The sequence below is a fragment of the Capricornis sumatraensis genome, chromosome 11, assembly GCF_032405125.1.
Source record: "Capricornis sumatraensis isolate serow.1 chromosome 11, serow.2, whole genome shotgun sequence".
NCBI lineage: Eukaryota > Metazoa > Chordata > Mammalia > Artiodactyla > Bovidae > Capricornis > Capricornis sumatraensis.
Genome location: NC_091079.1, coordinates 49,130,730 through 49,256,344, shown reverse-complemented (window position 1 = coordinate 49,256,344; position 125,615 = coordinate 49,130,730). Strand labels below are relative to the sequence as shown.

Sequence of the window (125,615 nt, the reverse complement as noted above, 5' to 3'; positions counted from 1 at the left end):
AGATGCTGAGGCCTGGGGCATAGATGGCTGAGTCCTAACAGCCCAGAGAAGTCGGCTCTGAGCCCAGCCTCTGGTCTCCACAGCCCTTTGTTCCCACGGTGGAAACCTCAAGCCCTCGTGCAGGTACCAGAAACCACTTGTGTTGGCCTTTTTAAAGTCAGGTAATAGGAAATGGCCACTTGATTCTGCTTGACTGGTTTCAGTGTAAGAAAGGCACCACTGGGCCTCTCCTCGGGCTCCCCAAGTCTGTTTCATTAGAAGGGATAAGTGTCAACTCTGAATGCAAACATACTGTCACCATTTGCATAGAAGAGTGAGGACCAGTAGAAATACGGCATGAGCCGAGTAGGTGATTGTCAGTTCTGTAATCACATGTTTTTAAACAAAGATGAAATTTATTCCAGCACGTGCAGGATATTCTATCATTTAGATATGTAGCCACAAAACAAGAGAAAAAAAAACAGCCATTATTAAAAAGCGACTGTTGACATGTTTTACATTCTTTTCTCTGTTACCAAGTCTTTGAAATCTGGCGTGTCCTTGATGCTTACAGCACATCTGTTTGGGCCAGCCATGTCTCAGGTTCCCTGTCTCCACGTGTGGCTCGTGGCCACCAGACCGGACCACTGGGTGCTGAAGTCTGATGGAGGCGAATCTGACACACCCCGTGTGATGAGGAAACTTGCGACTCACAGACTTAATATGTCAGCACGTGGAGAGCAGAAATGTCTCATGGCAAACTCGCTGTAACCAAACTCACAGAAACTTTTTCCCATTAGTAGTTTAATTTACAATGAGAAAGGTAAGTATCATTCTCTCATTTTAGGCAGATCTCCTTGGGAAGTTAAATTACAATCAGCTGGTTACTTGAGCATGGATTCCAAGCCAGGGAAGCAAGGTCCCTCACACATCCTGCAAGGAGGTGCCTACTGATGCTTGTGCTTGGGTGGACCGTGGTTCCCCTGGACGAGGCTAGAGACTGAATGCCAGGAGCTGCGTCTCCACACCCACTTGACTAGCATGTCTAGTAGGTACGTCAGACCCTCAGCCGCAGGCTGCCTGGGCTCTGCCTGCCAGGCTCTGCTTGCTGCTGCTTCTCTGACTTGTGTTTGATATTCAGAGGAATATCTTCCTTCCATTCTCGAGGGGGAGACACCTGAGTGTGCTCCAGTTTCCTGCCTATGGGTAAGTAAACCCAAGGCAAAGATACGTGGTGTTACATATATGTGGGATGAGCGTTGACAGCCCTGCTTCATAGTACCTGTGTATTCTTTGAACAGTGATTTTTCTAGAAAAATCTGAGGAAACAGTACAGTAATTCAGAAAACTTGAGGAAACAGGAATTTAGATCACATTTTAAAATCAGTATTATGGAAGAGAATGCAAAGTTCATATGAATTTTTAAGATAAAATGGGAGACTTCAAAGAATTGTCAAGCATTGTAGCAGCTTGCCAGGGCCCTGGGGCAACCTTTAGTGCTGGGGGCAGCACCTCTGCTATAGGCTCAAGGTCCTCAGAACATTTTGGTAAGCCTTAGCTTAACAAAACCAAACAAGCTGCTTCCTGGTCAGTTCTTGTACTCTGTCAATGCGGTGCTTTATAATGATCTTCTTAATATAAAAGTAAAAAATTTGTTTTTAAATTTATTTAATTGGAGGCTAATTACAGTACTATAGTGGGTTTTGCCATACGTTGCCTGGGGAATATATTTGCACTTTAGCTACAGGTTAGAGGTGCTAGTAACTCCGAAGATTACTGAAACGGCCTCTCTTTCCAAAAAGCGTTCTTGACTCTTAAGGGTTTCAATTTTTTTTTTAATTTTCACATCAGAGGTTCAGTGTTTTCATGTGTACTGTTTTTTAATGTGTAAATATTTTGTTTAAATCTTTTCCCAGTTAATATCTCCTTCTTGGGCCAGTGACCAATGGCTAATACGCATTCAGTAATGTTTTTAAATAAATGTGATATTAATCACCATGCTATCAGCATACATTTGAAACACATTGTTGTCCAGATGCGTGCAGGACTTAGCCTGAGCCGTTCCTTGTTGGCTAAGGATTTGCAGGCAACCTGTGTCTTCTGGAAGGCCCCCGGTGGTCCCTGGTCTCCAGCGGGGGGTGACCACCACTGGGAGTGGACGCAAGTGCACACAGCTGTCTCCTCCACCTTCTTGTCTCTCGTGCTCAGCCTTAGTGCAGGGGCTCAGTTGTGTCTGACTCTGCAACCCCGTGGCCTGCAGCAGTCCAGGCTTCCCTGTCCTTCACCAACTCCCAGACCTTCCTCAAACTCCTGTCCATAGGTGATGCCATCCAACCATCTCATCCTCTGTCATCCCCTTCTCCTCCTGCCCTCAGTCTTTCCCAGCATCAGCCTTTTCTGATGAGTCAGTCATGTGCTCAGCCTAGGACAGACTGGCATAAACTGTGCCATCAATGAATGCTGAACAAATTATTATTAACAGCTTGGTGTTGTGTTTCCTTTCTAGCTGTCAGTCTATCACCATGCGCAGTTGTGTTGACGCTAGTCTAGGCTGCAGCCTGGGTGCCCAGCACCCGAGCTCCCGCTGTGCTGGGTGCTGCACTGGATGTGGTAGCGCATTCAGAGTGACAGAGCATGGCCCCTGTACTCAGAATGTTTGGGTGGCAGTGTGTGGAAAGCATCTGTTGTATGACATGGTGGGTTTCTGTCTTGTACAAAATGAATGGTTTCATTGGGTAATAATGAAAATGATACCATTTCTAGTAATTACTGAATGTTATTAACATCTCTGACTGGTAAAATTAGTTTTCAAATTTGATTCTAAAATATGGCTTAGATGTTCAGTATGATACTTTTAGTAGAATTCTAGCTTTTATCATATCTTTTTTTTTTTTTTTTTTTACTTTCATAGCTGCGTTAAATTGTCCTGAACCTATTTTAAAGCCTGGTAGGTTGTACGGGAAAGAGAAACACCCATTTTTAATATTAGATTCTTTTTTAGCTCTAATTTAAAACTGAAACACAGCAAACTTACTAGTCTATTGCAAGTTTTACCAGTCCCATCAATGGTCTTGTGAAGAAAGTGCATCTTGTATTAAATTTATGTTTAAGCTGTGCATTATTTGAGATTTTTGAGTGTAAATTTGAAGTGTTTCTTTATTGTTGAGCCATAAAGCAGTGGTCCCCAACCTTTTTGGCACCAGGGACCGGTTTCACGGAAGACAGTTTTTCCACGGACTGGGGTTGGTGGTGGTTGGGTTTCAGGATGAGTCAAGTGCATGACATTTACCGTGCACTTTATTATTACTACATCAGCTCCACCTCGGATCATCAGGTATTAGACCCCGGAGGTTGGGGAGACCTCTACTGTAAAGAATCAGGAGGGTGCACGATATCCCAAGGTGCTTTTTATCTTTTGAAGAAAGGATCATAAAGGAATGTGATAAAATAACTAGCTTAACATTTGCAGAATTTTAAAATTTCCATCTAAGAATCCTCACAGGACAGGGGTCAACCTTTTCCACTGTAGGGAATGGTCTCAGGTCACTGCGGGTTAACTGGAGCTTTATATTGAGGATTCGTGTTCATGAGATAGACTGATCACTTAAGTGTAGCTTTTTGCTGCACCTGCTTCTTGCCACTCCTGCTTCTCTTCCAGCCTCTTCTCTACCTTGGAGTGTCTGCTTGGAAGGGCAGTAAACATTTTTAAAGCATTGTCTTTATGGCTAAACAGACTAGGTTTAGTCTTCTGTCACCTCATCTTCTGAGTGGCTTTCTAACTTGTAAACTGTGTGTCTCTTAAAAAAAAAAAGGTACTGACACACAGTTCAGGCCGAGTCCTTGTCCTTGTTCATTTCCTCATCGTATTTTGTATAAACTGCTCATGGGTACCGCTGTTCCTTGTGACCTGCTTACTTGAGCTCTGAGTGCCGAATGCACCCCTCTCTCCAGGTTTCTTGTTCAAATTCCCGAGGGACAGCCTGGACCAACTCAGGAAGGCTGATCCTGGGCCCCCGACCAGCTTCTGCCTTAGCAGGTGCTCCCCTTGCAGAGGGCCGTCTGCTCTAGGTTGAGGTTAGAGATGTGACGGTCTTGTGTGCTCTCCACCCTCACTGAACACCAGGTTACACAGCAACTTGCCGCTGCACCTGCTTCTCACTGTCTCTCGTCTTCTGATAGCAGGTGTGGCTGGCCAATGAAGAGGGATGGCTCCTAAGCCATGTGAGTGGAGAGCTGTTCATACCTCTGGTAAAATCGCTGTTGTGAAGAGTGTCTTTCTCCCCCAGATTAAGGCTTTTGCCAGCTTGGAAGAGAGCAGTTGGGTGGGACAGGACTGCCCTGTAGCAGCCACAGCTGTTTGGGATGGAATGGAAGGCACTATATGGATCATCTTAATTACCTTCTTGATCACATCTAAATTCCACCCACGTTACTCTCTCAGCTTTGCGGAAGGAGCTCTCTGACCTTTCCAAGAGGCTGGAGAACCTCCCAGGGAAAAGAAGTTTGAGAAGCTCCAGCCAGAGGAACAGTAAGGTGTGCAGTCCTTACAAAGCAGACTAAGGACGGCAGTCTCAGAGGGAACTATCCAAGATTTCTGGATCCTTCCTTAGGTATGCTGTTTTTATTTCTTATCCTCAAGTGATTGCTCTGGTATCGATGAAGAACTAGCCTGCTTACAAGATTGATAAGGAAAAACTAAAACGAATGTTAAGAAACAGGCTCAGTGGAGCAGCACAGAACACTGACTCCAGGATGAGGAGAGGAGACAGGACTCAGGAGAGGCTGAAGGTCATGGGGAAGGAAGACTGACGGTAACAGGCAGTAACAATGATACTGGCTAAAACCACGTGCCTCCTCCTGCCTGGCGATCCCAGAGCTGTTGCTACTGGGTTCACACCTGAAAGTTTACACTTTCATCTGCCAGATCTAGTCCACAGAGAGAACTTCTGTTTTCAGAGAAGTTACTAGAGGATGGTTTTTCCAGCTTTGTGTTTCCAGTAGTTGTTACCTCGTGTTTTCTTCCTTTCCCACCAAGAGGCAGACTCACAGGAATTCATACAGCAAGAGGATAGGATGCTTCTGCAGAAGGGCCTGCGACTGGGCAGACAACCAGGACGGAAGACCTGAGACCTACCCCTCCACCCTGGCCTGCACACAGGGACCTTGTCTCCTAGGAGAAAACTGTCTGCTGGAAACCTTGTGTAAAATAATGTAAGAACTTACTTAGTACTCTGCTATTCATAGAATGTGTTCAGAATGCCTCTTTTAATCCTCATAATTTCCTGAACTGAGCATTATTCCCATTTTAAAAACAGATGTGCCTGGGCCAGGATCACATATACATATCGTGTTTTAACCCCCAAGTCCAGGGCTTTTTGACTCACATTATGTATACAGATGACCCCTGAACACGGGTTTGAACTGCGTGGGTCCACATATACGTGGGATTCTTTCAGTATAAATACAGTACCTGTATTTACATTTTACAGATTTTAAGTATGGAGAGAAACTTGAGTTTGACCAGAGGTCACAAAATGTGGAATCAGAAACTAAAGGTTTGAGGTTTGATTCTTTCCCAGCTGTTCCAGGTTCCTACCCACGCTTGGGTGAGTTGTCAGTTCTTTTGCTCTTGAGGCAGCGATAGCAGTATGGTCTAGGGGAGGTGGAAAGAGAGTCCCAGAGGTGGGTTCTAGGCTCGAGAACCCCGAAGAAACTCACACGCCTTTCTCTTTTAATGCTGAAGATGAATGAAAAAGGTGACACATTTTAAGCAGTATATTTCCACTTGGAAAATGCAGAAAGCAAATTATTCTAAAGTTGCATGTACAACACAGAATGTTGCCTACTGTGGAAGAAAAAAAAAGCATTTATACAGGCATGATGGTCCAAGGAAAAGAAAAGTTGCTTTATTTCAAAACAGTAACTTCCTTATTTTGGAGCACTGGCTAAAAATTCAATTACTGATACAAATATAAATATTTCTTAGGAGGTCAAAATAAGTATATCAGGCGAATTTCCTGAATTTAAAGGCAGAATTTTTAAACCATAGAAAACAAATTAGAAACAATGTATGTCAACATCATGTGTAAAATTAAGCCACAGTTCAAATTTAAGCTAAACAGCCAAACCATGAAAATTACCTCAACTAGTATTAGCTGCTATCGTTGAGAACATTGCACATAGTTTCAATAACTTAAAAGTGAATGTATCTTCTTCATATCTCCTAATCGCCGTGGGAAGTGGAACTTTTTTTCCCATTAGATTTAAATAAGTCCAACTATTTACTCATGGTAGGAGATTCTGGATAACTAGAGCTGAGTTTAACAGAAATATAGAAAATCATGACGATACATGAAGCATTTAGAAATGAAGACTTCCTTAGAAGTCCTAGATGAGAAAGGCGGTTCTCCACTTCCTGACAGTACCTACAGGTTATGCTGTCACACGGTGGATGGAACTCAGCAGAACAGCAGTCTGACAGATGATAAGCAACGTACAGGAAATTGGCACCTATTCAGCTACTATTTTGACCAGTATTAAAAATTTTTTTAACTCCATTATGCTGACATTTCCAGAAGTGTTAACTTAGCAACAGGTCATCTTTATGATATGCCATTTTATTAAACTGAAAGAAAAAGATGGTACATTCTAGTTTTCACTTTAAAAGAGATTTAATTCAATAGTTTGATTGCTCACTATTGAAAACTACATTTTCTTCCTCAGAACTGGGCAGCACTGAGGTGGAAACAGTTTTCATGATCCTTGACTTCCCTTAAAGGAAAGTATTACGGAATTTCAGCAGCAAACATTATCTGGTTCCTACTCAAACCCCATCTCCAAGAAAACGTGAGAGAGAATCTAAAAGTTCTGTTCAAGGCAAGAAGAAATTCCAAACTCAAACATTTTACTCCAACAATTTGGATATACCAGCTGCTCCATCACTGGGTAGGAATGATTACCAGCAGCCTTGTCACTGCCATCACTAAATCTTATGTCCTGTTGTATATCCAAATACATGCACATAAAATATGTGTACAGATAAATTAGTGTTAATTAAAAACTCACGTCTATAAAATCTCCTTCCTTTGTTCTGAAATCTATGTACTTGTTTTCTAGACTGGAAACCTAAATATCTTGGCTACACATTAAAAACGTGCTGGAATGTACATATGCTATGGAAAACTTCAGAACTGACCTTCTCTTAAAAGCAAACAAATCTAGAGTGCTTTTGTTATAGCATCATACTCTAATGAGACCTAAAAGGAGACCACTAAGTACTAAATTCAGGTATTTACCAAACAAACAGTGTTGATATCTACTAGCCGAACAGCCCTAATAAACCAACAGCTGAACTTGAGATAGTCTTTATCAGCTCTTTGTCTATTAGGAAGTTGAAGCATTTTCAATTAAAGCCTTCATTTTTCCAGTAGACTTCAACATGTGCGGACCAAACTAGAAAAGAAACAAAAAAGATACAGGTTCATGTAACAGCAATGATAGCCCCCTCCCAACCATGGACCACAAGGTATGTTCATGAAAAATCAAGCAGCTCAATAGTATTAAAACTGTTATGTTTATAACAACCTGTCAGTTCATATCAACAGTGAGAAAGATAGCAAAATCACTCCCTATCAAACTGTAATCATTGCAAGACCCTAGCTTGGTCCAATTTTACTTCTTTTAATAAAAGAAGGAAGATAGAGTTTCATGTTTAGAGTTTCAAAGATGCTAGAACTTCTAGGATATCTACCTCTCTGGCATAGATAAACACATCTCCCCAGTGACAGTAACCTGAGGAAAGGGAAGGTCTAAATTAATACTTAAGAGCTTCCATGAAGTCTGCTCAGTCTCCACCGCTGCAGGGCCCACAGCCTGTAAGGCCCTGGACAGATCTCTTTCCCCTTCATAAGAATTTCACAGGTGCCCTAAGACAACGACCTTTCCTTTCTACATCACAGCATTTACACTGTCCTTAGATGTAAGTTTTATTGTAATGAATTTCACTTCATTGTGCTTAAATATAAACAAACAGTATGGAAAATTTAACATGGGAGATACCCAGGGTTAGCTTTTACTTACAGAAGGGCATCAAGAGGGAAGCAGTCTAGCTGGTGGTAAGGACTAAATCCTACAGCACATCCTTCTGCGTCTTGCGCAGCAGTGGACTGGCCCACAGGCTGCACTAATGAGAGAGGTCTGCCCAGTACTCACCAACACTCTCTCGGAGGTGGCCTCTGATTCAGACTTTGGGATTCCTTTCTCAGCTTCACCTTGACTATCGCTTCGATACCGATAAGCAAACTTCTTTTTCAGCGCCTCTGCTATGAGGGCAGCAGGGTCAGCAGCATCTGCCGGCTTGGGCTTTGTGTCTTGTTCTGACCTTAGAGAAGTGACGAGAAATCAAGGGGGCATTGCAGCGCTGACAGCACGGCTCTAGCAGCAGAGACACCCGATAGAGACACTGATGCAGTGAGGTGGGGAGCCCTAGATTTACGGCTTGACAAAACAGCACAAAGGTACCCAGGGAATAGTTCCTCTAAGGAGCAGAGACTGCAGGCTCCTGCAAGGCAGTCAGGGTTCCCTCCTCCACAAGCCTGGTCCCTACCCTAGCAGGCACACAACTCAGCCTGAGGGAAGAATGACTGCACAGTAACAAGGCTTCAGAGGCGATGGGGGAGAAATGAGTGTGGCCTGCCAGCGTTTGTCCTGCGCTCAGTTAACTGCGTGCAAAAGCTCCTGGGGGCTTATCTTTTTTAAATTAAAAACTTAAGAGCTATTCCAGTAGTCACGCTATAAAACAAAGTTCTCAAGAAGCTTGGTGTATGTGTGTGCTCACTCGTGTCCGACTCTGTGACCCTATGGTCTGTAGCCTGCCAGGTTCCTCCGTCCATGGGATTCTCCAGGCAAGAATACTGGAGTGGGTTGCCACTTCCTCCTCCAAAGAAGCTTAGCAGTTGCTTATAAAAGGCATAGGAAACCAAGGGAAGTGGGCGAGAAGGCAGACGTCTCCTCACCTTTTTACTGATCGCAGTTTCACGCTGTTCATGTCTTTCAGGATCTCCAGCATGTTGGGCAGGTCTGTTTTCTTTGGACTGTTCCTGACCGGGGTCTTCCCCGCAGAGGCGTTTCTCTCTCTCCGCTCTTTTATGAGATCAATAGCAGAAGTGCTCTGCTGGAGCCCCGGTGGGGGGAGGGGCGGGGGCGGCGGAGGGGGCGCTGGCTGGACCGGGGGTGCTGCTGCGGCAGCGGGCCTGGTGGATTCTAAGTCACCTGCAGGAATGAGGGCAAATCAGTTTAACCCTCGTGGTAAGAGGCAGATAAAATATTTTAAAAGTACAGTTATGTTAAGGACTTTATACCTGAAAGCAGTAACCTTAAAAAGAATCTCAGTCACAAGTAAAAAGGAAGTTTCGGTTACTTGCTTGGAATCTAAATGCCTGAATTTCAGTCATGGTATCATTTAATCCCAGTCTCCAGATGGAAATGTTCCATTTAACTTAACAGGGTGCTTTTGTGATATCAAATGTTCAGGTCTGACTGCTTCACAGTGTGCAGCTACTTCTAGATGAAACAGCATCTGGATTGCCCACAGAACTGCCTCCAGGAGGTAGTCTGACAGTTTAGTACTAAAGTAAATAACTATCGGATACCTCTGTGGTTCATTTTAAGTATATTTACATAGAAGGTAAGCATGAACTAGAGAATGTAAATTAACCAGAATGAGTTTAAAAGTTTCAGATTTATCGAAAAAAATTGAGAGAAAAAAAATTATAGTTAATCCCCAAAAGAATAAGTAACTAAGAGTTAAAGCGGTTCTAAAATAAGGACCTAAAAATCCATCTTTCTGCATAACTGGAGATTAAAGAGTTGTTTGGGCTTGAACTATATTGATTAGTTTATTCAAAGGGAGTTGGGTTGTAAATAGAACATCTAACAGAAATCCTCAGATGACCTCACAATTTACAGCAGTTTTCCTAGTCTGCCAGAAGAGGGAGGTAAAGCCAAAGAGAAATGTATCAGTAACTTACAGGTTAAACAGAAAAGGGCAGGACTTTGGGTTTTCAAAAGTCACCTGTAGATTTCACTGAAATAACACCAGGTGCCTGGAGTACATTCGCCCTGCCCATGGTGGCCTGACCCAGGTTTGAGGAGGTTTCCGTGTAGGTTACATTAAACTATAGGACCACAAGCTAAGTGACTCAGAGGTGGAATAACTATCCCTTACCCTTCAGAGCTGGCTTATACTGAATCTTGTCAAGACTCAGGAACACTAGGAAAACAACCACTGCTTGCCAGCAGATTAATAAGCTAGGATTTCAAGGCTATGGTTTCTTCTCCAAAGTGACAATGCCACAAAAATAAAAGCAACACTATTAGACCAGAGTCAGAGGCCCTGAATTCAGTTTCCACTCTAGGCAAGAGGGAGACAAATGAATATTAAACAGCTACTTTGCACTAAAGAGACTATATATAGTTTCCACATTTACTCCCATAGTAACTCCACAACATAAGTAACCACTATCCCAGTTATAGAGCTTTATGCTTGCCTCAGGACACGTGTAACTAAACACACTCAACCCTGTCAGGGCTGTTTTGCAGTTACCACCTCCAGTCTGATGTGAATGGTGCCATTAGCACAGACAGTGAAGTTCCCACAGCAGACACATGAGCAGTGTTCACCTCTATCAGTGGATGTATATTTTGTTTCCAAAATACACTCATCATCCTCTGACAGCATTAAGATTGTTCAAAACAAATGAAAACCACTTAAACTTGCCTGGGTCCTATACTGGACCATGCAGGGGATAGGCCCCTAGTTTTCTAGCAAGCCCAATAGCTGTTATTAATTAACTTCTTTAAAATTTTTAAATTGTAATATAATTTATAATGTGTTAGTTTCCGTGTATAGCATACTGACTCAGTTATATATATGTATGCATACTGGGGGCTTCGCAGGTGGCTCAGTAGGTAAAGAATCTGCCTGCAAGGCAGGAGACACAGGTTCGATTCCTGGGTTGAGAAGATGCCCTGGAAGGGGACATGGTAACCCACTCCAGTATTCCTGCCTGGAGAATGCCATGGACAGAGAGGAACCTAGAGGGCTATAGTCCATTGGGTTGCAAAGAGTCAGACATGACTGAAGAAGCAGAGCCCACAAATATATATATTTCATATATATATAATTTTTTCCCCAAGCGAGTGGTATTCTCCCCGCTCCCCACCCGCATTTGCTGACTGACAACTGGAGGACTCACAGACCTGCACTGAGGTTCTGCTGTTCCTGGAGGGTCACGATCTTGGCAATCTGAGCTCTGAGCGCAGCAAGCTCACTTTCAAGGGCACAGATCTTCTGCAGCGCTTCCTCATTGGCCAGCGTCGAGGTCTGCAGCGGAGGCTCTTCTGGAGACAGGGTGGGTAAGGATGGCTGCTTGCTGTGGGGCTTCTCAAAGAAAGGAAGATCATCCTGAAGGGTTGGCCTTGACCGGACCTCTATCCTGCAAGGAGGACAGAAGTTGGCTGTCACAGGCTTTGAGAGGGGCTATGAAAAATTGTCACTTCAAAGTTAATCAGAACATAGCAGAAGAGAACATCTGAGAGCCACTTTTCAGGCTGACCTTACATAAAACCCCCGCTGTAAGTTTCAAGACAACAAAGCACTTGTCAACCTGCTGTAGATCCACACCAGGCCAGCTTTCTTATTGCCATCATTCTTAATTTCTATCTCTATATTTTATATTCAAGCCCATACTATCAGGAGGCATCACAGGTTTCAGCAGTGTCTTTGCCAATTCATGTTTTGTTTTGGTGGCCTGAACTAAGATGATGCAACTTTTAATGCTCTTAAAAATGGTAAACTAATTATTGGTTATAAATGACAACCAAAGCAGTAGTCCATTAACCCTTCCTCAAGGTCTTTGTTTCCACATTTCCATGTCAGTGTTTTCCATGAGATAAAATATACCAAACTGTAAGACATACTGTAACAATGTGAGCCAAACTACAGCATTAGACACTAAAAAGGGGGGGGAATAATTATAATTCATCTCATGCAGTAATTATTAGATGGTCTCATTTTCACTTAAAGGTATTCTAATATGCACTGCACTGTAGCTCCATATGGAAGTCTTCTGGGGTTGAGAACAACATTCAGATTTCAGCTGTCAATTTGTATGTTTATCCATTTCCTCCTATTTTCTACAATTAGGTTTTTCTGGCCTCTAAGCCCTTTTCTCTTTTTTCTTCCTCTGGCTTTACTGAGGAATCACTGGCAAATCCTGTATGTATATAAATGCTGTACAGCATGATAATCTGACCATGTGTATACACTCGGGAATAATCGCCACACCCAAGTTAAGTACATCCCAGTTCCCTCACAGTCTCATGTGGCCATGTGACTGTGAGTTTTGGCTAACCGGACTGTAAGCCACCTGGGAAGGCTGCTTGGAGGGCAATGACTTGGTTCCACAAGAAAAGAAGGCCTTTCATCTCTAACCCCACCCGTTATTCCTCCTTTTCTGAGAGCCGTGAGTCACCAACCCCAGAAGCTAATGCTGACGGGAAAGCCACAGCTGAGAATGCCCAAGAGCCTGGCGGGTGGTTCCTGGGCACACAGTGGAGCCACTGCCAGCTTCAGACTGTCCACTCAGGGGGGTTTCTGACTTGAGAAAATAAACTTCCATCACCATTATTTTGGACTTCTCTGTTTCGTGTAGTCAAACTTAATCCTCTTGTAACATTCACCAACATTATATCCTATTTTAAAATAGTTCCTTTAACTGAATATTGCAATTTTTTGCTTGAGAAATGAAACAATTCATTCTTCCTTGTGTTTGAATGAGTAAATTCTTGGACCTTTAGCATTTGGTATTTTGCACTAAACTCAGGTCGTTTTCTTCATATCTAATCTTGATTATATCCCGTTAAACTAGCACATATACAGGATGGTTGCAAATTGTTTTTTATAGTATTTTTTACAATATTATTAAAAATATTTGGAGAATAAATGTCCTAGTTACTACCTGGCCCTATTTTAGCTTACCTAGTAATCAACTTTAATAATACTAACCTTGTTCACTTTCATTTGGCATATTTTGGGGGTAGGGAAATATATTTGGCTTGCAAAAAGCTTTAATTACCATTTTCTTTCTAAGCCCTACACTGGGAAGAAACAGGTGATAAAATATTTTAAAAAGTAATGATGAAGAAAAACACCAATACAGTATACTAACACATATATATGGAATTTAGAAAGATGGCAATGACAACCCTGTATGCAAGACAGCAAAAAGACACAGATGTGTATAACGGACTTTTGGACTCAGAGGGAGAGGGAGAGGGTGGGATGATTTGGGAGAATGGCATTGTAACAGGTATACTATCATGTAAGAATCGAATTGCCAGTCTATGTCCAACGCAGGATACAGCATGCTTGGGGCTGGTGCACGGTGATGACCCAGAGAGATGTTATGGGGAGGGAGATGGGAAGGGGGTTCATGTTTGGGAACGCATGTACACCCGTGGTGGATTCATGTCAATGTATGGCAAAACCAATACAGTATTGTAAAGTAAAATAAAGTAAAAATAAAAAAAATTTTTAAAAGTGATGATTAAAAAAACAAAATATTTTAAAGAAACAATACCAATGCTCTGGTTAAACACATTAATAGGTTCTTTAAAAAGATTATAGAGATTAAATGCAAGCATTCTAATCAACCTGCAATAAAGAAAATAATTTTGACATTAAATTTAAAAAAATCATTGTCGCTTTTTGTTGACAGGAAAATTCTGATTTCTACCTACCTTTCATAAAGAAGGTCTGATTTTGTTAACCATCTCTATACAGTAAATTACAAGAAGATACAAATTATTCTGTCTACTGAATGAAGTTTTTTAGGGGGAGGATACTTAAGAGTAATTTCACTTAATGAGTACAATGTCAAATACTCTAATACGCTTCCTCAACTATATTCTTGACAACTCGTTAATGTTTTTAATAAAACATTTTAAAACAGTGTTTTAAAATACTATTTAAAAAATACTTCTTAAAATAACTAAGGAAACCATTGATAGGATGTTGGCAGAGATAATTTTAGTCTTGAGAACAGATGTGAGTAAAATATAGAAATATCAAACATACAATTAAAGTATCATACTTGTTCAAAACAACAGTGGAGAAATAGGGAAGACTAGTAGGAATAGAGACTGCGTTTAAAGCAGGAAATGAGAAGCAGAGTGTTCTCAGAACAGAATAGACACCCCTGCCACAAGCATCGCGGCAGCGCCCCCGAAGGGCTACAAGTGGACGAAAGTAGAACAGGAGGGGGAGAGTGCACCCTGCGGGGGAAGACTCAAGTCTACCCAGACCATCTCCCATGAAAGTGTATTCGGCTTTGTTTATTAAAACTTACCTAAATGAATGAACATTTTATTGGGAGTGGGAGTGAGGATGATGGTTTGTTTTCACATTATGTGTGAGTGCAGAGATTTCATAAAGTCTGTATCATAATAGCAAATAGAGATGAATTTCAAATGCGAGAATCTTGAGTACTATACTAAGCAAAAAAACATTGTAATAGCTTTTTTCAGGAACTAGTAGTCACTTTAGTAGTGAATATACCCTCCTAGATCACAGGACCCAAAAGTATTACATGCTTTTCAGTTTGTTTGAAAATGTTACCTTTCAAGTAAGCCAATCGTCACATCCCATGAACATTTCAATACCCAGAACTGGAACCAGGTAACATGACAATTTGGATTAAGAGAGCAACTACAAGGCAAAACAGTTTCCTTTAAGATATCTTCCGGGCAAAATACAGTCAGAGAGAATTAAATACTGAACAGCAAATGACAGTGTTTAAGAAAAACAATTAAGCATCTACCTCTCCCAGTAAAATTTCTACAGATGAATTTAATCCTTCTGTTTCTCCATCTACTAGAACTAAGGGTAAGCACTTATTAATCTTGAAAACCAGTGTGCCAGGCTGAAAGAAAAAAAGTTTAGGACCTTTAGGAAGAATATTTAAGTAACAGTGTCAGATCACCTATATTTTATGTGTCTATACTATTTTTATAACTTTGGTATACTCTCTACATTTATATTGTGAAATACTGTCGATAGCTATAGGTTCAGACAAAATAATTCTAGGAAATGTGGAAGTTTAAGTGTGGATTTTTAGAAGCTAAGAAAAGTAAATAATCCTGAAATGATCATATCCTCTTGAAGACATAGGAAGATTTGACATACAGAGAAGCCTGAAAACCAAAGACATAAAAAAGAAAAAGTTACTCTGTAATATTCTTGTTTATGAAAAACCTTAGGTTTTATGAAAATTCTGACAAGTCCAGGACTTTAAAATAAACACACACACCCTTTTCCTACAGACATGTTTTATAAGACAGTTGACAAATAACTCATTTTCAGAACCAATCTGTTTTGCCATCCTTCAGAAGAGAAGGCTATTAAGAAATACCAAGGAAAAAGTAATTCAAACTAAGAAACTAAGGGCTTTTTAAGCTCTACTAATCAAAGAAAATTCTCGATTAAATACAATGTACCTCTAGGATCCTTTCCCCTTATCTAGCAGTGAAAGCTCAGAATCTGAGATTTTTTTCAAATTAACCCAGTGGTATTCCCCAGGTGACTTTTACTGAGCCTCCCTCACTATTTTGAGAGAACAGTATAGAAAAGTAAAAAAACATACTCTTCTGTCAACAGGATACAGGGGGTAGGGAGGGGAAGCTGACACTTAAGTTCACTGAAAACACACAGATGGGTAGAAAGAAAATATTTTCCAAGTGAGCATATAGTTGGAAGACAACTGGACCTTTCTTAAAAAAAAAGGAAAAAGGGCAACTGGACCAAGGAAATTATTTCAAAGGAAGTAATCCATGAAAGGATTTACAGTGAAGGACAGGCATGACTACTGTGGGGCTACAGACAGATGACTCAGTTTAGTTCAATCGCTCAGTCATGTCTGACTTTGCAACACCATGAACCATAGCACGCCAGGCCTCCCTGTCCATCACCAACTCCCGGAGTTCACTCAAACCCATGTCCATCCAACCATCTCATCCTCTATCGTCCCCTTCTCCTCCTGCCCTCAATCTTGCCCAGCATCAGGGTCTTTTCCAATCAGTCAGCTCTTCACATGAGGTGGCCAAAGTATTAGAGTTTCAGCTTCAACATCAGTCCTTCCAATGAACACCTAGGACTGATCTCCTTTAGGATGGACTGCTTGGATCTCCTTGCAGTCCTAGGGACTCTCAAGAGTCTTCTCCAACACCACAGTTCAAAAGCATCAATTCTTCAGCACTAGCTTGCTTTATAGTCCAGCTCTCACATCCATACATGACCACTGGAAAACCCATAGCCTCGACTAGACAGACCTTTGTTGGCAAAGTAATGTCTCTGCTTTTAATATGCTGTCTAGGTTGGTCATAACTTTCCTTCCAAGGAGTAAACATCTTTTAATTTCATGGCTGCAATCACCATCTGCAGTGATTTTGGAGCCCCGAAAAATAAAGTCAGCCACTGTTTCCACTGTTTCCCCATCTATTTGCCATGAAGTGATGGGACCAGATGCCATGATCTTCATTTTCTGAATGTTGAGCTTTAAGCCAACTTTCTCACTCTCCTCTTTCACTTTCATCAAGAGGCTCTTTAGTTCTTCACTTTGTGCCATTAAGGGTGGTATCATCTGAGTATCTGAGGTTATTGATATTTCTCCCAGCAATCTTGATTCCAGCTTGTGCTTCTTCCAGCCCAGCGTTTCTCATGATGTACTCTGCATAGAAGTTAAATAAGCAGGGTGACAAGATACAGCCCTGACGTACTCCTTTTCCTATTTGGAACCAGTCAGTTGTTCCATATCCAGTTCTAACTTGCTTCCTGACCTGCATATAGGTTTCTCAAGAGGCAGGTGAGGTGGTCTGGTATTACCATCTTATTCAGAATTTTCCACAGTTTGTGGTGATCCACACAGTCAAAAGCTTTGACATAGTCAATAAAGCAGAAATAGATGTTTTTCTGGAACTCTCTTGCTTTTTCGATGATCCAGTGGATGTTGGCAATTTGATCTCTGGTTCCTCTCCCTTTTCTAAAACCAGCTTGAACATCTGGAAGTTCACGGTTCCCGTACTGCTGAAGCCTGGCTTGGAGAATTTTGAGCATTACTAGCATGTGAGATGCGTGCAATTGTGCAGTAGTTCAAACATTCTTTGGCACTGCCTTTTTTGGGATTGGAATGAAAACTGACCTTTTCTGGTCCTGTGGCCACTGCTGAGTATTCCAAATTTGTTGACATACTGAGTGCAGCACTTTCACAGCATCATCTTTTAGAATCTAAAATAGCTCAACTGGAATTCTATCACCTCCGCTAGCTTTGTTCATAGTAATGCTTCCTAAGGCCAACTTGACTTCACATTCCAGGATATCTGGTTCTAGGTGAGTGATTATCTGGGTCGTGAAGATCTTTTTTGTACAGTTCTTCTGTGTATTCTTGCCACCTCTTCTTAATATCTTCTGCTTCTGTTAGGTCCATATCATTTCTGTCCTTTATGGTGCCCATCTTTGCATGAAAAGTTCCCTTGGTATCTCTAAGTTTCTTGAAGGGACTGCTAGTCTTTCCCATTCTGTTGTTTTCCTCTATTTCTTTGCACTGATTGCTGAGGAAGGCTTTCTTATCTCTCCTTGCTATTCTTTGGAACTCTGCATTCAGATGCTTATATCTTTCCTTTTCTCTTTTACTTTTTGCTTCTGTTCTTACTGGACAGATGACTAGTGGGATTTATCACCTATTCTTGATTCTGTTCAACAAAATCTTGTTTTGTATTTTAAAAGCTAGATCTTCCTATAATTGATATTTAGCACAAATTACCCTTGACCACAGTACTTTACTGATATATATTAATAAATAGATAATGACTAGTACCAACTAATTTCATATTGTTTATAAACAGTAGGAAAAGGTAAAAAGATGAAACTAGAAGATGAACCCTCCAGGTAGGCAGATGTCCAATATTCTACTGGGAAAGAGCAGAGAAATAGCTCCAGAAAGAAGGAAGTGGCAAGCCCAAAGCAGAAACAACACTCAGGTGTGGATGTGTCTGGTGGTATAAAAGTCAAGTGCTATGCTGTAAAGAATAATACTGCATAGAAACCTGGAATGCTAGGTCCATGAATCAAGGTAAATTGGACATGGTCAAGCAGGAGATAGTAAGAGTGAACATCGACCTTTTAGGAATCAGTGAACGAAAATGGACAGGAATGAGTGAATTTAATTCAGATGACCTCGGTATCTACTGTTGTGGGGCAAGAATCCCTTAGAAGAAACACAGTAGCCCTCATAGTCAACAAGAGAGTCTGAAATGCAGTACTTAGGCACAATCTTAAAAACAATAGAATGATCTCGGTTCGTTTCCAAGAGAAACCATCCAACATCACAGTAATCCAAGTCTATGCCCCAACCACTAATGAAGAAGTTGAAGTATGTAGATCTATGAAGATCTACAAGACCGTCTAGAAAAATGGAAGTGTTGGTCACTCAGTCATGTTCAACTCTTTGTGACCCAATGACTGTAGCCCGCCAGGCTCCCGTCCGTGGGATTCTTGAGGCAAGTATAGTGGAGTGGGTTGCCATTCCCTTCTTCAGTGGATCTTCTCGACCCAAGGATACCTGGGTCTCCCACAGTGCACACAGATTCTTTACCATCTGAGCCACCAGGGAAGCCCTGGTACAAGATCTTCTAGAACTAACTCAAAAAAGATGTCCTTTTCATCATAGGGGATTGGAATGCAAAAGTAGTAAGTCAAGGAATACCTAGAGTAACAGGCAAGTTTGGTCTTAAAGTACAAAATTAAGCAGGGCAAAGGCTAACAGTTTTGCCAAGAGATATGCACTGGTCATAGCAAACACCCTTTTCCAACAACACGAGATGATTCTACATACGGACATCAGTGGATAGTCAACACCAAAATCTGATCATATTTTTTGCAGTAGAAGATGGAGAAGCCCTATCCAGTTAGCAAAAACAAGACGTGGAGCTGACTGTGGCTCAGATCATCAGCTCCTTATTGAAAAATTCAGGCTTATATCGAAGTAAGTAAAACTACGAGGCTATTCAGGTGTGACCTAAATCAAAACCCTTATGATTATACAATGGAGGTGATGAACAGATTCAAGGGATTAGATCTCATAGAGTGCCTGAAGAACTATGGATGGATGTTTGTAACACTGTATAGGAGGTGGTGACTAAAACCATCCCCAAGAAAAAGAAATGCACAAAGGCAAAGTGGTTGTCTTAAAAAGTGGAAGCCTTAAAAATAGCTGAGAAAAGCAGCAAAAGCCAAAGGAAAAAGGGAAAGATATACCCAACTGAATGCAGAATTCCAGAGAATTACAAGGGGAGATAAGAAAGCCTTCTTAAGTGAACAATGCAAAGAAATAGAGGAAAACAATAGAATGGGAAAGACTAGCGATCTCTTCAAGAAAATTAAAGATACCAAGGGAACTTTTCATGCAAAGATGGGCACAATAAAGGACAGAAATGATATGGACCTAACAGAAGCAGAAGATATTAAGAAGAGGTGGCAAGAATACACAAAAGAACTATACAACGAATATCTTAATGACCCAGATAACCACGACAGTGTGGTCACTCACCCAGAGCCAAACATCCTGGAATGTGAAGTCAAGTGGGCCTTAGGAAGCCTTACTACAAACAAAGCTAGTAGAGGTGATGGAATTTCAGCTGAGCTATTTAAAATTCCATAAGATAATGCTATTGAAGTGCTGCACTCAATATGACAGTAAATTTGGGAAATTCAGAAGTGGCCACAGGACTGGAAAAGGTCAGTTTTCATTCCAATCCCAAAGAAAGGCAATGCCAATGAATGTTCAAACTATTGCACAACTGTACTCATTTCACATGCTAGCAAAGTAATGCTCAAAATCTTCCTGGTCAGGCTCCAACAGTATGTGAACCTAGAACTTCCAGATGTGTAAGCTGGATTTAGAAAAGGCAGAGGAACCAGAGATCAAATTGCCAACATCCATTGTATCACAGAAAAATCAACAAAATTCCAAAAAAAGACCTACTACTGTTTCATTGACTACGCTCAAGTCTTTTGACTGTGTAGACCACAACAAACAGGAAAATTCTTAGAGATGGGAATACGAGACCACCTTTCCTGCCTCCTGAGAAACCTGTATGCATGTCGAAGAGCAATAGTTAGAACCCAACATGAAACAACAGACTGGTTCAAAATTGGGAGAGGAATATGTTAAGGCTGTATATTGTCACCCTGCTTATTTAACTTATATACAGAGTACATCATGTGAAATGTGGTGCTGGATGAAGCACAAGCTGGAATTGAGACTGCCGGGAGAAATACAACAACCTCAGATATGCAGATGACACCACTCTAATGGGAGAAAGTGAAGAGAAACTAAGAGCTTCAGTGAAGAGGAACTAAGAGCTTCTTGATGAAGTTGAAAGAGGAGAGTGAAAAAGCTGGCTTAAAATTCAACATTCAAAAAATGAAGATCATGGCATCCAATCTCATCACTTCATGGCAAACAGATGGGGAAAAGATGGTAACAGTGACGGACTATTTTCTTGGGCTCCAAAATCACTGCAGATGGTGACTGCAGCCACAAAATTAAAAGATGCTTGCTCCTTCAAAGAAAAGCTATGACAAACCTAGACAGCATATTAAAAAAGCAGAGCTATCACTTTGCCAACAAAGGTCCATCTAGTCAAAGCAGTGGTTTTTCCAGTAGTCATGTATGGATGTGAGAGTTGGACCATAAAGGCGGAGCACTGAAGAACTGATAGCTTTCAAATCATGGTGCTGCACTATAGAGAGTTTGTTGAACAGCAAGGAGATCAAACCAGTCAATCCTAAAGAAAATAAACCCTGAATATTCACTGGAAAGACTAATGCTGAAGCTCCAATACTCTGGTCACCTGATGCGAAGAGCCAACTCATTAGAAAAGACCCTAATGCTGGGAAGGATTGAAGGCAGGAGGAGAAGAGGACGACAGAGGATGAGATGGTTGAATGGCATCACCAACTCAATGAACCTGAGTTTGAGCAAACGCTGGGAAATACTGAAGGACAGGGAAGACTGCCTCAGTTCATGGGGTCACAAAGAGTTGGACACGCTTAGCAACTGAACAACCAAAAATTAAGATTAAGATGGGAATGAATAACATCTGCTGTCCATTGTGCTATGAATGGGAAACTATTTTGCTCTGAACCATTATGTCTCCTGGCCTACATTCTCACTATGGAGCTTCAGCAAGTCAGCCTGCTTGCCTGCCTTTGGAGTCTTGTTACCCACTATCATCCTCTGAGGTCAGGATTCTTCCCCAGTACTGCTTTAAAAAGAACAGCACATTCTATTTTATACTTGATATCATTAGTCAAAGTCTTCACTCTCACTTTATTCACTATTTTTATGTCAGGTTTTTGTAAATTAAGTTCCTCTTAGTCATTGGATTACAAACATTCTGGTAATGTATTAAGAGCTACCTCAATACTTTCAAATCCTGTAAATTTATAATTTTTTATTTAATACATACTTAGTTTGATACAAATATGGGCAATCAGATACAACTGGAAATTAACATATTAATAAAGAATGAACAAACTGAAATTAACCTTGAAACATTTAGATATTCCTTACATAACGTTCTACTCCAGGGAGAAAACATGCAAATGATGGGACCAACAAGGGCTTAATTTCCAAAATGTAAACAGCTCATACAACCCAACAACAAAAACACAAGGCAATTAAAAAACAGGCAGAAGGGACTTCCCTGGTGGTCCCTGGCTAAGACCCCATGCTCCCAACTCAGGGGACCTGGGTTCAATCCCTGGTCAAGGAACTAAGTCCCACATGCTGCAACTAATCCCTGGCTATTATATAAAATTTAAAAAGGGGGGGGGGGCAGAAGATCTATGTAGACATTTCTTCAGAGAGGACAGACAGACGGCCGACAGGCACATGGAAAGTGTTCAACATTGCTTATTGCTTATCATTAGAGAAATGCAAACCAAAACTACAATGAGATACTATCTCACTTGGGTCAAAATGGCCATCATTTAAAAAAGGACAAATAACAAATGCTGGAAAGGGTGTGGAGAAAAGGGAACCCTCCTGCACTGTTGGTGGAAATGTAAATTGGTGCAGCTACTGTGGAAAACGATATGGAAGGTACCTTAAAAAACTAAAAATAGTTACTATATAATCCAGCAATCCTACTCATGGGCATATGTCCAGACAAAACTATAATCCAAAAAGATACATGCGCCTCAATGTTCATAGCAGCACTATTTACAATAGCTATATGAAAACAATGTAAATGCCAACGGACAAATGGATGAAGAAGATGTGGTACACAGACACAATGGAGTCCTACTCAGCCATTAAAAGAAATGATACAATGCCATTTGCAGCAACATGAGTGGACCTGGGGATTACCATACTAAGGGAAGTAAGTCAGAAAGAGAAAGACAAATATATGACACCACTTAAACACTGAATCTGAAAGAGGACACAAATGAACTTACCTGTGAAACAGAAACAGCAGACCTGCAGCTGTCAGGTGGGAGAGGGATTAAGGAAGGAATGGAGTGAGAATTTGGAGTTAGCAGATGGCAACCATTGCACATATACAGGATGACTCCCCTGGTGGCTCAGACGGTAAAAGCGTCTGCCTACAATGTGGGAGGCCCTGGGTGGGGAAGTTCCCCTGGAGAAGGCAATGGCACCCCACTCCAGTACTCTTGCCTGAAAAAATCCCATGGATGGAGGAACGTGGTAGGCTACAGTCCATGGGGTCACAAAGAGTCAGATACAACTGAGTGACTTCACTTCACACCTAGGATGAATAAACAACAAGGTCCTACTGTATACCACAGGGAACTGTAGTCAATATCCTGGTACTAACCATAATGAAAAAGAATATAAAAAACAATGTATGTATATGTGTAGCTGAATCACTTCACTGTACAGCAGAAGCTGGACAGGAAAGAGATCAAACCAGTCAATCCTAAAGGAAATCAACCCTGAATATTCATTGGAAGGACTGACTGCTGAAGTTCAAACTCCAATATTTTGGCCACCTGATGGAAAGAGCCGATTCACTGGAAAAGACCCTGATGATGGGAAAGACTGAAGGCAAAAGGAGAAGAGGGTGGCAGAGGATGAGATGGTTAGATAGCATCACCAACTCAATGGACTTAGTTGGAACACAACAGGGAAGCCTGGCATGCTGCAGTCAATGGAATTACAGAGTTGAACGTGACTCAGTGAATGAACAACAATTAAAAAATAAAATTTACAACTGCTCTACTCCAAAAGCAATCAGAAACTTGATAACAATGCCTATGATGTCTGCGAGAAGCCACAGAGATTATAGTCTTTAATTTTTCCTCACACAGAGAACAAATATTATGCTGTGTGTCTATGTCCAAAGACCACAGTCTCCAGAAACTATTACTATGAAAGAGAACAACTTAATTATCTGAGAATGACTCTCAGTTATATTGACTCTAAGAATCTCAATGCTTCTTATAAAAATGAAGATTTCTTTTTAATTCTGAGGCTATTCTTTTAATTCAATGGGAAATGAAAATGTGTAAAGAGAGAAAAAAGACTTGCACAGTATGTGTCACTGTGCTATAAGTTTTCTCATGTTGTCTTTCAAAATTCTCTCAATGTAGGTATTAGCACTTTCAATTTCGAGGTGAAAAACTCAAGTTCAAAGTATTTAGAAAAAAAATTCAATTATACAATAACTCATGCTTATGCTATTTTCCCAGAGACAGAATACCATAACACTGTAACCAACTGTTAAAGAAATGCCATCAACATAAATTTCAAGGGAGAAATAATTATATATTGAACAGCTTTGACTTTCATATAAATGTGAGAACAGAGAAACACTCAAATGGCTATATATGAATCTTAGAGGTACTCTATTAAATGTTTTTAAGTTAAGTTATAAGTTTAAGCTATAAAGCTCCCATAGAAATGCAGTTAATATCAAAGTGACAGATGAAAAAAGACTCAAATGGCCTGGTAAAAGGATGAGCATTAAGTAATTGTCAAGGCAAAGTAAAATTCCATCAGCTCTCATCCTTCTATTTTGTCCTACTGATTAAAATACATTCCATGGTAAATTTGCTATTTTATCAATCTGTAAAAAACACTTGATCTGGTATATGAAACTGACCAAATAGAGCTTCCTCAAAGCTCCCTTCTGTGGGAGGATGGTGAGACTTTGTCAGCCTATTTATTAGGATATCAGCTTCCTGACAGCTCAGTTGGTAAAGAATCTACCTGCAATGCAGGAAACCCTGGTTCGATTCCTGGGTCAGGAAGAGCCCCTGGAGATGGGATAAGCTACCCACTCCAGTATTCTGGCCTGGAGAATTCCATGGACTGTATAGTCCATGGGGTTGCAAAGATCTGGACACAACTGAGTGAGTTTCTTTTCAGCCACAGGAAAATAACAGTATCTTCCCCCAGACATACAGATTTATACACATGAAGTGCCAATACTTTGGCCACCTGATACAAAGAGCTGACTCTAGAAAAGACTCTGATGCTGGGAAAGATTGAAGGCAGGAGAAGGGGATGACAGAGGATGAGATGGTTGGATGGCATCACCAACTCAACGGACATGAGTTTGAACAAGCTCTGGGAGATGGTGAAGGACAGGGAAACCTGGCGTGCTGCAGTCCACGGAGTTGCAAAGAGTTGGACATGACTGAGAGACTGAACAACAGTAACGACAATAGTTAATCACAACTGATGCAAAAAGTGATACGGCACCACACTGCAAAAGAAAGCCCACCCACTTTTCCTCGTCATGTGGGCCATGTCACTAACCTGGGAAGTCTGGGACCACTTCCCACCTGTGTGTCTACTTCCTCCTCCAGGCAGATCCAACTGGATCTTCTGTTTCCTTCTCACTTTGTTCACAATCAGATGATCTTTGCCTAGAATACTTCCGGGCACCATTTCAAAGATCCTTTAGCCAGTTACTTTCAACATCATAGACAAAATTCATTATCCAGATCCACTATACCAACTCAGTTACTCTATAACCACAATCCCCATAATAGCTACCCTATAAGGTCACATCAAGTACAAACATGACATTTGTGTTAAAAGCCCTTTAGAGACTTATCTGGAGGAAGATGGAGCAAATGAACTTTTCACTATTCTTCATCCTCACTACAACTAAAATCTCTGGATATCATATATACAACAAATGTATGATGACCCTCAGGTGGAGAGAAGGCAGACTGGGTGGGACTTGAAATTAAGAAAAAAAAAATCATAGGAGTGAGTTCCCTGAGTTTTCCTTTTGCCTTATATATGGTAGACTAGGTGCTTGAGTAACCCAGAAATGCCAAGAGATGCAGGGAAGAAAAAAAAGCCCCAACAAAAGCCTGCTCTTTAGCCAAAGCACCAAGAAAGGGGCAGCCTCCCATGATAGATAACTTATAAATAAAACAGTGGCTCTGCTCCAGCCAAACATCACAGGAAACACTGTAGCCCTACCTCCACCATGCCACAAAGACTTAACTTCCCCCTCTTTTCCAGAGAAGGCAATGGCACCCTACTCCAGTACTCTTGCCTGGAAAATCCCATGGGCAGAGAGGCCTGGTGGGCTGCAGTCCATGGGGTCGGGAAGAGTCGGACATGACTGAGTGACTTCACTTTCACTTTCACTTTCATGCATTGGAGAAGGAAATGGCAACCCACTCCAGTGTTCTTGCCTGGAGAATCCCAGGGTCGGGGGAGTGGCTGCAATGAGGTGCCTGAATCCCTACAAGGTAGTGCTGGAGAAAGCCAGGACTTACCCCACCTCCCTGTGGGGTGCATGTGTACTAAGTCGCTTCAGCCTCTTTGCAACCCCATGGACTGTAGCCTGCCAGGCTCCTCTGTCCGTGGGATTCTCCAGGGAAGAACACTGGAGTGGATTGCCATGCCCTTCTCCAGGGGATCTTCCCGACCAGGGATTGAACCCTTGTCTCTTATGTCTCCTGCACTGGCAGGCAGGTTCTTTACCACTAGTGCCACCTGGGAAGCCTTTTTGTACAGTGAAAGGCATTTCCTCTATCAGACAATCCTTCTGTGTGCACATCATCCAGAGGGCCATTTCTGTTTACCTCCAAGGGTGAACAAGCAATGTGTGGGTGTGTGCTAAGTTGCTTCAGTCATGTCCAACTCTGTGCAGCCCTATGTAACCTTCCAGGCTTCTCTGTCTATGGGATTCTCCAGGCAAGGACACTGGAGTGGGTTGCCATGCCCTTCTCCAGAGGATCTTCCTGACCTAGGGATTGAACCTGTGTCTCTTAATTCTCCTGCACTGGCAGGCAGGTTCTTCACTGCGAGCGCCACCTGGGAAGCCCTGTAGGGTAGTGGAGAAAATTTGGGGAGCCCAGAATTACACCTCATCCAGCAGTAATGAGGCATCCTCCCATCTGCTAGGACTGTGTTCCGGGTGGCTTCCTGAAGAGCTGGGGCACCCACCGCTGCCTGGTGAAAATAAGGACCACTGCCCTCAGGGCGAATGGAGGCTGAGTGGGAAACCTGGACTTCTGCTCCCACTTGGGAGTAACAAAGTGGCACCCTCGCTTCCCTTGCTATTAGTGAAAGCTATTAGTAAAAGGAAAAGTTTAAATGATCCAAGGTCTCAGATACTCAAAATATCTGGATTTCAATAAAATCACTTTTCTTGACAATAACCAGAAAGAATACAAACTGAATGAAAAAAGACAAATGACAGATGCCAACTCTGAGATGACAAGAGATGTGAGAAATTCTGACCGATTTTAAAGCAGCTACAATAAAAATGCTTCAGTGAGCATTCACCAGCACTCTTGAAACAAATGAAAAAAAAGTCCAGCAAAAAAAAAAAGGGGGGGGAGGGAGCCAAATAAATATTTTAGAGGTAAAAACCACAATGGTTAGGATCAAAAGCAGAATGAAGAAGACAGAGGGAATTAACAGTGAATTTAGAGACACAACAATAGAAATTATCTAATCAGGAAAACAAAAAGTGAACCAACTAGGGAAAAAAACATGGAGCAGAGTCTCAGTGACCTGCAACAACAGAAGATCTAACATTTGTGTCATCGAGGTCCTAAGAGGAGAGGAGTAAAAAGGCAAGGCTGAAAAAGTACTCAAAAAACTAATGGCAGGACTTCCGTGGTGGTACAGTAGGAAGAATGTGCCTGCCAGTGCAGGGGACACAGCGTTGATCCTGGGTCTGGGAAGACTCCACATGCTGCAGGGCAACCAAGCCTGTGCACCACAACCACTGAGCCCACTCCAGAGCCTGTGAGCAGCAACTGCCGAGCCTGTACGCTGCAACTACTGGCTCCTGAATGTTTGACAGCCCATACACCACAGCTACAGAGCCTGCGCTCTAGAGCCGCAATAAGAGAAACCACCGCGATGAGAGAAGCCCATGCACCACAATGAAGAGCAGCCCCCACCTGCCACAACTAGAGAAAGACCACACAAAGCAGTGAACACTCAGCACAGCAACAAGTAAATATTGAAAGTGAAAGTTGCTCAGCTGTGTCTGACTCTCTGTGACCCCATGGACTGTAGAGTCCGTGGAATTCTCCAAGCCAGAATACTATAATGGGTAACTGTTCCCTTCTTCAAGGGATCTTCCCAACCCAGGGATCGAACCCAGGTCTCCCACACTGCAGGGGGATTCTTTACTAACTGAACCACCAGGGAAGCCCAAGAACACTGGAGTGGGTAGCCTATCCCTTTTCCAGTGGATCTTCCTGACCCAGGAATCGAACCAAGGTCTCCTGTGTTGCAGGTGGATTCTTTACCAGCTGAGCTACCAGGGAAGCCCCATTAAAAGTAATAATGGCAAAAGAATTGTAAATGACTTAATATTCCTCTTCTGGGGAAGGGGAAGAGAGGTGACATGCTCTTATAGTAAGGCACATCTCACTATTTTATACGTGAATTTGAATTGTGCAACTTTAGTAAAAAGAATAAGGATATCTTTACATAGTATTTCCCCACCACTAAACAGAAAAATTAGAACTATTTCTCAGTCTTGATAACTTACATGCCTTATTTAAATTAGGATACAGTTTGGTTTGCCAGCTCCCTAAATGCTGTTAGGAGCTCTTAAAAAAAATCAGTTTATCAGTTAAATAAAACTGTCCAATTTATTTTAGAGGAGGTTATTTCATGAACATGCCCTCAGACATTGTTTAAGGCCTTTGTCAGAAAGTATTCTCAGAAGTGTGAGACAAAATATTTTTTAATTTAAATTTGTGTTAATTTTTTAAACCAACATAAATAAAAGAAAATCTTAAAGCAACTAGAGAAAGTTTTTCCCTAAATAGGAAAGAGGTCCTATTTGAAGGACAGAGGTTTTCTCAACTGAAACCATTGAGACTTGAAGAAACTGGCACATTTTTCAAGTACTAAAAGAAAATTCTATGAAATTCTAACCTTATATCCAGCAAAAGCATATACTTCAAGACTGGGAAAATCAATAATTCTCAAATTAATAAAAACTAAAAGAATTTATTGCAAGTAGAACCTACCCAAAAAGAATGGCTCAAAGAAATTCTCTAAACAGAGACAAAGCAATAAAAAAAGAACTCTGCATCAGACAGAAAGAAAAACACAATGATAATTTAAATTCTCCTCTTGAGAAAATAAACTATTAATTTCAAATATCATATTGTCCTATGTCATTCAAAGTTTCTGCAGGGAAGTTTAAGAAATGACAAGACCTCACATAATATTTTTACATGTGCTCAGTCGCTCTGTCATGCTACCCCATGAGCTGCAGCCCTCCAGGCTTCTTTGTCCATGGAGTTTTCCAGGCAAGAATTCTGGAGCGGGTTGCCATTTCCCACTCTATGGTATCTTCCTGACCCAGGGATTGAGCCTGTGTTTCTTGAGTTTCCTGCATTGCAGGTGGATTCTTTACCACTGTGCCAAAATAATAATTACATAAATGTAAATAGTTTATATACAAAAATTAAAAGACAGGCAGAATAAATTTAAAAAGTATGACCCAACAATAGTCTATAAGAAACTCACTTCAAAGGTAATTATATAGGTAGCATGAAAGTCAAAAGAAAGACGTATTATGCAAACATCAACCAAAAAACACCAGTTGTGACTATATTTCATTAAATGGACTTAAGAGCAAAGAAAAATACCAGAGGCAGAGAGTAACATTATATAAGAGTAAGAAGATAAGAAGACACAGCAATCCTAAACATGTATGCACCAAACAATAAAATTCCAAAATACGAAAACCAAAAGCTGATAGAACAGAAAGGAGAAATCCACAAATACCATTGAGGACTTCAACACCTCCTCCACAGTAACTGTTAGAATAAACAGAAAATCAAGAAGGATACAGCAGAATTTAGCAGGATCTATTTGACATTTATAGGACATTCCATTAACAACAGTACACATTCGTTTCTAGTACTCATGCAACATAAACCAAAATGACCTATATCTTGAACCATTAAAAGAAATTCTCAAAAAATTTTAAAGGGATGAAAATACAACTGACCCTTGAACAACACATGATTTAGGGGCTCCAATCCTCACCAAAGTCCAAAATCTCATATAAATTAGAGTCTCCCCTCCATATCTGTAGTTCCTCTGCATCCATGGTGCCTCAGATTCTGTAGACAACCACCCTTGGATTGTACAGGACTATACTACTTACAACGGAAAAAATCTGTATACAAATAGCCCCCCACAGTCCAAACCGGTGTTATTCAAGGGACAACTGGATACAGTTGTGTCCTCTGATCACAGCAGAATCAAACCAGAACTTAGTAACTGAAAAATAGCAAAATTTCCAACATTTGGAAATTGAACAACAAACTTCTAACTTCAACAGTTAAAAGAGGTTGTCTCAAGGGAAATCAAAAAATACAATGAACTGGATTACAATATAATTACAACGTACCAAAACTTGTGGAATGCAGATAAAAGCAGTGTTGAGAAGTTTACCGCACTAAATGCTTACATTAGAAAAAAGAAAGTTTCAGTAATATCAACTCTCACCTAAAAAACCTAGGGAAAAAAAAACCAAAATAAACTCAAAGCAAGCAGAAGGAAGAAAATAATGGATAGGAGCAGAAATCAATAAAACTGAAAAAAAAAGAAAACTCAATAAAAGTCTTATTCTTTGAAAAGATTAATACATGGACAAATATTTTTAAGAGAGAAGACATAAATTACTAATATCAGGAATGAAACAGGGGACAAATTTCTAGAGACTTCAGAGGTAAAAATACTATCTACTACATCTCTTCCAATATGAAATTCATAAAATAGTCACATAACTTTATTAAGGAACTTGAACTCATAATTTTAAAACTCACCAAAACTCAACTACACCTATGGCCAATTAATCTATGTCAAAAGAGGCAAGACTATAAAATGGAGGAAAGACAAGTCTCTTCAGTTAATGCTGCTGGGAAACTGGACAGCCACATGTAGAAGAATGAAATTAAACATTCTTTAACATCATACACACAGAAATAAACTAAAAATAGATTAAAGACCTAACTTTAAGACCAGATAGGCAGAAGACCCTTTGACATAAATCACAGCAGTATCTTTTTCAATTTGTCTCCCAGAGTAATGAAAATAAAAACAAAAATAAACAAATGGGACCTAAACAAATTAAACTCAAAAGCATTTGCACAACAAAGTACACCATAAACAAAATGAAAAACACAAACCACAGAATGGTATAAAATATTTGCAAATGATGCAACCAACATGGGATTAGTCACCAAAATTTACCTACAACTCATACAGCTCAACATTAAAAAATAAAAAAATGCACAGACCTAAAAAGATATTTCTCCAAAGAAGACATACAGATAGCCAAGGAGCACATGGAAAATGATCAACACCACTAATTATTCAGTTTAGTCAGTTGAGTTCAGTCGCTCAGTCGTGTCCGACTCTTTGCGACCCCATGAATCACAGCACTCCAGGCCTCCCTGTCCATCACCAACTCCCGGAGTTCACTCAAACTCAAGTCCATCGAGTCGGTGATGCCACCAAGCCATCTCATCCTCTGTCGTCCCCTTCTCTTCCTACCCCCAATCCCTCCCAGCATCAGGGTCTTTTCCAATGAGTCAACTCTTCGCATGAGGTGGCCAAAGTACTGGAGTTTCAGCTTTAGCATCATTCCTTCCAAAGAAATCCCAGGAATGATCTTTAGAATGGACTGGCTGGATCTCCTTGCAATCCAAGGGACTCTCAAGAGTCTTCTCCAACAACTAATTAGAGAAATGCAAATCAAACTACAATAAAATACGACCTCACACCAGTCAAAATGGTTCTCATCAAAAAATATGCAAAACATAAATGCTGGAGAAGGTGTGGAGAAAAGGGATCCCTCCTACACTGTTGGTGGGAATGTAAACTGGCACAGTCACTACAGAGAACAGTACGGAGGTTCCTGAAAACCTAAAACTAGAACTACCATACGATCCAGCAGTCCCCCTTTTGGGCATATACCTGGAGAAAAACATGGTTTGAAAGGATACATCCACCCAGTGTTCACTGCACCACTGTTTACAATAAGCCAAGACATGGAAAATCTAAATGTCCAACCACAGATGAATGGATAAAGAAGATATGGTAAATATATAAAATGGAATATTTCTCAGAAAGAATGAAATAATGCCATCTGCAGCAACACAGATGGACCCGGAGATGATCTGACTAAGTCAGAGAAAGACATATATCACAGATATCGCTTATATGCAGAATCTAAAATGATATAAATGAATTTACCTACAAAAACAGAAACAGACTCTCAGATTTAGAGAATGAACTTATGGTTACCAGCGAGGAAGAGTGGAAGGGAAGGATAGACTGGGAATTTGGGATTGACAGGTACACACTGCTATGTTTAAAATAAAATGCCTTTCCATGAAAAAAAAATCAATGTCACCAAAAAGAAATCTCCAGATCCAGATGGCTCACAGGATAACTCTTCTAAATGTTTAAAGAATTAATGCCAGTTCCACACAATCTCTTCAGAAAATAGATAAGCTTCATTTTTTGAAGCTTGTTATTATCCTGATACCAAAACCAAAGGATCAGAGACTTAACTGTAAAACATAAAACTATAAGCTTGAAAAAACAAAAAACAGGAGAAAATCTGAAGGATCTTAACACTAGGTACAGATTTCTTATACTGACACCAAAAGTATGATCCATAAAAGGAAAAAGGAACAAATTAAAATTTTAAAGTTTTGCTCTGTGAAAGACCGTTAACAGAGGAAAAGACGAGCTTTAACCTGTCCTGCTTTATTTGTGCTACTTGCCCTACACTTGGGAGGAAATGTATATAAACCACATATCTGAAAAATGACTCATATCTAGCATATGCAAAGCACTCTCAAAAGAAAACCCAATTAGAAAGTGGGACAGAGACATGAAGAGACATTCTATTCAAAAGCATATGAGAGCAAACACATGAAAAATGTTCATCATTAGCCATTACGGAAACACAAATTAAAATCCTGAGATCCACAATATACACCTATTAGAATGGCAACAAATAAAAAAGGAAAAAAGAGTGAAAACATCAAATGGTGAGAAAGTACAGCAACTGGCTGGTGAGAATGTAATGATTCAGCCAGTTTCTTAAAAAAATAAACACGCAACCACCTTGTGACTCACATGAAGCAACATCTCCACTCACGGGCATTTATCCCAGAAAAAGGAAAAATCATGCTGGTTCAAAATCCTGTACACATTTATATTAACTTTGCTTAGAGAAGCCAAGAACTGGAATCAATCCAGATGTCCATCAGCCAGTGCATGGTTAAACAAACTGTGGTCCCTCCATACCAAGGAATGCTATTAAACACTAAAAAAAAAAAAAAAAAAAAGCCGCTGTTACACATAGCAGTCTGGATGCATCACTAGAGATTACACTTAGTGAGAAAAGCCAGTCCTAAAAGACTGCATATTGTATGACTTGATTTATATAACCATTTTGAAATGAGAAACCTGTGGAAACGGAAAACAGGTACATGATTGCCATTAATTAAGAAGCCGATTATACAGAGTGAAGTAAGCCAGAAAGAAAAACACCAATACAGTATACTAACACATATATATGGAATTTAGAAAGATGGCAATGACGACCCTGTATGCAAGACAGGAAAAAAGACACAGCTGTGTATAACGGACTTTTGGACTCAGAGGGAGAGGGAGAGGGTGGGATGATTTTGGAGAATGGCATTCTATCATGTATACTATCACGTAAGAATTGAATTGCCAGTCTATGTCTGACGCAGGATACAGCATGCTTGGGGTTGGTGCATGGGGATGACTCACTGAGATGTTATGGGGAGGGAGGTGGGAGGGGGGTTCATGTTTGGGAACACATGTAAAAATTAAAGATTTTAAAATTAAAAAAAAAGAAAAAATAAATAAATAAATAAATTATAGCATTGTATGAAATACAAGTAAAACAGGTATTTCCTGGTTAAGTAAATAAAAAAGGGAATCAAACCCATATACTGATAAATTCCAGCATCTGAAATATATATTTTTGTAATAAAGTGTCAAATATCCTTATTTTTAAAAAAAAAAAAAAAAAGAAGGGGTTGGAGATGTGAGGGAAGTGACTGGCTCTAACACGGGACCAACACGAGGGATTCTTGTAATGCAGAAATATTCTGCATCTTGACTATAGCAGTGTCAGTATCCTGGCTATGATAATGCACCATGTTTAGTAGGACGTTACCACTGGAGATTAAAAGGTATAGAAAATGCTTCTGTACCCTTATTAAGTCTGTGCTTCTGTACTTCTTATAACTGCATGTGAAGAACCTATGCTGCTGCTGCCACTAAGTCACTTCAGTTGTGTCCGAGTCTGTGCGACCCCATAGACGGCAGCCCAACAGGCTGTTCTGTCCCTGGGATTCTCCAGGAAAGAATACTGGAGTGGGTTGTCATTTCCTTCTCCAATGCATGCGTGCATGCTAAGTCGCTTCAGTCGTGTCCGACTCTGTGAGACCCTATGGACAGCAGCCCACCAGGCCCCTCTGTCCATGGGATTCTCTAGGCAAGAATACTGGAGTGGGTTGCCATTTCCTTCTCCAGAAGAATCTATGATTATCTCAAAATTAAAAGTTTAGTCAAAAAATAAACATCTTAAAAAAGAAAAGCTCTTTACCTGCTAATCCTGCAGTAACCTGGTCTGTTCATCTAATGCTATGGCCCCTCTCCTATCATTCAAATCAAATTCCTTCTTTGCTGCTGGATTATTTGGTCCTTATTTTATTCAGCAAATACCATTCAAATAAAATTACTCTTGCTAAAGTCATCTTTCAACTACAAAACAAAATGGAAACCTGCTAGTGTTTTGGTTTACTCGCCTCTAAGTATTTGACACTGATGGCAGCTTACTCCACTTCCCTGAAGCTCTCCTGCCTCTCCTTCCACGACAACACTCTCTGTTGGTTTTCCTCCTGCCTCTTGAGCTGCCTCTGGGGGTAGGGAAGTCCCCCCTTTATTTTTCCCTTTTTTACTCCCAAATGCTAGCATTTATCCAGCTAGCATTTCTTGTCTTCTATATGCTCCTTGAGTATTCTGGCTATCATCCATTCCATCCACATGTCCTTATCAATATCTAACTACATCAACAAGCCCCAGGGCAAGTGTCCCACAGGACACTCAAGCACAGTGTAGTCCACGCTGGACTACCTCCTACTCCTGTCCACCAAGAAGAAATCTGTTTTTTTATATTCTTATTAACTGTTACCCCATTCTCATAATATCCTACTCAAAAACCTAGGACTTTTCCTAGACTTTTCCCTTCTCAACCCCAATACCTAAAAAGTTTCTAAGTCTTTTAAATTCTTCTGAGTATCCCTTGATTTTTGTCCTTTTTCTCATGTGTTCTGTCAGTTTCTTAGTTTAGTCAAACTTATCATCTCTTATTTAGCCTATTTCCTTACCTGGCTCCCCTCCACTGTTTATACTGTTTACAGGAAATTTTAACTAAAATACAAATTTGGTAATATTACAATGGTGCTTCAACTTCTTCCAAGGCTCCACACTGCTTATCAAGAAAAAGTATAAATTTCTTACCCTAATATGTATGACCTTTAAACCTCAACCTACTTTCCATATCCATCTCCTGCAGCTTACCCTTCTCTGCTACTCTCTAGCCTCACAGAGCCATTTGGAGTCTCCTGAACATGCCACGTGGGCTCCTGATGAGTGCCTTTAATCATGTTCACCTTCCCTGGAATACAGCCTTCCCAGCTGAATGGCTCCTACTGCACCTCAGCACTCAGCTCTGGCAGCACTCAGCGGGAGAAGCCCCACTGAGCCTCCCATCCCCAGTGGACTACTGTATTTATTTAGTAGTCTTTCCAGTATTGCTATTATTGATTTCCTTTTGTAATCTCCTCTAGCAAATATTTCCAAGTATTCCTGGAAAGCCACGACTGTGTCTTACTTTATCTCTGTATCCTTGATATCTAATAAGAATGAAAAGTTGAATAAGTGTTTGTCAGATTGAACAGAAGTCAATAATTGATTCAGGCTCTATTAAATCAATGAAAGCACTTCTCTCTTACACTATCTCCTTTGAATCACAGCTCATCTTGACGATACACACAAATCTTCTAATATGATCCACAGTGATGCCTTTGCTCTAATAAGACCATTATATTTACTCTACTTATCTAAACACGTTTATGATAAGGTTTTTCTGGTTTCATTTTAGAATGTAAACTTCTGAAGGGCAAGGAATTCTGTAATTCTTAAGGACCTAAACAGTCATATGTCTCTAAGAACTTTACAAATACTAGCTGAGTCCTTAAAAGGACAAAAGAGAGAACTGAATTACTAGAGATCATATTAGGCTAATAAAAAGAAATACTGCAGGGACTTCCCTGGTGGTCCAGTGGCTGGGACTCTGTGCTCCCACTGTAGGGGACCTGGGTTTGATCGCTGGGCAAGGAATGCAGATAATACCATTCTTAATGGCAGAAAGTAAAGAGGAACTAAAGAACCTCTTGAGGATGAAAGAGGAAAGTGAAAAAGCTGGCTTGAAATTCAACATTAAAAAAACTAAGATCATGGGATCCAGTTCCATCACTTCATTGCAAATAAAAGGGGAAAAAGTGGAAGAAGTCATAGATTTTATCTTCTTGGGCTCCAAAATCACTATGGATGGTGACTGCAGCCATGAAATTAGAAGACTTTTGCTCCTTGGAAGGAAAGTTATGACAAACCTAGACAGCATACTAAACAGCAGAGACATCACTTTGCGGACAATGGTCTGTCTTAGTCAAAGCTATGGTTTTTCCAGTAGTCATGTATGAATGCGAGAATTGGACCAAAAAGATGGCTGAGCACTGAAGAATTGATACTTTCAAACTGTGGTGCTAAAGAAGACTCATGAGAGTCCCTTGGAGAGCAAGGAGATTAAACCAGTCAATCCTAAAGGAAATCAACCCTGAATATGCACTGGAAAGACTGGTGCTGAGGTTGAAGCTCCAATACTTTGTGCTGATGCAAAGAGCAGACTCACTGGAAAAGACCCTGATGTTGAGAAAGATTAAAGGCAAAAGGAGAAGGGGGCAGCAGAGAATGAGATGGTTAGATAGCATCACCGAGTCAGTGGACATGAGTCTGAGCAAACTCTGGGAGACAGTGAAGGACAGAGGAGCTTGGCGTGCTCTATCACAAAGAGTTGGACACAAGTTAGGGACTGAAAAACAACAACAGGGAACTATGAAGACTCGACAGGCCACAAATAAGTGTTCAAATACCACAAATAAAAGATCCGTGTGCTGCAACTAAAACAAGTTTTAAGTTTAAAAATAAGGAAATACTGCAAACGTATCATCTTAAAATAACAAATACTGCATCTCAGGCCTGATATCCACCCAAACTCACCTTTGTCTTGTTGAACACTCCCCTTCTTCTTCAGCTACCCATCCTACATCAGCAAAAGATACCACCGAATCCTCTCCCGGGGGACTGCAGCTCCATTCTGTCGTAGGGCTGGTCAGCTGTAAGTTACAAATAGGGAAAATTCTTCATCTAGCACCAAAATGGTAGCACGAAACATTTAATTACCTAAAGGAAAAGCTTCAGCTCTAGCATTACAAACACACAGGCAGTTTCTCACATTTCCACTGAAGGTCTCCACAAAAGGGACCTTTATTTATGTCATACTGTTGTTTAATAATGTATGTAATCTCTGAATTATAATTTAACTTATTCAATTTTTATTTTACAGGTAAAATGAGACTAAAAAAAAACCAAAAAAACCTCTGTTCATCCTCAAACATTAAGAAAATTTTTAGAATCAATTCTTTTCTGAAGAGATATAGTAAAAAGTATAGGAACAAGAATAAACAAGCAACTTTGTGCTAAATCTGGCAATATTTTTAAATGGATATTGCTGTTATAACAATGAAAATACATTTTTAATGTCATTAAATCTCTTGATTTTTAAATAAAAGTATTAACTATACTAAAGATTTGAAAATACAAATAGCAGTAGACTTTCCTGGTAGCTCAGAGGTTAAAGCATCTGCCTAGAATGTGGGAGACCAGGGTTCAATCCCTGGGTTGGGAAGATCCCCTGGAGAAGGAAATGGCAACCCACTCCAGTACTCTTGCCTGGAGAATCCCATGGAGGGAGGAGCCTGGTAGGCTACACCCCATGGGGTCGAAGAGTCGGACACGACTGATTGACTTCACTTCACTTCCCTACTGAACCTTAAACACAGAGATGAAGGAACAGAATATTCTGAAATAAATATAACAAAGAAAAAGCATGCAAGTTCTGAAATTTACCTTCAAAACATGGAAAAAGAACTTAAAGTTTTGTAACATGAATAGCCTCAAAGCGAGAAGGCCAATGAATAATAATTTTAGAATAGTTATCAGGTTAACATAGTATTTCCTATAGGGTTTAAATAAAGAAAATGCAGACTTTTTAATTTACCTTGAAAAAACTGGAAAAATAATTAAATTTAATTTTTATTACAGAATAATGCCTCAAAGCCAAAAGGCCAATGAATATTAACTTAAAAATAGTTATCAGATTAATATGATACTTCCAATAGGGTTTAAATAAAAAAGAATATGGGGACTCAATTGAAGAAAAAAGTTTAAAAGGCCAAAGAGAGAGATTTACATATTTATGTGTTTATCAGAAAGTTTCTACTGTAACCCATTCTTAGTTTGAACCTTCTTACTATCATTGCAGATGAAGCTTTTGGAAGCTACACTGAATTAATACTTCTTCCTCAACTGTAAAACATACCATACAAACACATAATACTAATATGGTTAAAAATTTTAAATACCTTTAGGTGCTAGTTCATGAAGATCAGTTTGGTTACATAATTCTTTGTCTAGAAAATAAATTTTGTTCTAATATAGTAACTAGTTGGTAGGAAGAAAGGTATATTTATGATAAATCGAGTTTTGACCTGAAGACTTCTTTCCTCCCAATAAAGGTTACAAAAATTGCTGTTTTAGTCTCAGATAATTTTGTTCATAAAAGGAAGCAAAATGATATTTTTCTAAGAACACTCAAAAATTTAAGTTTTGTGACAGCTTGTCAGAGTATTTTATAATGTAAAGATCATACAATACTTCTCAATTTTACATCTGCAATACTTCATGTATTAAACATGAAATGATGCTTTTTGCACAAACTTTTTAAAAAAAGATTATTCCATGGACTTAGTTTGTAACCTTACTAAACATTGATTAAATGTAATCACTGAAATAATATCATGTATACAACATGTACTCAATGAAATGAAAATGTTAATGACACTGTCAAGCACCAACTCCAGAATTAATAATATCTGTATCATCTCCAGTTGACATCCTGCCCCACAAAATAAAGCAGTTTAAATATTTAAGTTACATATCTAGGTTATAACAGTGATTTATGCCACCAAAAAAGCCTAACAAAATCCCTGGGGAAACCAAACTCAATACTAAAAAATAAAACTGAAAAAACAGTAATACTAATCTTTTTTTAAAAGGCCTCTTCCGCTGTTGCTGAAATGTGCATTCAGTAGCATAAGCATGAAATGACGAGGACAATTCACTCAGTGAAGTGCTGGTGTAGGTGAGGTTAGCATAGGCATGGGGTCTGAGGGCACGGAATTCTAGCAAGTATGATGTGGACGCCACTACTGACATGCATGGATGACTGATGGGAAGTTCGAAAAAGTAAAGGTCAACTTACTGAAGGTTCCAGCAAGGTCCTGTCCTATCACAGCTATTGTTAGTAGGGGGAAAAAACAAAACAACAACAGTGAAGGGATAGAAAATTTTTCTTTTTCAAAATCAAGGGGATTATAAAATTTAAAATTAGTGTTTATCAGTATCCAAAGTCTTTTCAGGAAGTATGAAAAGCATTTCATTCAGAGCAAGATTTAGTAGCACTGTATTTTTTACTGATCTTAAGAAATTCAAATCAACATTTGATACAATTTAAATTATCCAGGGTTCAATTATATTTCAAGAATTTTACCAAAGTAACTTTGGGTTATTTAAAACATTCTGATAATGTAAAACTATACTAAAGAAACTGATTAAATAAAATACATAAAAGAAAAATATAAAGTATTGAAATACTTAAAATATTAGAAGAACTCAGCATGTCCTCATGGGACTTCTCATAAAATTAACACACTGGTCCCAGGAACCAGGATTCTTGCTTCATGCCAAAAATGGTGTAACAGTAAATATACTCAGTCTATTTTACCACCAGTTGTCTATAGCTAAATACAAAACGTATTCTTCAAAGCAATACTGTAAAATATTGATAACAACATCTAGCTTTTTTATTTATAAATTTAATTATTTCTCTTTTTCTACCAATTCCTGTCATAGTTAAAATATTAAAAGCAGAATTTCTACATTTTAATATAGTGACACCAATAGGTCACAAGACATGCCTGTGTAAAGAACACCAAATACTCTAGCTGAAATGCAGGCACTAACACTGATGAGTGATGTGGTCACTTAAAAAAAAAAACTGAGCATTTATTAACACTTTCTATTCATGATACACCTAGAATGGGGGAGGGAAGAAGGTGAGGGAAAATAGGGAGAAGGAAAAAAAACCTGAGAGTCGAGAGGGAGAGAAATGTGTTTATCTCTCAAAATAACCCAGGAAGGTAAGTAACAGTATCCCAAATGGAGAAACAAGTCTCTAAGAAGTCAATTATTAAGAAAGAATAAAATATCATAAATGTCATTTACAGAGCTGGGCTTCAAATTACTATGCCAGGCTACCAAATTTATACAACATAACACTTGTAATCTTGATTCGGTTATCCTTAACGGCCATCTTATAGCAAAAATATTAATATCTAGAAATAGACATCGCACACAGTGTGACATTTCACGCTAGCATACCGCAGATTATCAGAAAGTAATGGGTAATGCCGACGGGCAGGTCCCTGCTAGTCACGGCCTGATAAAACGTGGTCCACTGGAGGAGGGAATGGCAAACCACTTCAGTATTCTTGCCTTGAGAACCCCATAAACAGTATGAAAAGGCAAAAAGATAGGACACTGAAAGATGAGCCCCCCAGGTCGGCAGGTGTCCAATATGCTACTGGGGAAGAACAGAGAAATAGCTCCAGAAAGAATGAAGAGGCTGAGCCAAAGCAGAATGATGCCTAGTTGTGGATGTGTCTCGTGGTAAAAGTAAAGTCCAATGCTGTAAAGAACAATATTGCATAGGAACCTGGACTGTTAGGTTCATGAATAGTACTTGGGTGCAATCTGAAAATGACAGAATGATCTTGGTTCATTTCCCAAGGCAAACTATTCAACATCACAATAATCCAAGTCTATGCCCCAACCAATAAAGATGAAGAAGTTGAAGTTGAATGATTCTATGAAGATCTACAAAGCTTCCTAGAACAAACATCAAAAAAAGATGTCCTTTTCATCACAGGAGACTGGAATGCAAAAGTAGGAAATCAAGAGATACCTGGAGTAACAGGAAAGCTTGGCCTTGAATACAAAATGAAGCAGGGCATAGGCTAACAAAGTTTTGCCAAGAGAATACAATGGTCATAACGAACACCCTCTTCCAACAACACAGGAAATGACGCTATACATGGACATCACCAGATAGTCAATACTGAAATCAGATTGATTATATTCCTTGTAGCTGAACGTGGAGAAGCACTATACAGTCAGCAAACACAAGACCTGGAGCTGACTGTGGGTCAGATCATCAGCTCTTTATTGCAAAATTCAAGCTCAAATTGAACAAAGTAGGGAAAACCACTGGCCATTCAGGCATGACCTAAACCAAATCCCTTATGATTACCCAGTGGCAGTGATGAATAAATTCAAGGGACTAGATCTGGTAAATCTAAATTTAGAAGACTCAGCAGTGACCACAGGACTGGAAAAGGTCAGTTTTTATTCCAATCTCAAAGAAAGGCAACATCAAAGAATGTTCAAACTACTGCACAATTGTGCTCATTTCACATGCTAGCAAAGTAATGCTCAAAATCCTCCAGGTCAGGCTTCAACAGTGTGTGAACCTAGAACTACCAGATGTATAAGCTGGATTTAGAAAAAGCACAGTAACCAGAGATCAAATTGCCAACATCCACTGGATCATTGAAAAAGCAAGAGAATTCAAAAAAAACATCTACTTCTGCTTCATTGACTACACTAAAGCCTTTGACTATGTGGATCACAACAAACTGTGGAAAATTCTTAAACAGATGAGAATACCACACCACCTTTCCTGCCTCCTGAGAAACCTGTATACAGGTCAAGAAGCAACAGTTAGAACCAGACATGGAACAACAGACTGGTTCCAAACTGGGAAAGGAAGATGGCAAGACTGCATATTGTCACACTGCTTATTTAACTTAAATGCAGAGTATATCATGCGAAATGCAGGGCTGGATGAAGACCAAGCTGGAATCGTGACTGCCGGGAGAAGTATCAACAACCTCAGATATGCAGATGGTACCACATTAACGGGGCTTCCCTTGTGGCTCAGCTAGTAAAGAATCCACCCGCAATGCGGGAGACCTGGGTTCAATCCCTGGGTTTGGAAGATCCCCTGGAGAAGGGAAAGGCTACCCACTCCAGTATTCTGGCCTAGAGAATTCCATGGACAGTCCATAGGGTCGCAAAGAGTCAGACACGACTGAGCGACTTTCACTTTCACCACTGTAACGGCAGAGAGCAAAGAGGAACTAAAGAGCCTTTGATGAAGGTGAAAGAGTGAAAAAGCTGGCTTAAAAGTCAACATTCAAAACAAAAAATTCATGGCATCTGATCCCATCACTTCATGGCAAATAGATGGGGGGAAAAAAGTGGAAATAGTGACAGATTTCATTTTCTTGGGCTCCAAAATTACTGCAGACACAAAATTAAAAAATGCTTGCTCCTTGGAAGAAAAGCTATGACAAACCTAGACAGTGTATTAAAAAGCAGAGACATCGCTTTGCTGACAAAGGTCTACATAGTCAAAGCTATGGTTTTTCCAGTAGTCATATACAGAAGTGAGAGTTGCGCTATAAAGTAGACTGAGCACCAAAGAATTGATGCTTGCAAACTGTGGTGCTGGAGAAGACTCTTGAGAGCAAGATCGAATCAGTCCATCCTAAAGGAAATCAACCCGGAATATTCACTGGAAGGATTGTTGCTGAAGCTGAAACTCCAATACTTTGGCCACCTGCTGGGAAGAGCTGACCCATTGGAAAAGACCCTGAGGCTGGGAAAGATTGAAGGCAGGAGGAGAAGAGGGTGACAGAGGTGAGATGGTTGGATGGCATCACCAACTCAATGGGCATGAGTTTGAGCAAACTCCGGGAGATAGTGAAGGACAGGGAAGCCTGGCGTGCTGCAGTCCATGGGGTCACAGAGTCGAACATGACTTAGTGACTGAACAACACCAGCAACAACAAACTGGGGAAAATGTTAAGATTACCAAGGATCCTTAGTATGAATCCAGGTACTTATCCTCAGAAGGCTCAGACATCAAAGACCATGATACACACTATGTCTCTCACCTCACCTGTTCCTGACAGAGGCGCCTGGTCTCCGTCCCTCACACAGTAACTTCAGTCTTGCCTCAGGACCTCTGCACTTCCTGTTCTCAGCCAACACCGCTCCCACCTTCATTCCTCTCCTCAGCTATCTGCAGGCCTGGCTCTTTCTAATCTTCAGTTATTCCTCCTGGACCACCTGTTAGTCTTCCCATGCTACACTAATTTTTCCTTCAGGGGACTCAGTGTAAGTGGTAATTGTACATTTATTAGCTTATTTCCTTGTTTAATATCTCTCCTCCGAACTGTATCCCAGTGAGGGTGAAGATCATGACTGTTTGGTTCATCACTGACCAACAATACCTAACATAATACATGGGTCTCATGTTTATTTGCTAAGTGCCATGTGGCAGGTGGTTGTTTTCCTTCCAGACTTAGTGACAGTGTGAGAACTGTAGTGAGAATCTTATCATTACTTGTTTAGTTACAGAACATTCCCTTCTCCACCAATTCCAACAATTACTCTTAGCCATCCCAGAAACCAGCCTGGGGCAGGGTTTCCACAGGAAAAAAACAAGGTAGTCCAGGTAAAATTACCCAGAGGTCTGTGGGTGGCAGAGCAGGGATTCAAACTCCTATAGCACAGGGCCAAGTCCCCACCCATCCCTTCATCTGACAGCATGCAAGATCACTTTTTGTTGCCTTAGGTTTTTTGATCCCTGGGTTGGGAAGATCCCCTGGAGAAGGAAATGGCAATCCACTCCAGGACTATTGCCTGGAAAATCCCATGGACAGAGGAGCCTGGTAGGCTACAGTCCACAGGGTTGCAAAGAGTCGGACACGACTAGCAATTTCACTTCACTTAGGTTTTTTAAGTGTAGTATTTATTACTCCCAATAAGCCACACTTAAATTCCATGCGTTAAACTCATAAAATTTTAAATTTATAAAAATGACCCTAAAGGTGCTTTAGTGACTACTTTCATATTTGCCAACAGATAGGCATGTTGCTGCTTTAAACTTTCTTCAGCAAAATATGAAAACACAACCTGTAAATGAAGTCCTCAACCCCAGCTGCAAAAGCTCCTAAAGAGGTTTTAAAAAACAAATGTATGAAAGAAAGTCAAATATATGAAACTCAGATTTAGTAAGCTTTGAATGACATCTATATTCTTTATAAGCCCTGTTAAGCGTTTTTGTGAGGAGGGGGTGGAGCCTTGAGGGTAGAGCCCAAGCATGCATGTTTTATTTTTTAATGTTCCTGGTGATTTAAATATGCACCTAGTATTGAGAACCACTGTAAATCAAAACCTCTGAACCCCATTCCAACAAACAATATAGCAAAAATATATTGAGTGCTTTTACATTCATTATCTCATTTTTATTCCCAGCACAATATTCCCTGCGACCATTAACTGGATTCAGGTGTAAATAAACATGTTGATCTATGTTCTGATCTGCAACCCTATAAATATACAGAAATCAAATCTGTAAAATCACAGAGTTCATTTAGTGAGCCAAATAAGTTTAATTTGCTATTCTGCTGTAAGGTGGCAATAACGATAAAATCCCACCACTGGCATACTTCTATTGTGCACTAATTATGTACCAGTTATGATACTCAGAGTTAGATATCCTAACCCTCACATCACAAAGTTACATTCCTGTCTTGCCCCTTGTCTATGTGAGAGTCTTACTTGTCCAGATAATGGATCAGCTGACAATGGTGAAGAGATGGTGTGGTCTAGAAGGAACATGCTGAGGCCTAAGAGCTCAGCGGTGAAAACTGTTTTGAGGGTGAGACACTTGAGGTGTTGCCTGAGTGTGTGGGTACAAGGGAAGGAATAGAAGTGAAAGCCAACAAGAGTAGAGGAAGTAAAGAAAATATGAAACTGTGTTTCCAAAGACACTGAAATCACCCAGGACAACAAAGAACTGGCTTTGACTACTCCTTCTGAATTGACCCATGAATGCTTCATTCTCATGTTTAATCTATTTCAACTTTTGTCTCCCAAATAGGGCCCCATAATGGGGTCTACTCTCTTTGGGTCTAACAGTGGCTTCCCAGTCTCCCAGTTGGAGACTTCCTATAGTTGTGTTGGAGTCCTAGACAGTCCAAACATATTCCATATCAATCAAACCCCCAATGAGCCAGAGAAATAGCAAAAATGATGGTCAATTTTATTACTCTAAACTGCATCCCTTGTAGTTTTCAAAGGTTCTCCATTTTTAAAATTTCTAATAGACTCAGTAAAAACAAAACAAAATACCAGAGGATACAGAGGAAAAATACCAGACAAATTATCTAACTAGCAGATAATATACTTTAAGATTGATTTTGAATCTGAAAAGAAACAGCATGCTACAAAACTGCCTAGAAGTATAAATCTCACTTTAAACAAATGTCTTGTTTCCTACTACTTTCTCAAGTAGGTCACCAGTATTTCTCATACCTTATTCCTCTCTCCTTATGTTAATCTCTTTTCAAATCTAGCTCCTGTACTAAACCTAAAATTTTTTTTCTGCTCAGACCCTTCTAAGTACTAATAACATTGAGAAAGAAGCTCCTTCCAAGAAATGAACTTGGCCCTAGTACCTCAGTCCACTGACTGTCAAGGCAGATTTAGGCTGCTACCAGAAAATGCTAGATTATCTTCACTGCTTTCATTCACATCTAGCTAGGTGAACACAAATGCTGAAGCAAGTTCTCCTGCAACTAGGTTAAGCAGATTGATAAACAGAATTTAAATGGAACAGTGCGATCAGAAGAAAGTAAGTCTTGGTTAACACAATAGTTATTTGAAGGAAATTGGCAAATAAACCAATCAGCAATTGGTATCTAACTGAACTAAATTCTCAGATATTGTGCTTGACAGAATTACTACCATAGGTTTCTCTATTTTAATTTTTTAAACTTTGATAAAATTTATCATTTTGTATCATTTGATAAAAATTACTTCTGGAAAGTTCCAATTTGTCAATGTCTAGATTGATGCACAAGGGTTTTGCCAGTCAATCTGCTAGTGGGCACAACAATGACCAACCTTGTTAGTCAATCTGAACAAATGCTAATTTCTACGACTTACTGAGGAACAGACTGTTAACTGTCTCTACAAGAAGTAATTTTTAAGTAAGACATAATATCTAGTAAGCTCACCAGATAGTAAGAGCACTTCTGAATTATGAATTAAATATATATCTTCCACATTTCACATGTTAATCTATTATTTAAAATTGGCATAAATATCTGCTGAACTTTATATTATACTTAAATGTTGAACTGAAAGGTTTTGTCTTATTACTGTTGTAGAGAATTACTGAAAAACAAGAACAAAGCTACTTGATACATGTCTAACACTAAAACAACAGTAAGGAACAAAAGCCCAGATCAAAACAATACGACCTTTATATCCAAGCAAAGAGGTGAGTGGTTCCTGACTTGGTGCTAGAAGACAATTTTCAAGGTCACCTGGGAATTAACTGCTTGGCTTACTATATGCTTCTAAGTCTTCAACTATGTATTCTTAAGGATAAATGTCTTAAAGAGCTTAAATAATCACAGAGGAACTAAAATTAGAAAGACTTTACTGTGGTTTTTATCCTCTTATTTTATTGATAGTGGCATCAATGGAAGGAGAGGTTCAAAAAGTACTTTTAAAGCTGCCTTGCCTATTTACATCACCAATGAACATATTAATATAAAATCTGAAGTATATAAAATACAGTACCTGAAACTGAACTCTTGGACACTGGATCAGAGATAAATTGGTACCAATTTTCCTTACAATACTCCGAGATGACCCATATGGCTTCCCAGACCAAAGAACCTGAGGAAGTAGGAAAGACCAAAAGTTCAATGACAAGACTTACAGAACTGTTCCTACAAAAGCATCGGACAATTAATTGCATGACAAGCTGACACATTAATTATGGAATCAGAATGCTCTATGTTACAGGAAATGAGCTAATATTTTTCAGTTAAAAATGTAATAATATATACAGTAGGCTGTTATTAATGTAGTAAAGCTTAATGTAAGGCATCATATAAAAATGTAAAGAACAATTAGTGGGAGTTGCTTAGAGGTTCAACCCCTAGTCAGGGATCTGATTCCACAAGCTGGCGTGCCCCCACCCCAAAAAAAGAACTACGAGTAATTGTAAGATAATATTATATTTGGAATAAAAACTCTCATCTATTTTCATTAGGCTTCCATACTATTCTGCAAAGGAAGCTATTTTATCTCCTCTGCTTTATTTTTAGAATTCTATATATGTAAAAGTCTCTGGAAACTACAAGCTGCTTTTGTTACAATAGGCTTTCAAAACAAATGCAAATCAGCACAAAGTTCAGAATCTGAATTTGTACCATGCATAATGCTTCATTTTGTTTGCTTATACAAGAAGGCCTGGCCAAGGGTGAGTCGGGGCCAAAATCCAGTTGTACTACATTTTCTCATGAGGCCCTGTCTAGGGGGAAAGGTACCTTTTCCTAATTTATACAAAGGTACTAAATAGGCTAGTGATAACCCTAATGAGCAGAACTTTTCAGATGAAATCATAATACAGAGGACATTATGCTATGCTTAAAGCAAAAACAAACACAAACCTCCAAAGCAAAAAGCAAACGAAAAATGCATGTTAAATGTTAAATCATTACGACATGTACCTTGAAACTTCGCCCCAAGTAAATGCTCTTTCCTTAAAACAGAAAAACTATCCATCTGTTTTCAGTGCTATACCTGAAAGCCTGGACAGAAGAGGTAAAGAGAGGTAGTATGCTATTAAAAAGCAATTTTAAAAGACAAGAGGGAGAACGATGTGACTATTAACTTAATTCATTCAACTTAAATATTCAATTATATCCTAACATAAATAATGTATTCTGAGCCATGGACACTGACCCCTTTTTAAAGTCACTCCATGCCCATTCTAATCTGAAGAATGGAATTACAGTTTGACCAAGCAGTGTTCGTGTAAAGAGCCATGGCTTCCACACAAAATCCTAACCAGACCTCTAGACCATTCTAAAAGCATGCATAACTTGTAAAACGAACAGAGAAGCAGTCTGATCTCTTATATTTTAGCAATCAAATCCAATTTAAGGTTAACAGTATGAGAATGTGAGCATCATGGGGTATATATACCTCTGGCATCTGCCCCAGCTCATGTAATTGTCATCATCAATATGTTCAAAGTTTCAGAAAAATAAAAAGGACCCTGTGTGCAGCACAGGGAATTATATTCAACATCTTGCAATAACCTATAATGAAAAAGAACCTGAAAAAGAACAGATATTTTCCTATATATGTTTAACTGAATCACCCTGCTGTACATGTGAAGCTCACACAACACTGCAGATTAACTATACCTCATTGTTTTTTTTAATGCATTAAAAACAATGTTCAACATTTCACTGATGATTTTACCTGGGAGAGTTCCAGAAAGTACTAATAGCCTAACATTTCAACCAACAAAAATTATATTAACTCCTGCTTTAGAGACACAAATATTTTTTAAGAAATAGAAAAGGATGATACAGATTGGAAAATTGGTCAGTGGAAAGACATCAATACTGAAATAAGAACATTAGACAAAGGATACAAGAGAGGAAGCTACATGAAGCTTAAAAGAGAATTACATGGAGTTGAGGAAAGGAAATTATCCACACCAGTGATCATACAGAGGATCATCGCATGAACAGTATTAATAACACACGAGAACTAAGAGCAGGAAAATCACCTGACCAGAGGAAAAAGGGAAGAATCACAGACTGACAAACTCAACCTAAGAGGCCAAGAAAAAATAAGGACAAGTGATTCTAAAATGGACAGTATTCAAGCAAACTCTTTACCTTATACATGTTAATAGACAGGGATCTTAAAAGAAAAAAAAAATCCATAGGGCAATAGTAACTACACCAGTCAACCATTTCTGGTGTCTGTTTAGCCACAAGTGAAAACTCTTCTATGATGTACAAGTAGAACACTATTAATGCGTCACAATGTGGGAGTTACACAGCCTAATGTGAAACCTTTCGTCCCTCCAGTAAGCAAAGATCTTAACTGCAGATGGAGAGGACAAAAAAGCTTACAAAGAAAAGTTCAGAAAGGACTTGCCAAGGTCAGGAACTAAGATTTCTGCCAGCTTGTAGCTTTCCTTGCTATGCATGCTTCAGGACTAAGTTTCAACTACTATCTTCCCATCTGCTTAATATCAGAAGGAAAGACTCGGCAGGTGCCTTCCACAAAAGAAGGTGGCCAGAGACAGTTTTTACTTGCAAGGAATAAGTAGACCATTTAGGATTTTTGTACAAAGTTAAGGAACGTAAAAGAACAGATTGCTTTACATGATTATTTTTTGAAGTATACATAGTGGGCTAACATAATGTGGTTCTTCTGTTACTTGTGAACTGCATAGCATTTAGCACCAAAAGATATGAAGCAAGGGTCTAAATGAGCTAGTGACTGGGATATTCAGAAAGAGGAGCCGTAAACTTCACTGGATTGAAGAAAAAGTTAGAGGAAGGAGCAGCTAACTTCCAGGAACTCTAAAACTAGGTCTGACTCTGTTTTTTTCTATTCAGTCCTCATGGAGGGGGCGAAGTCATAAATGGCTGTGAAGAAATAATGAACAGATGGTATGGAAAGTCACCATCTGCGCACGATGGGAGGCTGCACGGCCCAAGCGCATCTCCTGTCCTAACTGGTGGCTGAACTGGCTTGTCAGGATACTTGTTTGGAGAAGGAAAGGCTTCTTCTAAAGATAAACTGTCATTAATATTTTCAGATGTTAGAGAGAGGTCAGGGAGAAAACTGTCATTACTAGACAATTCCATTTCATTAAGAAACAAGAATTCAATTCCATGAAGGAATAATTAAATGAATGTAATTATTAAATTAAAAAACCTGTTTTGCTTTATTCCTAAGAATTACTGATAAATAATGTAATAATGAATCGGGAGTGGGGGTGTTTGCACATCTGAGTCTAGTAATGACAGTCCATAACATTTAGCAACAGAGTCTGAAAGTGATGACAGCAAGGCAGGAGGATGACAACAGGAAAGCTATTTGTTGTTTTTTCACAATGTGCCATGCCATTGTCACAGTGCTGAAGTGTGAGGCTGGAATCCGAAGCTGTCATCTGTCTCACTGTGACGACTGCTCTCAAGCTTTATATGTTAATTCGTTTGTTATAGACCAGTTTAATCTGTATTTCTATTTAAGAGTCACCACTTAGCAAGAGAAAGTATAAACTTAATTCTAAATAAATTTTTTTCTTCTCTAGAAAAACTATGTAATACTAACCCAAAGTTCTTATTCTGAGGTCACATATCCCTGAAATTATATGCAAAATTGTGTGTATACACAACATTTTTCTGGGAAGAAGGGCCATACTATTAATCAAATTTTTAGGGAGTCTAGGACCCAACATGGTATAAATTCTTAATTCCAAGGGAACCAGAGTGTATGTTGGGGAGAAAGGAGTAAAGATATGAAGATGAAATTCAGTAACAATTTTGAACTCCCCAACTGAAGATAACCGTTGCCTCAGTTCTCTTCCTCCTTATCTAAACTCCTAGCCACATTCACATGCTTCCTCCAAAGCATGAGAGGAAAACAAGGGTACAATTCTCAAGTATTACTGGAAATATATTACTAATTCAAATTAGATATTTGCTATAACTTTTCAACGTAAAATACTGAGATTAACCAGAATCACATTAGATTCATAGCTTGCTTTCTCTAGTTTAAAAACATTTTTACTGAAGGGCAAAAATATAGTAGTAACACACTGAGGAGAAAGTTTGGACAAATGTGAGTACAGCAGACCCCTGAACAACACTGAGGTTGGGGGCACCAAGCACTGCCCCACTTTCCCGACAAAATCCACAAGTAACTTTACAGTTGCCCCCATATCCGCAGTTTCACATCCCCGGATTCAACCAACCATGGATCCTGGAGTACTGTAGTATTTACTACTGAAAAACATCTGCATATCACTGGATGTGAGCAGTTCAAATACACACTGTTCAAGGGTCAGCTGTATATAGTTTTAAAGTCAAACAAATGTTGAGGCCAAATGGAAGGCAATGAAGAGAAAACGGAGGCCTCAGCAGCATGTAGGACTGGCTTTAAAAGCCAAGATTAAAATAAATAAAAAAATAAAAGTAGGCACTACCACTTATTGTCTGTATAAAGCTGGCAAGTCATTGATCCCTTTCTATTTCCCTTTCCTCATCTATAAAATGGGGACCTCATGCCTATGAGCATTAAATGAGTTAAAAGATTTAAGTATGTATTATTTAATAAATACTGTCATCTTCCCCTATTATAAAAGGTAGCAAAGTACACTAAAAAAAGAGGTTTTGGGAATCAGAATTGGATTCATATTATAGCTCAGCCACTTGTTAGTCAGGTAACTTTAGACAACTCAGGTAAACACTCTTGAACTTCAGGTTCCTCATCTGTTTAAATAACAAATCATTGTCCTAGTGAACACAGATAATATGCCTAAAAGAACTGGGTATACTAAGCCAATGAATGATAGTTATTATGATGGCGCTGATTGTGTGATAAAATACAAATAGGTTATCATCACCAAAAACAAAATCCTGATCTCAGACTTGCACTTTTTTTTAGGCAGACAAAAATATGTAAAGGATGAAAGCAGTTTTTCTTCTTGAATACATTCAAACACAGTACTGAGTTCATTTGTATATCAAAACAGTGAGAAATACGTACTTTATCATTGAAAAATGGAACTAAAAAGTAGTTTTTTTGTTGTTGTTGTTGTTTTTTTAATTTTCAGATTACTCCTAGGTAGCAGGCTGAGAGATCCAGGAAACAAAGATAGAAAATAACTCCAAAGGGTCATACTGCTTCATGTTAGGAGAAAATTTATTTTTATATAGACTCAGTTAACTGGTTAAAGGTGATGATCATATGTTACATAAAAAAAAAAAATGGTATTTCCATCTGCCATTAGTAAAAAGGGCTGTCAGTTTTTATCATAATATTGGGAGCAAATGAATGCTCTCTTACCTGGTCCATTCTTTGATGAAACGCACCCGCTTTAGAGTTCAAAATGAATAAAGCTAAATAAGCAAATTAAACTAGGTAAAGTGTGTTATCTGTTCCTGAAACAAAATTCTGCACTTTGGCCTCAATCAGCCCTGGTCACATCTCCTGATTTCGGGCGGGGGCAGGAGGATGACAGAGCAAAATGGTAGGAAGTTCCCCATCACTGACTATACCTACGCTACATACAAGCCACTGATAGGCACTGTACAAACCCTGCCATTTAATCCACAGGCTCACTGTGCAGCAGCAGTTCTTCCCATCTGTATTCTGCAGATGAAGAAAGTAACTGGCAACGATAAATTTCAGACCGAGGTGTGTGTGCATCCAAGACCTATATATCATCTTTCGACTAAACTACACTTCTTACTAAAACTGCAAATGAAAAGGAATGACAAACTGTAAAGCTTCACTTTGGGGGACTCATTAGCAACAAAAGCTTCCTGACTTTCTGAATGGAATAGAAATTCTCTTGCTGTCAGTACTGAATTCATTTGCCCCAGGTAGCCAAATAGTGCTAAGCGGCAGACAAGAAAGGTGGTATAGCCGCACTATGTGAAGCTGGAAACGTGAGAAGATGCAACTGAAAGATGACAGTATTCACTTTACAAACCATTTTCCCATTGCTTATCCTCAAGATGATAATCTCAAAATTATGCAACTATAAAAAAGGGTAATTTTATTTGGTTCTTAGCTTTTTATCTCCAAAGAAAATAGATGTTAACTTTGGGAGCTTGGGGGAAATAAAAGTTCAACCTTCTAACATGAAGAGACACAAAATAAAACCAAAACATAAAAGCAGTGCAATTAAAAGTATACTCAAATTATGTAACTTGCCTATATCTTTTAAGAAAACAGCTTAATTCCATGTCACCAATAACACCAAATTTGAAAATAATACATGTCCCACAAAATATGCTTGGTACAACTATTGTTCTAATAACTTTACACTGGGTCTGAAAAAAAATTCTGTGTCAGTAGAATATATTTTTTAAATGTTAAGATTAGAGCATCTTTGGCATAGAATAACCATATTACACTAATTTTTTCTTTGTATCTGGTAGTTGTATTTTAGCAGACATGACTTTTATTGTAAACAGTTGTGTGATAAACCACATTATAAAAGCATTCAATATTTCAATATTAACAGTTCTACAACACTGAGTTGTCAAGCATTAGTCAAACATATTTTATTCAGTGGGTTATATATATATGTTTAAGCCTTTTCCTCACTAATAACAAATTTCATTGCTTTTAACAGTCACATGAATATTGGATTGGGTAAATTTTCAATGTAACCCATCCCTTAGGATGCTGGATAAAGATTCACGTCCATGATTTAAATAGCAAGCAAATTAAACAGTACATATGTTGGCCATACATAGATTCACTTTTCCCAGAAAAAAATTATCAACGTCTGGATTTTAAAAATGAATTTTGAGCACTCACCGATTGCATGCTTCCAACCTGTTGAAAAATCATCCTAATTAGGCATTTAATCCAGCCAAGCATTTAGATGGCAAAGTCTCTCCAAATTTGCATTTCAAGTACTTCAGGCATACATAGCAGCACATGGTCCATAAAGCACACTGAAATTTGAAAATGCAAATACTAAAGTGAAATTATTATTATTTAGAATCTTTACTGTCTACAACACGTTTCACAAAGTCAGTCTAGTCTACAACATCTTAAACCTTTGTGGTGTGTGTGTAAATTAGAAAAATTTTTTGCTTGAGATCAGCTTTATATAAACTAGTATTACAATTGTTTTTCTAACTATTTTTAAACTTTTCCAGTCAGGGTTCTATGTTGAAAGTGATGAAAACCTACTGTGGCTGACTTAAGCAGAAAATATATTTATGGAAAGACACCCAGTAGATAACAATCTTAGAAGAAACTTAGAGGCTACACAACCAGGAAAGACATCCAAAATTACAGCAAAACTGTCTTGGGAGACACGTCTGCAGTTGCTACTGTGACTACTGATGGAACAGAATCTAGTAGGTCCCACTTCTCTGTCTCACTGACTCCTGAGTTGCTGTCCTACTAGTGGCATTTGTTTGGTCAAATCTACCTGGCTACAGGGTTTCCCACGTGGTGCAGTGGTAAAGAATCTGCCTGGCAGGAGAGGTGGATTCGATCCCTGGGTCAGGAAGATCCCCTGGAGTTGGAAATGGCAACCCACTCTAGTATTCTTTCTTGCCTGGGAAATTCCATGGACAGAGGAGCCTGGCAGGCTACAATCCATGAGGTCAGAGTCAGACATGACTGAGAGCCTGAGCACGCACCTGGCTATAGTGAGAAGCAGATTCTACCTTCCACCAAAATAATAAAGGAATTTCATAAAGATAAGGCAGGACTTCAGATGCCAGAATGTCAAAAAAAAAAGACAAAGTTCTTCCACACTCACTGGCACTATGACCCTGCCACTCATCCTCCTTTCCCCATCAATATACTGTATATCTGACACAATTATGAACTCACATGGCATAAACCAGCTAACTGGAAGAGCTGGTCTCCAAAGTGACAAGGACTGTACACCAGACTATAAAGCAATGTGCTGCTTTCTTCTCAAGGAAGCCTTTAAAAAAACTGTACTTTGTGATATATTTGATTCACATTCTGATAGAAGTTTATCCTCTCATGGACCAGAAATAAAGTTTGTGGCCCACACTTTGAGAAGAACTTGATGGATGAACAATTACAAAGAATGGAGAGGGGTGGGGTAGAATAAAGATGCCATAAAGATGCCAGACGCTGGGTGAAACATGAACTAGAAAGAGACCAGCTCTAATGACAGATCAAAGTATGTAATGAAAGAGAAAGCACTAACAGGAACATATAATTTTCTGGTAACTAAGAAACGGTCACAACTATAACAGTGGTGAGGTATTAATATATTTTAATATTACCAGCATCTATAATTGCTTATAAGAATGGATACTCTGAGAGGTAATGGGAATGAACAGTAGAGAGGGCCAAAATAAGCTGAAGATGGCTGGCAAAAAAAAAAAAAAAACAACTGATCAGAGTTTTATGTAGGATTTGAAAACCTATCACCGTTTTCTGTTTTTTGGGGGGGTTTTTTGGCCATGCCTCGAGACTTGTGGGATCTTAGTTCCCTAATCAGGCACTGAACTTGAGTCCTCAGCAGTAAAGTGCCAAGTCCTAACCACTGGATGCCCAGGGAATTCCCCTTACCGCTTTTTTAGAAACTGAGCTATAACTTACACAGAAAAGTGCAAAAATTTTCAGTGTGTCCAGGTACAAACCTGTAGAACCTCCATCCAAACCAAAATATAAAACACTTAAAAGAATGCCAAGAGCTCCTGTGAGCCTCCACCCAGTCAATATCCATGCTTCACCCATCTAAACAGTGCTCTAACTTTTGCAGTCTATCACAGTGGCAGGCTGTACGTACTCTTTTGGGTCTGACTTCTTTCACTCAACATTGCCTGCGAGATTTATTCCCATGATTCGGGAATCACAGTTCTTTTTCACTGATGTGCAATATTTTGCTATGATACTCTACCACAATTTACTTACCCAATTTACTAGGGGTTTTTGTTTCTTGTTTTATTTTGTTGAAGTATATAGTTAACTTACAATGTTATGTTACATGATTTACTGTTCGTGAACATTTGGGTTGTTTCTATTTTTAGCTGTTACAAATAAAGTTGCTGAAACAATTCATGCACATAACATAGCAAGGTACACATAAGAACTAATTTCTCTTGAGTTTATACCCAGGAGTAAGATTGTTAGATCATAATATATACAGATACATAGCTAAATCTTTAACAGAAACTAACTTTTCTGAGGTTACCAATTATACTCTCAAAAGCAGATAAATAAAAGAGCTCTAGCTATTCAACAATTCCTGGTATTGTCAATGGTCAATACTTGGTACTGTCAGTCTTTTTAATTTTAGTAGGGGGTTCTTCACAGGTTTGGGGGGCATATTTTGATACCTTCCATTGAGAAGTTTTTTCGCTCATTTTTTAAGTGAAAAGTTTTTTAAAAATTATTCTTGTGAGGAAGAGAGTCTGCACTAGAGATAAAGATTAGGAAGCATGGCTTAGAAAATGCAACCTAAGAGTGAATGGGCTAACTCAGAGAGTAAGAAATGAAGCCAGGATAGAAATCTCAGGAAATAACTGAAGATCAAGCAAAGGTCAGTGGGAAAAAATATTCAAAAGAGGTAACAAAAATGTGAGAGAGATTGTCACCAAAAAACTAACAGGAATTTTCAATAAGGGGAATGTTCATCCAGGATGTTAAACAGAACACAGGGAAGAGAGGTCACATAGCTGGGGGCCTCCTACAGCTACTCTTTACTCCAGACCCCTCCACTGTGCTCTCTGGAAGCCTGTCTGAATGGAGGTAAGTGTTTCCTCCCTCACCAAACTGAAGCTTGGCTCTCCCTGTAGAATGCTGTGTCAACGGGCCCAGTGCTTGCTTACTCTCGATCACTTTATACCAGGCTGTTTCCAATCAATCATTGCTCTTTGTGGTGGTGATGGTAGCGGTTTAGTTGCTCAGTCATGTCCAACTCTTTGCGACCCCAAGGACTGCAGCATGCCAGGTTTCCCTGTCCTTCACCATCTCCCAGAGTTTGTTCAAACTCATGTCCATTGAGTCGGTGATGCTATCCAACCATCTCCGAATTACTGCTGTTAAGTTCTTTTCAAAACTCTCCCTCAAAGGCAAAACTAAAGAGACAACAGAATAGATCAGGGGTCACCTCGGACTGTCAGTGGAGGAACAAGAACTCCACTGTAACAACTATAACAGAGCACAAGGCAAGTTTTGGAAAAATGGACATAGGCTATATCTTGATTGTGGTGGTGGTTACATGACTGTGTTCAAAGAAATCTACCAAAAGGAGTGAATTTTGCTGTGTGCAAATTGTACCTTCATTTAAGAAACAAGCAAAAGCAGCTCTCCTTAGGAAGCACTGCTTGGCCACCCTCTGTTCCTCATGAGGACTGACTTAAGAGCGCTTGAGCATTCCCCATCATTCAACTATGAGTCCTGAGTCCTCTCTTCTCCAAGTCCTTCCCTAAATGGAATTGTGCACTCTGGACTCATCAGCACTAGTACATCATAAACACATATTCTTGCCGTGCTGAGTGGTTATAATGTTTACAATAATGCATCCAATACAGCACTGTTTGAGTCTATTTACATTAAGATCTAAGACAGGTAAAACTAAAAGCAGGCTAATCACACATTATGAATTTTTTCAAAGTTTTTTTCCTGATTGTTGTGGAGACAGAGGTAGTGACTGATAGTAGGCCTGACTGAGGGATTTCAGTGGATGCTGGCCAAGTTGTATTTCTTGACAGACAGACAGTTGGATGTGTTTACTCTGGGAATGCTTATCAAGATGCTGCACACTTACATACTTTTCATAATGTAAGTTATGCCTCAGTGAAGTGAAGTGAAGTGAAGTCGCTCAGTCGTGTCCGACTCTTTGCGACCCCATGGACTGTAGCCTACCAGGCTCCATCCATGGGATTTTCCAGGCAAGAATACTGGAGTGGGTTGCCATTTCCTCAAATAAGTTTTAAAAACACATATAGCTTTTGATTAAATTATGTAACTTTCAGGAATTTTTTGCAGAAATAAAAGCATTACACATAGAAAACATATATAAAGATATTTTCTGCAGTGCGTCTTCTAGTCACAAAACTAGGATCAATTTTAAATGTTCATCAATAAAACACCTGTTAATTACAGTATATGCATATTATAAAGCTTTATGCCTCTATTAAAAGTGAGTTAGTCTATGTAATGACTTGATAGTATGATACAGGAGAGTAATATACTAGGATTTCATTCTGTAAAAGACAAAAATCTTCAACCTTTTCATTTATAGAAAGATAAGCCAATTGAGAGAGATTGGTTCAAGATGGCAGAGTAGGATACCCTGTGTTCAAAGACAAAGGAGAAGCTGCAACAAGACAGGAAGAGGGGCACAATCATGATAAAATCAAATCCCATACCCACCAGGTGGGTGACTCACAAAAGTAGGGAACCATAATACCAAAGAAGTTCTCCCCCTGATGGGAAGATTCTGAGCCTCACATCAGGCTTCCCAGCCCGGAGATCTGACAAAGGGATTGGATATCCCCGGGGTATCTGACCTTGAAGGCCAGCAGGATTTGACTGTGGAACTTCTACACGACTGGGGGAAACAGAGACTCCACTCTTGGAGGGCACACACAAAATCTTGTATGTACCAGGACCCAGGGGAAAGGAGCAGTGACCCACAGGAGACCGAACCAGACCCACCTGCTAGTGCTGAAGGGTCTCCTGCAGAAACGTGAGGTGGCAGCGGCCCACAGCAGGGACAGAGTCACTGGCAGGAGCAGTTCTGGGACGTGCCCACTGGCATGAGCCCTCTTGTGGTCGCCATTAGCCCTATCACAGAGCCTATAGACTCTAGGGCTGGGTTGCTTCAGGCCAAACTAACAGGGAGGGAGTGCAGCCCTGCCCCTCAGCAGACAGTAGGATTCAAGTTTTATTGAGAGTGCCAGACAGGATAATCACCAAGGAGAAACACACCAAGACACATAGTAATTAAACTGACAAAAACTAAGGACAAAGATAGAATATTAGAAGGAACAAGGAAAAATGACAACATATTAATACAAAGGAACTCCCTTAAGGTTATCAGCTGATTTGTCAACAAAAACTCTACAAGCCAGAAGGGAATGGCACAGTATATTTAAAATGATGAAAGGAAAGAAACTACAACCAAGAATACTCTAACCAGCAAGACTCATTCAGATTTGATGAAGAAATCAAAAGGTTCACACACAAGCAAAAGTTAAGAGAATTCAGCACCACCCAACCAGCTTTACATCAGACTATTAAAATTGGCCAGAGCAGGGAGAAGTAATTTTTTTCTTTGTATGGTTTGTGCTGCTTAGAACAATGCTACAAAGCATGTTTTACTTTTCATTTAAAAACAAAATCTAGAAGTTACAAAATCCAAATATCACAGCTTTCACTCAGACACTCCTTGCACCATATGGAGACCTTCAGTCTCCCTCCCCTGAACTTTCCATCATCCTAGTCAATCCCTTCCCACCTTCACTTTCTTCTGCCTCATGCAGCCCCACATCTGAACCACTGCTTTTTAGTATTTTCAGTCCCCTTTTCTACTGTTTTGTTTCTTCAACAAGCCAGAACTTGGTAAGTACACCAGCCTTCACTTACGAAAATTGGGCTGTAGGAAAACGACTAAATCTCACATCTTGAAGTTGCTACAAATGTCCTACCTCTAGTCTGCTAGAGCACTATGCTAGCTTCTACTAATCTTTTGTTTCAGTTTAGCTTTCACCTCCTGATCAACCAGTATTAGGGCCCTCCTGTATTCTCCTACACAGCACATTAAAACAATGTATCTAAACTGCCTATCTCCTCCACAGCACTTTAATCACCTAGCTTACTCATCTGAAGACCCCAGCACTCAGCAAACTATATAGAATACAACAGTTGCTCAGTTAATACTTGAATATTAAACAAAAGGCATCTAAGCCCTGAGCCAGTGTCTTTTCTATACTCTCAATTGTAAACAGATATCTTAAGAGGAATTTTACTTCTATTTATATGTGAACTAGGTTAATTTCAGACAAACTCCCTGCTGCTGAGAACAAGTAAACTAGTGGAACCAAAAAAAAATTTTTTTTTAATTAACTATTTGAAAGCATCGGAGAACTATCATGGCAGAGAAATATCACCAAGTCAACAGTTGGTGCTTTGATAAGAGTAGTAAAAAGAACTGACCTCTAAATGAGATTTACTGAGGAGAGAAAAGGCACACATTACCAGTAACAGGAATGAAAAAGGGGACATCACTGTAGCTCTTAAAGGCATGCAGAAAATCATAAAAGGCAAAACAAACCCATAGTGTAAGGTGTTAACCATGGTGGTTACCTTTGCATGGGATGGGTAACAGGTGCAAGGCAGCAAAAGGAGTTTTCCAGAGGGTGGGCAACTTTCTAGTTCTTAATCTGGGTGGTCACTACATGAGTGTTTGCTTTGTGATCATATACTGAGCTGTATCATTTATGTTTATCCATCTTCCTGTGTTACACTGGGTGTTACACTTCACAATAAAAAAAAGGTTTAAAAAAGATGGCTACGAATCAGGCTGCACTTTGTTTTGATTGTTTGGTTCTGTGTGTGTAAAATTTGACTTCTAGAATTATATGATGATAGCATAGGCTTATAATCTAATCTGGCTAGACTAGACATAGAAATACAATGCAGTACTATAGCAGGGTTGTGGGGAGGATGAGAGCTGGTAGAAGAGAGAATCAAAACTGAATAAGAAATAGATAAACACTGAAAAGAGACTTTCTTTTCCCTTCACAAATACTACAAAAATATATAATAGCACACACTTATGTTGGTGCTGTTTAGACACTAGTGGAAGTGTGCTCAGTCGTGTCCGACTCTTTGCGACCCCATGGACTTTAGCCTACCAGGCTCCTCTGTCCATGGGATTTTCCAGGCAATAGTACTGGAGTGGGTTGCCATTTCCTTCTCCAGGGGATCTTCCCGACCCAGGGATGGAACCCAGGTCTCCCACATCGTAGACAGACGCTTTACCGCCTGAGCCACCAGGGAAGCACCTGGTAGCACACAGGTAGATCAATTAAAAGTGAAGTGAAAGTGAAAATCGCTCAGTCTTGTCCGACTCTTTGCGACCCCATGAACCGCAGCACGCCAGGCCTCCCTGTCTATCATCAACTCCTGGAGTTCACCCAAACCTATGTCCATTCAGTCAGTGATGCCATCCAACCACCTCATCCCTTGTCATCCCCTTCTTCTCCTGCCCTCAATCCTTCCCAGCATCAGGGTATTTTCCAATGAGTCAACTCTTTGCATCAGATGGCCAAAGTATTGGAGTTTCAGCTTCAACATCAGTCCTTCCAATGAACACCCAGGACTGATCTCCTTTAGGATGGACTGGTTGGATCTCCTTGCAGTCCAAGGGGCTCTCAAGAGTTTTCTCCAACACCACAATTCAAAAACATCAATTCTTTGGTGCTCAGCTTTCTTTATAGTTCAACTCTCACATCCATACATGACCACTGGAAAAACCATAGGCTTGACTGGAAAAACCATAGGCTTGACTAGACGGACCTTTGTTGTCAAAGTAATGTCTCTTCTTTTTAATATGCTGTCTAGGTCGGTCATAACTTTCCTTCCAAGGAGTAAGCGTCTTTTAATTTCATGGCTGCAATCGCCATCTGCAGTGATTCTGGAGTCCAGAAAAATAAAGTCAGCCACTGTTTCCCCATCTATTTCCCATGAAGTGATGGAATTCTTCAGGCCAGAATACTGGAGTGGGTAGCCTTTCCCTTATCCAGGGGATCTTCCCAACCCAGGGATCAAACCCAGGTCTCCCCACATTGCAGGTGGATTCTTTACCAGCTGAGCCACAAGGGAAGCCCAAGAATACTGGAGTGGGTAACCTATCCCTTCTCTACATCCCTAGCGAATCTTCCTGACCCAGGAATGGAACCAGGGTCTCCTGCATTGCAGGGGGATTCTTTACCAACTGAGCTATTAGGGAAGCCCACAATCAAATCAAATAAAATTGTTTCAACTAATGCAGTATATGTTTTTGAGATAGTTATGACTTTTAAAAAGTTATTAGCAATAGCTTCACAAGAAACCTGCTAGCAGGCATAACAAAGTTGTCAGTAAATTTAAAATGCTACAAACTTTAAAAGCTACAATAGTACATGGAGCTTATTTTTATAAGATCTTTGTAAACTATTCACAGAAATGGCCACTTAATTATCTTTACAATGTAACAGAAGAGTGTGACCACTTTATACTGGGAGTGTAAAAAGATTAACAGAACATTCTTAGTTATTCGATTGGCTAAATTACTGGAATAATGTTTCCTGTCTTCAGAAAACTAAGAAGTCAGGTAAACCAAATCTGTGCACCCCAAAGGACAATCTACATTCTGGGTGCAAACAACGATGCAAAAGAAAAACAAGGGCCATGAAGTAAAAAACAAAAACTTAATCAATTTAAAATTACTGTCCTTTATTTTGATGGGAATTCCTTGGCAGTCCAAAGCTTAGAACTCTGTTTTCACTGTCGTGCCCTAGGTTCAATCCCTGGTTGGGGAAACTAGGATCCCACAAGTTATGCAAGGCACCACCCCGCCCCCCCCCCAAAATTACTGTCCTTTGAGAACATATCCTTCTTACGTTTCTAGTGTGAAAATGCTGTTTCTTTTAGGATATGGGGACAGTAGGTGAATGTTATTTGATTTATTTATTTTTTTAATGCTTATTGAGCTTCCCTGGTGGCTCAGGGGTAAAGAATCACCTGCCAGTGCAGGAGACAAAGGTTCGATCCCTGGTTTGGGAAGATCCCACATACTGCAGAGCAACTAAGCCTGGGCACCACAACTACTAAGCCAGCACTCGAGTGCCCAGGAGCCACAACTACTGAGCCCACTTGCCACAACAACTGAAGCCTATGTGCCCTAGAGCCTGCGCTCCACAACAAGAGAAGCCACCGCAATGAGGAGCCCGAGTACCACAATGAAGAGCAGCCCTCTTCCACTTGCGGCAATCAGAGAAAAGCATGCCCAGCAATGAAGACCCAGCACAGCCAAAACTAAACAACTAAATATTTTTAAATTAAAAAATATATAAAATGCATATGTGTGCATGTCAATTCACTTCAGTCATGTCTGACTCTGCAATCCTATGGACTGCAGCCTTCCAGGCTCCTCTGTCCATAGAACTCTCCAGGCAAGAACACTGGAGTGGGTTGCCACACCCTCCTCCAGGGGATATTCCCAACTCCGGGATCAAACCTGTATCTCTTATCTCCTGCATTTACAAGAGGGTTCTTTACCACTAGAGCCACCTGGGAAGCCCCAGCCCCCCCCCCCCAAAAATGTTTATTTACCGTAATAAAATGTTGTCTACCATATGTCAACACCCTACCCTACTTTTTAGAAATTAAACTTGAAATTCAAGTCTAGTGACCACAGCTATAGATTCCACATGAGTCTGGGCTGAGACTTTAAATCAGAACACTTTACCACACTATTAAGTAATGACATAGTATTCGACCTATGGGTATGGAATTTACTGGCAGTATTTTAGAACTAATATTCTATACTAGTCATACAAAATTAAATATACTGCTACATTCTCAGTACCCAACACAGAATCTGACATAGAATAAGTTTAAGTCTTTTCAGTCCACAAATGAATAAATCTCATGACCTGTACTACATCTCTCAACAACAAACTATTTAGATAAGAAGCCTAAGAACATTACCTAATTAAAACTTGATAAAAGTTCTTTCAAATTAAAAGAGCTTTAGATATGAAACTAACTTTTGAGGGACATTTTCACTAACATTTTTAGAGGATGACTTTCTCTCCTATGTTATAAAAGAGCTTATGGTAATTGTATGTTTCCATCTGAATTAAAGATGTGTCATTTTCATTTAACTCTGACCTATAACCCTATTGTGAATGACACAGGAATTTCCTTAAAGTGTTATTTTAAGCATTCCCATGCAAATGAATTAAGTATTCTGGCATCAGTTTTAAAACAATCTTTTGAAAAGACTGCTCAAGTATCTTAAGTGGTCCTGGACACCAGTAGAAACACTCACTCACATCACTTGGAAGTCAGTAATATTTTTCACTAATTAAAACTGCTTCTTTGGGCCAAGCAAATTGATGAGCTGTGTAATAATTACTGTCCTCTACATATTAAGTATATATAAAATTACCTTATGATAAAAGTCAATAAATCATACTTTTTAAATTAAAGTGTTTTTTTCCAATTAACAATATTTTTAAACTTTTTATTGAAATATAGTTCATTTACAATGTTGTATCAGTTTCAAAAAAAAAAATGTTGCGTTTTTAAAAGCTAGTAAGGGTAGTTGCGACCCCATACACTGTAGCTCGCCAGGCTCCTCTGTCTATGGAATTCTCTAGGCAAGAATACTGGAGTGGGTTGCCATTCCCTTCTCCAGGGATTAGACCCAAGTCTCCTCCTTTCGGGCAGATTCTTTACCACTGCACCATGAGGGAAGCCTAGTTACTGAAGTACTAGTTGCAGAAGAGAAACTCTAGAAGCAAACTAAATGTCCATCAATGAGGAAATAGTTAAATTCAACATACCCATTCTAAGTTTATGGCCATTAAAACAAAAAGGAAGGATATCTGATAAACATCTAAATGACTAACGTATATGTGATACTGTTTAAAAAAATAAAGCATAGAAATAGTGGTGAAATAAATATTTTATGCATACACATACACAGAAGAAAAGATCTGAAAAGGTACCAAAGCTTAACATTGCCTGTGTCTGAGGCGAGGTGATGGAATTCTCCACCTTTCTTCTGTATCATTACATAGTGAGATTACAGTGCCCCATTTTGTTGCTTAAACTAAGTGGTGCAATTTGTATCAACAGTATATAATAAACATATAAAAGAACAGATGAACAGTTGAGTTGTCAACGATTCAAAAAGCAACTATACATTAATAATACTCATCACCAAGATTACCCAAGAAAACAAAGGAGTAGAAACTGAAGTTTACCTGGACTTTAGAAGCTACTGCACCACTGCACCACACTGTCTCTTACTCTTTTACAGACTTTTTTCCTCCATTTCTTTCCTTATGTCCATAAATTCACCAGTTGAACCAAAATCTATTTCCTTTAGATGTGTGTGCTTAGTCACTCAGCATATTACGGCAGCCCCGGAAAATTAATACACCGTGAGTCTTGCTTCATTGCCAGACTCACTTAGAGCATGACCTCCCCCTCCCTGCACAGCACTAGACAGAATGTATATCACCCTTCCCTATGCCATTTTGTATTGCCTTGAGTTCCTTCTTCCTGAAACTGAATAGGGCTCATGGATATTTGTTGTTGTTGAGTTGCTTTAAGTCTTGTCGAACTCTTTGCAGCCCCAGGATCTGTAGCCCACCAAGCTCCTTTGTCCTTCAGTTTTCCAGGCAAGAATACTGAAGTGGGTTACCACTTCCTACTCCAGGGGATCCTCCCAACCCAGACATCGAACCCACGTCTCTTTCATTGCCAGGCGGATTCTTTGCCACTAGAGAGACCTGGACGGAGAAGGCAACAGCACTCCACTCCAGTACTCTTGCCTGGAAAATCCCATGGGTGGAAGAGCCTGGAAGGCTACAGTCCATGGGGTCGCTGAGGGTCGGACACGATTGAGCGACTTCACTTTCACTTTTCACTTTCATGCATTGGAGAAGGAAATGGCAACCCACTCCAGTGTTCTTGCCTGGAGAATCCCAGGGATGGTGGAGCCTGGTGTGCTGCCGTCTATGGGGTCACACAGAGTCAGACACGACTGAAGTGACTTAGCAGCAGCAGCAGAGAGACCTGGAAAGCCCATTTCTTTTATATTCAGCAGGTCAAATCATTAATTGCTTCCACGTCTCAGGTGAAGCCATTTTTGACAGAGCCAGCTCATTATATTCCTAGGAGACTGTGATCATGTCACTTCTTTGCTCAAAATTCAAATTTCTTAAATTTGGCACTCAAGTTCCTTCATGTGTGAATTTAACCTTACTTTTAGACTTCTGAATTACTCTACAGTAGGAATCCTAAACTCCAACTCAGCAAGTCTTCTCTACTGTCCTCTGAATAAGCCCAGCTGTCTCTTTCTCTCTCTCTAGTCCTTACTCTAAAACTATAGGTTTGGCCAAAAAGTTCATTTGGGCTTTTCCAAAGGCTGTTACAGAAAAACCCAGAACAAAGTTTTCAGCCAACTCAATAACTGGATGAGGATAAGAAATAGTGTAAAATTGAGAAGATGAGGGACACACTAAAGTATCCAGTATACATAGCCAGTATATGCTAACTGCCAAAAGAGGTAGAGACTATTTCTTGATTTTTTTTCCTTTTCATTTCCCCTTTAACTGGCCATATCTATAGAAAAAAATTTTAATTTTCTTTATTGAACTACACTTGCATACTTTGCTCATAACTTTAAAACCAATTGTTTAGTTCAGTCGCTCAATCGTGTGAGACTCTTTGCGACCCCATGAATTGCAGCATGCCAGGCCTCCCTGTCCATCACCAACTCCCGGAGTTCACTTAGACTCACGTCCATCGAGTCGGTGATGCCATCCAGCCATCTCATCCTCTGTTGTCTCCTTCTCCTCCTGCCCTCAATCCCTCCCAGCATCAGGGTCTTTTCCAATGACTCAACTCTTGGCATGAGGTGGCCAAAGCACTGGAGTTTCAGCTTTAGCATCAGTCCCTCCAATGAACACCCAGGACTGATCTTCTTTAGAATGTACTGGCTGGATCTTCCTGCAGTCCAAGAGACTCTCAAAACCAATTGTGTTAACCTTTTATTGTTTCAAAGGGACGAAAAATACCTATCCAGGTGTGTTTATTTTCCCATTATGGATTTGTAGCCCAACAGAAATTTCCACAGCAGTTAGGTTTACTCCACAATTCTTAGGACATTCAATTATGGTTAAAAGAGCAAGAATTTTGCAGTGACCTGGATCAGCAAGCTAAATTACAGCCCCCTGCTTCTTACATAGAGCTTCCCAGGTGGCTCAGCAGTAAAGAATCCTCCTGGGTTCCATCTCAGAAGGAAATAGCAACCCACTCCAGTATCCTTACCTGTGAAAACTCATAGAGGAGTCTGGCTGGCTACATACAGTCCATGGGGTCGAAAAAGAGTTGGACACAACTTAGGGACCAAACAACAACAACAAGCCCCTTACATCAGCCTGACCTCAGGCAAACTGCTTAACCTCTCTAAACCTCTTTTCCCGCTCACCTGTAAAATGGGATAATACCCATCAATACTTCATACAGCTGTTGTAAAAGTTAAATGAACTAACAGGTGAAAACACTTTCACAATGCTTCATACACATCAAGAACTCGGTAAATATCAAATTATCAATACTAAAACAAAATGTATTAAGTAAAAATAAAATATTATTACCACTAAAATGCAGTAAAGCTACAGACAAAACTAGATTATTTGGCACCTTTATTTTCAGTGATTTCGAAAGCCTGAGCACCAGGTAATGAGACGGCACCGTTGGAAAATTGCCCACAATCTCCTAACGCAAAATGCATTAGCGCCGTCTAAGGCCTTAAAGCGTGCCTTATTTTGCTCAATCCCTCTGGGAAGCAAATGCTTGGAAAAGGATGACTATTGATCCTAAGAAATAAGTAAGAGAGATACAATGATATGTCTCAGATACACGTCAAAATAATCTGGGGGAGAGGGACAAGCCTAGCCATTTATTGATACTTGCTGAAACTGGGTGATGGGTACACTGAGTTCTTTATGCTAGTCTCTCGACCAGGTTTCCATAATATAACGTGTTTTTAAATGTTAAAAGGTCGATTCTTTCCCTTCCACCCCCACCTTTGGGACTAATGCAGGTCCTGGTCAAGAACACACAGTGGGAAAGTCCAAGGAGGCGAAAAATGGAAACAGTAAAAAGCCGGCCAGCTGAGTCGGTTAAGCCCCCGGGCCGCTCGGGAGGTGTGCTGCCCTCTCCGGACGCCCGAGGCCTGGTGGGGAGGTGCGCCCGCCGATCCCGGGGGACGCGCAACATCCACGGGAACCGCCGCCCAAGGGCCTTCCAGACACCGGACCGAAGACGGAGGAAGGCAGGGGGCAGCCGTGGGGGGTGGGGGAGGAGCCCCAGCCCTCGGGGCTAGTCGGCCGAAGTCCCTTCGCTCCGCCGAAGCTCCAGCCCCACCCAAGCCCTCAGCCACCCAGCGGCCCCAGAGCCTCTCCCATCACCCGCGGCGCAGTCACCCAACCGGCCGGCGGAACCCGCCCTCCTCCCGGCAACTCCTAACCACGCTCCTTCAGCTCCCACGCTGACTGTCACCAGGGCTCCCCACCACCATCAGGCCCGGGGGCACCTCCTCGATCCCCAAGCCAACCGCTCTCCAGAGCCGCCAGCCCCACTTTACCTCGGCCGCGCGGCAGCCAGCAGCCTGCTCCGGCAACTCAGGCTTGAAGCTAGGCTGTCCCGGGGCGTTGCTGACAATCACCCCGGTCTCCGCCCCGAGCACCGGCCAGCCTGACCAATCAGCGCCTAACCCGAAGGCGGGCACTGAGAGCCGGGAGCGGAAGGCGAGGTGACGGCGGGACGCGCCTGGGGCGGCCTTTCGCAGAGTGCGCACGCGCGGGGCTCGACCAGCGTGTGCGCTTTCTCGTGAACCTGGCTTTTTGTCTTCACTTCTTGCGCTGCGAAGTGCTTTGTAAACTTCAAGCTCTAGGTGTGTAGGAAAACCCACATTTTGATTGTGGCCACAAATATGGATGACCTTGAAAGAAGCTGTGAATCTTAAGCCCTTATTAAGCTAACAGATGTTGAGCTCTTTCTTATCGGGCTGTAGGGACGTGTCCTCACCCAGCCTATATTGTGCCTTCCTATCTCGGGTGTGTTTGTCTTTAGGGGAAGTGAGGGTGTGGGGTTATACAAAGTGCCTGATGGATGAGGATTTTATTGTCTTCAGTTCCAGCATCTTAGTCTGATTCATTGGGACAGGTGTTTTTTCAATAGTTGAGTATCCTAGAACACTGGATTTCAAATCATTGTCATGAAACTAGCAGTATATTGATAGCTAACAATATATTAAGCTTGGTAACCTGTGTAGGACTGGTAAAAGATTCATTTGTAGAATGAGAAAGCTGTCTATTTCTGTATGAGCTTTCAAGAGGCTGTTGGTGATTAGCTGTTTTTCTTACCCTCCGATTGTAATTGACCCCAGAGGTCAGTCATCAGAGCTTTGATGTTCTTATCACAGGTGCCCGAGTCTCTCCCTGGCGAGGGCTTCCCTCCTTCAACAAGAGCATCAATTCACTTACTCAACAAGGGATTGTTGGGGGCCCACTGTGACAGTACAAGTATTTTTAAAAGCTTTGTACCACACCCTCATTGAGCCTACAGGCTAACCACACACTTAACTTATGTAACCAAATGTTATAATGGAGGCATGGAGGGGGCCTGGAAGACCTTCCTAAACCTGGCCTGGGTTCTCAGGGAGCCTAACAGAGAGGACTGAATGCTTGAGCTGGGACCTGACCTGATGAAAGAGCAGGAGCACCTGAGCTAAAGGGGCAGGGGGCAAGCTTTGCACCATTTCTGACAGCGTTCACCTGTTTCCCCTAAGATCTTTCCAGGGTGAATTTAGTGCTAAGCTAATAAATTTTGAGGGTTTCCCTGGTGTCCCAGTGGTAAAGCATCCACCTGCCAATGCAGGAGATGTGGTTTGATTCCTGAGTGGGGAAGTTCCCCTGGAGACAGGAATGGCAACCCACTCCAGTATTCTTGCCTGGAAAATCCTAAGGACAGAGGAGCCTTACGGGCTACATACAGTCCATGGGGTTGCGAAAGAGTTGGACGTGACTTAGCGACTAAACAACAATGACAGGTGAAGCTTCTGCCAAAACCCCGTGACTTGTACTGGCTCTTTCCAAGGCCCAAGGAGGGCATCTAGCACTGAGTTCACATGATCATGGGTACTTCCAACTCTTTAGAAGGAAGATGTCTTAAAGACCTCCTCAACGGGGATTGGTTAAGATTTTTTTCAATTCCAAGTTCTTTTCATTCAACTTGGCTTCATCCTAGAGGCACTGCAGTGGCTCTGGGCATTTAGGGAATCTGGGTGAGGGAAAAAGATGAATTTGAGTCACTGCCCTGATAAGTTATTGCTGACTCTCCCAGTGTTGGAATGGCTTCCAGGAAAGCTCCTAAGCATTCTTTATTCTGTCTCATAAATGGATGTGTCCTGTGGGAACTGCCATTAGAAGTATGTAGCTGATGGAAGACAAAGAGGGTTTGAAGTGTGCTCAGCCAGAAGCTAATTCTAGGGGGAAATTCTGCAGTCATCACGTTTTCAAAATTATAAGCAGAGTGCTTTATTTTTCGTTTTGAATCAACTTTATTTTGGAATAACTTTAGATTTACAGAAAAGGTTACACAGATAGTACAAAAAGTTTCTGTGTGCTCCTCACTGAGTTTTTCCTAAGGCTAACATCTTACATTATCATAAAATATTTATAAAACTGAGGAGCCAGCACTGGTACAAATTCCAGAATTATTTCAGATTTTACTAACTCTTTTTCTGTCTCAGAATTCAATCCAAGGTGCCACATTGCATTTAGTCATCATGTCTTCTTAGGCTCCCTGGTCTGTTTCTCAATCTTTCCTTGTTTTTCATAACCTTGCTATGACCGTGACAGTTTTGAGGAATCTGGTCAGATATTTTTTAAAATGTTCCTCAATTTGAATTTGTTGATTGTTTCTTTTTTTTTTTTTAACCTCGTGATTAGACTGGGATTATAAGCTTTGGGGAAAATATCATATGGATTAGATGCTCTTCACATCATATCATGAGGACTTAATTATGCTGATGTTAAATTAACCCTGACCACCTAGACCACAGTAGTATTTGCTAGTGTCAACACTGTAAAATAGCATTTTTCCCCCCTCTTTCTATATTGTCTGGAAGTAAGTCACAAAATCCAGCCCACACTGAAGGAGAGTGGGAGATTAAGCTTCACCTCCTGGAGTAGAATATTTATGCATATTATCGGGAATTTTTCTGTAAAGAAGATTCATTTCTTCCTCCTTCCCCCACTTATTTATATCTCATTTATTATAAATATGCATATTTATATTTATTTTATACTTCAGTTTATATTTTATATTATGATTTTAATTTTGTTGTTCAAATTTTTCCATCTTGACTATTGAACCTTTGAGGTTGACTCATGCGTCCTTTTTGTTTTTTGATTATCATCTTTTTTCTTGAACTACAAGAAGCTCCAGGCTGATCTTGTATTTTTCCTGCCCCAGGATTAGAGTCGCCATTTCTCCCTTTCTTCAAGGAGTCCTGGAATGGTATTTAGGAACCAAAATCTAGATACTGGGTGTACTTGTTGCCCCGAGGTATCACTGATACTAGCCTCTCTGAGTGGACATATATTACTGCCTTGTTTTTTAATTCTTTGTTTACCTCTCTGTGATAGGCAACCTCTAAGTTGGCCCCCAAAGATCCCTGCCTGGTATCTATGCTGTTGTGTCATTTCCTCTCCTTGAGGGTGGGGTTGGACCTAGTGACTTCCTTCTAATGAATAGACTACAGCAAGAGTGATGTGATGTTCCTTCCAAGATTAGGTTACAAAAGGACTGTGACTTGCTTGCTCTCTCTTGATCTCTCCTTCGGTTACTCTGAGAAACTAGCTGCCATAATGTGAGCTGCTCTATGAAGAGGTCCATGTGGCAAGAAACTGAGGGAGGCCTCTGACCACCTGTACATCAGCCTGTAAGAAACTGAATCCTCTAACAGCCATGTGAGAGAACTTGGAAAAAGATCCTCTCCACCTTGAGCCTTGATATGACTGCAGCCCCACTGACACCTTGATTGCAGGTTCATGAGAAACCCTGAGCCAGAAACATCCAGCTCAGCCACACATGGGTTCTTCATGCATAGAAACTATGAGATAAATGATTATTGTGTTAAGTTGCTGTGTTTTGAGTAATTTGTTAGAAAGCAATAGATAACTAATACAATTTCTGACTCTTCCATAAGATCAAGTGGTTCTTAAATTTCACTGTGGAATTTTTTTTTTTTTTTTTGGCACATGGGATTTTAGTTCTCAGACCGGAGATCAAACCCACGCCACCCTCTGTGGAAGTTTGGACAGTTAGTAATACCGGACTGCCAGGGAATTCCGAGGAATTTGTTTAAAAATACATATACCCAAGCTCCTTTCCAGATTCTTATGTGATTGCTCTGTATAGCTAAGTTTAAAACTGTAGAAGGTTACAGGGCAATCCATTTGGGGGTTTTAGAAGAAAATAGACTTCTCTTTTTAGTATATCTGATCCTGGAATTCTTGACCCAAACAAATGGCTTTGCTTTCTTGGCAGAATCCAGAATAACTGAAATTTCATCTGCTAGTTGAAGTATTTATTGAATAGAGGAGAAAAAAAAAAAAGGTTCATTCTTACTCAATATGCAGCCTTGAAAAAATACCTTGACCTTTACATGCCTCCAGATTCTTAACAGGAAATTAAAGGATTATAATGCCATTATTAAGGCAAGGAGATTTATCCTTATTAAGTGTATATTAGGGAATAAAAAGATGACCAAGGCCAACTGTGGGCCAGTTTCCATGTAGAGATTTAACAAGAAGTTAGGTTCCTATGTATTCATATTAGTTGATGGTAAGGCAGAATTGTGTTGTATTGATAGAAAGACTATGGGCTTCTAAGTCAGACAGACCTATATTGAAATATGCTCCTGCCACTACCAGCTATGCAGCGTTGGGCAAGCCAGCCAGCCTCAGTGGGTCTCAATTTCTTGACAGTGGGGAAAAGAGTCACCTTCAAAGGGTAGTCCTGAGGACTAATTGTGTAATGTTTGTACAGTACTAAGGGCAGGGCTTCTCTGGTGGTCTAGGGATGAAGAATCCACCTTGCAATGCCAGGAACACCGGTTGGATCCCTGATCTGGGAAGATCTCATTTGCTGTGGAGCAACTAAACCCATGTGTCACAGCTACAGAGCCTGCATGCCTGGAGCCCTCACTCTGCGACCAACTAAGCCACCGACATGAGCAGCCCACGTGCTGCAGCTAGAGAGTAGCCTCCACTTACTGCAATTAGAAAAAGCCTTCATGCAGTGATGAAGACCCTGTGCAGCCAAAAATACAGAAATAAATAAACAAGACCCTTTCGTTTTGCTTTTTTGACAGCTCTGATTGCCTGTCTATAAAGAAATATATCACACTGAAATGGGCCTCAAGAGTTCCTGACTTTAGAATCGAAGAAAACCTAGCTGGTAAAAGACCACTGGGTAAGGCAGTAAAATACCCATGATAGGGACACTTAAAAGATAAAGGGCAGCTGGATGTGTTTAGGAGAGGTGCAGCTACAGGACAGCTGCTTAAGGATAATTGATGGGATAGCATCATCTCACAAGAGGGAAGAGTTGAAAGCTGGAGGTTAATGCCAGATAGTTCAGTACTCTTCGCTTCAAGGCTCTGGTCATGAAAGGCAGATATTGTTAATAGAGAATAATGTTTAAAACAGCTTCCATCATGTAAATCTCAGTACAAATGAATGCGTTTTACCATGGTGCCCAAGGAAGAATTACTAAGCTATTCTGATTTAGTCATATATTTTTGGATATATTTGGTTGTTCTGAGCCTTGAAACTATTTTATTTTTCTCAGATCAGTGTACAAACCCATCTGATGTATGGTATGTCCTAAAAGACGTATATCCAAATAGATCAAAAACTCACTGCCTTCCAGAGACTGTGATTGTGATATTTCTTTCTCTAAACCAGGTTTGGGATAGACACTAACCCACAGAGCTCTTTTTTTTATGTATGTAAATCATGCTTTGTTTTAAAAATTGTAATTATGGAAAATGTTGAATGTAAAAAGTAAAAGCATAGTACAATGAATCCTCAAATATTTACCACACAGCTTCCCACTCCTGTTGGTTTCATTTATACTCTTTCCTGGCCTCTTTGATTTTTTTTTTTTGGAGGTGATGCCAGAGAATAAATCACAAGGCCTGATACAAGCAAATTCTTTGATTCTTTTGAAGCTAATCTCAGCCATGTCATTTCAACCATAAATATTTCTGTGAATATCACTAAAAGATAAGGAGTCTTTATTTTATTTTTATTTATTTTTGTTATTTGTTTATATTTTTGGTCACACCATGTGGCTTATGGAATCTTAGTTCCCTGAAAAGGGATAGAGCCAGGCCCCTGGCATTGAAAGCACTGGGGAAGTGTCTTTTTAAAAACATATCTATACTATTATTGAGGCTTCCCAAGTGGCTCAATGGTAAAGAATCTGCCTGCAATGGAGAAGACACTGGTTCAATGACTGGATCAGGAAGAAGCCCTAGAGAAGGAAATGGCAACCCACTCTAGTATTCTTGCCTGGAAAATCCTGTGAGCAGAGGAGCCTGGAGGGCTACAATCCATGGAGTCAAAAAGAATTGGACATGACTAAGCGACTAACACACACATCTATCTCTTTTTATTTTCTGTAAACTGCTGATTAGATACAAAGGCTTGATCTGATTCAGGTTCATTTTTTTGGCCAGAATACTTCATCTGTGGCCGTGTACACTTGCATCAGAAGCTACATAATGTTCATGTGCTTCTTTTTTGAAACATTAACAGCTATTGATTATCACTGCCTAGATCCATGATCTCATTATAGTTTGCAAAAGGGTGATGACTGCTTCCCACATGACTCGGTGGTAAAGAATCCACCTGTAACAGAAGCCTAGGAGCCATGGGTTTGATTCCTGGGTCGTGAAGATCACCTGGAGAAGAAAATGTCAACTCATTGCAGTATTCTTGCTTGGGAAATCTGGTGGACAGAAGAACCTGACAGGTGACAGTCTATGGGGTTGCAAAAGAGTTGGACACAACTTAGTGACTAAACAACAATGATCATGTGTTGTCATCCTGTTTCATTTATTAACTAATTGGTTACCTTGAGGCATGTTTATAAAGAAAGGCGGATTGATGCTTGTTTCTTAATATCTACCAGTTTTCAGACTAATTATCTCACATCAGCTATTTTGTTACCCTGAAATATAGCACGTTTCAGAAAGTCAGGTTTAATGCTTGGCTTGATTTAATGCTTGTTTTAATTCTCTATATAATGTAGTTTTCAGAAAAATGATTTGGTTTCTTCAAATTCTCCAAAAGTGGCTGATGATGTTTCTTTTTGTTTTTTCTCCCCAGTATTCAAGTACTCCTGGGACTTCGCTGGTGGTACAGTGGCTTACTCTGTGCTTCCAGGGCTGGAGACATGGATTTGATCCCTGATCCAACGGGGAAACTGCATGCCACAGGCCATAGCCAAAACAAAACAAAAACAACAAACCAACCTCCCCCTCAAAACAAGAACTCCTGAATTTTTTGACCATAAATTAGCTTTTATCAGATCTTTTCTAGATAGTATATATTTTAAGAGAGATGTGGGACTAAATGTACATTTATGGAATGTCTTCTAGATACTGGTCTATATGCATGGATTCATTCACTTATACTATTTTATCTGATTTCCATAGCAATCTTGGAAGGCAGCTGCCATGACCTCTGTTTTTTAGAAGAGACTGAGGCTCTCAGCAGCAAGGTGAGGAGTACACAATCATACAGCCAGCACGTGGTCAAACACAGATTTGTCTGAACCACTGGGCATCCTGTGGCTTTTTTGAATGAGGCTGTACAGACACCAAGCCACTCAGTGGGGCTCACTGGTTGCCCCACCAGCCTCCGGCCTCTTGTATGTCCTCAGAGAGTTTGGTGACCTCCAGTTTGTCGCTCTCATACTTAAAATAGTAGTTCCCTGGAACTTCTAAATACCCCTCTGCCTTTTAACCTAACAAATAGATTTTTTTTTTCCCCAGGAACTTAAACTGATTTTTATTTTTGAAAAACTTTTATTGGAGTATGGTTGATTTACAATGTTGTATTATGTTCACATGTAGAGTCCAACACATAGACTTTTCTTTGTGGTTGTTCAGTTGCTCAGTCATGTCTGACTCTTTATGACCCCAAGGACTGCAGCATGCCATTCTTCCGGGTCCTTCACCATCTCCTGAGGTTTGCTCAAACTCATGTCCATTGAGTTGGTGATGCTGTCCAACCATCTCATGCTCTGTTGCTCCCTTCTCCTCCACTTTATTACAATATGATTTTACTTACTGCAAATTTGTCACGTTATATATAAAACTATACTTAACACCTGCCCCCAGTAAAGTTACTATATTATTATTTTTGGCTGTACCATGTGGTTTGTGGGATGCAAGTTTCCTGACCAGGGATCAAACCCAGGCCCTGCTGTAGTGTAAGCGCAGAGTCCTTACCACTGGACTGCCAGGGAATTCTGAAAATATGTGTTATTTTTTATAACAGATTTTTCTAGATTGAGTTCTAAAAGGCTGTGATAACTTACATTTTCACAGCAATATCTGAGAGTCCTCTTCTTATCCATTATCTCCATCAGCAACTTTGTGTCATTTTGATTTTTGCTAGTCTGATCAGTGTCAAGTGATTATTTTCATTGTTAAATTAATTTCCTTTCCCTTATTAAAAGTGGATTTCAATGTCTTTTTATGTTTATTGGCCACATGGATTTCCTGATTAAATACCAAGTTAAATTCTTTACCCAATTTCTTAAAAAAATTTTTTTATTGGAGGATAGTTGACTTACAATGTTGTGTTAGTTTTAGGTGTACAGCAGAACAAACCAGTTATACATATATCCTTTCTTTTTTAGATTCTTTGCCCATGTAGGTCATTACAAAGTATTGAGTAGTTTCCTGTGCTATACATTATGTCATTATTAGTTATCTATTTTATATATAGTAGTGTTTATGTGTCAATCCCAATCTTCCAATTTATCCCTCCCTGACACCCAATTTCAATAGAGTTGTTAACTCCTTTCTTGACAATTGGTAATCAATTTTTGAATGTTACTCTCTATTTGCTCACCAAGTTCCTCCCAAATCTCTTACCTATTGACCTTGCTTGTGTATCTTTTTTCCATACAAAAAAGTTTTTAAAAACAAGTCAAATATGTCCATTTTTTACTCTTCTTGTAAACTCCTTGATTTCCATTCTTGTTTAAGGTCTCCCCCTACTTGTTCATTGTAGTCTCCAAGATTTTCCTAAAGGATTTTTAATATTTCATTTTTTACATTTGCGTTTTTAATCCATCTGGAATTTAATTCTTTGGTAAATGATATATGGCTAACTCTTTTATGTTCATACAATTTTATATTTCAGTGCTTCTATTTATTTCTCATCCTTTAAACTTTTCTACTTTGACATGTTTTTAAGTCTTACATAGTAGTTTGATAGTGTGTGTATAGAATTTATGAATAAATCATATACATATATCAGAGCTATATGCTCAAAAAAAAAAAGTGCTTGATCAAAACGTTTTGGAAACCACTGCATTTGACCTTGAGCTCTTTGAGAGAAGTGATTGTCCTCATCTTTGAATCCATTGCTCAGATTGTCTCTGGCACGTTGTATGTGTTCCAAAATGGCTGTTAATGAATCGAATGAATAAAATTGCCATTGTGTGATTCATGTCTTAAGCAACACAGCCATTAAGAAACCTGACATTCTAGCTGTGTCCTGTGGCAAGACATCTGAAGTTAAACACAAGCTATGACTCACAATGGCAGGTATTATAACTTCACTGGTGTTGAGTTCATTTTTAGCATGGGAACATAAATTCTTAAAATCTCAAAAGACATTTCTGTGGCTTATAGGATTATAGGTGCTTATGAAACCAGTAATTGTTTTTTGTGAATATATTCCCTGCCTTTTAACGTCAGTCACCTACTCTCTGTAATGGCAGTTTGCTAGGAAGAATTGGTCTTTTCAATACTATGAAATCAGAAGTATGATTTAAATTAAGTTAAAGACTCTATTAAACATTTTATTCTGGATGGTGCTAAAAACCTATGTTATCAATCACTAGTTGGGAATACCCCAGATGTCTTTTCCCTTTCAAATATGCAAATTAATCTAGCAAAAATAGCAAGTTTATTTTCCTGGGTTATTGTTTTTAATAACAATACCGAATGAAATTTCATCTACTCAATCAATGTGCTATGTTTAATCTGGCTGCTGTTTGGACATATGTTTCTCACATCTTTCTACATTTACAATTCCATTTTCCCCCTCTTTCTTTCTTTTTCTGTTCTAGTTGTTAATTGGTCTGGCTGATTGTTACAAATGAAGCTGGTGCTTCTGCTGTTGCTGCTGCTAAGTCACTTCAGTCGTGTCCGCCTCTGCGCGACCCCATGGACTGCAGCCTACCAGGCTTCTCTGTCCATGGGATTTTCCAGGCAAGAGCACTGGAGTGGGTTGCCAGGTGCTTCTACCACCGGACATTATACATCATTTTCTGTTTCTTTTTTATTTTAGACTCAGTATTCACTTACTGGGGCTTCCCAGGTGGCGCTAGTGGTAAAGAGCCTGCTGCCAGTGCAGGAGACATAAGAGACTTGGGTTCAATCCCTGGTTGGGAAGATCCCCTGGAGTAGGAAATGGCAACCCATTCCAATATTCTTGCCTGGAAAATTCTGTGGGTAGAGATGCCTGGCAGGTTACAGTCCATGGGGCCACAAAGAGTCAGACACCACTGAGCACAACAACATAACATTTACTTACTACCACCACTCTCTCTTGTGACTTTGGGAAGCAGAAACCAGCCAAACATGTTTTTGTATTTTTGATATAGGTCAAATGGTGTGAAAGAGACCTTTTCTACTCAACCTTGCTCCTTTTGCTCAAATTAATTAGGAGGAAGAGTAGAATAACCAAGGATGCATGCATGCATGTTAAGTTGCTTCAGTTGTATCTGACTGTATCTGAGAATCCTATGGAATCCTATGGACTGTAGGCCACCAGGCTCCTCTGTCTATTGGATTCTCCAGGCAGGACTACTGGGGTGGATTGCCATGCCCTCCTCCAGGAGATCTTTCCCACCCAGGGATTGAACTTGCATCTATTACGTCTCCTGCATTGGCAGGCAGGTTCTTTACCACTAGTGCCATCTGGGAGGCCCTAACCAGAGAAGAGAAGGCAAAAATATTTGAGCAGAAGTATCTATTTTGCTTTTAAATTTACGTATAGATGAATCAAATTTTGGAGGTGTTAGCAGAGACTACAGCTTGGGATATTTATTTTCACTCATACTTTCTCTATTAGCGGCCTGTCAAATTCCTTTGAACTTTAATATATTTAGTACTTGGCAGAATGAAACTGTGAAAGAGAATTCAGAATTATTCAATGAGGTTATTGAGTGCAACGCAATCATTATACTCAGACTGGCCTGTGGGATTTAAATTATGCTTAGAGAAATATTTAAAAAGATAAAATCTATACCTAGACAAAAATGTCAGTGATCACCGTGAATTAAGTATTTAAATCCTTACTTTGATAAACTAAATAGAAAAAAAATGTTTAAAAAATACTTCCTTAAGAATTGGAGAAAATTATCTCATCATTTGTCTCTTTTTCCTTACCAACACCCCGCACCACCCCCGGCAAAAATCGTTCCAAAAAGAAGCTTCCATTTAAAACAAAAAAACCCTGTCCTTTGCAACCCTCGCGCTGCTAAGATAGTGCAAATGTTCTTAGGCAAAAACAGAATTTGAAAAGATTCTGAATTAAGACCCACAGAAGCGAATGAAGTATTACAAAACTGCTTTATTGGAACTGAACGAGTAGTTTGAGAAATAAAGCTCAATTTGAATTGCTGAAAGAAGGGGCAGAGAGGTTCCTCAAGAGCCGGAACTCTGGGAATTGTAGTCGGGAAACTGCGAGGGTTTCTCCCGGGTAATGTTTCTTGGCTTAGCGCTTAATAGACGGAGAGTCGTTTGGGCCAAATCACTCTTTCCGGGTTCTCATTGGATCCTCCGATTTAACACTTTGGGTATTTCCCTTGGTCACCAATGAACGCTTTAGTCTAAGAAGACAGTTTCTGATTGGATAGAGTATCCTCGCTTTGGAATGGTCTCAGCCAATGGGAGGGCAGAACCGGCGGAGGTGGTTGGGTCATGAGGGAGAGTCCGTAGAGCCTTTCCCCGCCAGCGTCCTCGCTTCAAGGCTTCAGAAGTCAGCTTGGTCGTTTGTCGTCGCTGACCCTGTCACGCGCCTCTGGGTTCCTCTACCTCATCGCCGATGTGGCCCTAATGGTGCGGTAGGCCGTGGATTCCTAGAGCGCTGGAGTGGTATGTAGTGTCTGGGGAAGGCAGACAAAGCGGTGGGGCCCGGAAGGCCGCAGAATGCGGGCCCCTGCACCCAGGCGGCAAATCTTCCTGGGCGGGGGTTCTCTGCCCACCTTCAGGTCAGTCAGGACCCAGCAGTGCGTCCCTTCAGGCTCTGTAAAGTGTCCTGTTCCCACGTGTCCTGTGAAAATGATAGCTTTGTTCACTTCCTCTCCGTCCTCTGCACGCCAAGTTTTACAAACCCTAGTTTAACTATTATGACTATTTTGACCCTAGCAGCATTAATAGATGTCGTCGTCACTCATCTCTCCAGGTAATTCTTTGGCAACTTTCTATTAGTTTTGTGCCCACGCTTGTCTATTAGGGGCAGAAAGAAGGAGGTGGTTGTGTTCAGCTTCATTCAGGCGAGCCCAGCGTTCACTTCTCTGTATTCTAAAAGCTGTTCTTGGGGGCACTTGTGCATACAAGCAGCTCCTTTCGTGTGTGTACCCTAACACTTGACCGTATAGAATCCCACAGAATCAAATATTGTTCTTGTTTGGTAATTGCTGGTACTCATCACCATGCCCAGTTCTTATTTTCTTTGAACCTGACAACCACTCAGGATTATTATGAGAGGAAGCTGAGGCTCAAAGGTAGTAACCCGGCCCCTCTAATAGTTACAGTTAGGTGGTAGCAGAGGGAAAGCCAGATCTGATGTCAATGCCTGAGGTTATTAAAAACAACAACAAACTTAGCTGAATGTGGGTTTAGGGTGTGGGTGTGTTTCTTCCACAGTTCTGTGTATTTGTATTTAACTTTGCATATGAGAGTTAAATACATCTTCGAGTTGAGTGGTACATCTTGGCTGAAAGAAAAGACAGTCTTTCAGGCAGCTGCTTAGCTACAGGTGCATCACGTTTATCACCTAATTCCTGTTTTTTGTGGTTCCCTGACTAGCAGGATAGAACTTACCTGGGAGAAATACAGATCTCAGGCCTCACCCCACCTACTGAATTGGCTTTTTTAAACATGGGGATCAGAGTACTTGTTCAAGTTTGGGGTGCATTCATTGTCTTATGATGATTTATTTGTCCAAATTGAACTAAATGAGGAAAGGAAAAGGTATGCCTTGTGTTATTTCCTACCTTTTCCTGGGCAGATCCTAATTTGTGCCATCTCTTTATCAGTGGACTGATACAGTTGAAAGTCTTAACTCTTCTGATTTTTTTGTTCATCTCAAAGGAGCAGGTGAGGCTCACTGAAACTGAATCATTCCCACTGAGTGGTTCTCTAAGTACTCTTTAGATGAGAATGGAGGGTTCAGGTTCCAAGGCTAGTGTTGTACACCAAAGGCCATCACCCAGCATATTTGGTTCTTAAATGTGGTTCCTGGTTCTGCAGTTTTGTTTTTTGGATACGGTTTGTGCTGGCGACAGCACATAAAGCTTATTCGTAAGCTGATTTGTATTGTTGATGATAGAAGCACCTAAGAGGCAAACTCTTCAATGTTATGTGTATTCAGTTTATAGCTTAAAAAAAAATTATTTTTAAAATTGCCAAAGTAACTATATTTTCATTTTGAGATAACTATCTGCCAAGTACTATCCTGTTAAGGCCTTGTTTTCTCTGAGTCTTACAGTTTGCATCTGCTTGCAAACTTCAGAAATTAACTTCTCAAATTTTTTTCTGGGGTATGATATTTTAAAATATGTTAAGAGTTAAAGATCCTTAGCACTGGTTTAAAGTTGCTTAGAAGTTATGCCAGTACCATTTTTTGAATAACTATTTTTTTAATTGATTTTTTTGACTCATTGTAACTTAAAACCATTATTTTTGTTGAGCATTTAGAGTGTGCTGAGTACTCTGAGCCTTTTAGTGTGTATTGTTATTTCATTTGGACAATATAGCATTTAAGAGCTGCTGTGATTAATTTCATTTTACATATGAAGAAACTGAGACAAAGAGTTCAAGTGATCTGCCTAAAATCCCGTTTAACAGTGGGTGGAGCCTGGGTATTAACTCGCATAGAACCTGTGATTGGGTGTATAAACAGCTTTCTTGGGAGCAGTATCTCTTGACCACTGCCCCTCCAGCACCTGCTGTGGATATAAAGTAAACTTTATATCTTTGTGTATTTCAATACTTTGGAAGGCTATTGCTGTTTATTACCTTCCCTCTTCACACCCCTGCTAGTCCCCAAATAACTTTAGTAGGCTTTCTGGAGTTACAGAATAATTTTGTTCCCAGCCCACCTCCCCCACTTGGCTTTGTTTCTGGAATTAGCATTAAATTAACTCATTAATTTGTGGTAAGTATTTACACCTTTATATTCCTCGTAATAAGAAATACACTGTGTAATTTGGCTAATGGAAGTTCCTATTTTTAACTTTCTGGATCTGTGAAGATTATTCCTTGATATACTGTATTTTGGCTTGTATGTTTATCATGTTACATTATCTAGAAATCTTGTTTACTTTTGTGGGAAAAAAAGGTATGCTGGGTTTCAAAGTAAGGTATGGGAAATGGAAAGACCTGACCAGTTTAGGAGATAGTTATTGTAAGGTTGCTCAGTCTTGTCCGACTTTGACCCCATGGACTGCAGGCTTGCCTGTCCTTCACTCTCTCCCGGAGTTTGCTCAAACTCATGTTCTTTGAGTCAGTGATACCATTCAGTCATCTCATCCTCTGTCACCCCCTTCTCCTCCTGCCTTCAGTCTTTCCCAGCATCAGGCACTTTTCTAGTGATTTGGCTCCTGGTGGCCAAAGTATAGGAGTTTTGGCTTCAGGATCGGTCCTTCCATTGAACATTCAGGATTGATTTTTTTAGGATTGACTGGTTTGATCTCCATGTTGTCCAGGGGACTCTCAAGATTCTTCTTCAGCGCCATAGTTCGAAAACATCAATTCTTTGGCGCTTAGCCTACTTTATGGTTCAGTTCTCACATCCGTACATGACTACTGGAAAAACGATAGCTTTGACTAGATGTACCTTTGTTGACAAAGTGATGTCTCTGTTTTTTAATATGCTGTCTTGGTTTGTTATAGCTTTTCTCCCAAGGAGCAAGCGTCTTTTAATTTCATGGCTGCAGTAACCATCCACAGTGAAGTTGGAGCCCAAAAAATAAAGTGTGTCTCTGTTTCCATTGTTTCCCTATCTCTTTGCCGTGAAATGTTAGGACCGGATGGCATGATCTTAGTTTTAGTTGTAAGCCAGCTTTTTCACTCTCCTCTTTCACCTTCATCAAGAGGCTCTTTTAGTTCTTCTTTGCTCTCTCCCATTAATATGGTACCATATGCTTATCTGAGTTTATTGATATTTCTCCAGTCTTGATTCCAGCTCAGTTTTCATCAAGCCGAGATAAGATTTTAGCTCAGTTCTATACTAAGTAGCTTTTGTCCCCTGGGGCAAATTATTTAAATTCTCGGAGACTATTTCCTTATCTATCAAATGAATGACCTCACCTCAGATTCTGCTCCATTCTTCTGAGTATGGTCCACCCAGGGATGGACAGATGTGCTTGGATTTGGTTCAGATTCACCCTGATCTCCCAGGGCTTCCCTTGGGGCTCAGCTGGTAAAGAATCTGCCTGCAATGCAGGAGACCAGGGTTCAATCCCTGGGCTGGGAAGATCCCCTGGAGAAGGAAATGACAACCCACTCCAGTATTCTTGCCTGGAGAATCACATGGATGGGGGAGCCTGGCAGGCTACAGTCTATGGAGTCGAAAAGAGTTGGACACGACTGAGCGACTTTCACTTTCACTTTCACTCTGATCTCCCAAACACCACTGTTCTGAGGCACAGGGCAAGGTACCCTTCTTTCTGTGTTTATGACCTTCTTTGACTCTCTTCTTTCCTGAGAGGATTTTATCTGCTGTAATCTCAGTAAGCTTGGTTTTGTTCACAGATGAATTAGAAAACAAGCTGTCAGCTAGCAGCTTTTCCCTGAGACAGTTAGGCTCTAGTACTATCCTAGAGGAAGAAAACACTGGCAGTGTTACACTTTGCGAAGTGTTTTCAGTTGCTGTTTTGTCTGACTCTTTGTGACCCCATGGACTGCAGCATGCCAGGCTCCTATGTCTGCAACTGTCTCCCTGAGTTTGCTGAAATTCATGTCCGTTGAGTTGGTGATGCCGTCCAACCGGGTCATCCTTTACCATCCCCTTCTCCTCTTGTTCTCAGTCTTTGCCAGCATTAGGGTCTTTTTCAATGAATCGGCTCTTCACATCAGGTGGCCAAAGTATTGGAGCTTCAGCATCAGCAGCTGTCCTTCCAGTGAATATTCAGGTTGATTTCCTTTAGGGTTAACTGGTTTGATCTCCAAGCAGTCCAAGGGACTCTCAAGAGTCTTCTCCAGCACCAGAGTTTGAAAGCATCAGTTCTTCGGTGCTCCTTGAGAAGTGTAGCAAGGGTTATAAACTTGAACTGTAAAGATCTTATTTATTGTGACTTTGGTGTTAAAATATGTATTGCTAAAAAATAATTTATTGGAATCATGAAGATGATATATGTTCTTTAAACATTGTGCATGCATAAATAACTTTTTTTAAGTTAGCCTTTCTTATGTTCATTTGACTGTGTTCCCAAACTGTGGAATTTCTAGTTGTTAAGTTTTTTGTATGGTTTAGATACATCTATTTCTTTCGGAAGGTGTTGTGATTCTGATGGTTTAATAAATGCTGTAAAACAGCTCAGTAGCCTAGAAATGATTTTGCTAACCATTTCTACAGAACTTAAGAAGATTTTTGTGCACGTGTATGGCATAGAAGATGAATTCGTCGTCCTCCACCATGAATGAGGAACCTGATGCTCTCTCTGTAGTTAACCAGCTCCGAGACCTAGCCGCAGATCCTTTAAACCGACGAGCCATTGTCCAGGATCAGGGATGTCTGCCTGGCCTTATTTTATTTATGGACCATCCCAACCCCCCTGTCGTCCACTCAGCTTTGCTCGTAAGTTGCCTACAGTAATTTTAGTCTCAGTGTTATAATTTTGTAGTTAAAGAAAATTTGGAAAAGATGACATGGTAAGAAGTTAAAAGTGAGGACCAGATACTAGTGTGACTATATTTCTGTATGTGCAAACATATGAATGTATATAGTCCTCTTATACAAATAGGATACAATATTGTTTTTACTCTTGGCACAAATGGTAGCATAGTACCTGCATGGAATGTTCTGCAACTTCCTTTTTTCAAGAGGAAGAAATCTTAAGGATTATATCAATACAGAAAGACACTCAAAGAGGCTCTTATGGTTTGTTTTTGTTTTGTAACAACTTTAAGATTAAATCACAGACCTTGCAGTTTACCTACTTAGAGTGTACATTGGTGGTGGCTTTTAGTATATTCGTAGTTGCAGCCATCACCACAATTAATTCTAGAATGTTTTCATCTTGTCGAAAAGAAGCTCTGCTCTTTCTCTATTGCTCCTCAGCCCCCACACCCTTTCCCTAAACAGCCATGACTTTCTATTGTTTTCTGTTTGCAAATGTCTCTGGCAAAAGTGCATATATATTTTCTGTATAAATAGAATCATATAATATGTGGTTTTTGTGACTTGTTTCTTTCACTGAGCATAATGTTTTTAGGGTTCATCCACATTGTACTATGTGTCAATACTTCATTCATTTTTATTTAAAGTTTTTCCATTTTTTAAAATCAGTTTTTGGCTGCACTGGTCTTTGCTCTGCATGGACTTTCTCTAGTTGCAGCAGGTGGGGGCTCCTCTCTAGTAGCAACATCTGGAGGGGAGTGCCAGAACTGCCGTCCCTGTGGAGTTGGGGCACACCACCTTGCCAGGTGGATGTATTTACCAAATCAGAAACTCTGAATCTCCTTTTTCAGGACTTTTTATAGAGCTCAATTTCCATCCTCCCCCTACCTCCCAGATCAGTGTGTGTGTGCTAAGTCGCCTTAGTTGTGTCCGATTTTTTGCAACCCCATAGACTATAGTCCACCAGGCTCCTCTGTCCATGGGATTCTCCAGGCAAGAATACTGGAGTGGGTTGCCATGCCCTTCTCCAGGAGATCTTCCTGATCCAGGGATCAAACCCATGTCTTTTATGTCTCCTGCATTGGCAGGTGGGTTCTTTACTACTAGTGCCACCTGGGGCTAAAAGTTGCCACACTCTAGTCATTTGGTCTTTCTCGTGACTAGTCCCAGCCTGAGGCCATCAAGGGTCCCAAGCTTCCCTTACTTCTTCCACATAAACTCAACCAAGTGTGGTCTAAAGGACCTTCTCAAACTCCTGTCAGAAAATTCCAAGGCTTTTAGGAGCTCTGTGCCAGGAAATAGATGAAGACCAAATGTATATTTTAAAATTATATTGTTCCACCCTAACCTCCCCAACTCTGCTCTCTGCCTGCCTAACCGGGCAAGACCACCAGCCTTCACTGGGCTCCCCTCTCCTAGTGCAAGTAAAAATCCAGGTAAAAGGAGTTATAGGAAAGATAGAGATTGCAGTCAGAGCCAGGTTGCTGGCCTTGTGATTTCATGGATGGTACCATTCCTGGTGATGACCAGGCACTTTGGAGATGTTGTGGAGAGGACCGGTAGGAAATGTGAAGGTCAGTGGAGTGACAAGGGCCCTTTTGGATGGTGTAGTCCACAGAGGTATTCCCCTGCGACTCAAGTACTGAACTCTGCAGCACATGATGAGAGAGGAGGAGGTCTGTAGAACAGCCCAGTCCCCCAAGAATCAGCACTTGAAGGAAACATGCAAAAATGTACTTCAAATCTTAAGAGAGAAGCTTCCTAGAAAAGTGAAATTCACAAAGTAGAAATCTGTGAGAGTGAGTTCATGTTTGGCTTTTCAGTTAAAAGCAGGAAAAAAAAAAGACATTTAAAAAGTGAATTATAAAGCTAGAAACCACCCATTCCATAAAGGGGGTTGCGTGTTTTTTCCCTCTTGGTAGTTCCTTTTAATTAATATGTAAAAAGCACCTAGGGAAATGATGGCTACTGGGACTGCTTTCTGAAATTAATTAATGGAATTTAGTTCCTTGTATCTTTGTTAGGATGAAGTGAAAATAAAACCAGAACATCCTGATTTTGACCTTGCAGATAAGTTGGGAACCTTTGTTTCTAAGAGCAGATTCAGCTCCGTCAGCTCAGAATTATTTTTTTTCCCCTAGAGGACTGCTCTAATGATCACATTTAAAGAAGAGTTTCCAAATGCTTCAAAACCAATTGATTCTAAAAACAAAAACCCATTTTTCACTTTCTTTCCTCTTGCAGTCAGTGAGCAGAAGGTTTCACTTTGAATTGTCTGGACATGTGAATTAACCTATTCCTGTTTTTGCTGTAGGCTCTTCGATACTTGGCAGAGTGCCGTGCCAACCGAGAAAAGATGAAAGGAGAGCTGGGAATGATGTTAAGCTTGCAAAATGTTATACAGAAGTAAGTACAGTAGGTAGTGTCTCCTAGTGGAGTAAAGAAGTGGATCGTGTTATTTTACTGAAATTGGTATTCTAAAATGAAGGCATAGCTTTGTAGGTTATGTGGGTTATATGTCCAAAACTGTTTTGATGGGCAGTGTTCTGATTATCCTTAAACATTGATATTAACAGTAGTCCTTGACGAATATGCTCAGATTTCATTTAAAATGTTGATAACACATTGTGCTTATGAATATTTCTTCTAAGAAGAGAAAATCCTACGTTGTATGAGGTTTTGTGAAGTATTTATTGATTTGCTAGTAGGGCAACACAGTGATATTTGAAAATATGCAGTGTTATAGTACATAATTCTTTTGTTACTCCATTTAAGTCTTACTCAAAAGAACCTTGATCTGTATCATGACTGAAGGGGTGGAGATTTTCCTTAGCATCATTGAGAGGTCTCTCAGAGATTGAGAACCATTAAAAATTTTTTTTTAACTGATTTGGCTGCACCAGGTCTTAGTTGTGGCATGTAGACTCTTTAGTTGTGGTGATGTGAACGCTCTTATTTGCGGCATATGAGATCTAGTTTCCTGACTAGGGATTGAACCCCTGGCCCCTGCATTGGGGTGTGGAGTCTTAGCCACTGGACCTCCAGAAAATTCTCAGAGCCATTTAATTTGAATTTTAGCAAATGGGTGTTTTTTTAAGTATACCTTTCATCTTACAAAGATTTTCATATTCATCATCTTATTTTGCTATTTGAAGTGTGTTAGATAGATTTTATGGTAAGAAAATTACAGAGAGGTCAAGTTCTTTATCTGTAGTCCTTCAGCTGTGTTGCCTCTGGGGATGTCCCGTTCTCAGGCCTCACTGATTTCCTTGTAAAAGGATAGCAGTTGAAGTGTTTTGATACTTCTGTTGTGTCTGAAAGCAAAAAACTACGTTTTTTGAGGCTTTATCTTAGTTTACTTTATATCTTGATCTTAAGACATGATTGTCTTTAAGACTATAATAGGTAACCGTTTAATTTACTGGCTTTTAAAATTTGCAATTTCTTTGGCTTGAGTGTTCACAAAATCTCTGTAATGCTCACAAAATATCTGTAATTCCCAAACACTATTAAGTTAAATTATATCAGTGGTGAATCTTCCAGACTGAGCTCTAAGAAACTGTATTTTTTTTCTTAAGTGTTCTTGGCTTCTAGATAAATTTTATTTTATTAATAGTTTTTTTAATCGAGCTACACTGATAGGTCCCTTGATGTTTGATAATGACAAGTTAGAACCTGAAGGGTTTTTTTTTTTTTTATTCAGGTGATCAGTTAGAAATAAATATTAGAAAATATTGACTGGGATTAATTTTATTAATCATTGCCCTTGACTTGAAGTCAAAGTGCTTGAGGATTCAGTGGGATATCTGTGAGAAATGCTTTGTAAATTTTAAAGTGTTATATAAAATACAAGGTTGCATTATTCTTGTTCCCAGTAGGCTTTAATGGCATATAATTATTTTTAACTGGCATACTCTTTGTGAAACAGCGAAAGGATTAAGTGTAATATGAATGCTTCTGTACGATTATTTTATTCACATGATGAACTTAAGATTGTGTATTCTTTTAACAGGTTTGTTTATTGAAGCTGAAAATACATGGTACAAATTTTAAAAATGTTAGAAATGAAAATTTCTGTTTATTAAAATACACTTCAAATATGAATTTTAGAGCAAGTTTTAGAGGCACCATAGATTTAACCTATAACATTTTCTTTTCTTGGTTGGCTAAGGTTGTGATACGTAAATATGTATGTGTGTATATGTAAATGAGAGATCCATCTATAACATAGTAGGGAGACTATTTGTGTATATATTTTTTATAAACATTTATTCGGCTTCATCGAGTCTTAGTTTGTGGCCTGCAGGATCTTCAGTGAACTCTTATTTGCAGAAAGTGGGATCTAGTTCCCTGACCGGGGATCAGTATCTGGGGGCGCTGAGTCTTAGCCACTGGACCACCAGGGAAGGCCCTACTAGTGTCTTCATAGGAGAAGAGTTGTGTCAGCTCAGGTCGTTATCTTGCAGTGTCTTCTGGGAGGAGAAGGGGGCGACAGAGAATGAGATGGTTGGATGGCATCATTGACTGAATGGATGTGAGTTTGTGCAAACTTCAGGAGCTGGTGAAGGACAGGGAAGTGTGCTGCAGTCCACAGGGTGGCAGAGTCAGACATGACTGAGTGACTAAACAACGACAAATCATCGGGAGGGAGATCTTGAGATGGGGTTAGAACTGGAAGAGCTTACTGTGAGATGTGGTCTGTAAAGATAGAAGGGAATGAAGAAGGATTGGACTGTTGTCTTTAGATTACAACACAGACCTGACCTCTGTTAAAAGAAAGTGAAGAGGAAACCGAATGGGACAAGGAGAGTCTCAGACTGCAGTGCAGATCTGACAGAAAACTCTGGAGGGAGGTGCAAAGCCAGGGTCACCCTGTAGATGAGTCTTACACTGGGCAGAACTGGCCAGGCCCTAGTGCACCCACTGCTTGGGTCTCCCCGGGAGGGGTCAGGCCTTGGAGTGTATGGTGTGCCAGATCTCAGGGCCACTGTTACTGGCTGCTCTACCACTCTGCTTCGTACAGCCAAAGGGCAGGCTTCTTAAAGGGAGATCCAAGCAGTGTGTCTTCATGGTTACTACAAGCAACTTCTATTTTTAATACAAATAAAGTATACTTTTTGGACAGTGTGGTGATTGTTGCTGGCTCCTCCAATAGGAAGACGAATGCACATTAATTGCATACTCCATTATAATCTTGTTCTATACCCCTCTCAAAAGTGGAAATACAAGGTAATACTTTTTATATATGTTTTTCAGCTCATTTGGCCAGTGGAGATCGCAGATTTGAAGATTGCCTTTCAAGCTTTTTAAAAGTCACCTCTGCTTACTGAAATAATCATTTTAGAAGTTTATCAGTGAATGTTATCACAAGGCTGATAAAACTGTGTTTTGGCCTGTCAACATGTAAGGCTGTGAATTATTAGAATCAAGTTTTGGTTCAGCATGTTTCACTGTGTTGTAAATTATCTCATGGCTTGGACATGATTCTCATTTTTTAAAAAATAAATTAGATTGCTTTGGGTTTTTATTTTCTCGTTTACTTTTTTCTTTAGGGTACTTGTGTTAAATATTCTTAAGAAATCAAAATGAAAAGTTTTATCTATAGAGCAGGGTGAGTTTTATATATACATAATTGTTTCGACATTGTAGGCATATGTTCTTTAGACATTATTCTGCATTTTCATACCTGTGTTGCCAGATACAGATGACCTATCACTCTTCGATTCTTTTTTTTTAAATTATTTATTTTTGACTGTCTGGGTCTTTGTTTCTGTGCCAGGGCTTTCTCTAGCTGTGCTATGTGCAGGCTTCTCACTGTGGAGCACCAGCTCTAGGCATCGGAGCTTCAGTAGTTGCAGTGCATGGGCTTGTGGGGCTAGTTGCTCCGAGGCATGTGGAATCTGTTCAGAGCAGGGATTGAACCTCTGTCCCTTCCATTGGCAGGTGGATCCTTAACCACTGGACCACCAGGGAAGCTCACTCTTCCATTCTTACATAGATCATCTTGGTGAGCCAGAGCACAGGAGCACGTACAATATAGATATCCTAATCGTTTTCATTGATGTGGCTGCCTTGTGACATCCAGGCAGTCGGCGTGGAATTCAGATCAGTTTCTCTCTGTTGAGCAATACTGAGTGAGGAGGAGATTGAGCTGTGATTCTGTGAATCTTTGCAACTCAGGAAGCGGCAGAAGGATCTCCTCATATCCCAGTAAGACCCTGCAGAACAGAGATCTTTTGTGGCAAGCTGCTACTTCATATTGACTGAAGAGGAATCCTCTCTTAGGTGATCAAAGAGAAAACCAGAAATCAGAAGAAGGTGGGGAGAGTAGAGGTTGTGATTACCGTGAGAATCAGGGAGGAATGTTTTATAAATTAGAGAAAATTATGCATCTTATAATTTCTGTCCTTTAATCACCAAATTATATTTTGCTACAGAATTTTGTGGAGATTTTAACATGTTACTCAAAAACAGGTTTGACTTGTATTTAGGTCACTTCGGTGCTTAGAGATCAGCAGTTGGATTGACTTCAGTCATTGTTGTCTTCAGTTCTTCAGTTGTGAAGAGACTTTTAAATTCTCTGTCACTCAAAATGAATCTGGTATTGTGTTCTAATTTTAATTCTCCATAAATGAAAACTCATCATTAGTGGTTAGAACCTGTTTACATTTTATTTTCATTTTTTTAATTAAAAAATCTTTTTTACATTTTATTTTTAACCCTGAATCTCTCTGAAGAAAATTTTCAGAATATCAGTTTAGGAGAACATCTAAATTCAGCTTAAGACATTTGTTAATGCTTCTTCTGATAGAAGATGCATTTTATAAAAGCATGTGTGAATATCTCACATGAAATATGCTATAAATAAGTCACTTTAATAAAATGTGGCATTTCAACTTCATAGTATCTCATTTCATCTGGAGAACTTCCTAAAATTCTAGATTTTGAAACAGTGCCATAGTAATGGTGGACTATCCTTCTTGCTAAAATCTTGGATGAAAAATATGTGCTTCAATTCTTTATGCTTTTTCTTGTTTTCTTTTTTTAATATTATTAAAAAAAATTGAACAGGACAGTTGAACTAGATTCATGGCTCACTTTTTGTTTTCTTGTAATTTTTGAAAATGCTGCACCATTTTGCCTTGATTTTTATGTTACTTGTAAAGAACAGAGGTTGGCAAATCCTTCCTAAAAAAAGAAAAACAAACCAGGTAGTGGTTATTTTAGGCTTTGTTGGGCTCACAGTCTGTGTTGAGGTACTCACCTCCGCCCTTGTTAGTCAAAACAGCCAGAGATGATACATAAATGATGGGCTGTTGCCTTAGGGTCATAGTTTTCCTGCCTTTGGACTTCACTGTTACTAAACAGAGCTGTTGACTTCTTAGAAGCCTTAAGTTAGGATTGTTTCTGTGTCGAAATAAGATAGAGGATGGTTTTCTGAGTTGTATAAATATTACAAGAACACTTTTTCTTAGCAACACAGGAAAAAAAAAAAAAAAGTAAAACCACCTCCTAAAGGAAAAGTTGTGAAGTTTTTCAAAAGATGATAGCAAGCCTTCTGATACTGAAATAGTGTTTTCATTGCTTTCATGAAGTATAAGAAAGTCTTACCTGGCTTTTATAGGTAATATAAAATGTTATTTGCAGCATCAAATCATCTGAATTGCTGTTTATGATCAATAAGGAACTATATCCAAAGTGAAAATTATTTTTGATATGTAATAAAGATCAGAGTTCATCTTTCAGTGTTTTATGAGTAACATTTTGAGTGTTTTCAATATAGATAACTATTTAGAAAAAGTGGTGAAGGATCAGTATATTTCATTATGGAATAGTAAATTACTGAGAGCAGAATTCCAATTATTTGAAGAGTTTTTTAAGATGGTCTTTTTCTTGGATGTCAGATTTTATTTTATTTATTATTATTTTTTTTGGATGTCAGATTTTAAAGACTGAAGAACTAAACCCAGGGCATTAATCAGCTCTTTCAGTTTTCACTTGTCTAAAAGATGAGGGCAACTAATACTTGTTTAATTATACAGTTTCTTACATTTATGGCCAAATGTACCACATAACTCTAGACTTCTTATACTTGAATGTTTTAAATCATAGTATTTGAATAGTAATTTTTTTTTAAGACTAAATTACTTACTTCCAAATCTGTAGATGATCTTGACTTTTTCTGTCTGATTTTAAAAGCATTTTTTAAAAATAAGTGGGAAAAAGGAAATTATTTATAATTTATTGAACAGCAACATACATATAGATATTTGTGATACTTTATATAGTGCCCAGATCAAGAAGTGACTTAATTTACTTCATTTTTGCTTATATGCTTTTGCAGAGTTCATTTTGCCTAAGACAAAATTTTACTCTGTTTTAAGAGTGTCTCTGTTTTATAGGAAGCGCAGCACTAAAATTAGTCCTATGAGGTATACCAGTAGAACATGCTTCGAAACAAAGTGAGACTATCATGTTGATTTTACTATATTATTCTTTTAAAATCTTTTGGTTTTAAGTAGATAGAAATTGAAAAATCTTCCAGAACGGAATTTATTACTGTATGAAAATGATGAAACTTGGAACTATGAAATAAAGGAACTTAAAAATAGTGGTGGTGGGAGTATTTATTTTATACCAGCTTCTCAAAGGAGTTAGTAGACCCATTTGTTTAAGAACTAGTGCTGTCTAGTTTTAGTTCCTATTCTGCAGAACAGAAAGATAATAATTTAATATTAGTCTTTTAATGGTTTGGTCACTACTGGTTGGCTAGGAAGCACATAAAAAAGTTCTAGAATAAGTGTGTGTTTAAAAAGTTTTATGAGAAAAAAACGTTTTATGAGAAAGATCATTAGATACTCTATTACATGTCATGATGATTCTTTTATTTGATGCAAATGTATTAAAAACAGTATTCATAGTAGAGAGGAAAGACTCTTTTTTAAATTTTAAATTCATGGTGGTTCTTACCCATGTCCTCGTACTTTGTACGACTTCTGGTTGGCTAGTATTCAAAATACCTCACAACTGCAGTGACCTGTGAAACAGCTATCTGAAAAGTGCTGAGACATCTCCTAAAAAAATAGTCCTTTTGATAGCTTCCTGGAATACAAAGCCAAAGTCATTCAAGGTAATTGATCTCTGTGGTCAACAGTAGCCCAGAAAAACACTTGGTATGGTAAGTTGGTGGCCCAGAAAACTGCCAGAGTAGCACCCCAGGAGTTGATGGTCTGTGTAGCTGGAGTGTACAGTCTGAGTATCAGGAATGAAGTATTCCCGCTCATCCAGTAAACAAATGGATTACACAGAATTTTGTTAGGCTGTGTGGAAGGTATGGAGAGACTATATCCCTATTCTTGAAGAGAAATGGGAAATTTTGATCAGTAGTGTTAAGTACTAGCATAGTACTTTGAATGCAGAGGAATGAATATGGGTGTTGGGATGAGGAGGCTTCATAAAGAAGATGGTGGTTGAGCTGAGCCTTCAAGGATACAGTCAGAGTGAAGCTCTTCTGGCTGATGTTGGTAAAGCTGAAAGGGCACAGATTGTAAAATCCTTGGGATGCATGTTACAGGGTTTGAAGTGAAGTGAAGTGAAAGTTGCTCAGTTGGGTCTGACTCTTTGCGACCCCATGGTCTGTATAGTCTGTGGAATTCTCCAAGCCAGAATACTGAAGTGGGGAGCCTTTCCCTTCTCCAGGGGATCTTCCCAACCCAGGCATCGAACCCAGGTCTCCTGTGTTACAGGCGGATTCTTCACCAGCTGAGCCACAAGGGAAGACCCCCTAATTGAGCCCAGGTATAGGTGAAATGAGGATTATTTTCTTAGTTATGTGTACTTATTGTTTATTCAATTAAACTAATAAGAACCATTAAACCTGTGCTTCTAGTTATGGTAACCACTTGCAATGTGTGGCTATTTAATTAAAAGTAAATAAAATTGTTTAGTTTTGCTTGCCACATTTCAAGTCCTCAGTAACCACATGTGGTGAGTGGACATTTCTATCAATGTCAAAAGTTCTGTTGGACAGAACGGCACTAGACATTTATGTGAGGAACCATAGTAGGATTGAAAATTTTATGGAAACTATTGCCTGAGTTGTGGTTTAACAATACGTACTTGCTTTGTAAAAGGAACATAAAAATGTAAATTGAGAAATGGTGTTTGTTTTTACTCACAAATCCCTGTATTGAAATAACTAATTAAATGATCCTCTCCTATTTTGCTTTTTCCTTTTGGATTTTTATGTGTTATAGTTTTCTTGAAAGTTAAACTGAGTGTTGAATGTTAGTGTTAATCCAGGGACATGTTATATCCTGATTTTTTTTTTTGTTGATTTCCTGTTTAATTAATGATTTCTTTAAATGTGCTTTTATACCACTCTAGTGAGGAGTTTTAAATATTGATGAACCATGGGTTTAAATTGAAACTAGAAGACTATAATAGACTAGATGCTTTTCTGCATTATTGATTATTCTGGGATTCACCAGTATTTCTTTCAGATTGAACAAAGCATCAGAATGAAGAAAACAAAGTTTTGCAAGTTGAGAAATAAAATTACAGAATCAACAGAAATGACAAGACTACTTTGCTAATTTACATGTTTCTTTTCAAGGTCTACAACTCCAGGGGAAACAAAACTGCTAGCCTCTGAAATCTATGACATTCTTCAATCTTCCAATATGGCAGATGGGGATAGTTTCAATGAAATGAATTCACGTCGAAGGAAAGCTCAGTTTTTTCTGGGAACTACAAACAAACGTGCCAAAACAGTGGTTTTGCATATAGATGGCCTTGATGATACGGTAAGACTTGTATAAACACATGATTCATAACATGGGAGAGGGAACTCATGTTAACTTGTTACCTCAGTGTCACCTGCTAACAATCTTCAAGAGTAAGTCCCAATACCAGTATTTTATTCTGATAATGAGGGGGCTTTTTATGCTTAAGGAGTCAATTAATCAAATATATGTGCCCTAAGAATATGACTTCAAAATATGTGAAGCAAAAACTGACAAAAATGCAAGGAGAAATAACCAAGCTTCAACTAGAGCTGGGGATTTGAATACTACTCTCCCAATGAATAGAACAAGTATACAGAGAATCATTAGGAACATTTAGTTCAGTTCAGTCCCTCAGTCATGTCCGACTCTTTGTGACTCCATGAATCGCAGCACGCCAGGCCTCCCTGTCTATCACCAACTCCCAGAGTTCACTCAGACTCATGTCCATTGAGTCGGTGATGCCATCCAGCCATCTCATCCTCTGTTGTCCCCTTCTCCTCCTGCCCCCAATCCCTCCCAGCATCAGAGTCTTTTCCAGTGAGTCAACTCTTCGCATGAGGTGGCCAAAGTATTGGAGTTTCAGCTTCAGCATCAGTCCTTCCAGTGAACACCCAGGACTGGTCTCCTTTAGGATGAACTGGTTGGATCTCCTTTAGGAACACGGAAGACTCAAATAACTCTCAACAACCAATTTAACCTAATTGATATTTATAGAAAACCCTACTCAGCAGCAAGATAGTATTTATTCTTCTCATGTGCACATGAAACAAGGATGAAAACAATCCATATTGTGTCCCATAAAACAAGTCTTAAAAGAATTAGAACCAAGCAAAGTATATTCCTTGCTCACAATGAAAAGCAAGTTAGAAATCAATCACAGGAAGATATCTGGAAAATCCTCCAAATATTTTAGAAATTTAACATGTTTCTAAAATAATCCATGGGTCAATGAATAAACGAAAGGAGAAACTCGGAAGTATTTTGAACTAAATAAAAATGGAAATGCAGTGTCAGATTTGGGGGAAGCAGCTGAAGCAAAGTTTAGAAAGGAAATCATTAGCACCAGATGAATATTATATACAAAAAGGAAAAGGCCTCAGTGACTGAAGCTTCTACCTTAAGAAACTAGAAAAAGAGCAAAGTAAATCCAAAGTAAGCAGGAGAAACAAAAAAAGCAGAAATCAGTGAAATGGAAAACCATAGAGAAAAATCAGTGAAACCAAAAGCCGATCTTTGACATGATCAATTAAATTGATAAACCTCACTTCTTATCATGAATAAAAGAGATGTCACAAATTTATCAATGTCAGAAGTGAAGGAACATTGCTATATATCCTTTAATATAGACATTGAAAGGAAAATTAAGTGAATATTTTGAATAACTTTATGCCAATGAATTTGATAATGTAGATGAAACAGATTTCTTGAAAGACAGATTGCCAAAGCTCACTTAAAAAGAGATGGATAACCTGAATGAATAGCTCTGTGTCTATCAAAGAAATTGACTTTGCAGTTAAAAACCTTCCTATAAAGACATTCTGGTCTCAATGTCTTCATTGGTGAATTCTATTAATACCAAATGTTTAAGGAAAAAGTTATAATACCAGACTGTATAGTAGTTGTACACTTGATTTTTCTCAACTCTTTCTACCTTGTTGGCTTTTAATATTATTAGGTGCTCAAGGTTTCTTTTAATTGTAGTGTGTATCTTCTATTTGTGTCTGTATTTAACATGGACAGGCACTCTGTAGTTGGACCTTGCTTTTTAAATTTTAATTCTAAAAATTTCTACCTTTGATCAGGAGTGCTGGGGTCATTCACCATTCATATGATTATTGATGTGTGTTTGTGTGTGTGTTAATCGCTTCAGTCACCTCAGTCGTATCCAACTCTTTGCACCCCTTTGGACTGTAGCCCACCAGGCTCCTCTGTCCGTGGGATTCTCCAGACAAGAATGCTGGAGTGGGTTGCCATGCCCTCCTCCAGGGCATCTTCCCGACTCAGGGATTGAATTGATGTCTCTTAGGTCTCCTGCATTGGTAGGCAGGTTCTTTACCACTAATGCCACCTGGGAAGCCTGATTATTGGTGTTAGCACTCACTCCTCTTGGCCCCTGGTAACCACTGATGTACTTCTGTGTCTATGGATTTTCCTTTCCTGGACATTTCATGTAACTGGAATCATACAGGATGTGGCCTTTCATGTCGCGCTTTCCGTTAGCATGATGTAGTGGGGTTCATCCCTCTTGTATCGTGTCAGTGCATCATTCCTCTTTATAATATTCCATTATAAGGGTATATGGCATTTTGTTTATTAATTCATCAATTGATGGATATTTGGCTTATTTCCACCTTTTGTCTTCGTGAGTAATTCTGCTGTGAGCGTTCATGTACGAGTTTTTGTGTCAATAAACGTTTTCCATTCTGTTGGGTATATTCCTAAGGGTAGAATTGCTGGATAATATGGGAACTTTATGTTTAGCTTTTTGAGCAACTGCCGGACTGTTTTCCACGATGGCTGCTCCATTTTACGCTCTCTCATCGGCAATGTATGAGGAATCGAGTTTCTCCACATCCTTGCCAACATTTATTTTCCAAGGGGTGTGAAGTGGTATTTTATTGTGCTTTTGATTTGCATTTCTCTAGTAACAATGGTGCTATCTTTTCATGTGCCTATTGGCCGTTTTTAGTGGTTGACTATACCACTAAGTAGTGTTTAGTGTTTATTGTATGCATCTTTATTATAGATTTTCTCTTTTGGAAAAATGTTCATTCTTGCCCAATTAAAAAATTTGTCTTTCTATTTTTGAGTTCTGTTAATATCATGTATTTTTACATCAGGTTTATTTTCATATATTGAACCAACAACTCTTCATTCCTAGTTCCTAATTGGTCATTGTGCAAAATCTTTTTAATATGGTTCTAGAGTCAGTTTTCTGGTGTTTTGTTGAGGTATTTTGTGTCTGTATTCATAGAGGATATTGGTTTGTAGTCTTTTTTTTTTTTCTCCCCCCATGTGCTGTCTTTGTCTGGTTTTGGTATCAGTGTTATCCTGGCTTCATAAAATGAGTTGGGAAATATCTGGATGAGTTTGTGAAGGGTTGGTGTTGATCTGGTTCTGGGCTTTTCTTTGTGGAAAATGTTCTGATTATAAATTCAATCTCTTTAATTGTTAGTCCATTCATATTTTCTTGTCACTTTGCAGTTTTGTTTTTTTTTAGGTTTTTAAGGAATCTATTGTTTTGTTGAGGTTATCTAATGTGTTAGGCATACAATTGTTCATAGTGTTTGCATATCCTTTTTTTGGTAAAGTTGGTCATAATTTATCCTCTTTTATTCCTCTTTTTAGTAATTCGAGTCTTCTTTTCTTGGTCAGTCTAGCTAAAGTTTTATCAAGCTTTGTTACTCTTTCTGAAGAACCAACTTGGGATTTCATTGATTTTTCTCTCTCTCCCCTCCCATTCTCTATTTCTTTTTTCCCCTACTCTAATCTTTATATTTCTTTCCTCTGTTTGCTTTGGGTTTAGTTTGCTCTTTTCTTGTTTCCTACAATGGAATATTAAGTAATTGGTTTGTGATTTTCTTTTATTTTAATGTCATTATTATAGCTATAAATTTCCCTCTGGGTACTACTGCTATCTCTGCATCCCCTAAGATTTGGTGTGTGGTGTTTCATATTATTCATCTGAAAGTATTTTTTAATTTATTTGGTGATTTCTTGTTTGACCCATTGGTTATTTAGGAGTTTAATTTCCATATATTTCTGAATTTTTCAAATTTCCTTCTGTTAAGGCCCATGTCTACCCCTTCTGCAAAGACCCTCAAGTATTCCTAAACTTAACTAAAATATCACCCTTTATGTGCCTTCAAGTATGTGATTGTAGAATTGAAATAGGGATGTTTACTTTCCCTGTTTCCTCCTTTCCCCCCAGAGTTACTAGTTCACTGTTTGGTTTATTGCCATTCATTATTTTGCACATTTTAATAACAGTTTGCCTTTACTTTTTCAGTCCCGGAGAAACCTGTGTGAAGAGGCCTTGTTAAAAATTAAAGGCGTTATTAGCTTTACTTTTCAAATGGCCGTTCAGAGATGTGTGGTGCGAATCCGTTCAGATCTTAAAGCGGAGGTTGGTATCTCAAATGGCTAAATACGCTTGAGGTTGTGGGTAAACACATCCATGTTCAAAAGTGTTGTCTTTTTATCCTGGCCTAGGCTTTGGCATCAGCAATAGCATCAACCAAGGTTATGAAGGCTCAGCAAGTTGTGAAGAGTGAAAGTGGAGAAGAGGTAAAAGCTCTGTTTAGTTTACTTTCTGCTTGACTCTCGACTATTCCTTGGGGCTGGCAGATGGCTAGTATTTCTGGACAAATAGCTGCTGAGTATGTAGGAATGTGGCAGAGTCAGATTATCTTGGTGTTTCTTGGTTAACAGTTAATACTTCTAGAAATATGGAGAGATATTTTGTAGATTTCAGACTATTCTTGATCTCAGTGGAGGTGTCTTGGTGATTGTATGTGGAAGGAAAGGATATGTGGTTTTTTTGCTTTGGTTTTTAAATACTTTCTAGCCTTAATTGATTTTGCCAGTCTAAAAAATTTAAGATCCAGTCCCATCATTGGGCAAGTATATGCAGTGAAAATCTTTGCCTCTTGCTACTTTTCACTGGCTTTGTGATAAGGGAAAAGATTCTTTAGTTCACTTGAGTTCCCAAAGAAAGGAGGTTCATTGACCCTTTGGGGCCCACTGCAGCCAGATACTTGTTTTTGTCATCTTGAAATCGACAGAAGTGTTAATCACTTAGTTGTGTCTGACTCTTTGCAACCCCATGAACTGTATAGCCCCCCAGGCTCCTCTGTCCATGGGATTCTCCAGGAAGGAATACTGGAGTGGGTAGGCATTCCCTTTTCCAGGGGATTTTCCCAACCCAGGGATTGAACCTGAGTCTCCTGCACTGCAGGCAGATTCTTTACCATCTGAGACACCACAGAGGTCGAACATTTATTCCTGGAGCCTCAGGAGAAAAGTGTGAGCATTTTCATGTGCGGTTCTTCCTTCTGTGCCTACATAGTGCTCTTTAATTGGACTTAACTTCAGACAACAAGAAGATACTTTTTGAAGGAATGTAGCCTCCGAGAATATGGTGATGAGAACGAGAAGTAAAGTTGACTTTCAGTGTGTGACATGCACTTCTACTTTCATCAGTTAGGTCGATTTTGTAATAACTCTTCACGTGTTCTCTGTATCAGATGCTGGTCCCATTCCAGGACACGCCTGTGGAGGTAGAACAGAACACGGAGCTGCCTGACTACCTGCCCGAGGATGAGAGTCCCACGAAGGAGCAGGACAAGGCGGTGTCCCGGGTGGGCTCTCACCCAGAGGGCGGAGCCAGCTGGCTGAGCACAGCTGCAAACTTTTTATCCAGGTCATTCTACTGGTGACTTCCCTTTGGGGCTCAAGGACTGTATAAGCGAACAAGGGGCCAGTTTTCCATTGTCGTGGTGAACTGTCAAGTGCAATTTGCAATAAGTTATCATGAAAAGTTTCTAGATCCCATGATTGAGAATGCTGCATTTTACATTCTACTGGACATTTTACCCCACTAAGTGGTAAAAGGGACAGAGGCGACAGGTGGAGTTGCTTTGTTGATGAAGGTATTTTGGTTTTATTGTCCTTTGTTTAATTGCCTCACTTATTTTTAAAAAAAAGGGTCCACTGTTAAACCAAACATGTATTTGTGCAGCTTTACATTTTATTTGACACGAAGCACGTGATTAGGAAAACTCGTTTTCTCAAGCTTCAGGACCTAGAAGAGAATTTTTTTTTCTTTTTAGCTCAAGTTGTGCATGAAGTACTGAAAACTTTTCTCTGCCTTTTCTCGTGAAAGACACTTGCTTTGGTACTCCTCACTGAAAGTGGAAAGCATTTCTCATTATTCCCCTTTTGTGCCTTTTTTTAATTTTGCCTACCATGTTTATGGACAAGATGTTACCAGTGACATTTTGTGAATCAAAACATATTCTTTGGAACGTAGCAGTCCCCCTAAGACTACAACTCTATGAAAACTTTGCAGTCTTACTTGTTAGAAGTTTTTAAAGGTTAACGCAAAATCAGTCGAGAAGGGAACATATGTATCAGCAAAGTGTTAGTGGAGACTATTTGAATGGGACTACATGTGGTTCTAGTTGAGTACTTCCTGTTCAGTCTGGTTTATATCAGCTCTTGAGAATGATGTCCACCGTAATATTGGGAGTCACTATGAATTGTTTCTAGGCCTTACTTTGTGACTACACACTATCCCCTGCTAGGGGGAAAAAAATTAGCAAAGAACTGACAGCCTTGAAAAAAGAAAAATGGAATGCCTATAATGCCATAGTGCTACTTGGTAGAGTCCAACCTTAAAACATGACTTGTTTGGCAGATGCCTGTTCAGTAGGTGTTTCCTTATATTGCCTTTTGTGAGCTTATTATGAACATGCAGTTTCTACTGAATGAAAGAAAAGACTCCAGTTACTGCTTATAAAGAAATAAAGCCAGCATTTGTCCGTCCACTAGGTTCTTATGTTCAGCCAGGAAAAAAAAAAAACAAACAGCACTTCAGTGAAGGTAAGATAAGTAAATACAAATATATATACATATATATATTTTTGGTAGATGAGAGCTAATTACATATATGTAACGCTTTAATAAATTTCTGAAAATACTTGGCAACTAAAAATTTTCTTTGGGAAAGCCCACTGACTCCAGATAAATTTTAATGCTAATATGATTAAAAACTGAAGGAGGAATAGGAGGAAACTGAAAACTTTTTTCATCCATGTTATAGAGCTGCTATTTTACTACTTGGAAAATGTGATATGAAAATTGGACCCTGGAGGGTGTCCTTGCATTTTCATTGCTTCTCTTTCAGAGAAAAAACTAAAAGCATCCAGTGTCACTGGAGAAAAAATTATAAAATAGTTCACCAACAAGAATCTTGAGTTTAGGAATATTGTGACCTTATGGAGGGAGGGGTGTTGAGGGTATGGAGAGTGATTACTTTTTTCACCTGGACTCTTGAGTTCAGGTGATGCGCACAACTGAAAATATAAGCTTTCAGGGCATGTATTGCTCTAAATGCATATTACATCTTGCTGCCAGACCAGATGTGTTTAAAAAAAAAAAACAACAAACCACCTCCTTTCTATAGCCATTAAAACAAAGTTTACTGTTCTAACCAGTTTGTATTTTATTTTGCATTGCCACACATCTGCTTATTTAAGAAACAACATCCCTTTGGTAGTAATGGTTCAGCACAAGTAGGTATTACAGCTTGATGTGTGTGTTCTAATTCTCAGTGTTCTTTGATTCCAGGTCTTATAGAGCAGTTAAGGCAACTGTAATGGCATTTTTTGGAAATATATTGTAAAATAATAAAAAGGTGACACAATTAAAAATTGAATGGGTGTTGCATTCGTGTGGTATAAGCATTACTGATTACTCCAAAGCCTGTTTGTATTCACAGTGCCTGGCACCTTCTCTTAGCGCTCTGCAGGTGTGTTACCTGACAGGTTCCCGGGCATCTTCCATTCGTCTCCTTCTCAGCAGCACACCTGCCTTTCCCTGCGTTTGGATCAGTGTTCCTGTCATATATGCATTGCAGTGTGTGTCACATTAGATTAAAATGCTATGTACCAGTGTCTCTCCCCTTGGAGAACCAAGAACGTCTATAGAGGTACCTGGCTAATATTTAGTGCTCAAATATTTATTTAAGAGAATGAACAAAGAACTTTTCAAATCAGTAAAACTAAATGGAAGGTACTGGTTAACTCATTGGGCAAACAGGAAAAATGTCTGGCTGTATACTTTTTTCTTTTCTGGCCGTTTGCTTCTGACAGATTAATGTTAGGCACATTCCTTCATTTTATTTCATTATTTGGTTTTTAATTTTTAATCGGGAGAGGAGTGTAATGAAGTTAAAATTAACGTATCTTGATTTTTGTATTCTAGGAGAATGTTAAATAGTGTTACAGAATTATTAATATATTAAATATAGTGTTACAGAATTATTCTAGGAGAATGTTAAATATAATAGTGTTACAAGTATAAGACGAAATTGTTTAGTCAGTAAGTCATGTCTAACTCTTTGCAACCCCATGGACTATAGCTCCTCTGTCCATGGGATTTCCCAGACGAAAAACTGGAGTGGGTAGCTATTTCCTTCTCCAGTGGATCTTCCCAACCCAGGGATTGAACCTGTGTCTCCTGCATTGCAGGCAGATTCTTTACTGCTGAGCCACCAGGTTAACATGATTCTTTTCTTGTCCTTGATTCTCAAGTGAGACACAATACATTTTAAAAATTTTTTAAAAACTTCTAGCTTTTTAAAAAATTTAATTGGAGGATAATTGCTTTTCAATGTTGTGTTTCAACAAAGTGAATCATTATAAGTATACATATATTCTCTCTCTCGATTCTCCTCTCAACACTATACCTTTCTGATCACACTTTATGTGACTTTTTTTTTTTTTTTTTGAGGCTGAATCCTCAGCTATTTGATTTTTGTGTAAATGTTGTCCATTGAAGAACTCACCTCTTGTCTCCATGTCCCTTTGTGTGGATACCTTCTCAGTCTCCCTGTATCATCACCTGAGACTCCCCTCTCCTTTGCTGTCTCTATCTAATGTACAGTCTGAGAATTTTTATCCCGCCTTAGAACTGAGCTCACGGTAGGCATGCAGTCAGTTTCACAGAAACTAGTCCTGTGCCAGACACTGCACTCAGTGCTTTACAGATATTTGCTCATTTAATCCTTAACATTTATGAGGCAGATAGTTATGTCTCCATGTTACAGATGGGTGAAAATGAGACAGAAACTGAGTATTAGTTTTAGTGGTAAACTAATAACTCATTAGTCCCCGGTCACAGAACTTGTAATCAGTGAAGCCGGGACTAGATCTGGTGGCCTGGCTCCCGGCGCCTCTCATGGGCAGTCTGTGTCTTGGGGCCCCTGCTGAGCCCTCTCTTCTCCCACTGTTCGAATCCAGACCCTCTTCCAGCCTCGAGTCCGGTGACTTGAGTGTCTCAGCACAGATCACTTTCAAAGCTCATGCTTCCTCTTGCCCTGCCGCCTTCTTAAACCAAGCCCACATTGAAGCTTAGCCCTGCGCTTCCTCATTACCACTGGCTTCTGCACCAGCAAGTTTCCTGAGGTTGTTTTCTAATTGATTCTCTTCTGACAAGGACTTCCAGTGTGAAAATGTAAGTGGTGTAAGTACCCATTTTCTCATGTTTAAATATTCCAGGTGGGATGATAGTTTATTAGGGCACATTAAAAATAATTCTCAATGTGTAGTCTGCAAATGAATATTCCAGTTATACTTTCAGTAGAAAAAGGAATCTTGTGATTGGTGAAAAAAGGAAAATTTTAGCTTAAGATAAAGACAATAGAAGACTGGTAGGTAAGAAAGTGGCATATAATGAATTTAAAATTATAGTAGGAAATGAAAGAAGATGGAAGAAGAGGCGATTCATGGAAACTCAGAGTGAAACCCCTAAGGCAAACTGAAAGAGTTGATCTAGAAGGCAGGATTCATTTTTAGGAGATACATTTTATGGGAAAAAGAATTATTACCTCTCAGTACAGAAGCAGCAGCAGTACAGAAACTCAAAGGAAAAGTGTACTGCTTTAAGGAAATTTGTATGTAAAAATAAAGCTTTGTAAAACAAAGTTTCCTATTTTTTAATGTACCAAGTTCCTCTAGTCATAGGTTGGTTGGTTTGTTTTTCAAATTAGATTCTCTTGACACATGGAATTAAAGCAAGATGTACTTAGGAGGGGTCTTCCTTGGTGGCTCAGATGGTAAATCTGCCTGCAATGTGGGAGACTGGGTTTGATCCATGGGTTGGGAAGATCCTTTGGAGGAGGGCATGGCAACCCACTCCGATCAATATTCTTGCCTGGAAAATCCCTACTGGCAGAGGAACCGGGAGGGCTACAGTACATGGGGTTGCAGAGAGTCAGACATGACTGGGCAACTAAGCGCGCGCGTGTGTGCACACACACACACACACACACACACTTAGGAAGAACCCACCTGCTAGTACAGCAGATGGCAGAGACTGGTTTGATCCCTGGGTCAGGAAGATCTTCTGGTTGGGGAGGGCATGCTAACCCACTACAATACTCTTGCCTGGAGAATCCCACAGACAGAGGAACCTGGTGGGTTACAGTCCATGGGGTCACAGAGTCCAACACTGAAAGGATTTAGCATGCACCCACATACTTAGGAGAAATCCAAGTGTTGAGAGTCCCTTGAGAGTCAAATTCAGTGGAAAACTAGTGTAAGGACAGTAAACAACAGACACTTCTGGATGTAGATACATGTGGTACTTGATATTAAGGACTACTAGGCTTATTTAACTTCCTGTGGACACAGTGTATAGTGAAACTCAGATGACAACCTACAGGAATTTTTTCTCGCTCTGTGATTGGATAGTAGCAAGTGTACTTGAAATTAGTGTTTTCACCTTGATTCATGAAATTAAGATCCTGGTAACCAAGTTATGATACAGAAAGAGATAGACCAGCTTTTTTCCTTCCGTATACTGTTCCCTCACTCGGTAAAGAGTCTGCCTGAAATGCAGAAGACCTGGGTTTGACCCCTGGGTGGGCAAGATCCCCTGGAGGAGGGCATGGCAACCCACTCCAGTATTGCCTGGAGAATCCCTATGGACAGAGGAGCCTGGCAGGCTACAGTCCATGGGGTCGCAGAGAGTTGGACACCACTGAGTGACTAAGCACACATACCATTCCCTAGTGTTGTCAGGGTTGACAAACAGATGGTTTGTCACCTCCATAAGTTATGTTAGAAATATAACCTTAATATTAGGGGGGACAAAAAGATACTTTCCTCTTTATGTGTAGTGTTTCTGGTTGGTGAAACTCAGTGGAGATGTTGAATCATGAGACTGAAATGTTATTGGTGGAGGCCAGATAAAACAAGACTTTGCAGGCCCTTTGATTTAGTTCCTGAGTATCCTTTCCTCTCATAATGCAAATAGCTTAGTTGCTTTTAAGTATCTGTACATTAATAAACTAAAAATGGCTTCCCACATGGTACAGTGGTAAAGAATCCACCTGCCAATGCAGGAGACACAAGAGTCTCGGGTTCGATACTTGGGTCGGGAAGATCCCCTGGAGCAGGAAATGGCAACCTACTCCAGTCTTTTTGCCTGGGAAATCCCATGGACAGAGGAGCCTGGCAGGCTACAGTCCGTGGGGTTGCAAAGAGTTAGACATGACTGACTAAACACACAAATTTAAAATAGCTACCGTTTATTATGCTTCACAGTTGCTATTAATAATTGCTTTTGTTTGGTATTCATTCAATCTTAATTCTATGAGGTCTGTTAAAAGTGGACTTTACATGTGAAAAGAACTGAAGCGCAAGTTTGATAATTTGCCTAAGGTGAGGTTACCTAGGCCACAATGTGGAGAATGGGCCTGGGGGAAGAATGGCTCTAAGGAGACCAGATTATAAGGGTATTATTACAGTTGCAGTGAGGGAAGATGGTGGCTTGGACTCGGGTAGGTAGCAGTGGGCATGGTGACACGGAGAGGTTCTTTAATGTTATCACAGAAGGACTTGGTGATTCCTTTTTAGGGGAGACTTCCAGCACCCTTAGTAGCTGCACTGATGGGCTTGTTGGACACTGAGCAAGGAGATGCTGGAAGAATAGGGTTGTGGGTGAAGATATTGATGGAGGATCTAGGGATGTGTGTTTCAGGATAGGAGAAACTGAGATGTTTAAATGTTTGTGGGATGGACTTGAGAGAGAAGATATAGAAAAGAGACATTTAATGTAGAATGAGATGTGAGTAGTGATCCAGAGTGGAGTGGAAGGACTGGCCTCTGATAGATGAACTCTTCTGAGTCTCTAAGGCTGAACAGAGACTTGCTAGGTTGGCCCGTTAGGAAATTTCTTCTATTCTTAAATTCCTAGTGGACTAAGGTGGCAAGTAGAATTAGTTTTATCTTAAGGATACTTAAAACTAACCAGAACAAAGGCAGTTATACGCCAGTTATCCCATGGACGGAGGAGCCTGGCAGACTACAGTCCCTGGGGTCACAAAGAGTCAGACACAACTGAGTGCATGCACACACACACATGCCAATAAAAAATTAATAGTAAAAAATTAACCAGAATGAGACTGTGCTCAGTCTCAATCTTCTAGTCACTCATGTTAACTCACTTATGTTAGCGTGGATGAGTTTATTTCCATGGAAGATCATCAGACTCCCAGATTACCATCTGCTTTCTCTGATCCTTTCATTTGATCCTTGCATCTAGTTTAGTGGGTCTCAACCCTGTCTGTCCCCACCCGAGACACTTGAACCAGTCTCTGGGGATGGGGTAAGGGCGTGGGTTTTTTTTTTAACAACTTTGGGCTGATGCTAATAATATACAGCCAAAATTGAAGACCGTGACTTAATTCTTGTACTTTGAAGATCTAAAGGTCTTGTGAGAGCTGTTACTTATTTCTCAGTTCAAGAAAGCCCCTTTCCTCCAACCAACTGGTTTAAAAACTGCTTAAATTGAAGTTCCGTGGCCAAAAACTTTGTTTGGGTTTCTCTGGAAGATGTAATAGAAAAGCCTGAATGAACTTTTTGGCCAACCCAATACAAAACGTTTGATTGTTAGTTGAGTATCTTTGCAGTTTTATTAATTACTCAGTTTTGTGTGGCTTTAGTGTACTCATTTTGCCCTTGGGCCTATGTTTAACATTCTTTATAGACTTCAAGTTTTTTAACCTTAAAATTCTTTTTTATTTCAGCCCCCAATAATATTACCTATTTTAAAAAATTTTGACAACACATATACCCTCAAATGTTTGGATCCTCCAGATAGCTAGACTCTAGGGCATGATCCAAGTAAAAAGATATTAAAAGGGTAAGAATATAATTCAAAATTTTCTCAAGGTTCTGCTGGGGAGAAGGTTTATAATTAATCAGTTGAATATTTAAAATGGACATAAACATTTTAAAGCTAGCAGCTATTCAAAAGCATAAATGTTTTAGGATGAAAAAGCTTTTGATAGTTGTAATAAGCTTGAATTGTTATTTGGTACATGTTATAAATCACAGCTTCTATTATTAAACTTCTGTTAAGTTGGTTTGTGAGTCTTGGTTAATGGGTGTCACACGTTTCCTGTATATTTATAAATTCTGCAAATTAAAAATATTAATTCACAAATCTAGAAGCAAAAATGTCATCAATAGAAAGGCAGCTATTTTACATGACTTTTTAGCAAGTTATGGCTGTTATTTTTCTTTACCTGTTTCTAAGGAAAGCATAGTGTGCTTTTATAAGTGGGTTCATGTGTAACATCTATTAGTACTTACTGCAGAGGAATGGTATTGACTGTTTAATTTCAGTTGTCTACATTTTCAAAACAATGAAGACATATTAAGACTATAAAATAGAAATAGCCCCCATTTGAAATAGTTGAACATTTATTGTATCATTTGCTCTACAGAAGCAATCTCATTATTAAAGTAAATATTGCCAGTTTATTGCATATTATAGATTCAGGGGTCTATAATGTACATTGTAACTTGTAACTATCAAGTACACAAATGTAATGGATATTCTGGATTATTTTCAATACAGTTTTGTATAAAACAAAGATTCTGTGCCTGTGTGCTAAGGAGTGGTTTCAGTTTCAACTAAAGATTTGAAAGTTTTCTTGTAAACTTTTACCTCCTTCTTTTTTGGCAGATGAACTATTCGAGAGAAAGGATGAAAGCAGATTGATTCTCCACCTACTTTTTAGATTTCAGATTCACCTGTGTTTTAATAGTTGCCTCCATGCAGTCTTATTCAGTTAAGATTTTCTGGTTTGTAGTTCTTATAATTGTACCAGGGTTCTGCAGTGTAATATATTTGTGAGATGTGCCTGCATAACAACTTTCCAAAAGTCCATCTAAAACTAATATATAAATGTGCTCTATAAAATCAATGGTGGTGGTTTAGTTGCTAAGTCGTGTCCGACTCTTGCGACCCCATGGAATGTAGCCTGCCAGGCTCCTCTGTCCATGAGGTTCTCCAGGCAAGAATACTGGAGTAGGTTGCCATTTCCTTCTCTAGGGGATCTTCCCAACCCAGGAATTGAACCTGGGTTTCCTGTATTGCAGGCAGATTCTTTACCATCTGAGCTATGAGGAGTTGATTTAACGGTTTAGTAAATATGATTTTCTTTTTTAAAAAAATCTCGTATGATATGTGAAGTTTAAAAATAGAGGTACTCTGATTTTCCATTATATTTTTATTCTTTCAAGTTAAAAAGAAGTCCAAGTCTTATGTGGTGATTGGGGGTGGTATGGGGGGCACAGGAAGAGAGAAAGGTATAATTCCTGAATTTTGAGTTGTGACTCAGAACCCTTCTTTAACTTAAATGAACACAATTATCTACAGGAATGAAAAATACTCACTATGCCTATTCAGTATACAGGGGTGTATTACTCCAAAATTAAGCCAGCTCAATAGTGAAGAAGTCAGCAAGTCAAATTATGAGTTATAGAAAAATTTCTCAGCTATATCTTACCTTGAATACATCTAGTCTTCTAAAAACCTCTTCCAAAGAACTGACTACTTTGCCAGCTTGGTCCAGGGCTGCTGTAACAAACATCATAGTTCTTGGAAGGGGAAGAGCAGAGTGGTATAGGGTTATCAGAACACTTGGGGGCATGTTCGTGATTAATGCCCACACTTTGTTGTGGTCATAGTAATGGAATGAACTGTTGGCACTTAGGGGCTTCCCAGGTGGCTCAGTGGTAAAGAATCTGCTTGCCAATGCAAGGAGACATAGGAGACAGGTTTGATCCCTGGGTTGGGAAGATCCCCTGGAGGAGAGCATGGCAACCCACTCCAGTATTCTTGCCTGGAGAATCCTATGGACAGAGGAGACTCGTGGACTACAGTCCATGGGTTTGCAGAGTCAGACATGACTGAGCATGCATATGCTGGCACTTAGTGTGCTGGAGCCAGGGATGCTAAACATCTTCCACTGCTCAGCAGAGTCCCAAGTTGAGAACCATCAGTGCAACCCTGAGTATTCATTGGAAGGACTGATGTTGAAGTGGAAGCTCCAAAACTTTGGCCACCTGATGCAAAGAGCTGACTCATTGGAAAAGACCCTGATGCTGGGAAAGATTGAGGGCAAGAAGAGAAGAGGGTGATAGAGGATGAGATGGTTAGATAATATCACCAACTCAATGACATGAGTTGGAGCAAACTCCAGAAGACGGTAAAGGAAGGGAAGCCTGACGTGCTGCAGTCCATGGGGTCGTGAAGAGTCAGACATGACTTAGTGACTGAACAACAATAACTCTTCAGGGATCAGAGGTGGTGGATGGTGATGAAATGACCCAGTCAGCTTTCAGCTTGGGTTATTCAAAGCTAAAAAGCCCTGACATAACAGATGACAGTGTGTCAGCATACTAGTACCATTAGTAATGCTGATAGAGCTTAAACATAATCCATTTTCCTTTAGGTTTACCTGAGCATATTTCTTACTTGTAATCTGAGCAGAGCAATACCAGAAACTGGTCCCAAGAATGGGATATGAAGCACCACTTTGAGCCCTTTATTATAGCATCAGTGTCTTCACGAACACAGGGAAGTCCCATCAGAGGCACATTCAAGTTTTATACATCCAACTGTATGTACTGGGCCAGAGAGAGAGAAAGAGGTTGAGAATTGTCATGCAATCGCTTGTGCCTACCATTTCTCTTAGTACTCCCGAGACTAAGCGTTCAAAGAGAGACAGTAATCCACAACTCCCTAAATTGGTCATAGATTTCTTTGTGTCTTGTAGTGTGAGCTTCTCACGGTGCAGAGTGTGATTCTAGTGTTTAAAGATAAGTATTTTTTACACAAGATGGCCTCAAATGCAAGCCAACTACTTCATCTGGTGCTCACCCAAAGAATGAGCCATCTGTTTGAACACTGAAGGGAAAATTGGCTGTGTTGGACACATTGAGTCTGCCTCCAGCATGGTCTGTAAATGTTGTGTACTGTATCTTTTAAAGGTGACTTTGATTTCCAAGCATAATTCTGACTCCATGAGGGTTTTTTTTCTTGTGTATATATCTGTGCACAAGATACAACTCCATCATAAATGCTGTTATCTTTCCAATTTTCCTGTTACTGGATAACATATTTGCAACAGTTCTTTATCTTCCAACATATATGGAGACCTTTTTAAAAAGTCTTTTCAATCAAGGAATTAAAATAATGACCTGAATATAAAGCAGGGTTTTGAGCAAATATCTTTAGTTTATGCGTGCATGCATGCTCAGTTGTGTCTGACTCTTTTGCAACCTCAGACTGTAGCCTGCCAGGCTCTTCTGTTCATGGGATTTCCCAGGCAAGAATACTGGGGTGAGTTGCCATTTCCTCCTCTAAGGGATCTTCCCAACCCAGGGTTCAAACGTGGGTCCCCTGTGTCTTCTGTACTGGCAGGTGGATTCTTTACCACTGAGCCACCTGGGAAAGCCCTTTCTTTAGTTTATATGGAGTTGTGAATGACCCACACAAAGTTGAGATTATTATAAAATTTTATCAAATTGCATCTTTAGTGAATAAGCCCCAGTCATGGCAACATCTTGATAGGATTGTCCTCTGTCCGGTCCAGTACATGATGTGGTTGACTAGGGTTAGATGAAGATGCATTAGACCAGAGCTTTTTTTTTTTTTTTCCTATAAAGCACTGAATAGTAAAAGACCAAAAAAGCACTTTTTGTAAAAGACCAAAAAAGGCTTTGAAGACCTTAAAGTCTGTTGCAACTACTTGATCCTGAAGTTTTAACCAAGAAAGCAGCTATAGACCACAGGAAAACGCATGAGGCTGCGTCACCATAAGACTATTTTTACAAAGAAATTACAGGCTGGATTGGGTGCACTGGATTCTCTGAGCTAGAAAATGATGCCCAAGGCAGTGTTTCTCAAATGTGATTCCCATGTCAGCAGCCCTGACATCAGTGCAAACTGTTAGCAGTGCAAATTCTCAGACCCCCTCCTCCCTCTCAGTGATAGCTACTGAGTTAGAAGCTAAGGCTGAGGTCCAGCAATGAGGGTTTTAACCAGCTCTCCAAGAGGTCTGACACGTGCACACTGAAGTTTGAGAATCACAGCTCTAAAGATCTAGACTCCTGGGACCTCCCTGGTGGTCCAGTGGTTAACAATCTGCTTGGGGGACATGGGTTGGATCCCTGGTGTGGGAAGATCCCACATGCTGTGAAGCAACGAAGCCCATGCACCACAACTGCTGAAGCCTGTGCACCTAGAGAATGGAAAACTAGGGAAGCCACTGCAATGAGAAGCCTGTGCACGGCAACTAGAGAGTAGCCCTCGCTCGCCACAACTAAGAAAGCCTGCACAGCAATGAAGACCTAGCTCAGCCAAAAATAACTAAAATTGTACATGTGAGTGAGTGATAACCCCTCAGTCGTGTTCGACTCTTTGCAACCCCATGGAATGTAGCCTGCCAGGCTCCTTTGTCCATGGAATTCTCCAGGCAAGAATATTGGAGTGGGTTGCCAATTTCCTTCAGGGGGATTGTCCTGGCCCAGGAATTGAACCTGGGTCTCCTGCGTTACAGGCAGATTCTTTTACCATCTGAGCCACCAGGGAAACCTACTATTAAGAGACATTTCTAAGTATAAAGACAGGTCAACTTAAAAAGTATCAGCAGATAAAATGCTTGACTTTATCTTATAATCTATAGATAGATAATACATTAGAATATGTAATGAATCCATACACCTTTTCCAAAGGAATACCCGAGGCAGAAGTAGCATTAAAGTTATAAATGATAATCATCAATCAGATGAAATAATTTAGATGAAGCTTATCTTTCTCAAAGAGATGGGGACCAGGCAAGATTTTATATATATATATATAAAGATCTAGATCCTTAAGGCAAAAACTAAAACTACACCAAGAAGATGTTTTTGGTGGTGTTAGCCCTGCTGCACAATACAGTAAAGTGGTTTGAGTACTGAAATAACTGAGTATTCTATTGAGTCAGAAAGTAGTTTTATACTTCTAGTAAGAAGATAATTGTTTTTCAATTGATGAAGTTGTCTTTTCTGTTTAATATGTTGGAGTGTATTCTAAATTTCTCTTGAGAATTTTCCCTTAAATTTGAGACCAGCTTTCCTTTGTGTTATCATCATATAGTACAGTTTACTGTGGTGAGATTCAGTTTAGAGCAGAACCTAATAATGATGATCCCTTAGTTCCCCGACCAGGGATCGAACCCTGGGCCCTGGCATTGAGAGTGCTGAGTCCTAATCACTGGACCACCAGGGAAGTCGCAGCTGCTTTATTTCTGATTGATGTATCAGCTTGGCCTCCACCCCTGATTCTACAGTTTGATCACGTGGACTAGAGCTGTGCTGACTGTGATGGGGCCTTGCATCACAGTCCTCCTCTCTTCCTGTGGGCTCACCCCGGAGGAGTGGCTCAGGAAACCATCATCCTCTCATGGTCAGGCACTCCTCCTGTCTCTGTGGCCTCACCAGACAGTTCTGTGGCGAACATTACATTCCTGGTTCTAGATTCTGTGTCCTGTAATCACAGTGACCGTCCTGTTTCACTAAATAATTTTTAGTGTGGCTTGTAGACGGTGCTCATGAAACAAGTGAAATGTGACAGACTCACAATCCATAAAGAAGCCGGAGTAAAAGCCTCATTCTCTAGATGGTTAACTCTATTTGGGCCTTGGCACCAGGTTGATCTGAGGGCCCTGAAAGACTCACTAGGCTAACTCAGTCTTCTTCTGTTTTGTCTGACACTGTGTGGCAGCTTGGGTCATATCCACTGTCCATAGTGGGTCAAATATTGGATCAAAAAATCCCCTGAGTGTCTGCTTTCCCAGCATAAACTTTGGAGGCAACATTCTCTCAGTGTGTAACATCTCACTGAGGGACTTCCCTGGTGGCCAAGTGCCTAAGACTCTGAGCTCCCAATGCAGGGGGTCCAAGTTCCATCCCAGGTCAGGGAACTAGATCTCACATGCTGCAAGAGTTCAGATCCCATGTGCTGCAACTAAAGACCCGGCACAGCCAAATAAACAGACAACTAAAAAAAGAGAAACATTCCATTGACTGCAGTCTGAGTGGAATGTTTTTTTTTTTTTTTTAATGTAGTTCCTTTTGTCACCCAGTTGCTTCTGTGTTCATCAGTGTAGCTCTTCCTAGGTTGCCCTTTTGGTCTTCAGACAACTCTGATGTTGGGAAAGCTTCTGTCTTGTTGCTTTGGCTTCTGCTTCTCTGTTGCATCTATGGGTGTGTTCAATTGCTCGTGTCCAACTCTTTGTGATCCACTTCTTAACACGTTTTAATGTCTTGGTCTAGCCACAGGGCTGCTATTTTTAAAATTTTTAATTGGAAGATAATTGCTGTACAGTGTTGGTTAGCTTCTGCTGTAAACAATATGAATCAGCAGTAAGTATAGGTAACCCCTCTCACCCCACCTCCCTAGGTCCCAGAGCACTGAAATGAGCTCCCTCCCTGTTTGAAATTTCTTTTCACTGTACTCTGGGCTAGTTTCATTGTTTTCAGATTCTATGTTTGTTTGTTTGTTTGTTTTTCATAAGGGTGTGTGTCAAAGGAGTCGTTGCATCTCTATAAAACTTAAAAATTTTTCCTTATGCTTGATTCTGCTGCTCTGAATGGTATCTTACTTTCAATTATATTTTCTAATTGGTGAGTGTTGTTCTGGAGTCCCTCAGTCATGTCTGACTCTTTTTGTGACCCCATGGATTGTGATTTTCTAGGCAAGAATACTGGAGTGGGTTGCTATTTCCTTTCTCCAGGGAATTTTCCTGACCCAGGAATCAAACCTGGGTCTCCCGCCTGACTTTCCTGTACTGCAGATGGATTCTTTACCACTGAGTCACCGGGTGAGTGTAGAATAACACTATTGATAAATTTATCTTTTATCTAAGAGCTGTGCTCAGTTCTCATATTATTTTTAAGAGTTGACTGATTTGAAGATTAAATTACCTTCGAATAATCAGCCTTATCTTTTTCCTTCCACTTCTTATCTTTAAAAAATCTTACTGCCTTGGTCTGGATGCCCAATACTGAATAATACAGATTGTAGGTCCATACCATTTTTTTCTTTTCAATTTTTAAGATATTGTCTTACATTATTCAGGTACCCTGTTGAGAAATCTAGTATTACTTTGAATTCTATTCTTCTGTAGGGAACCTGTTTTTACCCACTAGAATCTTTAGGATCTTTACTTTTTCCTTAGAATTTTGCAACTTGATAAGGATATACCCTGGCATAAATTTCTTTTTATTTATCATAGCATGGCTTTTCAGCCCGAAGACTTATGTCTCTCTCTCTCTCTTTTTTTGGCTATGTGTGGGGTCTTAGTTCCCTGACTGGGAATTGAACCTGGGCCCCATGCAGTGTCCTAACCACTGGACTCCCAGGGGATTCCCAGGACTTCTGTCTTTTTAACTCTAAAATTTTTCTTACTTTAGTTGGCTTTCTCCCTCGCTCCCTGAATTCCTATTTGGCTACCATTGGGCTTAGTTTAGTTTGCTTTCTCCATCTTTTTTTCATGTTTTCCACTGCTTCACCTTTTTGGTTTACACTGCAATTTTTTTTCAACTTTCTCTTCTAGGTCTCTGTAAAATTTTAATTTAAATCATAGTTTTGAGTTTTAAGAATCCTGGTTCTCTGTCCCCTTTTCAGAGCATCATGCCTCAGTTATTGTCTCAGATATTCCTAAGTGTACTAATTGTATCACGTTCTTTTATTGAAAATGATAGATTTAAACTGAATAAGGATAGAGGTATTAATAACATACTGCTCACAAAACTAGAAAATTCAGTGACAGGCTTACTTTAGATGTAGATTAGTTTGATGTGGGAGCTTATATGATTCAGCTCAACAGAACAAAATAGGTTAAGCCAAAGATGAGGAGTCTTAGGCATAAAACATAAATATTTTCTGCAATCATATAGTTTTGAAAAGTTGGGAAGTTTTGAATATGTAGGGGCAAAAGGCAGATGAGTATTTTATTAAAACAAAGAGTAATGAATTAGGGACTGGCCTGTATTATAAAAATTGTCCATCCTGGAACTGCCCTGGTGGTCCAGTAGTTAAGAGTTCCTGCTCCCAATGCAGGGGGCATGGGTGCGATCCCTGGTTGGGAATCTAAGATCCCTCATGCTGTGGTCAAAAAAATAAAGAATTTGCTATTAGAGCTGATGGTGGGGAGCAGAGAAAGTTCTTAATGACTAAAAATACCTCTGTATTAATGCCTAAAATGTCATCAATTTTGTTAAAACAGGAAAATGTCGCTGGGTGGGTTCAGAAGATTAAAAACTATTAATCATTTACATTTTAGTGGAATTCTCCTAATCCACTGTCCTAATGCATAAATTGTCCAGTTTTCCTATTTCTAGATGGGATCAGCCCGTACTTAATGTATATAGAGGAACATGGATGGTTACTGGGGAGACAAGGCAGGATTTCCCCAACATGACCTCAAGGATGTCTTGAGAGGAAGATGTCCTAAATAAAGGAGGATTTGAAGAAAGGGAAGTGAGAGGAACATGAACAAGTGCTCCATTGCTTTGATGTAATTTTACCCTTTTCTCCCAGAGACTGAATCTCTGCTTGATTCTCTCTCCCCCTCCCTGCTTATTCTTTTAAAGTAACAAGTAAAGGAAAGGATTCTTGGCAGTAAATAACTAGCTTCAGTAATTTATGTCAATTTCTACCCTCTATCTGTGGCTTCCCAGGTGGCTCTAGTGGTAAAGAACCTGCCTGCCAAAGTAGAAGACATAAGAGTCTCAGGTTCAATTCCTGGGTCGGGAAGATGCCCTGGAGGAGGGTGTGGCTACCCACTCCAGTATTCTTGCCTGGGGAATTCCATGGACAGAGGAGCCTGGCGGGCTACAGTCGGAGGGGTTGCAAAGAGTCAGACATGACTGAGCAACTAACACATTTAACAGATATTGTGTACGTTTTAAAGTTAACCAAGAGCTAGTGCAGACAGTTCTGGTCTGTTTGTTTAAAATAAACCTCTTCACCTCCTGAGGGATGAGACCAGGTTCTGTGGGAGGCAGAAGAGAGGCATGAGGTCTGTGCGTCCTCTGGATTCCTGCCTGCATCACCTGTGTACCACCTCCTCCCTCTACACCAGCGGTCCCCAATCTTGTTGGCACCAGGGACTGGTTTCGTGGAAGACAATTTTTCCTTGGACCTTGGCGGGAGATGATTTCAGGATGATTCAAATGCATTACATTTATTGTGCATGTTATTATTATTCCACCAGCTCCACCTCAGATCATCAGGCGTTAGGTCTTGGAGGTTGGAGACCCCAGGTCTAGACGATGAGCCTGTTCTCTGTCTTCCTGGTGTCAGGCATGGTGTCTGTATGCAGTGGTGTTTACTAAGTATCCAAACTACCAAACTGAATCATTCTCCCTGACATTCAATTTTCTCTGTAATTACAACCGTAATGTAATTTGCCTTACTTTTTCTCCCCATAATATTTGGAAAGCTTGTTACTCAGTGTATTTCTTATGCTGTTTTGTATTAATTTAGAAATATTAGCTTTATGTTAAAAAGGAATTACCAGTTTCCTTTCTCTCTAGTGGAGATGTCAATTTTTTTTCCACTTGAGGAGGGGAAAGATTAGGGTTGCTGTATACAATTCCTGGGAGAAGGCAATGGCATCCCACTCCAGTACTCTTGCCTGGAAAATCCCATGGACGGAGGAGCCTGGAAGGCTGCAGTCCATGGGGTCACTGAGCGACTTCCCTTTCACTTTTCACTTTCATGCATTGGAGAAGGAAATGGCAACCCACTCCAGTGTTCTTGCTTGGAGAATCCCAGGGACGGGGGAGCCTGCTGGGCTGCCATCTATGGGCTCGCACAGAGTCGGACACGACTGAAGTGACTTAGCAGCAGCAGCAGCATACAATTCCTGATGCCTGTTAGAAATTTGAATTTCAGATAAACAATGAATATATTTGTAATAGTGGTATGTCCCAATTGCTCTTTTTCTTTTTCTTCAAACTTTAAACTTTTTATTTTGTATTGGAATATAGTTAGTTAACAATGTTGTGGTAGTTTCAGGTGAACAGTGAAGGGTCTCAGCTATACACATACATGCGTCTATTCTCCCCCAAACCCGCCTCTCATCCGGCTGGCACATAACACTGAGTAGAGTTCCATGTGTTGTACAGTAGGTCCTTGGTTCTCCATTTTGAATACAGCAGTGTGTACATGACTTTCCCAAAGTCCTTAACTATCTCTTCCCCCTGGCAACCATGAGTTCATTTTCTAAGTTTGTGAGTCTCTTTCTGTTTTGTAAGTAAGTTCATTTGTATCATTGCTTTTTAGATTCCACATATAAGGGATGTCATATGATATTTCTCCCTCTTTGTCTGACTTACTTCATCCCCAATTGCTTGTTTTGTTAATCGGAAATTTTAATTTAATAGAGTGTCTTTTTTTTTCTCTGCTTAATTTAGTAACCCCAGGCTCTCCTTCTGGTCAATCTAACTTTATATCTTGAAGGCCCAAAAGAAGATTCTAGAGAACCTAAAGGAGAAATAGCATTTCAGAGGCCAGGGCCTGACTCAGAAGCTATGATCTATCAGTCAACACCCTTTTCTTCTCACGCAACCATCTACATTACAACCAGAGGTAAACAGATATCCAACTAAGAGCAGATATTACTACCCTGCTTCCCCTCCTTTTACTGTAGTTATTGTGCACAGAGCCCCAAACTGCTGAAAGGTGCTCTTCTGGTAGTGAGTATAGAAATACAGATATTTAATATCAATATAAATTAATATACAGGGGCTTCCCAGGGAGTCCAGTGGTTAAGAATCTGCCTGCCAATGCAGGGGACACAGACTCCTGGTCTGGGAAGATCCCACAAGCTGTGAGGCAACTAAGCCTGTGTACCACAACTACTGAGCCTGTGTTCCAGAGCCACATACTGAAGCCTGCACACCCTACAGCCCCTGCTTCACAACAAGACAAGCCACCGCAGTGAGACGCCTGGGACCCACAACTAGAGTAGCCTCCACTGGCCACAACCAGAGAAAAGCTCACGTGCAGCAACAAAGACCCAGTGTGGCCAAAAATGCAAATAAATGATTAAGTGGAAAAGAATATACAGCTCAGGAGCAGTTGGATGGCAGAGGTGCACAGCTCAAGGTGTGGGGAGAGGGTGCGACCTTCATGTATCTTTCCCAGCATCTCCATGTGTTCACCGACATGGAAGCTCTCCAAATCCTGTCCGTCTGGGTTTTTATGGAGGCTTCACTACATGGGTGTGGTTGATGAAATCACTGGCCATTGGCAATGGATTCAACCACCAGTCCCTTACCCGGTTGGTTCCCTTGGCAACCAGCCCCCATCCTTAGGTGCAGCCCCAAAGTCACCTCATTAATGTAACAAAAGTCACCCTGATCACTCAGGCAATTCCAAGAGTTTTAGGAGCTCTTTACCAGGAAGGGGGCTTTCCTGGTAACTCAGAAGAGAAAGAATCTGTCTGCAATGCAGGAGACTCAGGTTTGATTCCTGAGTGGGGAAGATACCCTGGAGAAGGAAAGGACTATAATCCATGGGGTTGCAAAGAGTCAGACATGACTGAGCGACTAACTCACTTTCTTTTGCCAGGAAGGAAATGAAGACCAAATATATCTTTCTCATTATAAATGACACATCACAATACTGTGTCCTCGTTTCCTGCACTCGGTAGTTCTGTAGTTATCCTACTCCTCGTTCACAGAGTAGAAATCAGGCTTCGGATACTTCTGGTGGGTATTCCTAACTCTATGGCATTGTCACACCACCAGGAAGTTCACAGTTCCTCCTGGAAGTTCAAGCCCTTGGATTTGAGATAGCTGGTGTTTGCAGATGTTGGGGGAAGGTGCTCAGAGAGCTCAGGCTCTGAATTCCCACTGCCTAAGACCACAAGTTAATTCCTTTTTTTTTAAAGATATTTTTTGATAAGGACCATTTTAATAATCTGGATTGATATATGTTACAATATTACCTCTGTTTTATTTTTTTTTTTTTCTTTGTTTGTCTGTTTGTTTCTTGGCCAGGAGGCATGTGGGATCTTAGCTCCCTCACCAGGGATCAAACCCTCACCCCCTGCACTGGAAGGTAAAGTCTTAGCCACTGGACCGCCAGGGAGGTCCCCTCAAGTTAATTCCTGCTCTGTGTCTTGGAGTCATTTCCCAATGGCATGTGCATTTGGAGAAACTGGAACTGGACCTTAGGCTAAAATGCCATGGATATTATCTTTTTAGACAGTAGATTTTACTCCCCCCCGCCCCCAAATTTTAGTATTAGGTGGTAGAAATAATGCTAACAGTGTATATTAATAACTCATTTTTAAAGGGATCATTGCCTTAACAGAGGATATTTATAATGTATTTTTTATAGTAATTAGTGCCTGTGAAAGTGTTAGTCACTCAGTCATGTCCAATTCCTTGCAACCCCCTGGACTGTAGCCTGCCAGGCAAGAATACAAGAATGGTAGCCATTCCTTTCTCCAGCGAATCTTCTAGACCCAGGGATTGAACCTGGGCCTCCAAATTGCAGCTGTATTCTTTATCGTCTAGCCACCAGGGAAGCCCCAGTTATTGCCTCAGTTCAGTTCAGTTCAGTTGCTCAGTTGTGTCCGACTCTTTGCGACCCCATGAATTGCAGCATGCCAGGCCTCCCTGTCCATCACCAACTCTCGGAGTTCACTCAAATTCACGTCCATCAAGTCGGTGATGCCATCTAGCCATCTCATCCTCTGTCATCCCCTTCTCCTCCTGCCCCCAATCCCTCCCAGCATCAGTCTTTTCCAATGATTCAGCTCTTTGCATAAGGTGGCCAAAGTATTGGAGTTTCAGCTTTAGCATCATTCCTTCCAAAGAATACCCAGGACTGATCTTTAGAATGGACTGGTTGGATCTCCTTGCAGTCCAAGGGACTCTCAAGAGTCTTCTCCAACACCACAGTTCAAAAGCATCATTTCTTCGGTGCTCAGCTTTCTTCACAGTCCAACTCTCACATCCATACATAACTACTGGAAAAACCATAGCCTTGACTAGATGGACCTTTGTTGGCAAAGTAATGTCTCTGCTTTTGAATACGCCATCTAGGTTGGTCATAACTTTCCTTCCAAGGAATAAGCGTCTTTTAATTTCATGGCGCAGTCACCATCTGCAGTGAATTTGGAGCCGAAAAAAATAAAGTCTGACACTGTTTCCACTGTTTCCCCATCTATTTCCCGTGAAGTGACGGGACCTAAGCAGTGGCAAAAAGTATTTTGTTTCTGTAACAAAGTAACCACATTTAAAACCTAAAAGAAGTTAATACTAACCTGGTTCTTAGAAGGAGGTTTAATTAGAAATAGTATTCTATATACACTGTTATGTTTGGTCTGTCAAGTATATGAATTTAAATAACCAATAAATCTTTTCATATCTGGTATAATCCGGGGAAATTTGCCTGCTCCTGAGCTTTGACTGCATTACTTAGATAATCCACGAGATGGCAGCAGAGAAATGTTCATTTAAATTTATCATTCAGAGAGCTTGTTTTAAGTGTTTTTTAATAAACTATAGACAAATCATTGTAATTTGGTCCTTTCTAAACAAAGAGTAGCTAGTGAGAGCTTTAGAGTGATTTCTCAGGTCTTTTATGAAAGACATAATAAAAGTTTTATTTTCTTTATCTATCTTATAGTCATTTATCATATTTTGCTATGAGAGTCACATCTGAATGCCAATCAGAGTATATGCTGGTCTGTGTGTTTCCATCACAGCATTCTAGTCATCTTAGGGAATCTGAGACCAACAGACTGTAGAATCTTACTTAGTGTGTTCTTTGTGGAAATTTATAATGTATTTGTACTATCACTTAGGAACAAGCAAGAAAGTGAAAGTGGTTTTCAGGCTGAGGCCTGAGCTTGTCTGGAGGAGTATGTGGTGGGTAGATTAAGAAAAGAGGGAGCCCAAGGGGAAAAGGATATTTATATACAGACTTCAGTTTTCACCTAAATTTATACTATCTTACATTTTTTGCTTCATTTTTGCTTATTTGTTTCAATGGGTAATTGGACTTTTGAGTCAGAAAGAAAAAGAAGTTGTTTTCCTATGAATGACCTCAGTTTTCTAGTTCTAGGTTCATGTATTTCTTATAAAGTGATACAAGGTGTAAGTTTGTTCTACAGATATAATTAATAGGAAATTAATCATCACTGTGGATCATTTTTTTTTGAATTTCATTATGCCCAAAGCTTGGTGAACTTTATACACATACACACAAATATGTTTTTGTTTATAGAAATAATAGATGCTTGCTGCAAACTTTTAAAGCAGACAGGAATGTAAAACATAGAAAATGAAGTCGCCCATAATCATTTGAAGTAGTTTATTAATATCCTCCTAGGTGGTATTCTAGAAAACATTTGCATTTTAAATTAAATAAGGTCATACAACACTGATGTTTAGGTGCATACTCAGTCCTGTCTGACTCTTTGAGAACCCATGGACTGTTGCCTGCCAGGCTCCTCTGTCCATGGAGTTTTCCAGGCAAGAATACTGGAGTGGGTTGCCATCTCTTCCTCTAGGGGATCTTCTCAACCCAGAGATCCAACCCGAATCTCCTACATTGGCAGGCAGATTCTTTACCACCGAGCTACCTGGGAAGCCCGTGATAAAACGTATAAACAGGTAAAACTGTTGAACGTGCACTTCTGCACTATAGAGGCTGTTTCATATGTTCTGTATCTCTATGAACTTTTAACAGTTGCAAGGGCAAAATATAATGTTTGCAGTGCATTAATGCTTTGCTTTCATTCATTCAACATGTTTACATTGAATACCTTCTCAGGCACTGTTCTTGTCGGAAAAAAGATTTGCCCCTGGCATACCGAACTTTTAGTGGGTAGAGAGAGGTAAGAAGCGAATAGACTGACCTTATAATATTAGATGGTGATTAGTGCCAAGGACAAACAAAGAGATGAACAAAGCAGAGAAAGTAGTTGCATTTGTAAGTGGGGCAGCCAGGGAAGGCCCTACCAATAGGATGAATAAGATGACATTTGAGCACTGATTTGAAAGGATGGATAAACAGGGAGAGAGTGCCCCGAGGAGGAGGAGGAGTGGATGCCTGGACCTCAAGATAGCAGCCTGCCGTGCAAGTGTGTGGTTGGAGTGCACTGACCAAGGGGGAGGGTAGGACATGAGGTCAGAGGGAAGAGGCCACACAACGTGGGGAGTACCTTTACTGAAAACACTGCCATCTGCTAATTACACTATTGGCTATCGTTCTGGGCCCTGGTGTTGTAAGACCCTTACCTGTAATCCTTATTTCAGCTGGACTCTGACTGTTCCCCTACATCCTCTGCTCTTTCCAGCTCTGAACTTTCACTGGGGTATTCCCGCCTGAGCACCTTCTTGCAAATATGCCATCCCTTTCAGATGCTGTCTGATCCAGGAGACCTTGAATCATCCCCACCAGTCTGGCCTCGCACATATTTGACCTCCTTTAGCACTCCTTGTGTTCAGTGGACCTTCTCCATCACCACTACCCTGGAAGAAAAGTTCCTTCAGGTCAGGAATGACCTTATGCATATCTGTATCCACTCAGGACTTAGCTCTACATCTTACATGTAGTAGATGACCTTAAATATTTGTGGAACTGAATTTGGTGAGGCAAGCCATTTCCTGTCTTACAGCTATAGAACAAGAGCAAATCCATAGCTGTAAAGGGTTCTGGATCATTGAATGAAAGCTGCTCCTTCAGCAGATCAGAATTGTGCAAAGCTGTTAAGTGTATACTTTTGAAGAGCAGGTTTTGCTGTGTTGCTGAGTTCATGTTACCATGACAACCTTAACTTTTGGCACTTTCTGAATTTTAGTGTCCTACTTAATTTCCTGTGTTGGGCTCTGAGAAACCAACTTGTTCTGTCCCCTTTGCTTATGTGAATTTTTGAACTGAAAATCATTTATGAATTTATTTTCCTTATTAGGTCATCAATTCATTAAAATTGGGGGACTTGGTCTTATTGTCCTTACGATCCCTCATAGAACCAAAGTATGCCCTATATATTTAGATAGTGAATATAACAGTACACATTTTAGATGAATCGAGAAATTATTGATGTGATATGTGCACGGTAAGTCGTTTTAGTCGAGTTCAACTCTTTGTGACCCTACGGACCATAGCCTGCCAGGCTCCACTGTCCACGGGATTCTCCAGGCAAGAATATCAGAGTGGGTTGCCTGCCCTCCTCCAGGGAATCTTCCTGACTCAGGGATTGAACTTGAGTCTCTTACCTTCCTGCATTGGTGGGTGGGTTCTGTACCATTAGTGTCACCTGGGAAGCCCATTGATGTGGTAGGTAGGCTAAATATGGTTGCCTCAAAGACACCAAGTCCTAATTCTTGGAACTTGTGAGTATATCATCTTGCATATTAAAAGAGACTTTTGAAAATGTGATTAGATTAAGATTTCTTTGATGGGGAGATGATCCTGGAATATTCAGGTTGGGCCAATGTAATCTCAAGGGTCTTCATAGGAGGAAGGCAGGACCAATTAGTAGTAGGAGGCATGGTGATGGAAGTGAGATGTTGGAATGATGTGGAAAAGGGACCAGAGCTAAGGAATGGAGGAGTTTCTAGAAGCTGAAAATGTCAAGAAAATAACCTAGTACTTTGAGACCAAGTGCATGACTATTGGAAGCACAGTGTCAGACACCCTGGTGCAGGTGGAACTTCTCTGCAAAAGCAGCATTGATTCTGAGC

General features: G+C 39.9%; 2 protein-coding genes across 4 annotated transcripts; one reads left to right on the top strand and one right to left on the bottom strand.

Moving 5' to 3' along the window:
* Nucleotides 1-5,894: 5,894 nt before the first annotated feature.
* On the bottom strand, nt 5,895-68,227 carry MTFR1 (mitochondrial fission regulator 1). Its single transcript, XM_068983684.1, has 8 exons — nt 68,179-68,227; nt 53,613-53,752; nt 46,815-46,913; nt 36,975-37,090; nt 11,239-11,474; nt 8,994-9,249; nt 8,191-8,359; nt 5,895-7,431 (listed from the first exon to the last, which is right to left on the bottom strand). The coding sequence occupies exons 2-8, from the start codon at nt 53,673-53,675 to the stop codon at nt 7,363-7,365; spliced, it is 1,008 nt and encodes a 335-aa protein (XP_068839785.1). The 5' UTR covers nt 53,676-53,752; nt 68,179-68,227; the 3' UTR covers nt 5,895-7,362.
* Nucleotides 68,228-79,852: 11,625 nt separating this feature from the next.
* On the top strand, nt 79,853-103,179 carry ARMC1 (armadillo repeat containing 1). Of its 3 annotated transcripts, none has more exons than XM_068983481.1 (7): nt 79,853-79,977; nt 84,722-84,943; nt 87,300-87,391; nt 95,601-95,790; nt 99,782-99,898; nt 99,985-100,059; nt 101,019-103,179. In XM_068983481.1, the coding sequence occupies exons 2-7, from the start codon at nt 84,761-84,763 to the stop codon at nt 101,208-101,210; spliced, it is 849 nt and encodes a 282-aa protein (XP_068839582.1). In that variant the 5' UTR covers nt 79,853-79,977; nt 84,722-84,760; the 3' UTR covers nt 101,211-103,179. The 3 variants fall into 3 exon arrangements, with proteins under 3 accessions (XP_068839582.1, XP_068839581.1, XP_068839583.1); XM_068983480.1 differs by having other exon boundaries at nt 79,884-80,013; XM_068983482.1 differs by lacking the exons at nt 79,853-79,977; nt 95,601-95,790 and having other exon boundaries at nt 84,757-84,943.
* Nucleotides 103,180-125,615: the final 22,436 nt, after the last annotated feature.

Bases quoted from the DNA above. Each gene is read 5' to 3' on its own strand.
- ARMC1 (XM_068983481.1), top strand. From the start codon at position 84,761: ATGAATTCGTCGTCCTCCACCATGAATGAGGAACCTGATGCTCTCTCT. The intron at 84,944-87,299 runs GTAAGTTGCCTA...TTTTTGCTGTAG, and splicing joins TCGTCCACTCAGCTTTGCTC to GCTCTTCGATACTTGGCAGA. The intron at 100,060-101,018 runs GTAAAAGCTCTG...TCTCTGTATCAG, and splicing joins AGAGTGAAAGTGGAGAAGAG to ATGCTGGTCCCATTCCAGGA.
- MTFR1 (XM_068983684.1), bottom strand. From the start codon at position 53,675: ATGCTTGGCTGGATTAAATGCCTAATTAGGATGATTTTTCAACAGGTT. The intron at 11,475-36,974 runs GTGAGTTTGGGT...TCCTCCTTGCAG, and splicing joins GAGTGTTCAACAAGACAAAG to GATAGAGGTCCGGTCAAGGC. The intron at 7,432-8,190 runs GTGAGTACTGGG...TTTCTTTTCTAG, and splicing joins CCACCTCCGAGAGAGTGTTG to TTTGGTCCGCACATGTTGAA.